The 134,806-nt window shown below is 41.5% G+C and overlaps 2 protein-coding genes and 1 long non-coding RNA gene across 9 annotated transcripts; 1 reads left to right on the forward strand and 2 right to left on the reverse strand.

The window, feature by feature from the left end:
• Window positions 1-6,953: 6,953 nt before the first annotated feature.
• Window positions 6,954-33,379, reverse strand: stk17a (serine/threonine kinase 17a). Of its 2 annotated transcripts, XM_034572587.1 has the most exons (9): window positions 32,914-33,379; window positions 21,654-21,866; window positions 13,072-13,213; window positions 11,642-11,768; window positions 10,926-10,974; window positions 9,909-10,088; window positions 8,244-8,577; window positions 7,759-8,147; window positions 6,954-7,640 (listed from the first exon to the last, which is right to left on the reverse strand). In XM_034572587.1, the coding sequence occupies exons 1-8, from the start codon at window positions 33,093-33,095 to the stop codon at window positions 8,124-8,126; spliced, it is 1,251 nt and encodes a 416-aa protein (XP_034428478.1). In that variant the 5' UTR covers window positions 33,096-33,379; the 3' UTR covers window positions 6,954-7,640; window positions 7,759-8,123. The 2 variants fall into 2 exon arrangements, with proteins under 2 accessions (XP_034428478.1, XP_034428479.1); XM_034572588.1 differs by having other exon boundaries at window positions 7,759-8,577.
• Window positions 33,380-34,427: 1,048 nt separating this feature from the next.
• Window positions 34,428-34,996, forward strand: LOC117753989. The gene is made up of 2 exons (XR_004612340.1): window positions 34,428-34,479; window positions 34,606-34,996. It is a non-coding gene; the product is annotated as an uncharacterized LOC117753989 (long non-coding RNA).
• Window positions 34,997-38,680: 3,684 nt separating this feature from the next.
• Window positions 38,681-101,599, reverse strand: LOC117753980 (E3 ubiquitin-protein ligase HECW1). Of its 6 annotated transcripts, XM_034572578.1 has the most exons (31): window positions 101,185-101,599; window positions 92,978-93,035; window positions 91,541-91,862; window positions 89,686-89,793; window positions 86,075-86,169; window positions 77,723-77,798; window positions 75,911-76,080; window positions 68,511-68,653; window positions 68,091-68,191; window positions 66,595-67,586; window positions 65,381-65,954; window positions 60,205-60,303; window positions 59,965-60,030; window positions 56,858-57,011; window positions 55,466-55,569; window positions 55,195-55,301; window positions 54,523-54,708; window positions 53,932-54,066; window positions 52,220-52,331; window positions 52,010-52,106; window positions 50,111-50,194; window positions 49,849-49,955; window positions 47,819-47,933; window positions 47,234-47,347; window positions 45,860-46,012; window positions 45,368-45,466; window positions 44,393-44,522; window positions 44,025-44,171; window positions 43,627-43,741; window positions 42,197-42,395; window positions 38,681-40,091 (listed from the first exon to the last, which is right to left on the reverse strand). In XM_034572578.1, exons 2-31 carry the CDS (start codon window positions 93,002-93,004, stop codon window positions 39,980-39,982), a joined length of 5,043 nt encoding a protein of 1,680 aa, XP_034428469.1. In that variant the 5' UTR covers window positions 93,005-93,035; window positions 101,185-101,599; the 3' UTR covers window positions 38,681-39,979. The 6 variants fall into 6 exon arrangements, with proteins under 6 accessions (XP_034428469.1, XP_034428468.1, XP_034428472.1 ...); XM_034572577.1 differs by lacking the exon at window positions 92,978-93,035; XM_034572581.1 differs by lacking the exon at window positions 59,965-60,030 and having other exon boundaries at window positions 101,185-101,598.
• Between the last annotated feature and the right edge of the window lie 33,207 nt (window positions 101,600-134,806).

A 134,806-nucleotide genomic window follows, 5' to 3' on the forward strand; every position in this document is an offset into this window, starting at 1 on the left:
CATACATTAAATCACTTAGTTGTTTCTACTGTTTCCGTCAACCTTCTCTAATGCAATATTGCGATGTAAGCAAATTAATTATTATTTTGTGGATAGGTCTGAAAGTGTCAAAGAGTCAACATGTTGTTGTTTGTTTGTTTTTCTGTCATACATGCATTAGAGAATGTTAACGGAAAACAGCAATAACAACATAAACCTTTTTACTCTGATGCTTTTAGTTTCTTTTTTGAAAAGGGATTACATTAAGAGAAGATGGACATGACTCACATGACTCACATGACTCACATGACTCACATGACTGACGTGGTGGATGTCGGTATCAATTCAACAAAACACAAAGATCTGTCTAATGTCAGTGTGAAAAGGTGCTTTCTCCCCCTTTTCCACTAGGCCCTGTCTCTCTATATTAAAACATTTGGTCATTTGATTATTATTATTATTTTGATGATCAATTCGATTCTGTGGATAATCTGGTTTTGAGTTGTGTGTTGTATTATTTCACAGCAGGTATGTGTTGACAGTTTCTTCTGGGATGTCTGTGATGTTGCTCTGTCTGATGTTTTTCCAGATATGTGCATGGGGTCAGATCAGCAGGTGGATCAGGGAGAGTGACAGCAGGTGAGTAGGATCAGGTCTCTGAGAGAGGAGGGGCTGGGCAGACTCAAGGTGACAGAGAATGGGGGAAGTGGCTGCATTAGATCCCATTGAGTCAACCTATTGCATTGATCTGCTGTATGTGTGCAGATAGGTTGAATTGGGAGGTCAGCAGGAACACAGAGTCCAAACTTGGTCTTGTCTTGAGTGTGGTTTCTCTTTGTCTTTCTGTTTGGCTCACCTTATACTTACCAGCACAGGTGGTAGGTTCCAAGCAGGTGAGGCTATAAAGCTAAATGCCAGTCAGTAGTGAGTGAGTGAGTGAGAGAGTGAGAGGAGTTGGCAGCTTGCAGTGAGGCTGTAGATGTTTTCTAGTTTGTGCTCTTTTTCTTTCTCTAGTACAATTTTGATTTTTTTGAATTTCCCAGGGATGTTTTTGTCTTTCTGTTGTCGACAGCAAAGAGCTAAGAACTTTCTTTGTGTGATTCTTCTCCACGTAAATGAGCCTGTAAGTGAGGGGCTGTCATGAATAAGAGCCAAGAAAGTGTCTCTCACTGGAACCTGTTACCTGTTACCTCAGGAACAGAGACTTCATTAAAACAATACAAGATGGCCGGAGTCAGCTCGTCCCACTTCACCACACTTTAACGTTTTACCATTTTAGCAACGGAGAGTAGAGCAGAGATCACTTGGTTACGTTGTAACCTTGGTTCTCTGAGTGACGAGACTATCTCTCCACTGCGTTACATATTCCATATTCCTTAGTAACAGGGTGGAGAGATAGTCTTAAGAGTAGCAAGCAGTTTGAATGAAATTTGTTTCTGTTGTATTTGTTTGCATATGAAATGCCTTTTTTTTCTCTTACACTCCTCAGCTGTTTGCACTTTTAGAGAAGCTCCAACTCTGCCTCTGATCAGCCCCTTGTCTGTTTCTATACCCTAAGCTCTGTAGTTTTTAATATATATCCATCATCTAAGAACAAGGCCCATTGTGGTGTTTTACCTTTTTAATACAAGCACTGTTTCATTTATGGCACAGCTGATTATTTCATATCTCACAAGCGGGTATCATAAGATGCATTGCCATGAGACTTTGCCATGAGACATTCATGTGAGTGATAAAACCAGCTGAGGGCCAACGTATCTTTTTTGTAGTCAGTGTACTGACGTCACCATGTAGTGTCTACTGTAGGTTTAGGTTTCACTAATGTGGTTGATATCTTTGTCTTTATACGTTTAATTTGCATTTATCTATACTGTTTTTTTTTTTTACTACTGTGTCTCACTGCCATTTCTGTTTTTTGTTTATCGTGTAATTTCTTGTTAATCTTTTTGTGACATTATTAAGAATGAAAGTTTGTTATTTTCATTCATTATTTCTCCTTTATATTCTATATATTTCGATCACTCCCTTCAGGATTTATCATTATAGCCTATATACTTTTTTTTCATTGGTAATCTGTTTTCAATTTCAATGAAGCCAATATTTTGGTTTCCGATCAAATACCTGCAAAACTAATGACATTCCCATCAGCCTGTTGACTGTAACCAGGGGAATCCAGTCGCCCTCCAGCTGTATTCACAATGCTGATGAGGCTGCTACACCGGAGCTGTGTACTGATATGAAAGTGTAATACGCCCTCCAGCCAATTAGAATTAAGAATCAGGATGTTGTGTTGCTATGGCACAAAGGAAATCTTTGTAGGCAGGAAAGGGGGAGAGCAGCGGTGATGCAGCAAAGTCTCCTGGGCGAGGGGGATCAACATGCAACACATTGAGGAAGACATCGGCTGCAAACCAAATTACAATGATCATGGAACTATTAAATGTAAAGTGAATAGTCGATGATCAATAAGTGAACGGTGGAGTAAATGAGTCTGTGTAGAAGCAGGCGTCTTGAACATGTGCGAACACAGCTGAGTCCATCTGAGAGCTTTGATTTCAGGAGCTCCGCTGTGTAGATGTCTCTGCACCACTCCTCTGTTGCTGGGTTGTTTCTGCTGTTGATGAATAGTTTGATGTGTTTTTGAGTTGCTTGTTATCTTCACGTTTCATCTTTTGCCCTGTCTACACTTGTTCCTGTTGACGAGCTGACTCACCTTCAGTTTGATGTTGTTTCTTCCCTCACGTTCATTCTGAGGCTGCCTCTGCGGATGATGTGTTGTAAAAGTAATTCAGTTTGCTGCTGCTGCTTCACTTGGACCCTGCAGCTCTGACCTTCCTTCAAACATTAAACCTGCATCAGGGCACGTTGAGTTCATTCCTTCGAAGGAAGCTGTGAAACTATTTCTTTCTATTTTGAAAGATAGAAAGAAATAGCCGTTCATCAAGCCGTTTTAGCTCAAATGAAACTATGTGATACTAATGAGCCCACAAACATCGAAGTTACATTTGAGAAGTGTTATTTATTTATTCTTTCATTTGGAGGCACTTAGTGTTAACGCAGTCATCATCTATTATTTACAGAGTGATCCATTGTTTATCTTAGTGTTAGAGTAACAATATGTAACATAAGGTAACTTTCAAATAAAAAATAAAATAATAATAAAATGTATATTAATACTGAGAAATAATAATAATAAACAGAAAATATATATACATACACTCTCTTTTTCAATTAGAAATAACTTTATAAGATCATGCCTTTCAGTGTTGTGTTTACAGCCTGTTCAGCCAAATAAATTAATTCAGCTTTAAAATGTGTTTTTATACTCAATAATTGAAACATTGGTGTTTTTATTAATTAGCTCCCCCCCTGAGCATTGTGAGCAGCTAAAACTCCACATGGCCTCTAATTTGAGTCATTGCTGCCATCTGGTGGTCATCTGAGGTAAAACTCACCAGTAAGTGAATTGGCATCATTTGTACAAACTGTGTATTCCAGGTTATTTCATGATGTCATGACTTCCCCCCACATCTCAGCCACAGCTCGTGGTCTTCCTCAGCAGATGGAGTTGATCAGTTGGTGGTCATACTGTATATGAGGGAGGTGATAACACATGTCTCTGTAGCCAGATGTGAAATTCCTCCTTCCTGTTCTCATTGTCTGGTCTCTTGATGACCATTAATCTGTTTCCTGTTATTCTCAGACAGTTTAGCATCAATCAGTTAAATGACGAGGACCATTGAACTGACAGCTTCTGAAATGTGCAGAATTTGGATCTTGCACAACAAATGGTGTCTCAGATGTCACGGAGGGATAACACAAGGATTATTTGAGCTAGTTTGATTTGACAAATGTCTGAATTCTTCATTTCTTCTGAAAAGGTTAATAAATATCTGCAGCTGTCACAGTATTTAAGTTTTAACCTGCAGAAGTACAAGGTTTATTATTCACAGCTGAACCCTGACCAGAACTATTAGAGGTTTGATTTTACATCAGAATATATCCCCTATATAGCTCAATTACAATAACACATTATTGTGGTTTTATTTTATATATTATCATTGATTTCTATATAGGATTGTATTGTATACATATAACACACACACACACACACACACACATATATAATTCACACTTCATAGCAGAGCTTGTGTGTCCACTCAGAGTTTGTTGTCTGTTTTCTCACCGTCTCTGTGCTGCTGTAACATGTGAATTTCCACCCAGGGATAAAAACAAAGTTATTATTTTATTTCGACCAATACGATTTCTTTGCGATTCTGTGACTGCAAAGGAGAACTTGTAGGTTACTCTATAAACTATATATCTGTTCAAATATTAAGTTAAAAGTAGAAATTAATATGTGGAAATTCACATATTTATTTTATACATAAATATCTATAGTACTGAGTTCAAATCTTATGTTCAGAATATGATTAAATAAATTTAAAATATTTAAGCCATCAAAACTAGATCGCCTCCTGGAACATACGGTGCCCCAAGGGGCCAAAACAGCATTTCACAGTGTTGAGTGGTCATCAGGACTAGAAACGTGTGATATACATACAGACCATTTACCATGTTTTTGTCCAAACTCAAACTAGCAGTCTTGTTTAACCCTTTCTTTAAACTGAGATGATGAGACAATGTGCAGCTACCAAATACAGACTCACATCCCAAATGATCAGCACAATCCTCAGCAGGCTTTTGAAATGTTTATTTACAGGAGGGGACATTCATGAACAAATCTTTTCCTTGAGTAACTCACTGCTTCATGGACACAAATTTACAGTACAGATCCAGTGGAAATCTGGAGTCTACGTGTACACATTTAAAACTATCTGTCTTTATTGCTTGAGAGAAAGCTGACACCAGGGATGGTCAGTCCTCAATGTGAGAGGAGTACTGTATGTGACATGGCTCTTTAAACAAGTTATACCTCTTAAAAACAACATGTTCATCAGGACACAGGATTAGAAAACTTTGTCTCAGAGATATTTGCGATATAACACAGAAACACCTGAAATAAAACAGCAAGAGCTAAAAATAACCAAATATTATCTCCAAGCATGGCACCAAATACAAAAGATAATATAAAGACACCGACAGGATTGAGTTCGGAGCAGCTGGTTCTGAAAGCAGCAAATATGAGGAAATGGACAGAGATTAACACAGATTTGGCTTCTGGATTCAAATAAGCATGAAAAAGGGTTTTCTCACTGTTTATTATTGAGAGTGACAAACAGTCCAAACCCGGTCATCAGTACACATGCACATATACCATGATTGGAACTGTAATTGTATTCTATATACACATTTTTGCATACTATAGAGAGATTTCCAAAGGCAAAGCAGAACTCTCAGTTTAAACCGACACCTCCAGCACTATTAATAAATTAAGCAGAAAAGTTGAACAGATGATGTGGAATCGGTGGCAGGAGTTAGTTTGTTAGTTTCCTTCAAAGTGAATCGTCTTTTTCTACAATATTCAGTGACATTTAATTTCCCAGAGTGCCCTCTGCCTCCTCATCATAACATGGTGGTTTAATTTCAGCGTTCACTCAATGAACGAAGGCCTGAACCACTTTACACTAATCAGCCAGAACATTGAAACCAGTTCTGAAGTTGTAATGATGTGGCTGAAACCTGACTGACACGTCAGCACACTCATTGTTTTCAGTGTGACCATGACCACCAAGAGTCCTCTGTTCTGATTGGCTCTTTTCCAGCACGTGAACAAGGTACACTCTGTCTTGATCCTACTTGAACGAACGCGTTTTAGGTAGAACAGTTCGTTTCTGTTTCCACCTGAGCTTCTCTCACTGGTTAACATCACATTCTCCTGTATTAAAGGTCCTATATGTAAGAAAAGTTTTTTTGAGCAGATGGTAACATAACTTTAAAAGTTCAAAATTAGCATTGGTTGCATACTCTAGCCTGTGAAATTTTTACGTAAAGGATTTTCGGGGGAAAACAGCTAACGTTAGCGCTAAACATCAAAGTCAACAAAGGATGTTAGCTGATGTTAGTTTAGGAGTCTCATCATCTCAGCTCACTCTTGGTAACGTTATAAAAAAAAAAAAGAAGAAGGTATATGCTCTATAATGCTGAAACATGAAAAATGAAAGATGAGGGTTGCAATGGAAATGATCACATCAATAATAGTCGGAGCTTGGCTTGACAAACAGCGAGTGACAAAGCTTGCTATCTAAGACCAACATATCGTATATATAGTCAGGTTACCAACGTCACCAGTCTACATTGTAACAGCTAGCAAGCCGAAAACAATGTTACACTTCAGAAATCCTGTTTCTAGTCACAAATGTTTGTAGTTAAACTATAATCACAGTTTAACTTAAGTTACCTCATCTATCAACATGATGCAATCACGTCACCATTTTGGCTGTTGCTCTGGATACTCACTCACACCTACTTATGAGCACACGTGTGAACAACTGGTTGCTGACTGAAGTCCACTTCTTATTTTAGGAATATTACGCAAAGAACCTTTTCAGGAGAACTCGATACGACCAATTTTCTGACAATTTGTCCTAGTGGCCACTTGTAGTATGACAACAACAAAATCGCTACAGCCTTTTTTTTTATGTAACATCCACGAGCTCAGCAGTGTTCCAAATAGTAAACTACTTTGGACTGAAAGCGCTGTTACTGCAATGGTAATATAAGCTTTACGCTGAGGTTGTTTCTCTTTGTATTGATGCTGTCAGTGTAAAAACAGCTAACTGCGGACACAGACCCTTTTATTGTTTATATATTATATACATATTAATCTTTTGTGAGACATATAGAACAGAGACAGTGCGGATGCCTGTCACTGTCTATCAGCAGTTGTGCTGAACCGTTCATCTATGATTGCATGTAGACCGACATATGCTGACCTTTTAGATTTTCAGAACATTGTATGAACTGATAGGATATTAAAGCATAAATCAGCTATTTTACAGCGTGAATATACAAATAATGTCATCGGAAGAGCGAGAAAGCACTCCACCCCCTCTGCGCTGAGAGTCTACCTCCGTCCTGAAACACAGAAACTAAACCAACATGTTTATCACTCTGTTTTCTCCTCCTCTGTTTGTCTCTGGGGGAATACCAAATGTCCAGACTGCCCTTCTGCTGCAGGTGAAGACTCTGATCGTTACGCCCACATTTTGCAACCCTCTGCATGTGACCTTCATTAAAATAATACTATTAATGTAAATGGTGAGGGTCAAAAAAGTAGAAGGACTTAAGATATTATTTTCTTAATTATATAAAGTCGATTTATGAGTTGCTCCGGATCTTTTGGTCGTATCACACTAACTTCCTGAGCAGATGTGGTTGTTGACTTTTTATTTTTCTGAGAGCGTTTTTTTTCCATGACAACTGGACGACAGAGGAAGATTGTACCACACGATAAAAAGCTCCAGAAGAACTTCTAAACAGACCTGGTGGTGATATTAGCATCGTTTCCAGTATAAAAATGAACTTTGAATCTAAGTCAATGTGTAGATTTTTTTGTATAGGTTTATTTATGTAATGAGGATTTATATTGCACACAACTTGCAAATTTACAAACTGCTAAATCAATTCATAAAAAGGGGAAAAAAAGATTTGGGGAGTTTTGGCATCTAAAGTGGAGTCATGGAGCTTTGAAATGCACCCTGGAGATTTAAAGGCGGGCAGTCCAGAAGGTAGAGATTTGGATTCAGCCTCTGTCTCTCTGTCTCCTCTCTGATAGATTTCTCCTGCTTGCTTGATGCAAGTCGGTCTAGAAAAGACGTCTTCATGTGTGGAAATATGTCAGATGTCATATGTCACACATTTGTCTAACATTTGGCCAGTTATTTAAGAGATAATAAAACTACAACAGCAAACCAAATGAAATACAAGTGAAATAAACCTACTGTTGCCCTGTTAGGATGTGGGAGTTGGCGGGAATCAAGCAAGGAGATGCATTGTGGGAGAAATAAGTGAGTAGGTACTTAAAACAAAGAACTTAAATCCAACTTCTTAAATAAAATCAGTTTGATTGTGCAACAGCATCGGATTATACATGTACAGTATATATGGAGGAGAGTTTGAATAAACAGAAGGTTTATTTTTGTTACCGTGACAACAGCAACATTTCCTGTGGGCAAATGGGGTCAGTAGATGAACTCCCCTGGGACCTCCTGCAGGGCACTGAAGGGGGGTCAGTAGATGAACTCCCCTGGGACCTCCTGCAGGGCACTGAAGGGGGGTCAGTAGATGAACTCCCCTGGGACCTCCTGCAGGGCACTGAAGGGCTCCTCAAACTTGAAGCGTTTGGAGATTGCCTTCTGCTCAGCGGCCAGAGCCTCCTTCTCTGAGGTGGAGGACTGGCGACACTGACCCAGAGTGTAGGCAGCCACGACGATCAGCTCCTCTGTCACTGGCCGTTCTTCCTCCTCCTCCTCATTCACAGCTGTAGTCAGGCAGCTGGGAGTTTCAGGAGTACTGGTGGCGCTGGACACCTCCTGCTCCTTCATTGGGAGGATCTCCTCCGCCGTCTGGGTTTCCTGAGTCTTTGAGTGCTGAAGCCAGGGGTGTGTGAGACACTGCTCCGCTGTGGCCCGATCCCTAAAACACACACACACCCACACATGAATGTAGCTACACATCTCACATCCTGCTTTGGTTCTGCATTGAATGTTTATCAAGGGCACTTTGGATGTTGTAGCCTTCTGCTAAAATAGTTTAAATGATTTTTTCTCACCATACACTCACTACACTACACTCACCCATTTTGAAAAGAGAAACTATATTTTTTGTGAGGGGGCAAAGTGAGCCATGCATCAGGGGGTTCTCAATCTGGATATCAAGATGTCCACTAGGGGTCACCAAAGCTTCACATTTACTCATTTATCTGAACTCACAGCACTGCTGCTGTTATTAAGATGTATTTCATTATTTTGTCAGAAGATATTGTGACTGTAAAATAATGTTTTCAAATGCAGCTCAGCATAACTATTGATCAACATTAGATTTTCTGTCACATCAGAAAAATAAAAAAACATTCATATCACGTTATAGCATGAAACATTATCACTATATAAAGTGAAAGGTTTCACGTTCCAATCAGAGTAATGCACACAACCAGCTACAGCATTATTTTTATCAAAAAAAGCCTAAATCCAGGATGAATCAGGGGGAAAACCATTGGACTTAATGTACAGTGGGCAGTGAGAGGAGTGAGCAGGAACCGTCAACAAAGTGCAACGCCTATAATACATAGTTTTCAATAGGTTCACTCCCGTGCAGTGCAGGGTCACCAAAATCAATACACACATACATGGTCTCTTCCTGGTCAGACTACGACCCTAGCAGTAAACCTTTAGTGAAACCACATTATAACTGATATGGATTGTTTTTTTTTATTTTTCTGGTGTGACAGCAATATGCTTCTGTAGTTTAACTTTAATTATTCATTTTATTATTCATGATGTATTGTAAGGTGTCCTTGGGTGTCTAGAAAATGTGCAGTGAAATCAAATGTATAATTATCATGATTCTTCTTCTTCTTATTGTTGTAATTAAATATGTAAATAGAAACAATTAAATGGTGAATGTGACTGCATTAAAACACACAGAGAGAGCAGGAGCAAGAGGAAACTGAAAGGAGGTTCAGACCGTCTCCCTCCCTCCCTTCCTCTGACTCTCACCAAACACAAAAAAAGTAGTTTTGATGCCCCAGTAAAAATAGCTGTGTTGTTTGTAGATCAAAAAGGAAAGGGGAGTAGGTTCTCTGGACATGAACTCAGTCAACTCACACACTGTGACACACACACACTGACTATCCTCTGCTTATTAGTAAATAGTCAACCTTTGATTGCATTAATGAATTTTGCCGTTTTCTAAGAATGTGCCTCGTATGTTCATGGGTCTTGTGGACGAGTGAGACGTGGACTCACTGTGGCTGTTTGAGGAGCAGCATCTGGATGAAGGACAGTGCGGCCTGGTCCAGCTGCTGCAGCTCCTCCTCCATGTAGCTCACATTGAGCTGGGAGATGTTGAGAAACGTCTCCTGCTTGTCCTCGCCCAGGAATGGTGAGATGCCCGTCAGCATCACATAGGCCAAAACACCAATACTCCTGAAACAGACATCATGGAGCAGAGGGCACACAGGGTCAGGCAGAACACAACCAAGAAAATATAAAGCAATCGCAAAATAATGGAAATAACTCAAATATCATGAGAGAATTGCAAGAGCTAAATGGGTGATATATAGGTTCCTACAGTTATTCTACTAAGCTACATCACTTTTAGGGGTAGAAGAGTCTTTCTCTGTTAATATTCAAAGAAAAACAATATATGACACATTGTTAAAATGACAGATGGTTGCAAAAAAGCATTCAACCATAAATAGAATAAGCCAACAGATAAGTTACTTAAAATTGTTCAAAAGATTCCAGAGACATAATGACTAACATTTAGAAATAACAAATATATATTTAAATATAAAACACATGAATAATATATTTATTTAAATGAATAGAATATTGTTAGTGGTTCCCATCCTCTACCTCCTCCACTTCATTACAAACTTTTTTGCAGAACAAAATGAAGATTTGTTGTACTGTTAGGTATCCTTGTTAAAATCTAACAAAATGAAATGTAACTATCATGTTGAGAGAGGGACAGTTAAAGTTGGGATCCCTGTGTCCTGTCTGTGAGTTGCTGTGAGCTACAGTGTGATTTAAAACAATGTCAACACATTCTACAAACTTCTTCTAACTTCTTTATTAAGTTTGTGAGGGAAACTCACATTTCTACCAGGAAACAATATAAAGTTGGGACACTTTTGACCCTCAAATCAAATCTACACCCTTTCAAATAGGCAGCACAGTGTCCAGGTTAAGTTTACGGCACTCCCATTCAATTTATTTAATTAAATGTATTTATTGAAGAGTTGAAAATAGTTTTCTTACCACATATCTGTTGCTGTGCTTATAGGCTCATAATTTAGGATCTCCGGAGCTGAAAAAAATAATAACACAAATTATCATTCAGAAATACATCAGTTCAAAAAGTAAAATGACTTGGTCATGGTTTTAAGCCTCTGGCCACCCGGATTTGAGTGTGTCTGTGTTATTGTGGTGAAAGTGTGCGTCATTTGTCCTGTAGATGCAGCAAAGATATATGATCCCCATGTTCTTGCTCTGCTGTTTGTACATTCATTAAGAGAAACAAAAAATAGAACACAAAGTTCTAGCCATGACAGGATCTTATACATTCACTTGAGATTCAAGGTGGGAGGTTCAAGAACAAGATGGTCACAATCCAACAAAATGTGAAATTCAGTCACAGTTTCTCCTTCTTTTCCTGAGGTATGGTGTTGAATAAAGGTCATAGAAGTGTTTTTACAGAGTAATATGCTGTCAGAGTGAAGTTGACCTTGTCGATATAAAATTATATCACTTCCTCATTTTATCCTAATAGAGATTTGTATGAAACTTAACATATGAATTCTTGAGTTAAGGCCAAAACCTTATTTGTGAGGTCACAGTGACGAGTCAACTTTTGTCCCAAATTTGAATAAATTCCCTCACGGCGTTCCTGAGATAATGCTTTCATGAGAATGTGACGGAGGGACGAAGTTGGTCTTGTGATTGTGACGTATTAGTGAACCTTGGCAGCAACTCACCAACATACTCCGGGGTCCCCATGATCTCCCGGAGCTCCTGGTGGCTGCAGACCATCCTGGACAGGCCAAAGTCCACGATCTTAATGTCACCCAGAGGAGAGCTGCTGGTCAGCAGGATGTTCTGAGGCTGGAGGGACATCACAGCACCCGTTACACACTCACCTCACACACACACATGTACTGTTAGGATGGCCTGTGCATCAGTGCTTTTTATGTTATACCACTTTCATGGTCGTGAGTAACGTTTTCATATACGTAATTTGCACATTTGAAAGAATTCAGTGGATTTTGTGATTACTAATACTGCCAACAGCCCTGCATTGAGATATTTTGCCCCTAATACCTCTCAACATGTGAAAGATAAATGATTTCACTGACAGATTAAATCATCTGGACTCTAACAAGTGTCCTGTCTTTTTTCTGATGGAGCTGAAGCTTCTTGACTGGTTGTTACTCCTGAGTCCACTAATCCCCCAACATCATTTTATTCACCAAGGACAACATTTAAAATTCTGCTTCTGGCTTTAAAGACTCCCTTGTTCACAATGTTGTAAAATGCAGAATTAGGGCTACAACAATTTTTTATAATCTATTGATATCCATATAATTTTTCATTAAAAAAATGCCCATCATAATTTCCTAGAGGTTAAGGTTGGTGCTAGGTGGACTATCTTTAAAATAAATGAAATGTTAAATAATTAATGTCTTATTTTAAATGTATTGGAACCGGTTTTCATGTAAATGTGTAATTTAATCTGTTCAGTTCAAAAGCTGGTTTGAACAGTCACAAAATAAATGAAGTTAATTTAGGTTTTGGAGCAGGGCCACACCAGAAGATATAATTTACCTGGTCCACCCACCACGCTCACTTTGTCTCAGAATATGCCCACCCACCCTTTCCCTTCCTTCCATCCTTTCACAATTCGACCTCATCCCTTCCTATTGAGCCTGGTGCACAAGTCTCATTCTAGGTTCCATCTACAGGGCCTGTAGTCAGCTTGAGAGGAATGAAGCAGAAGAGTGAAGAGGTGGAACCACCACATTGAGACATTCTTCAGGGCATCCTCCCAGACACATCTTCACCTCAACCACTTGCCTCAACATTCATTCCTCTTTCCTCTTCTTCCAAGTAAGATATTATTAAAACCTTTAAATTACATGCTGTTGAAGCGTGGTCCTGTATAGAACTAATTCATCACACAGAGCAGGAATGGGCAGAGAACTTTGCCATGCAGGCTTTAACTGCTCTGAAATGTTAAATGTCTGCCATCTTTAGGTCACAGCAACAGCCTTTTACCAGAGGATGAAATAAGCTTCAGCTTGACTAACTGGGGAATGTTTGCAGATCACTGAGGAATAAGAGTGGAACTGAATGGAGCAAAAAATGGAAATGAGAAATATACGTGTGTGTGTGTGTTCCCTTCACTGACCTTCAGGTCGAGGTGGACTATGTTGTTCTGATGGAGGAAGGTGACTCCCTCCAGGATTTGCCTCATGAGCCTCTTCACGTCCTCCTCGCTGAAGGCCTCGTCCTCTGACACACACTGGTTGAAGATCTCGCCTCCAGCCGCACTGCATGACACATACATCAGATGAGAATACAAATCATGTTCACTTGCCGCTTTGAAAGTCTTTAGCCTAAAAGGATAAGAGTTCATCCAGGTTTGCTGTAAGGCTCCACCAATCTTTGTCCAGTGTCAGGAAGGCTACAGCCAGGGCAGGTCACCAGTCACTACCTGTGATTTAGAGTTCTCACTTATCCTAACTTCAGTGTGTTTGGACTGTGAGAGGAAACCAGATCGTCCACAGAAAAACACAAACTACAGCTCTGGTTCCCTGTTTCACCACACGCTCACCAAAATGATCATGAAACTTAGGTTTATATGAGACTTTTTATGGTGAATACCACAAGACACCATGGGAAAAAAAAACATTGTCTCGCCCCAATGTGTGTTTTGACTTGCTGGAGGTGGAGGCAGAAATAGAAGAACTCCTCTAAATATAGCAAACTAATTACAAGCTTCTCTTGAATGAGGCCACTTGTACTGTTGACTGATCACATTCTTATCACCTCTGACATGAGAAACCAGGGCTGCAAGAGTAAAATAACAACAACATGAACATTGACTCAACCTACTATCAACACTGAAAGTACTGGCCTTCTTTAAGCACCTTTAATTTCCTTTGACCTGAGATAAACTCTGACGGACAAACTCAATTAGAAAACCGAAAAAGGAAAAAAGAGGGAGGGCAGTCAGGAATAGACAAGGTGTCCCCTCAGGGTGCTGGTGAATTAGGCTTTATCTCAGAGGAAGGTGGAGAGGGGGAGGAAGAGGAGGGGTGAGGGAGAATGATGTGGATTTACAAGTTGATAAAAAGGGCCTTTGACCTGACAGAGAAAATAAAAAACATAAGTCTGCAGGCTGCGACCTAATGAAAGTCAAATAGTTGCTCACAGGACATAACTGTGAATAACTGTGAATAAGTAGAATGCTACTTATTCACAGTTATCAAAGAATCAAAGAAACACAGACACACAGAAAGACTGGGTTCAAACACATTTGAACTGGGCTGCAACAATAAAAATCATTAAGATCAGTGTGATTCAGCTGCAGCTTCTCATTTTGATCTGGTTTTGAGCATCACTGTTATCTTATTTCAGAAATCTCTGTCTTTCTGTCAGTAAACCATTCATCTTAGCGGCTACACACTTGGCCTGTGTATTGTTAAGGGCCCATGAAAGTCCAATTTGGTGTGACTCGTACAAGATTGGCGCACCAGAAATAATATCTGGCCTGTCAGATCATTTTGATTATTTAAGTTATTTTTATATAACTGCTGCTGTTGCTGCAATGACATATCAAGCTGATTTACAGAGCTTTCATTTTGAGAAGTTTTGACCTTGGGTCTGAGGATTGTGTCGATTGCTTAACAGACCTCTGAAATAGCTGACATGGTATTTACAGAAAATAACACCAGTTAGGTCAATCATTCAAACTTATATAGAAACCACACACATGAACAGTAATAAAGGTATTTCAGTTTCAGTTTATGAACGACATTGACTAAAATCCGGCTGATCATTGGATGCACAACAGCATCTTTGGTGAGTAATTTAATTATTTGACATCAGTTTATTTGGGCTCCTCAATGCGTTTCTAAACTTCTAAATTTAGGATAACATGTGCTCCTTGGGAGCAACAACTTCTGGACCTCAGTTTAAAACATGCCCTCACTATGGCACTGCATGTGTGTGTTGGGGTTCAAGGAAACTGCTCACGCTTTGAGATATGTTTCCATTAGGTCAAACTCATAGAAACTTGTGTTAGTAAACATCATTTCCTGAGTTAAACCAGATTTACGTAAGTAGATGGGGTCAAACACACCAGAACTGCTGTGACAACACTGAGCTAAACCCTTAGCTAATGTCTCTCCTAAAGGGGTCGAAGGGTTGATTCCCCCCCCCCCCCCCACACACACACACACACGCACACACAATGTTACATCTTGTTTCAGGTACCTCTAACTTTCCTCTGTCTTAGTATAGAATAACAGATCTATGGATGTTTTCCAATGCAAGTACAATTTGTCAAAAAGTCAGCTATTATGGCTAAATCAGTCTTTACACACAAACACAAACACACATCCTCACAATGCAGGGTTTGGTTTGTGTGGCTGCTTTAATGAGGAAGCGTATGTGTGTATATGAAGGAAGTATCAGAAGCCAGAGAGTATTATGTTTTATAATCAGGTCAGCTGAGGGAAATGTGTGCGTGAAATGATTGGTTTCTAATCTGTGTCACTGTTGTGCGCAGACACACACACACACACACACACACACACACACACACACACACACACACACACACACACACACACTGGGCTGCTTTCGGCATGTGCGTTTAACTGTTGGAATTGCAGTTCATTCCTCAGAGGATCAGACAGAAACTAAACCAAGTTGGCAAACAGAAAACAACAACTACAGACTTCCCCCATGTACCCACTCACACACACAGGAGCTTTACTCATGACTGACGAGATTAGACGCATATCTGGGAAATTTGGCCTTTTTATTGAAAACTGAGTATAACCCATGTATTTCTTATATGTCGGTTTTAACTCAGGAATAGCAGAGTGTGAAACCTGTCTTGTCTTCATCAAAATCTTGAAACCAATGGAATCCTCTTTAAACATTCATTTTGCTGAACCACCTTCAAAAAGTGCTTTGTCAAAATTGTTTCAACTTGCCCTTTAAATCCATTTGCCAGGACACCGTAATGTGCAGAGTGGAGAGTACGTCAAATGATATGTTGAACTGTGAGACTTGATGCACCGATCAATTCAAATGACTGCACATTACTATATCTCCATCTATTTTGAAAACCCCAGTGACCGAGAAGCCTCACTAAATGGGTCATTCACACCACCAGCAACAGACACGCGGCTCCACTGATACGGCCCCTGACAAAAGCAGAGTTTTGCCCCTGAACCCTGACAGTGGCTTTGGAGCCCAACGAGAGGTCAGGTTCAGCCAGTCACAGTTTGATTGGCGAGTTCCTAATGAAATGAATGAAATCAGTGTCGGCTCAGTGCTGCGGGAATGGATCACTTCAGCTTTGATCAGCCACCCGTTACGCTCAGGCCTCAGATAGTTTTAGTGGAAAAATAATAACATTAACGTCAGCTGACCTAATTATTTGACCTGCTTCGCTCATGCCATAAACATAAACCCATGAAAACAATGAGGGGTGGGAAGCGAAGGAAGCTTTGAACTGGAAGGCAGGGGGAACTATAAAAGTCCAGAATATTCCTTTATGAGCGAGTCTCTTAAGGATTCACAGAGAACGAGTGGAGAGTGCAATCTCAATCAAGGCAGACAGAGATGCTCTACCAGTGGAGGAAACCAATCTTCACAACGAACAGCAGAGACAAAGAGACAAATGTGCATGACAGAGAGAGGGGGGGGGCGATAAAGTCAGATTGAGGTCAAGTGAATTCCTAAAAGTGGCCCTCCATATTGCACTCATCATGTATTCATGTCCACCAAATTGGAGTTTCCCATGAGGTAATGGCTCCATTTACTGAAGAAAAGTAGCAACGTGCAATACGCTAATAGACTCACATTTGTTCAACTGTCTGACTCATTACAACAAATTAAGACTGTGATGGGTCCTCGGGACATAAATGAGATGAGATCCATGACATCCGTTTTCTCTCAGAGCCCCAAGAACACACCAATATCTATAACCTGGAATACAAAGCCCCAAGTTATATTATATGGCTAGACATACATATTTATGAATATCCATAATATAAGCATTAGATCAAGCATTCTTATTTTACCTTTTAGTTTTTATGGGTCATTACCAAAAGGTCGGGATGTGTTTTTTTAAACATATACTTAGAAGTAGCTGTCATACATGACACACAGCTAAAGATGGGCCACATAAAATGAAGTTCTCATACAAAAGACAAGTAAAAGGTGAATGCAGCGTGAAAGAAAAGCAGAAAATATATATTATTTTAAATGAACATGGTTAACAAACCCAATAAAACATTCCGTATATTAGCTTTTTTGGATCACCTAACTTAATTCAGCAAATTCACATGGCTAACATTTCCCTCTGATGTCATGCTCAGGGTGGAAAACTAGGGTAAGGGTGATGTTAGCTAGGAAGTGGTTGAATGCTAACATTAGCTGTTGTCTATTGGTAGCTAATGGTGTATCAAATAAGCTGTTTTACTTTGAAACGTTTGGTGTGACCTGCAACCTGCACCATAGCAGAACAACATTACTCTGTAAGGATGACATTTGAAATTCCCATCCTGAGTGTGACATCAGTGGAAAATGGTCACGTTGTGAATTGCTGAAAACTCTGTGGAAGGATGTGGTATTGGTCAGGCAATAAATATTAGTGCAGATCCAGATCAGGGGGCGGATTCAGGATTTTTTTTCCCTTCAGTTTATTAATGTTGCGAGATAAAGTGTTATCATAAAGTGATAAAGTGTTTAAGACATATTTAGGGAACTGATATCAAAGAGCGTGTGTAATTTGTGTATTTCTAGACAGGGTAGAAAAATCTGATTGTACTGTTAAATGAACACAACACATTATTTATTTTGCTACTATAATACAGTAAGAATATATTAAACCAGATATTGAAGACCTGTCTCATCCTTAATGTCATTAGACAGCTGATGATGAATAAGTAAATAAAACAGAAAAACCTCAATGGAGTCGACCTGAACCATCAAGTCATTCCTCTGTTTTGTTTACACACTGTGACTCTCTCTCTCTGGGCGAGCGACCATGCTTTGGCAGGTCAAAAGCGCTCGTGCGCCTCAACTGACATAATAAACTCCCAGCTGGAGCTCAGCCAGCAATGAGGCCATGGAGCTCTGTATTGCTCTCATTCATTCTCTCTGGTTTCCTTCATCTCTCCGTTTAATTGTTTTCTCCCTCACATTTACACTATTTTTGCCTCTGTCTTTTCCCTTCCTTTTCTCACTCTTCATCACTTCCTTTCTTTCTCTCCCTACCAGCCTGAAAAAAAAAAGCTTTGGGCCTCTTTGCCTATTTTCCTCACTCTTACCACCTTCCCTCCCTCCTCTCCTCCCATCATGGCATGAATCGTTTTCTATGTCAAGTTGACCCTCATTTGCAGAATATCTGCCCCCTCCTTCCTCCATTCATCCTTCAATCCTCCTTCATTACCATTTCCCCACTGCCCGAAATATCTGTCAGCTGTCAGCCAAATAAAAGATGGGCAGAGAAAAAGAAAAAAAAAAAAGAGTATGTCGTCCCTCTTCTGAAAGAATGAAAGCATTCTGCTCTACTTCCTTTGATTAAAAAAAAAAAAAGCACAGAAGAGAAATGCTCTAGCAGTCCATCGGACACTTGGCCCTTAAGTCCTGTGATTCCTATGGTCATGACTTGAATGATCTCATACCTTCAGATTGTTGATGAGTGTTTCTTGGGGTCTAATGTAGCTAATGTGCTAGTCTCTTTTATTTAAACACTTAAATGACAAATGATCCATTCTATTGTCTGCATCAATAACAGCAGATGTGATGCAGACTGATAGTGGTTAACACTTATATGAGCATATTTGATGAAATTTAGTACAATGAATGAATAAATCATAAATTGTCAGCACGGCCGCATTAAATATCCTAAATATGGCCTTTATAGAGCATCCTTAAATCTGGATCCTACATCTATCCATAAATGACAGAATGTGACATGTCAATCAAACTGACAAGACCTCATACAAAAAGGTGTGGCACAACTTCATTATGCTAAAACCATATTAAACAGAAAACACATGAATTATGAGATACAAATGTTGTCCACTGCAGTGGCCTTTGGAGTCATCAATGTGAGAATTTCCATAAAAAAATAATAACACTCATATCATGCATACACCTTAATTAACTTTCCCAATTATAGTTGAATTGTATTACGACACCATCAAAGTTGTAGTGTCTTTCTGTGTTAGTATGGGTTGGTCTGTGTGCGTCTGTGTTGACTGTGTGTGTCTGAAGAGGAGCACTATCCTCACCCAGGACAGCAGTTAATTCTGAGATTATCCGTTTAATGAACAATGGCTGGGATTAGGATTATGGGCTGAGGTGGGGGAGGATTGGGCCAACTGGAGAATTTAACGGGGCATTTATTGGATCTCCTTAACGGAACAGATTGCATTGTATGGCATGTGCTGCTGACTGCAAATAATTCTGTATAACAATACAATTCACATAACACGGACAACACTTTAACTTCATTTCTCACTCCATTTACAGTTTAATTCAGCTTCACACATTAATTGACATTAAACAGAGGCTGCACTGATTTTACTCATAGAGACAGATTAGGAAATAAACACCCAACTTTACGAAAGCGCAACACTGAATCAGGGATTAATTTGTCCATCATCCCATTCAACACAAGGGGCCAGCTGGCCTCCAGTCTCATCAAAGGAGGTTCAATATCACCACCTGATATGATCTGTTGCTGTGTAAAGACAACCACAGATGTATTTGGAACTGTATACTGTACAGTAAAGGATCCTTGTTTCACATTTGTATTATTTATTAATGGAAGCTTTCTTACAGCATATGACACTATATCTGTGCAGTGAAAATCAGCTCTGCACTTTCAATGGTGCATGTGTAGAGGTCAAACACGACAGATGACAGCTGATCCAGGATGTGTCAATACCTTCTAATCTGTCAGACTCTGACGGGAAGGGAGTTCTGTGGGTCACTATGGAGAGGGATGCAGGCAAAATCCAATATGGCATGGAAAGGGGGAGAAAGACAGAGGGGAAGTGAGGGAGACCTTCTTGATCAGCCCGGCGTGGCATGAACTGACGTGCACGCACACACACACACACACACACACACACATACACACTATGGGAACCAGGTCAAGCGTGGTCTGGGCAAGACCAGTGAAATGAGATCATCGACAACTGGTGTAGCTACTGCAGTCATCACCATGCAGTATCACATGCATGCGTGTGTGTGTGTCTCACATACTGGGTCAAACTGAGCTTTGCTCCAGTTGGTCTTTTTTCACGGTTACTAATGGATTTAACACATCAAACCGCTGTCAGTGTCTGTCTCCTTCACCTCTAAGCCTGGGACACAGGAAACCCAATCCCGGAGAGAGAGAGAGAGAGAGAGAGAGAGAGAGAGAGAGAGAGAGAGAGAGAGAGAGAGAGAGAGAGAGAGAGAGAGAGAGAGAGAGAGAGAGAGAGAGAGAGAGGCGAAGCACATTGTTGGAATACCTAGTGTTTACAGGAGTATTAACGTTTGGCCTGAAGCTCTACAGAACTAAAGAGCGGTCTGTTCCCTCTCACACTTTTCTTTAGAAAATATCACGTTGTTCATTTCCTGTACTTTCTATGTTTAGTCACAGACAAAACAAATCTCAAAACATTTATGAAGAATACCCAGACACATAAAGTGCCAGAACCAATAATGACAAACACTATTCATAGAGAGAGACTCAAGGACATGGTGAAAATCTCCAAGGGAGGATGGTGAGGAGGAAAAACTGAAAATAGCATTAAGACAACAGAGCTTTTATTCACAGTAGACATTTTGAAAAGTTTTGGATCCTTCATTAATGTCATTGGTGAAAACTGTGTGTTTTCCTCTTTTTTCTAACTGGAGGATAATTTCACCCAGAATTCAAACAGCAACATATTAAACGTCACATAGAAAACCAATTTTAAACTGTTCTAATTGGGCGATAAATAAGAATGAAAAGTTTTTTTGTTAATCTACATAATAAAATGTATAAATAATTCGTATTAATGTTCTTTATCTGATCTGTACTTTCCCTATTTACTTTGACAGTAAGTACTAGTAAGTATGTCATTTCATCATTATTCACTTATTTAAAGATTTCTTCTTAATGACAAGGGTCATTATTCACTTGTCCAGCTTCTACCTGGTCTACCTGTGTGAATATATCATATTTCACCTCACTGAACGTCACTTTTTGAGCCAATAGACCATATTCACACAGCAGCCATTATCCTCGGACATCACGCTCCAGGTGGGAAGCTCAAATGCTTTCATGAACAGAATAATGTACTGCTTTGATCCAGGGTTCTAAGTCATATAAACGCAGAGAATCTGACTGACTGTTTTCATTTCACTGCTTCCTAACTGATCAGTAACTGAGAAGATAATGAACAGTTCAAATCCAGGAGGGCATGGAGCTTTCTACCCTGAGCGTAACATCAGGGGAAAATGGCCAACATGTGAATATGGTTTATATATCACTGTTTCATTATGTCATACATCCATTGTTCCATGGCTGATTAGGAAGCCCTGGAGTTCACTGGTACAAATTAGTTAAACAGCTAATTGAGCATTCCCAATTACCACTGGTATACTTGAAAGATTTTAAGGAACTTTTAAAATATCTAAATATTTGACAAATGTTCATATCTCAGGTTTCTGTGAGTAATCATTGTGTATAGATTGGATACTCACAACTCCAGGACCAGCACCATCTCAGAAGCCATCTCGTAGACCTGGTGGAGGTTGACCACCCGGTGATTAACTGTGGCCAACTCGAGCACTGCAATCTCATGGATGATCTCCATCCGGCAGTCCTGGCCTTTCCGTCTCTTCCTCATGAACTTTGCAGCGTACTCATGGCCCGAGCATTTCTCCACACACTTTCTGACCACGGCAAACTTCCCCCTGGAAGACAAGATGAACGTCAGTGTTGTGTAGGCGCTTGCCATGTGCAGTTCTGAGTGGAACAGGAGGAACACCTGCACTTGTTGCATTTAGCAGATACCAGGGTTTATATTTATATGAAAGACCTTCTAATATGCGGCACCTCATATTTGTCAAACACGCTAGTTTATAGTTAGCATAGTTTAGCATGTCCAATGCTCTAGTGTAATGTGTTAGCATGCCAACATTTGGTAATCAGAACTTAACACAAAGTAAGATTGCCTTGTGGTCATGCTTGCAGTATGCTATCATGCACACCATACCAAACCACAGTGAGTAGAGTGAAGAGCACACATTGAACACACATCTCCCTGGCTGTAAGAGAACTGTATGCTTGTCGTGCTAACATGCACAGTGAAAAGGGTATCTACCGATGTTAAGCCAAATTCTGCTCTCCTGCAGAGGCCGGTAACAATGTGGATGTTTTGGTAGGCTACCAATGCTGTGAGAGAGAGATTGCGCTAGAGAGGGACAGAGAGAGTGAAAGAGAGAGAGACAGAGAGCGAGAACGACAGGGGGAAGCCAAGTGCTGCACACAGCTCTACAATGAAGCAATGATGCAGATCATCTGGGGGGGGGGGGGGGGACATACCACATTCACGTAGTTAATGGGTGACACTGCCCACAATAAAGAAAACAAATAAGATGTGCACTGATTTTGTTTCTCTAAAACTTTTTGCTGGACTTTATCAGAGTTGAGAATGAACAGCAGCAACTAAATCAGAATTCTGAAATCAAAAAACTAAGTCAATAAAAAAGTCAGAGCTAAAAAATGTGTATTATCTGCAAGAAAGTAATGTAAAAACATATGTCAAAGCTAAGTACAGATCTGAATGTAGTTTCATCCGATAATGAGCGGTGCCTGTGGATATCGTTGGCAGCATTTCCATTTCTCTTTCCACCACCACAGACTAGCCTGACCCAGTTTTATAGCAGAGTGGAAGGATGGTTTCATGTGAAGACCACAAAGTGCTGTGTGCACACATATGTGCGCTGCCCAGGGGAAATCCTCTGAAATGCAGCTGGTGATGGAGATGACAGGCCCCCATCATGCCTTCCCTCTGGCTACTGTTGGCAGTCAATGCTCCAATAATCAGCAGCAGCACCCTGGCTGAACCTGACCGGTTCCTAGCCAAGACGAATGCACACTGACACGTCAAAACTCTCACAGCTTCTTTAAATTTGGCTCAAAATGTTTCTGTGGCATGACATAAATAAGGATGGGATGTGAAGACATTAAAGTAAACAGACTTTTGCAGTTCTATAGTTATTTGGAAACACAATTGCACCGCTGATTTCACCTACTTTCTACTGACTAAGAAAGATTAAATGGATATGTCCATTTTTTTAACTTGGTCTGTGTGAGAGAATATTATGTTTAATTGTGAATATTAATTGAATCATGTACAATTTTAGCAGGACCAGCATAATTCAGGGAAAACACTGATATTGAAAGAAAAAACTTTACATATATTAATAATGTTTTTGCATGTACATTTATTTAAAATAAACAGCATTTTTAGGAATTAATACAGTATCATAAAACATTACAACACTCAAAGATATGAATGTTTCCTTACATTTCCAAAACTGTTTTAATATAAAAGGTAAATATGCAAAATCTGTTAAATGTTTAAATTTAACTTTCACCTTCTCATCTCTTCCACTTGTGACTTACACGACTCACTCTGTCTGAAAGCTTTACCTCATACAATTTAAACACACTAACTAAGAAACGTTCAAATTCTTTTAGTTCTTCAAATTAAACTGCCACTTCCCATTTGCACCTGCAATTTTCAACATCAAATATCAAAATTTACTTTGGAAAAATTGGTTGTCTCTAGTTATTGAGCTTTAGGGAGTAAAAAGCCACTAACAGTTTTTCTTAAATTAATAAAAGTGGAGTCGGAGTTGGAAAATGCTTCAAATTTCGTCAAAATTTGAAGCATTCAAGAGGTTGACATTTCACTGCCAGCCACAGCAATAAAATCAGTATACAATGCCTAATGGTTTTCACTGCAGAAAGAGTGCAGAGTTCAAGAAAGTCTTTATGTCCTTTTACATTTTATCATAAGACACCATGCTTTACATATGGCAACACTCGTTAAAAGTCCAGAGAGAGCGAATCACTTTAACAAAGAAGAGTATTATAATAATTCAGTGCTGCAGGGGCAGTACAAACACTTATTATGATTAGAAGTGGCTGGCCTGCACAACACACAAGAGAGATATCTGAGATAAGAGTAATTCAAATTCACTCTTTATGAACCCACAGCTAAGAGCAAGAGGGGAACCTGTGAGATGAGACCACAATGAGAAAGACTGTAGTAGCCATAGAGGCCTTGTGTCAGGGCACAGGGCATGACGAGTGGCTCTGGGCCTGGAGCACCGCACTGAGCTGCTTCATCCTCAGCTGGCCTCATGTGAGAGTCATGGGGCTGAAGCTGCTGGAAGCTACAGATTCCAGCAGTGAGAGATGCTTTTGATTACGAGACTTGGCATCACAGCAGTGACTTGTAACACATCTATTTATTCGTGGAACTGGCTTCTCCCTTTGTTAAGTGAATTTGATAAGCCCCATTTCAAATGGCAAGATTGATGTCACTAGATAAGTTAGTGACGGTGTGAATGATGACGATGATGAACTTTGAATTGCGTGAGCATAGTTTTTCTAGTTACTGACGTTTTAGGAAAAACTGTGAATCAATTACTCTGAGCTCGATAGATATTGATAAACCATTATAATCAACCTGATACTATTGTCTTTATACAGTCAACACTTTCAAACAGGACTGTCACACTTTCCATAAATCATTTGGAACGGTGCCTAACTCTAAGTTACATTGTGATTAAACAGTCATCAAACAGCCTTTATCCACAATTTTGACATCCGTGAGGTTGAACCCAAAATATGTCCTCACACTTCCTCTAAAAATGTTTCGTATAATTGGCCATGAATAGGCATTTATCACAGCTTTCTAGTTTTCTCCGTTTTCTCCATTCATTGGGTCCGAAAGACAGAATACACCACTCGGTTGCACTTGTACTATACATTGTGAAATTCAAATAAAATTTAAAAAAAGACAATTACATTTTAGATATTTATGATGAATTATTATTATTTCCCCCTTTAAATAGGATTCCCACACTGTGGAACCATACCTACCTGGTAATAAACTCAATAAAGTGTCAAAAGTGCTAACAATCACACCGGACATTTTAAAAGGAATTTGTGTGTCGGCTCAGTACTGTAGAGCTCTAATTTTTATCTTATAAGTTAGATTTCGCTGTGGGCCGCCTCAGGTTTGTCCAGTCTTAAACATTAATTTCCTACTGTGGCAGCCCACCATAGTTCAATTTGTCCTGGACTCCTGACACAGTTTCATAATGACGCAAGAATTTCTTACCCTTCTCATAATAACTTTAATAATAACCCTTCTCAATTTGTGTTTTGTGCCATTGCTTGATTGCAGAGCTGTGTACGGTGCCATCTAACCCGCTGTCGCTCTCTCTCGCTCTCACTCACTCGCTCTCACACAAACACATTGACCTGTTTGTAGCTGGCCATCAGCAGCACCAGGAGGAACCCCATCAAGTCGGTGAGCTGGTGGGCCATCAGAAAATCCTTTTTTACCAATCACATCAGACAGGAAAAGCTCATTATAGCACCTGCCATTTCTAGGGTGCACATGAGAGCGTGAAGGCTCATAAATGTTACCAGGTTCCCCTCGTGGCATCAGTTTTTTACTTTTCACACCAAATCCTCTGCTACTCTGTGATACGACTCTGTTGCTCATGGATAGACAGACCTTGACATTTCACTTATCACCTTTAAAACTTAAATCATCATCATCATCAAGTGATATTTCTACAAGTACACACACACACACACACACACACACACACACACACACACACACACACACACGGATCAAAACAATGCCCTGCTTGTATGGCTTTTCCGGCATGCAGGGTAATTATTAAATGCAGAATTAAGTTAGGATTTACATTTTTCTGAGTTTTCATGGCTTACAGAACCCTGGAGGCAGTGTGTTCGAGTCTGGGTGTGGCTATGCCTGGGATCAGTTGAGAGATGATGTTTGGTTTGGGAGTCTGGGCCTGCTCTTTAGAAACCATACTGGGCCACCACAGCCTTTTCTAAAGCGGCATCAGCACATTTCCAAAGCCAGCAGCCTCATTCACAGGCTACACCCTGAAAGAGATGGCTTTTGTGTGTGTGTGTGTGTGTGTGTGTGTGTGTGTGTGTGTGTGTGTGTGTGTGTGTGTGTGTGTGTGTGTGTGTGTGTGTGTGTGTGTGTGTGTGTGTGTGTGTGTGTGTGTGTGTGTGTGTGTGTGTGTGTGTGTGTGTGTGTGTGTGTGTGTGTGTGTGTGTGTGCGCGCGTGTGCGTGTGTGCGTGTGCGTGTGTGTGTGTAAACAGACCAAGCCAAAGGTGGTGGCATGGTTACATTTAATGGAAAGAAGCTTTCTAATGGATGCAGTGGATGGCTTTGAGAGGTCAGAGCCTAAAGCCAAGCTGCAGCAGAGAGCCTGACAGTGTTCAGCGTGTATTAATACACACTGATACAGTGCAAGTCTAAGCATGGCCTAGTTACAGTGCAAGTGTTTCCTAACTAAGTGAAGATTTATGCATCACTGATTAGCACATACAATCTTTTATAGAGCTTAGCTTTTACAGTTAATATTTACACTGAAGAGTTTCCAGGTTTAAACCCTCTGTCTGTCCCGCTAATGTGCCCTTGAGCTTTTCTCCATTGCAGTGACTTCGTGGACGCTCTAAAGAGGTTTTCAGGCTGACAAGTCACAATTTGTCAGGTTCTCTGAGTTGTAACAAGTTATAGCTTTTAATTACACATATTATGTAGCTGTCAATGACTTTGATGAATATGATGTCGTCAATTTCGTTTGTTGTGGTATAAATGGTGTATATAATATAATTTAAAAGTTAGTTGCACTTATATATTGCACTTATATGTAGCACTTGTAGTTTGGCTTTTTTTAAGCTAATTGTAATGACATAATTCTTGCTGTTCTGGGTTTGTACCACAGGTAGATACTGGCATTCTCTTATTTGTTTGCATGTTAGCAGCAGCTCCTGTTTGCAATGTATACCACTGGAGGTGCAGACAGCTACAAGTGGATTACACCAATACTGAGTCTCTTTTCTATTATTTCTAAGCAGACTTATGGATGATTACTTGTAATGGTCTCCAGAATTGATGTATAAATCACACTGCATGGAATAAAAATATGTTCCATGTGCTGTATTACCATTTCACTGAGTTATGACTCCAAACTACCAATTTTGATTCAAATCCACCTCATAAAGTATCTCTTCAACCCATCCCTGTGGCCTTTGGTTTTATCCTGAAAAGTCCCTGTCTATGACTGGTCCCATCCTTTAGTTTCCCAAAGGGCTAAAATGCCAAGATGATGAGTAAGATTACAGAGGAGCACAGTGAATACTTTATTCCACACTTCCCCTGTCTAAATGGGGCTTACATATTTCATGCAGTAGAGATGTGTTTCCATCCACAACCAAATATTAGACATCAGTACATGGTCTTTATAAAAACCATGTCAGTGAATCCCTGGTTCTCCCCATGTGGACTGTGGAGGCTGTCTGCAGGCTCAGAGCTAGGCTCGGTGACAGGCGGCCAGGCAGCCCTAGATGCATTTAATGTAATAAAGATTTTCACTGGCCTGGGGCCAAACACTCCTACTACAACAGATTCCCTGTGTGCACAGCAGGGCTGGTTGGCAGTGTGCATACTTATTTACTGTCATCAAATATGTTACAGGCAAGATGACCTCAACTCACATGCAGGTCTAGAAAAAAGGACATTGATCAGAGTGTGCCCAATAGAAGCTTACAGACAGTTTGCGAATATTACTGGGTGCACACGCATCTGGGGGTAAAACTGAATGAAAGAACACAAATCAGCTTTGAATACACAAGTGATAAATTGATATTGAATCTGCAATTTCAGTGTAAAACCGTCCACAGACTGAACAGATCGTATGAGCTAGCAGCTAAATCTGTTCTCTGAGCTATCGGCTAAGTTTGCCTTCTGAGCTTACAGGCAGGTTTACTTCTTGGGATAATAAACATTTTCCACCCATTATTATGCAATTCACACAGTTTTTGGCACTAAAACAACTTTTTATGTTGATCTCCTCATTAGCTCTCATTTATTTTGGGAGATGACGTCATTGATGATTGTTTCATTGACTCAAAAATGTGTCTATATAGTCGACCATCGAGTATATCCTGTAGGTTAAACTTAACAGTTAGCTTGGAGTCTATCACAGACAGCAGGTAAAGACCATAAACATTAGCTAACAAAAGAGAACATGGTTTAAATAAACTGTGATTCGGGATCTCAATGTTTTCAATTTAAAGTTGATAGATTAGGTCATGGAAATAGTCAACATCCTGACTTTGTCATGACATGGAGATGTTGGTACAGTACCGTACTAAAAAAGGACAAGATTAGTAATCAAGCTTGACAGCGCCTTACAAGTGTGTGTGGTAAAATGTATCTATCAATTGATCAAATAAGTTAGTTTAAGGACCTCGCAGAATATAATTAAATTGTTGAAGAAAAACACAACATATAAGCCAGTCTTTGTAAATGAAGGGGTCTAAATACAAAATAAGAGTGTCGTGTCGACTATTACCAGCAAATGTATTCAAAAAAGAATTTAACCTGAGCCATGACATTGGCTTCCTGGTGTGACATTCAGTCACGGAAGATGAGCAAAGAGCTCTACCCAGGACCATATGGGGTAACAGGAGAGTGGCCATCTCTGTCGCTAAGACCCATTATAGAAAAAGCTTTGGGTCTTAACCATATGCAATTCAATTTCCACTTCACCATTGTCGGAGTCACTAAAGGAGCTTGACTGCAGACCATCTGGGACACCCGCTGCAGAGACGTAATGGAAGGTATTACCTTAAACTCCCTCCCAGCTGTACCTCAACCCCCAAACGTGCGACACACCCAGCCACTAAAGTGTGGGGCAGACAGCAGCTATTTAGTGCACTGCCAAATTGTTATTATTCTTTTCACAATACGCACTTTCCTTATTGCTTCTGGAATGGATTTTCCTTTAAGGTGATTTCAGCAGCCAACTCACAAATCTCACGTCATAGTTTCTAGCAACGACAAAGTCTATGTACACTGAATAAATGCATTATTAAAGCCATCATAGTTTTCACTCTAACTTGAAATAGAAGAACTTGATATAAAAATGTGAAGGGTTGAACAAACTGTCCTTATTAATGTATATATTGTGAGTTATAATTATAAACCCTGTATGCTTGGAACTGTCAAAGAAATGTGTTTTAACATTTGACTGAGCACAAACTTAAGGCTGAGTAATTATTCACTACTGCTTTTAAAGCTTCTCACACTTTATTGCATTTCAGGAGTTGGAAGAATTTTAGAACCTATGAAAGGGAAGAACCAGAAAGCAGCTCTTACTTTTATTATGAGACCTGAATCATATAAATGCTGAAAATTCTGGTGCTAAATATTCCGTGTTTTAATTTTGATTGTCATTTTATTGCATGGTTCTTTCAAGAGACCTCGTGTTTCACAATTGAGCAGCACTGTAATGTCTCTATTTTCCATTGGATTTAATTGTTGCTTTGGTTAGAAACCTGAAACATGTATCTCCTACTATAACCTAAAAGTTCGGTTTCTGAGAAAGACCTGTCCAAATTTCTACAAAAGTTAAAATAAGATGTCTCTCGCTGGATTAGGACAAGTACTTTTTAAAAAATGCTTAAAAAGTGTCAATGCTTTGCAAGTTTGAACTGCTTTTGGGCATTTCTCAGAAATGCAAGAGAGAGAGGATAGAATGAAACAAAGGACCTTGGCTGGATTCAAACCAGGGATTCAGCTTTGATACACGGCATGCACCTATAAAGGTGAGTACCTCCTACGGAAGACCCTAGGAAGTACACACTTTAAACTTTGTCCAGCTGTTCCATCTGTAATCTTAACTAAAGACTACTGTAAAAGCTTCTGCAACCTGGCTACAGAATGGGCTCTGTTTATTATCAACTGACAGTGGAAGAGCTAAATGTAAATAAAGATAATAATTACTTTAAAAAAGGAAAAGCTTCTCGTTTCTCCTTTCTCTTGATAGCTGCTTTATAAGTCACGACAAAAGTGGCAAAAGTCTTCACTAATCGGAGGTTCTGATGTGTTGTGAATGTACAAACTGAGGTTTTTGTGGAACCTGAACATGTCCCCTTTGTGGGCACAGTGAGAAAGTGAGTGGGCCATGTAACAACCAGGAAACTTTGTGCTTCAGTCCACACATGGAGGGAGGTGGGCTGCGTCTCTCAACAGCTCAGTGCGGAAACTGCTCACCATGAACACCACACTTTATAAACACACACACACACACACACACACACACACACACACACACAGAGACACTGAGAGCTACAATGCTGCGCTACAGGCAGAATGTTCTGCATGCCTGTTTCATGATCATGCTTCAGTTTTAGGAGCTGTGCAGCTGTGAGTTTCCCCAGCAGAGAGAGCCCAGTGTTGGATAAAGTAAAAAGAGCAGATTCAATACAGTGGAATAAAAAGTAAAGCCATATACATTCAGAAAATAAATCTGAAATGATTATGCTCATAGTCCAGGTAAGAACTCAGTAACAGCACAGAACAGTCAGTGTATGGGCAAAGTTTACAGCCAAGCCTTTAATCTGAAAAGGCCTCATGAATGGAATTCCACCACTGACTTCAGACGGCTCGGAGAACTGGCCAAGAGTCAGCCAGGGAATAAAAACACAAGTGGTTTGGCCAAAGCACGGCAACCCCTTCATGTGTGATTACACAGATTTACCACCACAACTATGTCCCAGTTTAGAACAGCTTCAGCATCATATAGAGAAAAGAAAAATCACCTGAGTTGATTTGATTCCAAGCTATTTTGTGGGACCACGGTGCTGCTAACCCAAGTCTCAGTTAAGCTTTAAAAATGAGGCACACTGATGTGAGTAATCAGTTTTAGCATGGCATTACAATACAATCTTGGCTATTTTGTTGCTGAAGAAGTGAGTCAAATAGTTTGTTGCATATGGCCCTGTAGTCGCTGAATTCATCTAAAATTAGGCCATATTTTAGAAGAACATTGATTTTGGCTGAAGTGTGTGTTTTCAGTTTTTTCCCCCCACAGCTTCTACCTGTTATTTGCAATGCACCACACAACTTTTAAGCTCAGTGATTGGATGTTTCTGGCAGCAATGCAAACGGTGAGTTATAGTTTGCTTCTTCCACAGGGGCCGGTTTTACCAACTGGTCTTTAATAAGCATGGTCCTAACTGTGGTCATTTGAATACCCTCTTTTATGGCGATATTAATATAGTAAGAAAGATCACTGATAGTCAACTAGCCAATGCTTTCCCAGTAATATATTAAATAGTTATTATTATCATCCATCCACCGATTATCTATACAGCTTCAAGGATCAGGGGAAGGAGTATGCAGTATGGGAGAATTACTATTACTGTTCAGAATTTTAAAGTATGTGTGTGTGTCCCCCCCAGACACACACACATACTACCAGTGTTAAAATAAGAGTTGATTTATATTGTACTGTATACAAACCTGAATAGGGAGAAGGAAAGAGAGTAGTCCTTACTCTCAACACTGTTCTGAGCATGCTTACATTAATGAATACAATAAGACAGCATGATCCCGAGCAGCACCTTGCTGCACATGAATCTTAACACATGAACTTGTGTCAGCTGATGTGTTTACTTCAATGCTGCGGATCTGAGTAGTAACTGCAGATTAATGTAACCTTTCATGTTGTTCTGTGGCAGCTAATCGCAGTCACAATGTCATGTCATGCGATACAAAGCCACCCACGCACACACACACACGCACACACACACACACACACACACACACACACACACACACACACACACACACACACACACAGCCTTTGTTGTGGTCCTCAAAGACTCGCACATACACAGCTCTATAGCAGGAGATCGTTGGCTGGAATTTGCTTTAATGAGCCAAGGTCGACGCTCAGCTCTTATCTCTAAAGTTGTACGTGGGTCAACGCACCAGCACGGCCACAGTCCTGTTATCGTTGCCAAGAAGCTGAGAGAAAACCAGTTTACACTCACAATGTGACCAAAGTCATCCTGCGGTGATTAACCATGGCAGAAGCATATTCGTACCAAAAGGGGATTGGCCTTGTGACTTTGTTAGGGGCAGTATTCCAAAGCAGTTGAGCTTACTGGACGGAGGGGATTTCCCCTAATTATTAACCTTTAAGAAATTCTGTGAAACATTAGCTGTGTCAGGCAGGCGCAGAGCTCGGGCATCACACAATGACCTGGATCTGACGTTTGAAGTGCCGAAGACATAACAGAGCAAAATGGGGATTTGTTTGATTTGACAATATTTTTGTAAACCTATATTCACCAGCACTGACAGACATCTAAAAAAAGATGCCAACCCTTCAATCAGCTGAATGCATTGCCTAGCTATTAATGATATTGCTGTGGAATCTAGATATAAGTGAGAACAGATGTATTTCTGTGCATGAGCAATGGGTCATTCATGAAAGTCAATGCTTCACTTCTGCCAAATCAAGCTGGCTCAGTGATCTGAGGGGAACTTGGCACAATAGGACGAGTGATATATATATGCATTAAAAAGTTTTGATTTGATATAAGTTATTGAAGAAATAGAGCTAAGAAGACACATGTCAACGGTGTCTCTGTGTTTGCTGTCTCGATCCTTTCAAACACATCAGGTGTGGATCCAGCAGCCTGACAGACAGCCTGTGGTCACCAGCTGAACATATATCCATTCAGCCCAAACAGCACGAAACAAACAGAAAACTTCTACAGCAACAACCAAAAGTCACAAAGTCCGTTTCTGATCACCTACAGGACACTAACTGGTTCGGGGGGGAAGTGAGTAAGTAAGTTGATCGTACCTTCCGAGCTCTTTGCCGGGGATGATGGTGTAGTGGTCGGTGAACGGCTGGTTGTTGATGCTGGTCCGGATCTCCGTCAGCAAGCCGCTGGCGCCGCGGCTCGGGCTCGGTTCGGCCGCCGGGCTGTACACGAAGCGGCCCCGGCTCCTCGAGTCCCCGGCGCGGGGACATTCGGGGATCATGGCGCTCGGTTCGCTTGGCTCGGTCCGGGGTGAAAACGTGAGCTAACGGCGAACGTTAGCAGACTGACATTCAACAACAAGTTTAAAAACGAGTGGAACAGCAGCGCGACGGGAAAGTATCAGCGCTCCGCAGCCTGGGAGTTAAATCATCCGCATCGTTGAATGTTGAGATAAATGACGAGAGAGTCCGGCTCATGTTGGATGAACTTCTTCTCCTCTCCTCTTCTTCTTCTCTACTTCTCCTCCTCCTCTTCTTCTCTGTCACAGACCTGCGGCTGCCGGGCTGTCAGTTACCATGGCAGCTCGTGTTGACTGACAGGTGCGCTGACCTATAGGAGGGAGGACAGCGGAGCGTTGTGCTGGAGGAGGGTCCCGCCTTATTGTTCTGCTGCGTTCCCATGGAAACAAACAGCATGGAGCATTTTTCTCAATGAAACATTCAATAAGTTAATACATGAGTACTTATAATGTTATAATGAAAATGCATAATAGTATGAAAACAAATGATAATATAAAATTCTTAAAAATAGTATGATAAAATGATATTGTTAGCAATCTTGGAGCCCTCAACTCTACGGTGGCCGAGAGAGCTCATCACACTACAAATTAAGAAAACACATGCAAATAGAAAAAAACATGTTGCATATTAGGAAAAGAACTTTAATGACACATGCTGCAAAAAGGCACAACACATGCAAATACAGAAACACGCAACCTGCATGTGTTGTGACTTTTTGCAGCGCACGTGTCATCAAATTGATGAAGTTATTTTCTTAATTTGCTGTTGGTTTTTCTACTGCCTCGACCGGTTGGGTGAGTGGAGAAAAATGGGGAAGAGAGGCGGTGGGTGGCAAAGAAGGAGTAGAAAGGGGAGATAGATGGGGGATCAGGAACATCACACTTGAACTCTATAAGACTAAGTGTTGTAATGAAAATAATTACAAGTCGCATGTTAGAAATGCTTTCCTGTAAAAAAAAAAAGCAGTGATTTACAGATCTGTAGTGAGTTGGCAAGCCCTTTCCTGAAGGTGTCAATGTCACAGTGAGCTTGACCTTATGACCTTTGACCACCAAAATCCAATCGGATCACCCTTGGGTCCAAGTGAATATTTGTAACAAATTTGAAGAAATTCCCTCAAGACATTCTTGTGATATAGTGTTCACAAGAATGGGACCGGCGGATGGTAGACAGACGGCAACCCGGAAACATAATGCCTCTGGCCCCTGGCTGTCGCCGGCACAGAGGCATACAAATGAATGTGGTTATAATACAAATGGCAGCTTTAGGCTACATATTCTTGAAGGAAAATAGCATATATAAGTTTATTGCAACATTATTCCTATCAGTTAAAGTTCAGTGTGTAGAATTTAGTGACATCTAGTGGTGAAGTTGCATGTTGCAGCTGAATACCCCTCACCTCACCCTCCCCTTCCAAACACGAAGGAGAACCTGTGGTAGCCTTCACAATAACCTTGTGATGAGAACGTTTTGTCTGTTTCCAAGGTCAAGAAAGAACCTTGAGATTTTATTTGACGGTCACACAGAGTTTGAGTCTGTACAATACATACACACAATGGCAGCAAGGTAACAAAGTGACCTTTTTATTGAGCTTCATAAACAGTTGTATGGTATGGTGGAGCATTAGCACAGCCTGAGTATTTAGCAACCTGTTCTCAGACAGAGCTGTACTATTCAACATTATGTACATACAGAATGTGTAATACACTCTCTCTTTCTCTCTCGCTCTCAGACACACACACGGACACACACACACACACACACATACACACACACAAAAATATGCATGCTTCAGTGTCACTTCCCAGTAAATTTGCCACCATCCATCGAGTCATTCACATATTCCCTTTGCTAAAATTCCCTTTTGTAAAATAAAAATGAACAAATAAATAACTTCAACAGACACAAATACCAAACTGCTGCTACAATTTGCCACCACTTCACCCCTCTGTAGACGCCCCATGATTTATTACTTGTCCAAAAGCTTAATTAAATATTTCTCTAATAGCTTGACTTGGTGCACTAATGCATCCGTGTTATGGGAGTGTTTTTCCTTGTTCCAGAACAAATACCAGTGTTCAAGATCTACAATGCATGTATTCAACATATAAACCTAATAAGAGCAAGACTTATGTACACTGTCTTTACATTTTACATCAAATTACATACAAAAATCTCTTATTTTGATGCATTTCATTTGTTGTCAAAATTGCTCGAAGCAGATTACTTACTGAATACACTTGGCTTTGAAATTCATGGTACAGTAAAATGATCTATCTATATATGTATATATCTATATATATATATATAAGCTATGACATGGAAGAAAAATCAGTGAAGGCATTGACAGAACCTTAATAATGAATGTGATGATGCCACCAGTGACAGTGGTAATTAGAAAAACCGAGACACTGTGAACTGAATGGAAACGTAGCTTAATGCAGCGCTTAATGTAGCGACAGATGACCAGCTAGTTTAATAGATGATTAAAAAGACACATATTAAAACACAAAGGCTTCGAAAGTGAAGGCAAACTGTTGGACTGATGCTTCTTTAAAAAAAAAGAAATAAAAAAAAAAAAGCAAACAAACAAAACATTCAAGGAAAGCTTCAGGGCTTTCCTTCACTTATAATTACAATACAGTATAAATAACAGTACAAAAGATTTGTAGAAAAAAACACTGGGAATGCAACATAATCACAGCCTTGTCCTGTAGGTCGGAGAGATGTGTGGATAAGGCCTCGCCACAGTGTTGCAAATGTTCTCACTGCCAGTACAGTTATATCGGACTCTGATCAAATCTATTCCTAAACTCACAATGTCTACTCTTCACATATACTGTGGTCTGTCCCACTGCAACAATTAAACATGGTATCCTGCATTTCTGTTGCTTTTGTAGCGCCCCGATTACCCCATTTTGATTATTCTCAGTGATTGAGCGAATAAAACACAACAAGCATCGCATCAAGCATCGTTCGATTGATCTTGTGAATTCAACTGTTAACAATATAATAAATGAAATAGTATAACGTCATGTGGGGAACAAAAAAGCCTGGAATCTCTATGGAGGATTAGGAGGTGGGTGGCTGAATCTTTAACAGCTTGCAATGGGTTGACAACAGGGCAGCAGGTGGCCAATCACTTAATTTAGGCCCCATTTACACTTGACTCATAACTTAACCCCTTTGCCAGAAAACACCGTCTCTGCCGGATGTTTCTCTAAAATCCAAGATAATGTTCATTTTCTCCATCCGATGGCAACAATTAAAAGCATTCTCGCTTTATACAATATCCTGCAAATGCATCGCAAATACATTGTGTTTAAGGTTGGTAAAGACTGTCCTCATGGCAAATAGGGGTGGTTAAGGTGTGGTTAGAGTTTGGCACCAAAGTAACTTAAGCTAAAGAACACAGGGACGACTCGCATTAATGGACTACAAATGAATATAATCAGTCTTTTTTATTTCCCACTTTCTTCCTCATTGCAACAGTCTGTTTTGCTAATAGAGGCTAACGTAGCCTGAAGCCTCAGAGATGAGGAGTGGGCTACACGGGAGTGGTAAACTCACTTCTTTTGAACTTCCCACGCGCAGATTGTTTTCATTTTCCAACTTGTCATCTTCAGACCCAGCTGACACTGACACAAGAGACACAACTTGAAGACATTTATCAGACTTCACACAGCTCACTCCGGAGATTAGAAAAGGCTTTGTACAACTGTTTTCACATATGCAGTGGTACCACGCAACACCTGAGAACACTTCAGTGTCAGTTTTCAAATCAGTGGATCTTCCCTTTAAGTTTATACAGCTCATTCAATGGTTGCAATGACAAACTGTAACGTATGTGGCTTTGAGAGATTAAAGCTTTTACACCTTTTACACATCTGGCTAAAATGTGTCCGATTTCAATCCAGCTGTTATGCGTCTGGTTGATTTTTTCTTAGCTTTTTTTGGATATTAGATATTTAATATCTGTGCATGAAGACGGATGGAGATGATTCGTGTAAATCGGGTGTCAGAGTTTCTGACAAACCAGAGTTGTGTTTCGAGCGTGACAGGAAAGCCATGTGAACACCAGGGGAACATGCTAACAGTTTTCAAAAGGAACCAATGCAAATTCTGAACTCAGGACTTGTCTGATATGAAGTATCAAGTCTGAAAATCACAGGCCACATATGAGGCAGTAAGTAACTGAGGCACAGTTTCATTACTGGACAAGAGATGTAGACAGAGGGTCAGGAATGTGGAGGGAACACTGCAGTCAGTCACTGTCCTAAAGAATATGGCAGACTGTGAAACAGACTTATGTTGCAGTCTATTAACTATTGCATATATTACACTGGTTCATCCAAGGGCCCCTGTCCACATGAGACGTTTATAGCAGAACAGCTTTATCAGTTAAGGATCCCGATCCGATGAAGCCCTTGAAGACCCACATGCTGCTTTGCACTAGTCCCCTTGTTTGAGACAGTAAAGGTTCAGATGTTGGAGTACCTGCTCGGTGCACAGAGCAACACCATGGTACACAGACAGAGAGGTTCATCAGTGGAAGACCTGAATAAGAGGACAAGAAGCTCCCATTCAAACAGCAGGACCAGAGATGCTGACAGATGAAGCACCGTTCTGGCCAACAGGATTCATAAAAAGTCCCCTTCATCCGGTTGGAGTAGACATGTGCATTATTTTTAGTCAAGGACTCATGAACTACCTGTTTGCTGGGTCAACGTGACCACACTCCACAGAGGAAATCCCAGAAGCCCTTGTCTTGGAATTGATGGCTACTTTGAAAGAGGAGACATGACATCATTGTCTCTGCTGTTAATAGCCTTGCAGAGCCAGACGGCTTGGAGAGACTGTTGGAAGTTCTTTCTATTCCTGTCCAAAGATACCGAAATATGTGTGCCCCTGGGACACAGAGAATGGGAAGATGTCCAGATCTAGGCCTATCTGGCCCCTACCAATACTTCTTGAGTATCAGAACTGGACAAAGTATTGTAGTAGGAGCCTGCAACTACCCATAAGACCCACCCATTTAAGGGGGTGTGACACACCCATTAGCTGGATTAGCTGTTAGTGCTCTGTATCGCAATTTCTAACTGAAGGATGTTTGTAGTATGAAGTATTCCTCTATTACTCTTTTCCTAATTCCAGTGTGCCAGACCATTCCTGTTTCTTTCTTTCAGCACTTCTCCAGTGTCACCGCTCCATACTGAGTTGTTTGCTGAAGAAAACCACTGACTTTCAAATGATTGACATTGAATTGCCATGGTTAACTGAGAGGATAATAACTTAATGTGCATTGATGAGTTAACTGTTTCCTACATTGAAGTATCCCTTCTGTGGTCCAGTGGTCCTTCCAAGCTAATTATTTTGGTAATTTTATCCAAATCCTATAGTTCTGTTTTGGGCTGTATTTATTTTCTGAAACATCACAGATGCGTAGTTGTTATACTTATTTCTGGTCCATTGGGAATCTGCTTGGATAGGTGCATGAGCAATTGGTGCCCTTGCAGCGTATTGGCCCAAAAACCAGCATGGAAAAGTCAACGCTAACAAATTGGGGGGGGGTACACGGATGTCTGCACAGTGGACCCTTGCATTCTTGTGGATAGGGAAAGAGTTACACTAGCCTTCTAGTGGTCTGAATAATTTGTGTTTGTTTTCCAAATGCCTTCTGCTAAAGTTAATGTGCGGTGACTACTTCTTAGAATGAAGCAAACAGACGAGGTCTATATAATTTAAGCATCTTTACACTAGTTCTAATTATAGATTTGTTTGTCAAGCTCTACCTGAGGCCTTGCTACATTGCATTTCTTTGATCCCGCATTTCTTAGGGTCCCAGTCTGAGATCCTATTGACCTGCCACAGTGCAGATCCTTGCTGGCTCTCCAGATTCAAAACCAAAGATGATTGTTCCTTTTGCTGCTAGACTTCTGCATTATACTCTGGACTACTTTTTTAAAACAACATTAATAGATTATCTGGCTGGATGAGTAAATAATTTACTATTATCAGAATTATATTCGAGCAGCAAACCACCTGAGAATTTGTGTGCAGGACTTTGCACGCATCAATAGCATTCAAGTTTGAATTCACAAAGAAGATTTACAAATTTCGACGTCAACATTTGAAGGATTCACAGGATGCAAATCTTGCAAAACAAAAATTTTCCTCAGCACACAACATTTTTCAAGTAAAAGTGTCATTTTACTTCTCCAACCCTCATTTGATGTCTAACATGCTTCTATTTAAGCTTCTCTTGTCTTCATACCTTTTATTTTTCTTTCTGATTCTATTCATTTGTTTCTTTGTATTTTTCTGTATAAGCATTTTCTATCTTTTATTACTTATTGATTTATTACTTAAATATTTTTAAAATTTCAAACCAGGTATGTCACTGTTTTTTCTTACTTTGTACACATTTGTCTTTATTTGCTTTTGTTATGATCTATATATAAATATTTGTATCATTGGATGGATTATGCATTTTGGGGCATGCAACTATAAATGATCTTGAATCCATCTTGTATACCCTTTCTTTGTGTATACATGTACCGCCATATCAGTGATTCATATTATCCGGTCTTAATGATAAATATAAAAATAACTCTAGTCCTTCTGCAGTGTACTAAGTGCTGGGTGCCGTCATAAACATCCGCATAGCTAAGTGAAAGATTTCACCACATGGTACCGTAACAGTGACATACACACATCCACATGAGCAAAACCTCTTTGTTCAGTACAATCCAGGTATCTGTACCACATGAGCCCACCAGAGCCAGAGCTTTTTCCTTCGCATTATGGCCCAGCCAGGTGTGGTACCCGGACGGATGCAGTGTTGATTCTTCATTTTCTGTCTGTGTCACTCCAGGCCAAATGTGCTGGTTTCCTCCACAGCGATTAGCAGTTTCTCATACAGCATGGTGTATGAAGGGTATGGAGGCAGGTCCAGGCGGTTAAAACAGGTATGAGCCCTAAGAAAGAGAGAGAGAGAGAGAAAGAGAGAGAGAGAGGGGTACAGAGTCATGGCTTTGAAGGGAAAACCTGGAGCTCAAATCATAATTTAACTTATTCAAATCTGATGTATCCAATGTACAGGTGCAAACATTTAATGTACAGGTGCAAACATATAATCTAACATGGCTCAATAATATTAACCAGCATAAGGTACTGGTCACACTACACCAAGCAAAGCAAAGACTGTATTAGGTTTTCTCATTAATTCCTTTTTTAATGTGAAAGAAAAAGATGATGTAATAATTTATTTGACTTTTTTTGTCTTTGTCTTCCACATATTAAGAACCCAGCAGGAGATTCTCCACTCAGATGCTTTCATAACAACACATAAATCTCTGGAGTGTTATTGTGAGGGGTGGTGCAGAATGCAGGAGACAGGACATGATGTATTAATTCCTCTGCGGAGATCATATGTCTTTGTTTACACCACATTTGCCCACATCACCAAAAACTCTTGAATCTCGTCTTTCCAAATTCAAAGTCTTCGTGTCTGGGTCCTCTTTTTCATCCTGAGATATTAGTGTTCTTTTAGATCTTTTCAGTGTTGCATCTGTGGTGTGTGTTAGAAATGTCATTAACATGCCAGTCCGCTCGCCACACGTTCAGACTGTGGCACTTCTCTGCAGTGAAACGTGAGCCCAGCTCTCTCTTTCTGCTGAGCGCTCTCACATTTTAACTGCTGTTTACCTAATGAATGCCCTGCAGTAAGGTCAGAGGAACACGCCTCGAACAATATCACATCCACTTACACTGCAGAGGAGGGGAAAAAAAAACAAAAAGAAACACAGACTCTGCTGAGTCGGTGCATTGTTTGTGTACTGATATGGGCAATGCCAGAGCATTTATATAAAGCTCCAAGCGCCAGTAATGCAGTACTGTATACCAAACACAAAAGTGCTAGTGCAGTCTTATTATTTCATCAGTTTCCCTGAATGTTTGAGTCAAGGGAACAAGTTGTGGTCCAAAGTGTCAAAAAAACACAGCACAGGACCTTTGGGGACAAAAGTCCAAACAGTGTAGCTCATTGATGTCCTTTAATGCATTTTAGATAATAATCTGTCAGTTTATTGTTGGATTCTTTGTTAATATTGACAATAAGTAATATAGAGCCGTTTTTAGACATGACCTCCAGAGGGTGTCCAGAGAATTGGGTCCAGACTTCCTGCTGAGGTTGTCTTTCACACATGCAGCGCAGCAGGAGATTCTCAGCTCAGATGCGTTCACAACAACACAGAATCTCCAGAATGCTAAGGTGAGGGGTGGTGCAGCATGTGGAGGCAGGATGTAACATAGAGATCGTATGTTTTCGTTTACAAAAAATCAACACCAGCGTCGGCTCTTATCACCCATCAGGCTCTCCTGACATCTTTGTCGGTGTCTTCTACATGTAGGCACCAATTTATTTATCCACAGATATTTGTTTTCTTCTTATTTTTTCCATGTTTGCTTCTGTCCTCCATGTCCTGAGGATCTACTGAGTTCAGCAGCTTTGGATATCAATAGGTTAAACCTTTACGAAACAGGAAGATGTTTCCTCATTACACACACAAAACATTTCCACGACATGTGGCCCCTTATAAACGGATGCTGTGCAGTGAGTGAACCGTCCACCTCGCTTGTAGCACCTGGTTGATGTACAAAATAAGGACATCAGGCAAAGAGTGTAAACATGGCTTTGAAGTAGGGCTGCAAAATATATCATATACGTACGGCAAAAGACTGCTTGAACTGCGATGAATGGTGTTCCATGTGCCATTCATTTACGCTCCACATGTCAATATATTTTGCCAATCAGATGTAGCCCTACTGACCTTGATAATAAATTAAAGATATTCAGATCAGTGACGGGCCTGTCCAGTTTTTTTCGTGCATAAAGAATTGCGAGCCGCCTCCGGCAAAATTCTAGTACTTTAACACCGTATACCTCAGCATTTTATTTTTAAAATTTAAAGTGTATTTATCGCAAGTCATATCCTCATCGCACCATTTAACAACATTATCGCATATCGCATGTTTTCCTAATATCGTGCAGCCCTTCTTTGTAGGAACCAAATTTAGATACCTGGGTAGTGATGTGACTTTGCCCCACTTCTCGATGCAGAAGCGTCGCAGGCCGTTGGACCCCCGCAGGGCGGCAAAGCCTTCATAGGGCACGCTGGACGTCCCCGTGACGAACTGCAGCAGGCGCAGGCGCTGCTCATTGTTGAAGCGCTCCACGGCGGCCCAGAACCAGCGCATCACGATGTGACCATCATGGTAACCTGGTTAGGGGGAGTCAGGAAGTTAACATTGACTTTTCCCCCGACAAGTTGCTACATGATAAAAACAAGTAATTTGCAATTAAATGCAACTTCTAACATTTGCTCTCCTCACTACAGTTGCATCCAATTACTCTAGTTTTTGAAAAACTCAATCCAGACATTTCACAAACTTAATTCAAACTAAGCTGCTGTTGTTGACCAGTTTTACAGAGGTTGGTTCAGAATATACTAGAGACTGGGACACTTCACTACTTTATCTTTACAGGAGAGCTGACTTCATAATATAGTTTGACGTTTTAGGACATTGTGGGTCTTGTTGAGAGTAAGATGAGAAGATTCACATGGGTAACACATCTGTACAGTGAAGCTAAGCTAAATGGCTACTTGCTGACTCCACACTCATCCAAGTGTCCTTGGGCAGTGTCTGATTGATGTGTGTTAGAGAAAGTGCTGCACATAGATACAGTATGAATGTGTGTGTGAATGGGTAAATGGCACAAACTGTAATGGAAAACACTTTGAGTGGTCATCCAGAGGAGAAAAGCTCTATATAAATACAGACCATTTACCAAACACACTACATCAACAACTGGCTGAGACTCAAATCCAGCTTCAGATGCAGTCAGGCCTTTCAGGAACCTTGCACCTGATCGAAGTGATGCATACGGATTTGAATATTAATACCAGGAGTAAAGGGTGTTTGATAAGTCTGTGTGATTTTATATACTGATGACAATTCATATTGTCATGTGATAATCAAACCTTGGGACCAAACTCCTGTCTTTGCAGATGTTAAGCTGTGACTTTTCCTTTTGTTTTTGAGATTCTTTACCACTTGTCACAAGCAAAAACTTCATGTGACGTCTGAGTCCGGGGTTTGCTTTTAGCTCTCGACTGTCCTATCGTGTCTCTCTCTGTAATGTTTGAGATGAGTCTTCTGTAGGTGGTAAAAGTGTGGTTTTCTGGTCAGACTTTTTCATAACTTAACTATATCTACAAGGTCCTGTTTTGTCTTTGCTGGTCAAAGTCGACCTATTGTTCAGAATCACACTCACTCTCCTGCATGTTTGCTTGTGTTACTTTCACGCAAACTTCCTGACTACATCCATGTTGTGTGGAAAAATGCAGAGCGCCATCCAAATGAGGAAAGAAATTGGCATAAAAAAGTATTTTGTGACACTACAGAAATTGAAAGAATTTTTTCTGTTGTCACACACACACACATACACACCTCCTCTGTACTCTGTGTTGCTTCTCCAATCACCGAGGTCGATCTCAACTGTCCCGGCAATAACCAGCTCCAGCTCCCGTGCATCAAATACGGACACCAGCCTGGAGTCAACCACCTGGGAGGTGGACAGGTACACGTTTCAGTGTGTGGTTGCATTCATGTGCACGTGTTAAAGTGATATAGTCATAGGACAGTTCTAAATGAACTAAAAATATTACACAGCAGGGCTTATTTTGTTGGAATTTGTTTCAAAAACTGATTCCTCGAGCTGGCACCAGTTGGCCTTGGATCTTATTGCTGTTTTAATAAATGAGAGAACATAGTTTCCAAACTAATCTTTGTCTTTCAGTGTTTGTAAACTCATTTCATGCCGTTCTCGACATCTGAGAGTTGTTTACCTCATAGAAGCCTCTGACCATGGCCTCAGTCTGCTGCACCACCCCTCTCTCCACTCTCCACTTGGCCATTCGCTCTATGTAATCCTTCTTGTTCTTCTCCGTCACCTGCAGGTTGGAGCCGCCTGACTTCAACTCCCGTTCCGTTACCTAGCAACACAGCAGGGGTTGAGTTGACGAGTGAGTTATCATAGTGGTATAGTGAAATATATATATTTGCTACTCAGGATAAATACATGTAAAACAGCACTATGAGCATCATGAAGAAACGAGAGAGCTACATGCAGAACAGATCATATGCACATGAGGCAGGGTTTGAGCTGATGTTGTGTCAAGCGCGTGCACACACACACAAACACACAGAAGCTGACCTGGCCAAAGACTTCCTCGTTGACGGTGAAGGTGAGGTCCAGGATGTCGGTGATGTCGTTGTCTTTCATCCATTGCAGAGACTGGTGGAACTCCTCGTCCAGATACTCCAGATCAGACAAGTCTGTCGGCCTGTAGGACACACACACACATGTGACGCACAAAACTACTTTGTACACACTGGCACAGCGTGCTCATCTACCAAGCTGTTTGCTGGAGCATGTTAAAAATAACTCTGAAATAAATAATGGGCAAGATCCATAATAGATTGTGCAATCTGGGGAGAAGTTCAATCTAGCTGAATGAAATTATGCAAATTGTTTAAATGTTTTAAATCAGTGCCATTTTACACAGAACTGTTTTTAAGATGAGACACTTCAGACTGTAGCAGATGACACAAATGACACTAATCTTAATAGAGTTGTGAAGCGGGAGAAGTATTTCCACCACTGTGAATTTATGTTGAAATCTTGTAAGATATTGTTAATATTCCCAAACACAGAAAAACTGTTTTTTTCTGAATAATGTAAAAACACAATAGGTCCATGATCTAATAGGTTCATCAGTTTTAATTATTTTAACTTTTTTCATTAATTTGTTATTTTTTCTAGCATTGACATGGTCATTATCTAAATACCTCATTAACCATGAGCCTCAGCCATTACTGACATGAGAGTCAGAGGCTGTTGTAAATTCAAAAAGCTTTAGATTGCAACTGGAGCGAACACAAATAAATTGTGTCACCATAGTGGTCAAGTTCACACAAACTTGATCCAGAAAAGGAACCTGTAGATGTTCAATCATTTGTCTCACTCCTATATTTCAGTGTAATCTATTACCAAGTAATGTATTTATTGTCTGTGTGTGTGTGTGTGTGTGTGTGTGTGTGTGTGTGTGTGTGTGTGTGTGTGTGTGTGTGTGTGTGTGTGTGTGTGCGTGCGTGCGTGCGTGCGTGCGGTTGTGTGAGTGTTACTAACAGTCTGAGCAGGGCCTTGTAGAAAGGTCTGGTGAAGAAAGCATCCAGCAGGTACTGATGAATCAAAGCCAGGCCCAGGATACGACCGCTGAAACGGAACCTGGACAAACACACACACACACACACACACACACACACACACACACACACACACACACACACACACACACACAGAAATGTGCATGCAATCAGTAATATGTGACATGAGGGTAATAATCCATCACACTTCCAAACATTTCTCTCTCACAGGTAAAGAAGAACAGTTGCATCATCCATTGGAATCATTGCACATTTCATTAATAGTAAAACCATAACTTAACCATCAAACATTAAAACAATATACCTTTATCACCACAGATGAAAAACATTTCAGTCACATGTTTCCTTATTAGAACACTGGTCAGTTATTGTATTGTTTCATAGAACACTGGTCATAGATAACTGTGTGTGTGTGTGTGTGTGTGTGTGTGTGTGTGTGTACTTGGCTGCTCACCATTCCAGATGGTTCTCGACAAACGCCGACATGGGGCTGATCTGAACAGTATAAGTGTCGTTGGCTGAGTATTCAAACAGTCCGTAATACGGATTAAACAACTCCTGAGACAAGAGGAAGAAGAACTCTCTGGATGGACCGCTGTAATCTAACCTGAAGAGGTGGGAAGACAGGAGGAGGCATTTTTATATATTTAGTTCATAGAACATTTGGACACGAAACTGACAATATAGCCTTTATGCCATTATGTTTCATAATGTTTTACACCCCACCAAGAGTATAATTTTGATTAAAAAAAACTGAATACACAATATCCACAGCAGCAGTTGGTGATTTCTTTACGATGGTTTATGCTCTGACATTTCATATTTCTCAAAGCAATAATTCTCAAAGCCTTTTTCACTAAAACTCACTCACTGATGAAGGAGCAAACTATAGTAATTAATATTCAAGAATATTTTCTTAGTTTAAATAATGATCTCCTGCCTAATCTATTAAAAGACCAACCACAGAAACATTGTATGACCGGCCAATCAATTACAATAGAAGCTTGATGGACTAATATGGACGTTCTCTGGTTGGTAAACAAAGCTGAATCTGATTCTAAAAGTGAAATGTGCAAAATAACCCTTGTTCAAGTGAATATGGACGAAATAAAGTAGTTTGGAACAGCATCAACATTGGAAATAGGCCAATCCCAAGCTGAGAAATGATTTGCCCGACATTAACTCTTCTACTCCTGATCCTTACACACAGCTTAACTGCAGTCATGGGGCAATACCTTGTAAACATGCCTTTCATTCTTCTCTCTAATCTCCTTCATTCCTTATTGTTGTAAATGTGTTAACATTTCTTAGAGTCAGCAGATATGTATGTTGTGTAGTTAAACATACTAGTGATCAGTGTGGCCTAACAGGTAGTGTTTAATCTTTCATTTGTTGCGTAGCTTGTGCATGTGTGAGTTTATCTGTTCTCTATAGTTTGGCTCCTTGTTGTCCTGCATTAAATAGAAACCATCGGATAAACGGATTTCTTCCTTTGTGTATTAGTTTGTGTATCAAGTTTTGTGAGTGAGTAGTGCCTCTGTCTGATTTGTGTCTATTTATTTATGCTTCTCTGACACAGTGGAGTCTCCAAAGCTGCTTTCAGCATACACTGAACTTCAGAGTACTTCTGGACATTCTCCGGAGGGGCTGCATGTGAGAACACAAATATCTGTGTGACAGACTCCAGACTTTCTCCGGAGTGCATGTCTGAAAATGTCTATAATGCTCGCAACATCACAAAAATGTGGACTTGTGACCACGTAACTCACAACAGCACAATACATTTAGACGTTGCATCACTGGTCATGTGTATGTGTGCGTGTCTCACCCCTCCTCCCCCAGGAAGGCGACGTAGAGTTTGTTCCGCTGCAGCTCTTTGCGGGAGTACGCCATCACCTGGTTAAAGGTTCCTTCCAGTAGGTGTTCTCTCCTGATCAGCAACCTGCAACAACCCCAACAGGCCACACATCACACTAGAACTACATGTACTTTAAAAACATTAAGGGTTACAAGTTCCCTCTATACAACCACATCAAAACATCTGACCACACACCTACATGTTGTGGCACTGTAACTATGGCACCAACGACCAACTGACAAATAACTCTGACAAATAACTCATGTGATAGATGTATAAAATATTGTAAAAAATATATCAAAGGGTTTTATAGATGTACAGAATGTGGATGAGGATTATCATCATACATTTGGGAGCAGATTAGAGTACTAATAAAATCGCTGTCAGAGGATAATGTAGTTTTTCTAATCCCATTAACCAGGTCATGACATCTGCTGTAAGTGTTATAGTTTAATGGGAGTACTTGATAAAGCAGTATTATCGCTGTCAGTTATTCAGCTTTATTTTGATGGTGTAATAACTTCTTTCATCTGTGTAATTTACAACCAGTCTTACTTAATTTTGCCCGGCCCTTGGCCGTAGCCCTTTGCTTCTAATTTCCTGTAGAAGTTTCTCAGTTTGGCTTCAAAGTCTCTGCGGTACGGAGCTGGAGCCCTGGCCCTCTGTAAGCCTGCACACACACATACACACACACAGATTGAAATTATTTCATTAATTTATACAACTAATATTTTAATATTACTTGACTTATTATAATATTTCTAATGTAAAATATTGGAGGTTGAAATGATAAAGCCTCCATGTGCTGAATATTTAATGAATATAGATGTAAAGAGCTGAATATACATACAAAAACATTCGATTTTGACCATTGTAAATATATTAAAATTAACTTAAAATTAACTTTAACATAAAATTGTTTCTAATGATGCCATACATACAAGCTGGCTTTTCTCAGTGTACAGCACCTGCAGCAGAGTATGTCCTGACACTCAGTGGACATCAGCCAGTTTAAAAGCTGAACAGATCAACTGTGTTGAATCATTTTCTGTTAGAATAATTACTGTAGATCAGTGTGAACAGAAATACACAAATCACATAGACACCTGTTGAAACCCTGGATTATCTCACTCTAACATAGAAGACAGACCCTCAGATCAAGACTCGATCAATTTGTTTTGCACAAGGAAAGCATTGTCTTCATTTTTTATTAAAGCAACACTATATAACTTCTACTGCACAACAGCACCCTCAGCAGCCACACATGGTCAGAGGGATTAAATGGTATTCATGTAGAGACAAAACAAAGCCTATGATTCTGTTGACAGCAGCTCTGACTGTGTAGTCCCACTGCATTGAAACACAACTGATATTATCAGGAAGATCATTAATATATAGATCAAATAAAAGGGGACCTAATGGGAGCCTTGTGGAACACCCATTGTACACATTCATGATAATAGACAAAGCATTACAGACTTCTTAGTCATTTTAACTGATCTACACTTCGAGATTACTCATGAACTCATGGGTCTGATTCTGGTCATTTAGGCCACAGCTGATCAGGCAACTCTCACTGGAGATTGTACCCCTTCACCAAAGTTCCATAGTGAAGGAACAGGCATTCGAGTGGGAATGAAAGTGGTGCCATTCTTCCTATTTCAAGTCAGAGTAGCATCAATCTAATATAAATTGCGGAGCAAATAATCCAAGGAGTGTCATGGTAGACCAAGGTCTGAAACGGCTGATCATGTAGTCATGGTGACGGGTTTAAGGTTTTAAGCCTGGTCCGGATCTTTACATTGCCTTTCATATTTCAAAAGTCAATACGAAATGGACTGACCCGATGATGGATCTTTCTCCCAGTGAGACTGATTGAAATGGAGCAGTTCAGCTCAACACTTCTTACTCTGTTTCCAGGTCATGTTTCAACAGAGGCAATATACAACTAACGAATGACGCACAAAATTACGAGCCAGGATTCCCTGCTGTGACCCAATTTCCCTTTATAGAACCTTCCATCAATGGAATATACACAAACACACAGATACACGCACACACACACACAAACACACACTTGTGGCCCAATAGTGGAGCTCATTATGATAACATAATTGGACTCTAACGCAGCACAGCACGCTCGGTCAAACAGCAGTGATTGTTATTGTGGGGTTTCTGTGTGTGTGAACTCAAATAGTAAACTAGAGTAGAAAGCATCTCGCACTGTCAACAGGCCTCAAGAGTGTATCAGCGTCACAGTAGGTGAAGGATGTGTCTTCACGTCCTTTCAGCTATCCACTGATTTAAACTGATTCAAACTGCTCTATGAAGTAAATCTATTATATTTTCTGCATGTATAGTATGAAACCAAAATATATTTCTCAACAAAGAAAGCTGTGGTGACAGTGAAAACACATTTGTGCTGTACTCTCTTCTGGAAGTTCACTAACTCATATTAGGCCTTTTAAAGACATTTATAATACCAAGTGCAATACAATCTACAGCCTGTTTTACAATCACACCAGTCAATAGTGAGTATGTGCTTGACACCTGTGAACTTAAGACATCTGTAACTGTCCACCTACCGGGAGAGTTCTGTGGTGAGGAGACGGGAGAACAGCGAGGAGAGAAGCTGAAGCCGGGGTGGATGGGGTGAGGTGGAACATAGGACATGATGTCCTCTTCACATAAACTGCACAAACAACAGACAGAACAGCAGATCAGACAGCACATAGAGTCCGAGTGTACGTTGAAGGTGTTATTTCAGTCATTCGTGAAGATAATACTGTGAAGAAACAAGATGTTAGGTTGATACTGGTTTAAGTTGAAGTCGATGAGGTTCTTTACCTCAACAGAATGACCAGGTCGGCATCACATGACAGCTTCTCCACCCCCTGGGTCCCCTCTGTCCGAATGTAGTGGATCTTCTCCCTGAACAATCGACAAAACAAGAGTCCAATTCAATCTCTTGTTCATACCGCTAAACATTTGAGGTACTGCGACCCACGCTCGCTGACTTTTTGATGTAACCATACTCATGGAAGTCAATTTAAATTGAATTAATGAAGGTTTAATCATCCTCAGTCTTTATTTCCAGTAGATTAGAGAGCACAGTCATGCCTCCACTGTCGGTGTGAACTGTCAAATCATACTGACCATTATTCTTCCATGACATCAATGCAGCATAACCCTTCAAGCCTGGCACATTTCATTTGCAAAGGTATTTTAGAAAGATCCCTGAAGTACACTTCAGAAATGAAACTCAGCGACCGATGTGTTTATATTCATTTTGTGGGCAGCACTGGCCAAAGGTTAGAGAGGCTCTGTGGTTGGATCGTTGACTGGCAGGAAAAACCAGGCAGGAAATTTGCTCCAGTGACGAACAGACAAAAGTGTAGTTGTTCTGGGGAAACCTTCAGGTCTGAATGTGTGAACAGTGCATTCATGAGTGAAGCGATGCATTTCTGTTGGCTTGATTTTTTTCTGTTTGAAAAGAAACCAACTCAGAAAAATGGAAAAAAACAAACTCCTCAAATGATTTAGACCACAGCACACTAAGTACAGCTCTGAAAAGGCCTTAAAAGCACCTTGAGGGTTGACTAGACAAAGAGTATCTTATGAGGTCTTATGCCATGTTTGCACCACATGACTTGTCTGAATGGCGACAATCGGTCAGACTATTGTCTCCAAAAATTTAGCCTCATCATTATTTCCTTTATCTTGACAAAATGAAACAAACTACAGGTTTTTAAAATTATACAAAGTCTTAAACAGTTGGAGAAGCCATGTAGTTTGTTGCAAGCAAAGCTGCATTCATTTCATTAGGTGCATACTAGGGGTGTCACAATATACCAGTAAACGATAATTATAATTGTAATATATAAATATGAATTACAGATTTTATGTTAATAATACACCTTCTACTACTACTGTGTAAATAACCGATTTTTTTACATTATTTCTAACCTAGACACTATGGCTGCAGCTCTCTGTCTCTCTCTGAAAGTTTTATTTACAATCACGAGAAAGGAAACACAGACAGACTCAGAAACTGATGTGTTCTGACCTCCTCCTCTCCATATCTGCATCAGCAGGACACCTCCACACAAGCAGGGCAGTCAGAGGTGTATGTGTGAGTGTGTGTCTTTGTGTGTCTGTGTTGTGATGTGAACCTGTTTTTGCCTCAAGTGTTGGTTATGCAGACTTAGACTGAAAAACTCAATGAAATCTAATTCAATGCTACTGTGAATAACAATGATAATTTAGTACATTACAGTACAGACCACCTTTATTCACAGAGATCATCATCTATCTTCATAACCCTAGTTTATGATTATATCATATTATTAAAAACAATTTGAAGTATATTTAGCATAATTAAAAATATCTAAAATGAAATAAACCTAACAAAATTGATTAACTGAATGGAAATTTGTATCATTATTGTTAAAACCTTCTATGGATATTGTGGTAATCTTGTCAATTGTTTTGGCCACAATATGATGACTGAATGACAGAGGAGCAGCAGTAATAATGCACTTTTTATTCACTGCACAGCAATGAACACAGCCTGAGCAAACACAGAGGAAATAATTGGTTCTCTAAAAGTGGACTGGAAGAATCACATTCTCTTTAGATACATGTGTTTCTCTTTGGGGAAAGTGTTGTGGTGGAGGAATTCTCACTACATAGATATGGACAGTGAATATAAATCCAACACGTCATTATTTCTGAGTCAGTTCTCACCTCAGTGCGTGGTTTCTGCTCAGGCTGGGCTGTCGATCCTGCAACATGTCAAAAATGTTCGGCTGTCGGAGGAATGCGACGATCTTGTCATTGTAAGCTGAGAAGTGAGAGAGAGACAGAGACGTCAACACAGCCTGAATATAAAAAAGTCCTCAGAAAGAATAGTTACAATGATCCAGATTAATAATGGCGTGTTATGACAGTGCCTACTTGGAGGGGTCAGTTGTGGGTCAGTGTGATGCTGGCTTCTTATGGCGGCTACCAGGCTGTTTCCTGGCCGGGCCATCAGAGAAGCCACCCGACTCCTGGACACATCGGAGGCCTGAGGACAAACAGGAACAGGAAACAGAAGGTGGTCAAATAGAGTCACAGAGCACACCACCTCCCCGCTTCACCCACAGTGATGTTTGGGGATGTGAACAGAAAGTTTCATGTTGCCATAGATTTTGTGATATACATAAAAAAACATTATGATTCTCAAGTCAGTTATAAGGAGCATCTCTTTTACATGGGGTGAACTGGTCCTGGTGGAGCTGACAGTGCCATAAGAGGAGGGGTTGGAGGTAGCCCATAAATGAAGAGGGTAAAATATGCAGACCAGAGTGCAGGGAAGGTGGATGGAACAGAAAACTCTGTCCGGTGGAGATCGGTACAAGAGGCTTTGTTGGTAGCTCAACATTACACCCGCTCTGAGACCTTAGACTACAGGGCAAGGAGCTACACAGAGCCACTAGGGAGTTCTCCGAAGAGGCAGAGAAGGCCAGCATTTGGCTATGGCTAAGAAGGCCGGGCAAGATTTGAGGAGCGAGCAGCTCCTGAGAAAGTTTAGCTGCTCTGAGTGTCAAGATTCAAGAATTTATTTACATTAAGCAATTAAGAGAGGCCCCCCGTTAACTTCCCCGGCACAAGGAGATATTCAGGGATAAGATCTATGAACATCTGGTTAGCTGATGACCCAACAGCCAGTGGACACCAGTGGAGGTGCGGTTGGCCCAGAGCTGGGCAGGTGTCAACATCTACCTGTTCAAGTCGATGTATACGATTTCTAAGTGGATTAATGGACAGTTGTGATGGACATCATAGAAAATGACAGCCTCGTTGGATCTAAAATTAAGTGTGTAATTTCTTCTTTAGTTTCCTCATGAGCTGTGAGCAGATTAGCAATGCTATCTGTAAAGGACCTTTCTAGATTGGTTTCTAAACACCTGCTACATTATACAGAAAACCATTACTGAAAACAAGTGAAAAGTGTGTTGTACTAAATTGTGGAGTTAAACCGTTTGATAATTTCATTAAACGTCATTTTTGAGTTCAGGTGTGTTTTTTGCGAACCATAAATCCTGAATCATTGGCGCCACACTTAACATAACTGCTCCCCTAACTAACTAACTTTATGAACAATGGAGCAGATTAGCACTGGTGGTTCTCTGGCTCCACTACAAGTCCTTACACCTGCAACAATCGGCCAGCTGGCTACACTTTAGTCCTGCAAATAAATCTTCCCTGGATGCCAGGGTTTGAAGAACATTATTAATATTTCCTAGGAATATTAAGATGAAAAGGTGAAGAGCCACATTGAGCAAGCTTTGATTGGAGACTCGGAAAATCCAGAGTGGAGCTGAGAGTCACGGACAGGTTGGGGAAGTTGGGAAAGAAATTATCGAGAGAAAGGCGAACACATTGATGGTTTAAGACTTTTCTTCTTTTTTTTTTTTGGAATGACGGCACGACAACCAACCTAGAACAGCAGCAACCCGAAGATATTTTTAAAGCATCCCAATCACAGAGGTGCAGTAAAATGTTCACCAGCAAACATTTTTTTCCAACAGAATTTCAAGCTGCATCTCCAACTACTTGAACAGTGCTGCTCTTTAACACAAGACAGGACATAGGCAGACTGTATGAAGTTGACGTGTACGTACCTCCCCTGCGCTGTAGCTGCGTAGTCTCTGTAGGTGCTGCCTGTGGGCGAGGTGGCCCGGCAGCCGGCCGTTCTGCAGAGGGATCCGAGGGTCTATGAAGGTCGTTGCTCGACTGTTGTGGTCCACGAAGAAAGACTGAGGAGCCGGGGGAAACATATGGATTGGAATGATTTAATTACAGTAGGTGAAGGAAAATATAGATTTTCAAATTACCTCTCCATATGCAAATTATTATGACTAAAGGACAAAAGGATGACCCAAAAACTACAATATTATCCTCTAATATAAGGACCATCACCAGTACATTCCATTGGAGAGTGCATGTTGCTGGATTCACATTGTGGTCTGTAATTTCGGCTGCACATGATAGACTGTGGACTGTGTAGTAACTGACCTTCTCTGGTGGTTATGCAGCTTAAAGCATCACAGAGAAACAGCTGAACACAAGTATCAGTCAAGTGTTCTGTCCTTGATCTGTTTCGCTTCGTTAGCTTCACCCAGTGTGACGCGCTGCTGACGATCAGGCATCAACCTCCCATCCCCTCCTGCGGATCAATTCAAACGTCTTCTACACTGTGTGCAATGTGATACCTTGCCCTGGGGGTCGGTCTTGATCTCCCAGCCCCTCGGCAGCTCCATCTGCATGTCTGCGAACTTGTTGAGGAAAACCACCAGGTCCCGGTTGTGTTGGTACCGCTCAAAGTTCCTGGCATCGCGGCGCACCTTCAGGATCATGTGCTTTACGCAGCTGCTGCTGGTGAACATCCTGTAGGCTGCCTGGAAAACAGGTTTACTTTGTGAGATTTACTTGGAAAGATGGTGCGAGTATCTACCCAAGAAGGTTTCCTCAATGTCACACTGACTACGCAACTTTTGTTCGTTACACTTTTGTTTGGCACAATATTAAACAGTATTTTATTTCAGAGCAACCAAGAGACACATGCTACATGCTGCTAACATTGCAGCATTTTAGTATGCAGAGACTTATCTAGCTTTGTCTTGTATATGTTGTGTGCAGATCATTGTGTGGACTAGGCTGTCTCCAAAGTGGCCGACAAATGCGTCATTCCATCTCCAGGAAAAAAAGGCTCCATGGGGGCGGATACTTCCCTGGCCGACCTATCCCAGGATTCATTGCACTTCAGTGACAAACCATTTTGGAATATTTAAGGCTTAAGAGCTGCTTTAAGGTGAGGCTTAGGATGAGTGTCCTCACTAAGATAGAAGTACAAGAATGGTTGTGTGTGTGTGTTTACTACTCACATAGTTACTATGCAACATAGTGAAGAATTCCGGGTGTGTGATGAACTTGACAGCAGGTGATTGGATGAGATGGCTGATCTTCTGGTGATTGACAGGGGAGGCGGGGCCTGCAGACAGACAATAGCAATATTTCATTTTTTAATTGATTTATGATTAATTATCTGTATATACTCAAAACAAATCAACAGTCCCACAAATGATCCCTCAGTGCAGTTGGTATGTTGCGTACAGACGACGGGACTTTAACATGTGAGGAGGATCGGTGGTGTACCTGTCTGAGCAGAGTCAGAATCAGTCTCTGTGCTGCTGCTCCTCTCCAACCTCTGACTGCCTCCCTCCTCCTCTGTGGCCATCGTCCTCTGGATGTTCTGGTACCTGCAGGAATGAAACACGTGCATGTGTTTGGTTTAGGAGGTTCTAAAACTTTATCTGCACCTTTCACATTTCACTATTTTAATACCCGTTCAGTACCACTTGTACTCAAATGACCATTTAATATATCTTTTTTTTTTGCCTTGCTTTGCACTTTTTTCCACATACAGTATGTTGCATAATATAGTTGTAGTTCCATCTCCAGTCACAAGATGTCAGCCTAACCCCACCACAGGACCTGTATTTTTCTCTTCCCTCTGACAACACTTCCTCCTTCATCTACAGATCAACACTGAACAATATATCAATAAGGCATTTTGGTATTTTCTGTTAAGGTAGGTTTTCTTGTTACAGTGTGCAGTGTACATTTTTCTATACATAACACTGAAAGTAAACATTCAAAATTCACAAGTTTTGCATTTTAAAAGGAAAAACATATTTTAGCATTTATGGGTGTTTTTTATATAAAATAATAATATCAAAGAAAATGTGTAATTTTTCAGCAGCTTATTGTTGCCTAGATGACTTCTTCTTAATCAGGCTATAAAACAACAATCACTTTAAGATATAAAATAGCCTAACATATTTTTATTTTGTTGTCAGATTGAGTTTTATGATGATGAATGGTCATTTTATCCTGTTATTTCATGACATGTTCTTGTTATTACTCTAAATCCATTTGCTTCTCTTTGCAACATGATAAACTGCTATGCTGTCATAAAAGGAAACTTCCAGGTTCAGTTATTAGAATCAATCCTAATTCAAATTCTCTAAATGATAAAGAAAGGAGCTTCAATGCTTCCTAACTTATCTCCTTTAGCACAGGAAACCATCCTTTATGAAAGGAAAGGAGAAAATGCCGTCCCACAATTCTTTGTGGCAACAACATTTAAAGTGTAGCACTCCCACAGAACAGCTGTTTAATTCTCCTGACACAATCTGGAACTGATGTAAATCATCACACGCTCGTCTGATTTCTTCTCAGTCACATCTGTCCAGTGAACAACAAGCTGATTGAATTTAAAGTTCACAATATCATCATCGGACCCAAATACTTTTTTTATCCACTTATATAAGGTTTTCTCCACATATGTTCCTCACATTATTATATCATTTCAACATTTCAGTCATGTGTGTTTTATTTTCATTTTCAATTAAATCTTTTTTTCTGGGAGTAACTGATTAGGAAAGGAGATTATTTTGACTTTCCGAATGCAGCCTCTCTCTCACTCTCTTTCTCCCGCTCTCTCTTTCTCTCTCACTCTCTCTCTGTCTCTCCTCTGAGTCTGACCTCCTGTTGAGTTGCTCCATCTGCTGGGTGGACCCTGAGCGAGGGATGCCATGGTTACACTTGCCGCTGTTGCTCGGCCTCTGCCAGGTTGTTGTGCGGTTGACGTGGTCCACATAGAAAACTCTGCCGTGGCTGTCGATGCGAGCTTCCCAGTCTGTGGCAGCAGAGAGGGTGAGGAGGGGTTAACAGGGAGAAATTGCTCTTCTGTGTCACCGTTCAGAATGTGGCACATCTCAAATTAACCGGATGAAAACAAAACTCCTTATGAATATCATTAACCCCAATGACAAATGAAGAGGAGCTCCACAACTCAGTTGAAACTGGTGGTATTAACCAAAGGGTGACATTACCTGGTTGTCTGCCTATATTCACATTGGTTTGTAGTTTGTTTTCTCTCTGTACATTTCAAAAAACCCTAACCACAAGATCTGAAGCCACCTCTTGATTAACACACAATTATATACATTTTATTATTTTTTTTACAAACAATGCATGTTGAATGACATCAAACCAAGAACAGATGGACGACTCGTCCTTTCAGCAAATTGCTGAAGAATATAAAGTAACCGTTTGAAAAATTCAATTGTCTGTTATTGAACTAGCAAAACTTGGTTTGGTCACATTCTAAAATTCCGTACTGTCTGACCTAGTTTGTCTGCTGTTTGGTGCTTGGCAGTTGTACAGTAAGTTTATCAAATATTTCTTCACGGTGTACGTGCGGCTGCTGCTGCTGTCACTGCTGATGGACACCAACACTAGAGTGGGTTGTTGTAAAACCAAAACAACATTGTAAATTATCCAGAGAGCTGAGAACAACTGCAGAGGTGACTCTCTGTGGATTCATCATTACAAGAACCACTATTTCATCACTGTTTCAATTACAGTCTCTTTTACAGTTGATTCATGAAGAACTCTAAGGATAACACTGAAATGACGACTGTACTTTTTGTAAACAGTGTCAATGTTTGATGACTGAAAATGAAAATCTGCTGTTGTTGTTGTGGCGGTCTGATATGCCACAATGAGTTTGTCATTTGGCTTGTAAACGACCACAGAGTTAATGTGTGAGACAAGGACCTGAGCAGCTTTCTCAGCTCTGAGGAGGAGGAAGATGAAGACTGTCCCCTGCAGGATAGAAAACCCCTCTATTGGCTGTCACGATTTCTCTGTCCACACACACACACACATGCAGACACACACAGAACAACCTCTTACAGCCAGTCCTGACCTTAACAAAGACAAAGGCAGTCCAACCATGGCTTTTTGGTTCTGCTCTGTTTCATCAGGCTGAAGGTGACGTGGATCAGGTTCTAGGTGAATGTGTGATTTAATCAGGACACTCACATGTTCTCTTAGTTTCTACACAATCCGACTGTGGTCAGGATGTTGGCTTTGCACAAAATACTGCTGAGTGTCACTAGATGTAAATGAAGTGCTGTAGTGCCTCTATGTGTCATGAGTGGGTCCAATCCATGGTGTCAGGTGCGTGAACGGAGCGTTCTACACTCAGCTGTAGAGTACTTGACTAAATCGAACTGCGACTGGCCTCCACACACTGACGCTGAGGAGGAATGAACTTCACATGAGTTATATTCTGTAGTAGATGATTTGGGGCTCGTGTTACGGTAGAATACAAATTGAGCTCTATTTCTAAGATTGTGTTCCTTTAATTTTTCACATCTTTGGGAAACAGGCAACAGTAAGAGAGAATAGGTTATTTTCTATTCCTGTTTGCAACTATCACTGAATCACTGTGATACTGAAGAAAACTAAAGTTCTGGAATTTCAGCATCTTTCTTGTATGATTTCTAAGCAGATTCATGAACATCAGAGGTGATGATATCCTTGTGAACTGTAACTGAATCTAACACATGAAACCACATTTAAATTCACAAGACGGATTTAAATATCAGTCTCCTAAATACGCCAGATTTTTTTCAACAAGATTCATGAATTATTCCCTTGAGAAATCAAAGGAAATGTAAACGCCTTAAACACAACCACGGAAATGTAAACAAATCCTGCATCTGCCCCCTGATCAGGATCGGCACCAAAATGTAATCCGTTCCTCCTTGGGTTGTGCCTCACCCCTCCATAAAATCTCATGGAAATCGGTGGCGTAGTTTTTTCGTAATCCAGCTCAACATCAAATAAACACACAAAGAAAAAATTAAATCTTTGGCGAAGGTTAAAATATCTGCATTGTGTTCAGATTTGATTGACGGTGATTTCTGATCCTATCAATTCTGAATGTCTGGTGAGGGCTGACACCTGGATCCGCAAAATAATAGATTCAACAAGGTCTTTCTTTCTCATTAGCAAAGAGGAGTGTACAAACCATAAACCAGGTTAGCTTCTTAGGCCAGTGTGTGTCAGAGTCACCAGTAAAACTGACAAACATAGCTGGTGGTAGTTTATATGTTTACATGCTCTTATACTGAATATCATGTATAATTTGATGACAGGTGGAAAATGTGTGTTGTCTGTTTAATAAGATCTCTGCTGGCAGTGTCTAATATCACTTCTGCGTAACCATCGCTGAGCTGTGTTTCCGTACTTCCAGGAAATCCAAACCCAGTGGTACATCTTCCCACAAGCAGACTGCATCAAATCATATTCTCCCACTTCAACATAAACTCAATAATATCTGTCATTGAGGATTTGAACCTCTGGTATTTGGATCCGGTTCCTCCTGAAAAATAAGGTTTGCCAAGTTTAGTAGTACACAGCTATAATGTCAGTGAGTCAGATACACATTTCATCTACACAGATAAACGACTCTAAAACTCAAGAATATTGAGAAATACTTTATACTCCTGCTTTATTTAAAGAACCAGACAGCATCCACGCTATAAATCACAAAAATGAGTTATAAAAAAGGAAACTGTTTAGGGATTCTCAGTTGGATGATGCCATGAAAGCTAAGTGGAGTTTGGGCCTGAATAAATGACGACGAGTGATTCCTGCATCCATCGAATACTGAGTGTGCAAATCCAACCATGAACCAAGCCGCACAGAGCAGGACAACGCCTGGGCCACAATAGGTGCAATACCGCGCACGTCTATTGTTAACACAGGGAGCGTGTATGCAGTGTAGCAGCACTAACCTGATGTGATGGGCACCTGAATAAAAAGCAAGATGTTCTGCATCCGGTGTGGCCCGGGCGTTACATCTCAAACTACAGGAATATGCAAGGAAGGGATGATGATGGCAAACAAAGAGGAGGTGGAACATATCATGGAAGTAAAGGTTCATGGCAGCATGCACACACAATGAACCACAGTCACAGCAAACCAAGGTGTTGGGATGAGACTCCAGAGTAAGACTGGGAGCTGTTGGTTCTTACTTGGAGGTAAGGCTTGGTCAGTGGCAGCAGGATAATGGTTAAGGTCATGGCTGGGTCGCAGGACTGGAAGATGGCCGACAGGAGGGGAGAAGTCTGAGCCTACGGGACATCAGAGAGACAGTATGGGATAAATGACCATGAAGCTGGGGATACGCTGTACCCCCTTACAAACTGGGAAAAGACTCATTGTACACTTGATGCAGAATTTCCGTATTTTTTATTTTACACAGTTTCCAAATTTGTCCCAAAATTTAAAGCAGTATTAATATATTTCGTTGTCCACTTGATGCAGTGGAATAAACTGTAAACATTGTCATATTGTCACCATATTAATTATGGCAAATGTGTTTGCTACATTTTACTATTTACGCATCCAGTGACTAACATTTGCATTAGTGATTTTTCTCAAGTCCATTAATCACTCTCCTTTTAGCTCTGGTTTGGTCTCCACCAAGTCCTCAGCAGAGCATATAGCTCTTTAGCTTGTACATACACAAAGTATTATACTAAATAACGTAATTCTTTTTTCTATCCTTAATGGAGACACTATCACAGCTACAACAGCCAAACTGTACATGCACCTAGTATCATGTAGTTAACAAGAAATGAATGGGATGAATGAGGTGGGATCATTACAGGAAGGCAACACAATAACATAATGAAGTTCATTGAGATATTTGTATTTAGTCAAACCTCTTCTGATTCCCAAACAACCACAATCAGCACACATACATTTAAAGAAGTAATTATTTGAAGCAATCCTGTTGGTTTGTGATTCTTCAGTCTGAAACCATAACAATCCTACTTTTCATCTCTTTCAAAAATAATTTAGTGATACGTTTCAAAGTAGTTTTTCTTAAGGGTTTACGTAAATATACATTATCATCATCATCATCAGTGATACAAATTTAACACCCAAAGCAAAATGCTCTTTAATCGTTATCTCAGTTTCTCTATATGTTGATCCAAAATGCCTTCGGGATTGGGCAAAATATAAAATGATTTCAATTCACTTTTATTTCTCCCTCTTAGACTTTCTTCAATGCTGGTGGATCAGGGGACTCTTGGTTTGAAATGTGGGTTAAAGGAAATGAATGTAAATACTGACACGCTCACAAGGGTTTGATTTAATGTGTGTTATAATATCAATGCCTAGTTGCATACACATTGATTGAAAGATTTGAACATTTGAGTTAATGCAACATTCTGTCTACTGATGAGATTGGTAATTCAGATTGATCAAGTGTCTCCTGGTACATTACACAAATACTTGACTCACTGTGAGCTGCACTGTCATTGGCCTCTTTGTAGTTAGTCTCTGACAGTGTTAGCGTCTGCTATTAAAACTCGTGACTGAATATGGGATCCAGATGAGGGGAAATGTGTGCTAATGCAAAGTGGAGATAAACAGAACATGCATTGAGATGGAGATATGGTCAGATCCGCTGCAGTCCGCGTGGTAATCCATACGATTCCATCTCATTAATGAGGAAGCGTGACTCCACTGGGAGGAAACATAATCCCCAAAGCATACACGATTCACGAGTCAACAAATCATCAACGCTTTATTTTTCTACCTACCATTGTCAGTCTCCACTTTGGGGTCCAAACAAAACCAAAACTTAACACCTTTTATGTCATTAAAGGCAACAATATGAGTCAGAACATGGATGAAGTGGATCTTATATAAATTAAGGCAACAAGAATACAAGCATAATTGATATAAGGGGATGACTTGAGTAGAGGTTTACCTAACCCCCCCTGGGGATCAATGAAATATTTCAGATTTTCTGATTTACTGACTTAAGCTTTATATCCCTCTTGTTTTCTACCAGAGTTGCTGTCCAGTACAAACCCACAGGTTCAACACAAGCTCCAACAGCTTCATCCAAAAATAACAACCAACACAGCAATACATACTCTGCACACATCTCTAAAAAGCTACAACTCACTGTTTGTTCTGCTGCATGTTGGTCCTCCATCACACCATGTTTACATCATGTTAGAGGAGGCAGAAGACCCACTTCCTAACTCCTACACCAAAAATCATTTCCAGTTACGATTTGAAAATGAAAATCGGGTCAGCACGACATAAACTCAGTACAGCAGCTACACTTAGCATATATTGCAGTACCTATATGTGTGTGTGTGAGTGCATCATTTCTGTATGTGACCTAAGGTCTACAGAAACAATAAGATTTAATCAAGCTTTAAAAGAATGAAGCTGAAGAAAGCTGGAACAGAATCATTTCTGAAAATGAGAATAATACCAGTGACTGGACCAGGTTTGATTTTTCACTGAAATGCAAAAATGGCTGAAAATATATAGATTTTCTGAGAGTAAGCATTGGATTATATTTTCAAAATAGAAAAAGAAATAATAAATTTGAGGTGCAGTATGTGCTGGTGTGTCCTGATGGAAACGGGAGGGTAAAGAGAAATGAAAAAACGTTTGAAAGAATAAAGCTGGCAGGGAGTCTAAGTGTGCTGATTACATTTCACAGGAGAGGGAATTTTTTCAGTGTGTATGTATGTGTGTGTGTGTGTCTGTGTGTGTGTGTGTGTGTGTGTGTGTGTGTGTGTGTATGTGACCTACTTTTGTATCTTAGTCTTTAACTGCCTTCATGTAAAATGCACAAATACGGTATAAAACATGAAGAGGTATACAGTGAAATGAGGCCAGTCAGAAAAACTGCAGGCACTTTGCACTGGATAAACACAAATGTGGCAACAATCATCGATTCTTTTTTCTTCTGGACTTATCGAGAGAAGATTCCAGATGTAACGAGAAAATACAGTTTGTCCAAATATTACAGATATTCCATAAGTAGTTTGCAGCCAGCGTCAAGTGCTTCAAGTCAATTTTGCTTTTACTTTAACAAAATGCAAGCCCCTCTCCCACATGCAGTACGTAACATTTGTGGCTGTATCTTACAATTCTTTATATTTACTGTATATTTCCTCCATTAATTTATGACCAGCACACATGATGCTCACACAGTGAATTCCCTGATCCTTCTTCTCTTCAATGTCAACATTTCTGAGATCAAATCGTACTTTGTCCTAACAGCGCCCAGGCGAGTTAAAACGGACCAGACATCAGGTCATTTACAGTAAATCCTTAAACAAAAGCAGGTGTTCATATAATGGCTGTCTTGAATAATGGCAGCATTATATTATAATGTGTCACCATACTGTAACATACTTTGCCACACTGTACTAATGTCATCAGTACATCAACAGTTATGTCACACTCAGCATTGTGCTTCTCTCAATTTCTTGTTTAACAGAAGTCTTTCATACATTAACAGTTTCTAATTGCTTTTCTACTATCTGTTTTTCAATCGATGTGACTGTTGACAAAAGGCAAAAGTGGCTGCAAACTTATCACAAAACAGGCCAACAGGAAAGGGAGCGATGAACCAGCCTTGGAAGGTTTTTTTACCAAATTTGATGGGTATCCTCGGTCAAAGGCCAACAGAAATATATGGTCCAAAACAACATTTTCCAAGATCTACTCAAAGACAACCATAGGTTTATATTGATCATGTGATAAGTGATGTCATGAAGAAGTCACAAAATGACATACTTTTCCAGGCATCTCCAATTTTTGATCATATTGTTGGAAAGATGTAATCATGATGTCACTCTCAAGCAACCAATAAGATAAGAGATGCAACACAGTTTATTTAGATTAACCAATCATTTCTCATGATATGGTATACATGACCTCATGATGATGTCATTATGAAATGGCATTATTGTATTTTAAACTAGAAATAAACTGTGGTTGCATGCCTCCGCCAACCAGTGCAGGTTCTTCTTTTTTACAAGATTCATATAAGGTCACGGTGACCTTTACTTTTGAGCACTGGAATCTAATCAGTTCATCTTTGAGTCCAAGTGATAACTGATCAAAGGTTCCCTCAAGGTGTTCCAACGGTATCACATTTAATAAGCAAACAATGTGCTTTGTGAGGTCACCTTCTGACCCTTGACCCAGGTCATCTTTGAGTCCAAGTGAACGTATATGTACCGAATTTGAAGACATTCCCTTAAGCTGATCTTAAGATATCACATTCGAGAAAAACCTAAACATAGTTTGTGAGGTCATCATGACCTTGACCTTTGGCCACCAAAATCTAATCAGTTAATCCTTAAATCCAAATGAAAGTTTTTGCCAAATGTGTAAGGATTCCCTCAAGGCGTTCTGGAGATATTGCATTTACAAGGGGAAAATTGTGCTTTGTGAGGCCACAGTGACCTTAACCTTTGACCTCCAAAATCATCCTTCAGTCCAAACTAATGTTTGTACCATTTTAACAAATTTTCCCCAAGGCGTTCCTGAGATGTCGCGATCATAAAAATGGGACGAACGGTCAGATGTACGGACGGATAACCCGAAAACATGATGCCTCTGGCCGTTGGCTGTCACCAGCACGGAGACATAGAAAGTTATCATCGCCTGACTGGGATGTAAACAGCAACTGCAGGGTTGTTTGGACCTTGACAAATAAAGTGACCTGGCAGCTTATTCGTCCAACATGAAACTTTGCCAGCGAGTAAAAGCTTAAAGCATCTTATATGACAACATAGCCATGTGTTCCAACATGAGCCCCTACTGCCGCAGCAGGGCTGTGTGTGTTGTTTGCCTGACCTCTGCATTTCTTTACATCTATTATTTTCCTTTTCACTACATTCATCATAATGCCTCAGATTTAATGCAAATTCATGGCATTACATTTTAACGCTGCTGTGTATGGGAAGATACCAATAATGAGGGTGTCGTCCAAACGGAACATTTACCTTACATTTAAATAAGCTGCAGTATTACAAAGAAGAAAAATGGGAGAGTAGTGCCTCTAAGGTCTTGTGTTCACAGTGTAGCTACACTACTGTCACTCTCACAGCACATTACTACTTCAAATGCTTCAAAATAAAAGAATTACAGCTACCACATTTGTATTAGGACTAAAATCAAATAGCAGATATAATTACCTTATTTTCTGTAAATAATGTAAACAGTTGCTTCAACATGCATTTAACTAAACAATATAAACTTGTGCTATTTAATCATTTTAAACCTCACAAGTTACACCAAAATAATTCACAACAAACGCACAATTAAGCCCAGACTCCAGCAGACAACCAATAAGAAGGTCACGTTTTATCTCACCAATGCTGTTTCTGTCACTGGGCCCGGCCACAGCTGGTTCCACCTGCTCTCCCCTTCTGGCCTCCTTACACCTCCCCGTCCTCCTCTCGCCTCCTGCCCCGCCCGCCTCCTGGCCCTCAGGTGCATTGCCCGTATCAGGTACCGACTCGAAGGCGCTCTCCTCATCTTCTTCTTCATCCTGCGAGGAGAACACAGTGCTGCCGGAGAGCCTGTTGCTGTCCACTGATGACAGGCGGGTGTGGCTGCAGAAGCGGCTCCTCGCCTCATAGCCTGAGTTGCTGTAGCACGACGTACTGTAACAGGAAGTGCTGTAGCAGGACGTGCTGTAGCAGGATGTGTCGCAAAACTCGCACTCGTTTTCATTTGGAGGTCTGTTGGTGCTCCCGCCGACTCTTCTTCCTCCTCCTCCGGTACTGGAGTCCCCCTCCTCGCTCTCTAAACAGGAAGGAGAGATCCTCCTGATGGCTGGGTGTCCTCCTTCACCCTCCAGGAGCTGGTTAAGCTCAGAGAGGCGTTCGATGGAGAGGCTGCGGGGGAGAGACCGCCGGCAGCAGGGACCTGGACACTCCAGGACCTGCAGATAAATACAGACATGGACATTGTATTATTTTCATGCTTTACAAATATTACTTGGTTTTACATTTTTACCCTAACGCTATGGACTGTAACATCATACACAGGTTCTAAGAGGACATTTGGATTTTAATTATTTTACTTTAGAAAGTTACTTTGTGGTTAGCACCCCCATTCAGAGTGTGCTGGTCTGAAGCACATGCTCTATAATAAAACTTTCAAGTTAATTTTGGATTTTGACACTTGGCAAGTGTTTTCAGGCCCAAGGTATCCCCCGAAAAAATACAAAAAATCGAAATCTTGAGGCACAAAGAGCGGAAAAAACAGAAGGCGCTCAGAAATGTAAAAGCGGTGATCAAAAAAACTAAAAGTAAGAAGTCGATTAGATGAACAGTTTGTGAGATATGTATTCCACATACAGACAGACTTGTGGAATTAGTAGGTAGATACCCATTTTACACTGATCTTTAGAACTGGGTCATGAATTAGTGAAGATTTTGTGTATTTGATTCTGTTCCAAAAATATGACCTCAATAATTGTGTCAGTTTTACGCCACTGTAGCCTGTAGGGATTTGGGGTGTGTGTGGGGTTAATGAAGGGTTGTGATGAGGTTTGACAAATTCTGAATGTCGGACTGTACCTGAGAAGGAGACTGGGTTGTATCCTCCTCTTCCTCGTCCTCCTGCCCCTCCTCCTCTCTGTCTTTGGATGTTTTGAGCGTAGGTGATGTGGAGGAGGTATCTTGAGTGGTGATTGTGATCTCTCCCTCCCCGTCCTCCTCTTCCTCCTGGCTAGGAGCTCTCTGTTGGGCCGACGGGAGGCTGTGAAGGAGGTGGTGAATCCGGATGTAGTGGGATCGCGGCGTCTCCGGCTCACCACAGGCCGAGGCGATCACCGTCTCCAGCTCTGACACCGGGAGGGAGCAGGGGCGGGTTTTACGGCGCGGGGGAGCATGGGAGTTGTGGTTTGAGAACAGGGACTTGCAAGTACAGGGGATGCAGCCTCTCTCTCCACCCTCTGTCCCCTCCTGTTGGGCACTGCCTGCTGGCTCTGCAGGAGCGTCCTGGGTTTCCTCAGTGGGATCCTCCACAGTAGTGCCCCCATCATTTGTTGTTACTGCTACAGGATTGTCACAGTCTGGCTTTGGCTGCGTTTCCTGCCCAACCTCCATTTCTTCCCCTGTTCCCTCCTCCGCCTGTGGTGCTGACACTTCCATCTGCTCCTCCTCTTCTTCCTCCGACTGCCTGTCTTCCTTTCCTCCCTCGTTTTCCCCTACTCCACTGCTCTCCTCCTGCTGCGGAGCTGAGGCCCCCTCCTCCTGTTCCACCTGGGGCTCAGCAGACGGGGGCTCCTGCCTCTCTGTGCTCTCCTCCTCCGTGGATCCATGCTCCACCTCCGGTGACGCCTCCATCTCCATCTCAGCACCAGATCGCACCTCCTCGGGTGTTGACTCCTCAGCTGCGGAGGCTGGGGACGCGGACGTCTCGGGGTTAGGAGAGGCATCTAAGGGCAGGTCAGGCATGTCTGGTCCCACGCTCAGTGTGTCGTCATCAGGAGCATCAGCAGCATGGTTGGCATCTTCTGCATTCTCCCCCTCGGGACAGGCTGCCTCCATGACCAGGGAGTCCTCATCTGAGGAAAGACCCAAACTCACTTTTCATGGTGCTCTGACATTCACCATATTCTAGTTCTGTCTGTGTTTTGTGTTTGCGTCCAACTGTTCAACATAACACACTCTTCTGTCCCGTCCAAGCTAATGTTAGAAATATGTGAAACTCTTAAGTTTAAAGTAAGATTATAACACTACATTTAAATAATGGAGGTTGAATGTTATTTTTCTAGAGGCAGCTGATACAGTCTCCTGCTGGCGACAGCTGACAGACAAAAATAGGAGAAACCTGACATCTTATCCTGTTTACACTGCATGCTCACACCAATATGGTCAACTGAGAGATTATATTACCAGCCATTAGATACTTCAGGAGAGAAAAACAATACTTCCATGTGTAGTCGTTGTTGGCTTCAAAGTTTAAACACAGGATATGACTTGAGATAAACAGTGTGTAAATATCAACTGATCAACTGATGATTGATAATGTCTGCTCATGCTTCTGGGTGTCATGGTGCCTTATGTACCTGGGTGAATGGAGGAGGTCAGCTCAAAGCGGAACTGCAGCTGGCCACACACATGATCTGTCGGCAACCTGCGGCCCAGAGAGTAACTCACGACCCGATCCCTGCACACGAAAGAGGGAGTGAAAGGGAGGAAGGGTGAAACGGGGGGAGACAGGAAAAAGATAAGAGAATTGAAGATGCAGATGTTGCTGTGATAATATTGATTCTGACCAGCAATAACATGCAGTGAAGACCTGAGAGCAAATAAATCTGCAGCTATCAGATGGTCAAATGAGATTTAAAGTGACGACAGCCTCTCAACTGCCTCAGTCTGTGGATGTAGGGATAAATTCCAGAAGTCCGATGGCTGGACTCATTAAGCAGAAGAATAATATGTGGATTGATGAGGGGGAGTCCACACGTGTGAAGTGGGTGTTTTACCCGATGGCATTTTTTTCCAGGAGCCTCTGGACAGGGACAGAGAGCTTCCCCAGGAAACGCTTGATGATCGGTCGACTCTTGGCAAACTTGTCCTTCACCTCGATCTCCAGGACGTCAGTAGGCAGAGACACAAAGGTAAACCTCTGGGGAAACAAACACACACACAGAGGGAAACCTAAGGATTAGAGCATTGCTTAAGTTGAAATATGATATTTGTCTGTGCACTACAAGGTCATTGTAGGTCTATTGAAAATGACTTTCATATCAACTATTAAACATGTTTTCTAGGAAATGGTTCACAACAAAAAAAATGAATAAGCTTTGATCTGCAGAATATGGCATTTGAGGATTTTTCACATAATTTTCACCCCTTTCTTGCGATGTGTTTTAGATCATCCATAAAATGAGTTTTAAAGAATTATCTTTTATTGAACCTAGATTTAAAATTATTTCCAGAGCTTTTTTTATCCACTTAATTTAGAGCTGTATTTTAAATTTAAAATTCTATGATTTAGTTTGGATAAAATAAGTAATGTCCCTCTCCCATCCCTCCTCCCCCTCTCTTCTTCTCTCTCAGTGGTGGCCTGATCGCTGTCCAAGGTTCCTAAAGCGTTGCTTCAGAGCTCCAGAGCCTTGGACTTAACCGTCCAAATCCTCCAAAGCTTTTTTTTCCTAACACCTACCAAAATAAAATCCTGAGGAAAACACTGATTGTTGCCTCAAGCCCTTGAGAAAACACCTAAATGAATGAAATTAAATAATTGGTGGCACAAACTATTTTATCCAACGTTGAATCCAAAAATCTCCATGGTGGTACATCCTTGAAATATATATGAATATATCAAAAATTAATATTATTTATTTTGCTTCTTATTTATTTGATCTTTAGTCACCAAACTACTTTAATACACTGACTGTAAAGGTCAAAATCAACTTCAGTATCCATGTCTTCACTGTGGACAAGTTTATATTTGTGAGAAAATGTCTACTTGGTCATATTATGTTGTAAATAATGGATTATTCTTCCTTTGCATTTCCTTTTTATAGCAGTGTCACAGTATTTTCCCTGACAGCATATATATTTTGCAATCTACAGTATATCATATGTATAATTTATGTATTCAGAATATCTAAACATTTTCGCTCTAAATTTCAGCTTTTTCAATATAAATGCTATTTTATAGCTCAGCTAATATACAGTAACTATTATACTGATATACAGTAGATGTGGTTCACATGTAAATAATCACAATTACATCTTTAAGACTTTAATACTTCTTTATTGTCATTATCTCATGCACTAGCCTATAATAAAAAAAAGTGAAATACCGTTACTCCTATACCAACAGTTTTACAAGAATAAAACAAAGGAAAAGGTTAAAAACACATCTCTGTATAGTGCAAAATACAGAACACATACCATACAGTGACTTTTCAACATTCTTTGGTGAGTAATGCTACACCATGATATTTCAAAATAAATCTAGAACACTGCTTTCAGACATGCACTAAACTGGAGAACCTGAGAATGCATATGTCAGACTGAGAGCCTCTTGACTACCTCCGGAGTTTCACATGTAAAAATGTGTCCGGAGGAGCCGATGTGAGAACACAGCCGGAGATCCTCCGCAGGATTCACCGAAAGGAAGTGAGTGGGAGTGTTGATGATGATTGTAACACATGAAACACGCAAAAAAAATAAAGTAAAATATCCCAGGATGAAAAAGCGTTGCAACACACATAAAGAACACCCATGCAGATGACAAGAGAGCTTTTGTGGAGCCGATGTTGATGTTGGTGCTGTAGACAAAAACGCATGATCTCCACAACAGAAGTAATATGTTACATCCTGAAGAGAAGAGATTTTTTATTCACTTCAATTTTGTTTGTATAGCTTTCTGTGTTGTTGTGAATACGCCTCAGCTGGGAATCTCCTGCAGCGTTTTTTATGTGTGAATGGCTCACTCTGGAGAAGGTCCAGAGGAGGGACACAAGTCAGAATAAGTATCAATAAGCAACAGCAATGGTGTAGTTTATTTTTTTTTATTTTTAAGGCATTTCTAATGTTTTTCTTTGCCGTCCTTTGAAATGTGATACAAACCCAATGCCAATGCCTTTCTATATTCTGAGCACGCTGCTCCTGCAGGAGCCTTCATAAAAAGCTATTTTTCATCTGAGGACGAGGCTTCAAGGTACCCGTGTGTAACAGCCTTCTGCGTTCACAGCACCAGCAGGGCTCTGGTGTTGTACAGGAGCTGAACCAGCAGACGTTACAATCTGGCCCTGATGTAAAACTACAGTACATGAGTTTTGCTCAGGTTTCTATAAAGACCTCAAAATGCTTCTGTGAGATGAAACCTGTCCTATATCTCTGCTATGATTCTGCTTTATTTGACTATTCTGTCATGTTGGGCTGAACGTCATATAATACTTTTGTTGTAAAAATGCATTTTAGTATTTCAATCAATCAATCAAATTATATTTGTATAGCCCATATTCACAAATCACAATTTCAGCCATAGTTCACATTCAAAGAAGTTTGTGTTTTACAGAAACATGGATCCCAATCCAATTGTATTTACAGTAACAAAGGCTAAAACTAAGTAAAGGGTTAAGGTGTGTTACTGGTGTATTAATGTGTATTAATGTGAGTAAAAATGGGTGTTATTCCAATTGAAGATGACGGAACGTGCCCCCCTTACTTGTTAAAAAGTGTATAGAGAGAAAGAGATTATTTATAGAAGAAAGCGGAAATACTGATTTCATGTGCATGTGCATGAGGAGATGTTGGGTTCCTAAGTGGCTGCAGTGCAGAGACAAAGATGTGTGTTGGATTGACTGCAGCAGTGGTCATGGCGACCTCAACTGTGTATGTAGCCAAATGAATTATTCAGAAAACGCCAGCTTTTCGCTCACCAGTTGTAGCTGCTGCGTTCTTATGACTTATCATGCAAGCGTAGGGAGTTATCTGCACATGCACTGTTAATATAATACATTGTTTTCTGCATTCCTCAAATGGCATGAATAACATTTTGTTAGCAAATTGTTTTCATGCAGTTTTAGTGATTCTCTCATGGATTCTCTGCTTTTTCTGCTTCTCTTTCAGCAGCTGACTTCTTTCTTGTCCTAGTTTAGTTTTCTTTTGGACAATATCTCAGCAGAGCAACAACATACAGCGTGAGGCTAACTGCTTTTATTCAAACTTCAACCTGCTTTATCCATCATGTTTTAAAGTGCATGCGTGTGTTTGTGCATCATTTTGACTGTGTTTGGTTTTCTGATGTGGTCAATTATCCACGTGTGTCTCTTGTGCTTTTTCTACACTTGGTGAGCCAGTGCTGGAAGACGGATGAAAATAAAAAGGAAACACGAATGGAAACAAAATCAGGGCAGGAAAGAGGAGTGAAATAAAAAACAGCACAGCAAGGAAATGGAAAGAATGCAGGTGTTTGCATGGGATGAAATGAAATGACAGTGTGGGACTGAGAAGGTAGAAAGAGAGTGAATAATTTACAAGATGAGCCAGAAGGGAGCAGACAACAAAAGTGTGTGTTCCTGAGTGGGGGATGTGGGACAAGCTCAGTAAACTCAGAGGGAAAGAGGAGAGGTGAGGCTGAGGAAAGAGTGTGTGTTTTTTGTGTGTTAAGTTGTGTTGTGTTGTGTTGTTGTCACAACAGCTTGCTGATTGGGTCTTTTTGGTCATTGCAATTGGATAATTAATGAAAAGCATTCCTGACCCTGTTGTCTTTGCTAACAACTATTGTAAAATAATGAATTCTGCATTTTACTATGCGAAAACTGTTTAAATTATTTGAGCAATCTGCAACAATTTAGCAAAAACCGAATGCCTCCTGTGTACAGCAGCACGTGCATCCCTTCCTCTTTACACCGGTATGTGCGTGAGTGGTCACGTGATAGTCTAGTGTTAGTATAGACATAGCGCTTGTGAGGACAGAGATCGGATCGTATGGATGTAGCCTGGGTCTCTTGTTATAAAACATACTGTTTCCCTCACATGCAAAAAGGTGGACGTCACTCCCGCCCGCCACACTATCCACTCCGCAGTATATGACCTGCAGCGTGGCACATAATGAGAGACAGCAAAGGTTTGCACGTCTCTCTCCACATGCAACAGCATTGATCCTCACACGGTAACAAAGGTCGTTTTCACTGGGCTGCACAGTGGCTTGACACTTATGTCACATTTACAATATATGTATAAAAAGGAGAACACGGAGAACCCATTAAGCTTCGATGTGACCAAAAACTAAAGAGTGTCACCGGAAGGTCAGATCATTTTCATTGCAATTTGCCCTATTTTAGGACGACTATACAGTTTCAACATGGCCTTGTTTATGAAATGTGCCTTCTGTGTTTAGACTGACTTTTTAAAATTCCATCCACAATATTGTATTACACATACATACATATTATATTCAAATATTGTAGCACACTATGCATATTTCTATCTATTTAGCTGGACGGGACTTATATGGCAAAATTACTTTTATAAACTCTTCATACGGTGTGTCACCCAGAACCTCACTCCCCCATAAAGTCATTTTTGTTTTTATGTATTTGTATTTGTATAGTATTATTTGATGTACTTACATGTTTTGTCCCATTTTATAACAATTATCTTAAGCTATTGAATCTTATTTTTCTATTTTGTTCCACTCTTATTTCCGTATTTTGCTATTCAGTTTCCTTCGACACATGTTCATACTGAGAGAGGGATACAAGTTTGTGTGAGGACCAGTATAATTATGTCAAAAAGCCCCATTCATTAAGTACTTGCAATTCAAATTTTATCCAAAACATAAAATTACATTGTAAAGAAGTTAAAGCAGCTAGTGATGAATTATTTTTAATCTCTGCTGGGGTCGGATACCCTCAAATCACTAGCAGTTACAAAGCGTGGCACAGATAATAATACAATAACCCTTTCTCATAGAAAATGGTTTCCAGTATTGTCTTATGCTTACAGTCTATTGAAGACATAAAACACTATTATTGAAAAAATCGTGAAAAACCTCATGAGGAAGTAACTTCAAATGGGGTATTACAGATTACCATGCACGTCCACATTTACCTAAACCTCTTTAAGACAACCGAGGAGTAAAACTCTGCTGATTAACCGCCAGTCAATCAAATCATATTAGATGCAGTGGCATTCATCAAGGTCAAAATTGATCTCACTGACACATGAAGATAAATATAACCCAACATTAATTATTCAAAAAAGTATTGGACTGCATCAAAAAAACTTTTCAGGTTTCCAGGCATCAATTCTTGTTGGGCTACATTATTTCTTCATAATATTTCAAAATGAGATGAATCAGAATAAATCTGAAAGGGACTGGAGTCACTAGCTCAGTGCTAAACTAACCATACTGCAATGGTTACTTTAGCGACTGAGCTAGCAGGCTATGGAGACCCATTAGAGTTATACAGTGCATTACTGCTTGGCAGCCTGAGATCCACTCAACGTGGGAGCTGTTTGGAAAAGGAAAGTGGCTCTGAGCTGAGTGGATGCTGCCAAGAGGGTCACTGCAGTAAATCAGTGTACGGAGTCTCATGAGGGACACTATAAAGGGTAGCGATTGTGGCGGTAGAGCACTGTGAGACGTACACTGCAGTCAGACAGGCAACAGCCCAACACCACACACACAAGCGTTGGTTCACTTCCAGTGTTTTTATGGTCTAATCTGTCCCTCATTAGTTCCTGTTCTCTTCACAAATCAGCAGTTCAACCAGACACAGAAACATAATGTTGTTTTCTTGTGCCTTTTATATAAAATAAACATTAGCAGAAATTCCTGCAGCAGATCCTGAGAAAAATTTGACCATCGGGCAAAGGTAAAGGATATTTATTTGAGTCAGTGGCTGTGTATAAATCTGGGTCATCTTCTCCAAACTCAGGTTTTGAGGATGTTACATATACGTTAGGCTCAGACAAGGTTCCTTAAAATAAAAGCATTTTCTGTAGCTTCTGAAACTGACAGAACCAGGAGTGTACAGACAACTATTGACATAACACGTGAAAGAAGACAACTGGTTGGACATAAGGTTGCAGTTCAGCACACATCTTCAGCAATTTTATCGTCAAAGAAGAGAGAAAAACAGATAGATAGTTTTTCTTAAAGGCCCCATATTTTAGACCTTTCTGGGATTAAATTTGAGGTATTGGTACCCCTAATATGATATATCAGTGGTTTAAAGTCGAAAAAACTGCTGCAATGTGTATTTCCATGTCCTCTCTTCTGCACCTCTCTGGAGCTGCAGACAGAACAGGCTGTTTTCGCCTGCAGGACTGCTACCGGCTGGGTGGGTGGGGCTGAGAGACGAGTGCGAACCCATATGACTGGGGAGGAAGTACGAAACAAGACGTTTCGATAACATATTTCTTAGAATGGACTTAGTGAAAAAGTGAGCTGAGTGGCTGTTTTCATACTTTGAGGGTCCCTACTGACCCCCTTCAAGTCATTATGGATAGTTTTTTTTTTTACTCTTTTTATTATCAAATTACTAAAGACTGTGGATGTCACTGATAGTGATAAATCCATAGAGAAGTGTTAAGAGATCTGTTTGTTTTAATGTCAGTGCCACCTTGTTTCTGGGTTGTTTCTGAGTTGCTGGGCCCTCAATTAATGCACCTTTTTTTGCTGGTTAAAAAAAATAAATATATACATATACTTTTTCAGACAAAATACATCTTTGTTTTCAATATTGATCTGTCGAGAGCTCACTGGTGAAGGGAGGTCTCAGAGAGATTCTTGTTCAGCATTTGGATTTTATATATTTTAATTTTTTGTCTTTCTAACATAATACTCAGATGGGTGAAATTGGTTTAGCATAACTCAACCACATTGCTAATGCCATTATTCTGCAGTGTTCCTAACAGGATTGACCAGCAATGAACTTTCCAGAAAACGTATGGATTTCCAAGAAAAAGTCCTAAATGAGAAAATCAATGGGCTGATCTTGTTTTCCACAAAGCAAGCATGATTTTCATGGATTACATTGATCCTCTTACTCCACTACAGAAACCAAAGAAGCAGCAAATCCCCCCTCCACTGTTTTGTGCAGTCTTCTCCACTGGCTTTATATTAGACATTAGACACAGAGATTAACCTGCACCAACTCCTAATTCCAAACACATCAACTTATTTGTTTACTGGAAAAATGATGACAAAATGCATGGAGTGGGTGGTCAGGAGGCACGGGCAGATTCTCTTTGTGATCTCCAGTATGATAGGTTGTGAATTTAAATGGGCTGGTCTGAGGCATTAAGCTCCTGGGCTGAAAATAAGACCCGCAAGAGCCACTCTGGCCCTGAGCATATATATTAGATGTCTAAATATAGCAGAGAAATCTTTCAAGAGTGTGTGTGTGTATACCTCTATGCTCCACTGTGGGTTGACAGTGTTGCAGACCACTGCGGAGCGTTTCTCCTGGCCATGGTGTGGCAGCGAGGGGAAGATGCTGTGCTTTCCAGGCTGGATGGAGAGCTTCAGGTAGGGGTCAGGATTGAAGAACATCCCCTTCTTCAAACCAACTGCCTGGAGGTCTGAAGGACATGAAATTAAACAAGGACGATGTTATGTGAAATAGGAATGACACGAAACTGCTTGTGACTGCTGTTCAGCAAATTAGAATGTCACCTGTCATTAGAGCTGACAAGGGAAATTGTCTTTCATTAAGGATTCAGACGACCGCTGATATCAAACTGCATTGATTGCAGTAATTCGTGCAGATACTGTTTGTAGATTACCTTGGCATTAACATCAAATTAAAACCCAAAATATTTTCCTTGAATTTTAAAAACTTGCAAAAGCCATTTTCAGACATGAACTCCGGAAAATGTCCACACAATTGAGTCCAGACTTTCGACAGACTTTTCCCTTTAGCATATGAAGAAAGCAGCAGGAGATTGTTTGCTGTCTTGTCTTATTACCAAAAGCTCTTGAATCCTACTATCTTTCCAAGTTCTTCATCGGTCTGCTCTACATGTATGAAAAGTTTTTTTTATCCTGAGATATTTGTATTCTTCTTTTTTTTCCAGTTTTGTACCTGCTGCGTGTTAGAAACGTCCTCACCACACACCTGTTGGGGGTGAATTCTACAGACCAAATCCTGCTGCGTCCTCACATGGACATTCACTGGAGTTTTTACGAGGGGGCTGGCAGGAGAAACCATGTCCGCAGCAACTGACTCAGACATTTGCGTTCCCACATACAGCTCCTCTGGATTATTTCAGGAGAATGTCTGGAGTTTAGTGCAGTCGGAAAGTCTGAAAGCAGCTATAGAAAATTCAGTGAAACTTGAGGCTCTCTAGAATACCAAATAATGGTCAAATAGAGAAAAGCTTCTTTAGTCACTGTAGACAGAGGCTGCAGCTACCATTGAGATTATGTCTTTCATATCTTTGCCGTCTACTGGCATGTTGTGTTGCCATAGTGATGTGTGTTTCATTTCATTGTAGAAGGTTTAGAAGCTAGAGTTACTTTAGTTCCTCTAAAAGCAAAGAACTGCTGCTGCACTGGACGCTGTAGAGTCACATAAGAATCAATCGACTGTATGTATAATTTATTGTGTCAAAAAGGTGGATTTGAGTTTTGCCACATTATGGAAACATTAAATGTCAAAGCTACCAGCGCAGAGATGATATAACTAGAGAGAGCAGCAGCTAGAGAGACAGGTCAGATGAGGACGCAGTGTGGGAACACACTGATTGAAGGGTGCTGATTCTCGGACTAAAGCATTACAGGAAAAGAAGGAAAGACACCAATCTCTGGGCCCATCGGTTATTATCTGAGAGTCAATTAGCCTCTGGATATCTGGGTAGGACATGACTTCTTCCTTTAACCGTACACTGTTTACAGTCCAACTAGTTTCTTTCATCACATGTTTCTTGGCCACAAAGCACAAACAGTAATACTTTTTGTAAGTGTTTTAGGTCCAGGTGACATTTCAGCTCATTTCTATTAACAACTATCTGCATATGAAAGAATATTAATTCAAAAGTCAATGATCTCCACACGGACCATTTGGACCTGCGGGAACTGAAGTCTGCTTAAACGTGATTCGTCAAACTAGAAACAGGATCCAGAAGCTTCCAGCCCCAGAACCTCCTGCAGATTCTGCATATTCACATGCAGAATCTGTTTGTAAAGACTAGAAAGAAAGAGACAGATGTGTGTGTGGCATACCTGACAGGGAGAAGTTGATGAGTCTCCTGTTGCCCAGTCCATGGTTGACTTCAGGACTAACCACTGGCTTTAATACCTGAAGACACAGACAGACAGTAGGGTTAATATGTGTCTATGAACATGAGGCACATGAAAACACACTGAACATTCCTTCTCCTCTACTCCTCTACCGTTTCCTTCCTTTCCTAGAAAATGAAAATTGAATGATGCCTATCAGAGAAGTAGGTCACTGAAGCCAAACAATGGTATGCAAGTAAAAAAAATTAAAGTATACAAGTGAAGGCCTTATTTGGTGGAGTAAAAGTCAGCGACAAACTGAATAGAAAAAACAACAACATAGCAATAGCAATTTAATACACTATGACTAATTCCTTTAAATCCTAAAGGACGGGAGACATGATTTTAAATACATGGAAGTTTAGGTAGGGACACTCCGTCCAATCTCATTTCAGCACAGTGTTTTTAAAGGCTCCACTTTCAGCCTGACTGCGATCAATACTCTAGTCCTCATTATCCTGACATTGATTCTTGAGCCAGGAAGAGAAGGAGTGAGGGGGATGGGGGGAGAGACAGTGGAGATGATGGAGAGTGGAGAAAGCGGAGGACAGTGTAAATACTGTGTTGCGTCAGCTCCACCGTACAGGGTTTTGCTGACGTCCCCTATCTACCTAAACCAGTCAAATAAGAAAAAAGAGATGTGATGGGCAAGATATCTTAAAGGAACGTCGCACTTGAGTTTCACAAAATCTACATTCTTCCCTCTGGATTCTGTTTAATGTTCAGATCACTAATCAGCTCGTAGCTTCATTTCTAACTTTGTGAATATAAATTGACAGTAACAAGACATCTATTGCTACTAAAAATGGGCCTTATTCCTAAATGTGCTGAGATCTCCCAAGGAAAGCTGGAGAATGTTGCTGGGGAAAAGGCTGTATGTGGTTCTCTGTTGTCACCATGGTCCTGTCCACGATAAAGACTTGTAATTGATGGACGGGTGATTAAGCAGTAGGCTGACAGGCCAAGAGAAATCAGAGGACCTAGCAGGTCCGTACCTGTGCCTTGCTTACACATGGTGAATCGACATGTACCGTTAATCACATGGTTGTAATTGATAATATCCATCAATCCATGCCACTTATCCTATGTGGGTTGGAGGAGGGTGAGCCAGCTGTCAATCTGTAAATGCGGGGTACACCCAGGAAAGGTCACAGCTCTATCTATATAAGCACTGTACTTAAAGATTAGTAATGGCAGCAGGACAATGGGACATGGTTATTCCCAAAAACCTGAACTGGATGTGAGCTGGGAAACATTAGTCGTGGAGAGCCTCGAACATCTAAATGGCAGATACCTGCTTTGCCTGTACCAGAGAATGGTCTCCTGATGCTACACACATCAAGGTCTTGGCAACAACTATAATGGATGTGCCAGACAGCACATTATTTTATACCATGCAGTATCAGCTGGCATTAGCCAAATCACAACAACTATTTGATGGATTACTGTGAACATTGTACCAGATACTCCTGGTTCCCACAGGATGAATTATAATCAGTTTGGTGATCTTCTCACATTTTCTTCAGCGCTACCAGGGATTTGACTTTTTGGTTTGGGCTGGATTACCATGAAATTTAGTTTGCATAGTCAGGACCCCCTCTCAAGATGAGTTATGATGACGTTAGTTAATGGACTGTATTTATATAGCTCTTTTCCAGCCTCAGTGACCACTCAAAACACTTCACAGTTGCACTTAAATAATCATCCACATTCATTCATAAACTGCTTCTATATCTAGCGGTTATCACTATTCATACACGGTCAGCACAGCTGTCGGAAGTAATTTGGGGTAGAGTTTCTTGCCGAGGCGACTTCAGAATAGGACCAGAGGAGCCGGGGATTGAACCGCCGACCCTCTGGTAAGTGGACAGCGCTACCTCCTGAGCCACAGCCACTGATCCCTCTCTTGCATCACCATTACATATCACCTGGTCGTATACATTGGTCTATGACCTGCAAAATTACTTATATACAACTTATAATATGTTCACTATGTTCAACCCGTACATCAGCATGTTAGCAGTGTCACTATGAGCATGTTAGCATTCTGATGTTAACACTGTTATAAGAGAATCGTTAGCACAGCCTTAGTCCTAGGCCCTATTCAGACTTGGGATTAGCATCTGTCTTTAGTGATCCTCTCACGAGTGTCTCCAGTGACCACCTGTGATCAGATCTCACTCCCCACTCTCCCCACTACCTAATTTCTGTTCACAAAGACAAAGTGATGTCAGTCTGGTCTGCTGTCAATATGTGAGAAAGAAAGAGGGAGGCCAGGGGGGTCTTAGTGAACCAATCTGCTCTACCCAGCTCTACAGTGAAATTAGATTATACCAAATTGAAATGGTAACATTTTTTTTAAAGCATGTGTTGATATTGTGGCCACAAATAACTCAGTTAGTGTGAAACTCTGAGAATCCTGCAGTACCTCCTTTAATTCTATGTCAGGTCTCAATACTTGTGTAACTGGCTGGAAATGAAAAGAAAAAAAAGCAGGCAGTGAAAACAACAAGATAAAGGGATAAAGGACATGACAGATGTTTGGACCAATTCATTTTAATGAGATGCTAATCTGCTCTGCTGAGTAGAGACGGAGAGAGAGAAGCGGCAGCGCGGGTCTCCTCAGTGATTCTAATCTCACAGATAAACCGAATGACAACTTCATCCATCGGCAGCACACTTTATATAATCTAACATCCTGCTGCAGAATGTACAGAAAGACCCAATACCAATGCACTATCAAAATATAAAAGGCGCTGAGTTTATTGTCTTAAATGTTTTAAGAGAAGATAGATTTTAAAGAGCCTACATACATGAAATTAACCCACGTGTGATTACAGGTCAGTTAAACCAGGGATCCCACCTCTGCGTGAGTAAGATATTTGAATGGACTCCAGTGGCTTTGAAAGCAGAGCAGCTTGGTGATCTAGCTTATTGAGTGTGGCTGCACAGGATAGTGGAGCGGAGGTTACGCCAGCTCAGCGTTGAGAGCAGGTCTGCGGAGGGTATTTTGTCAAATGCCATTGTCTAATGTCAGTCACTCAGCAGTAGCAATGAACCTGGTGCTCCGTGACATTTGGAGAACTCCACAGTGCACCGATGTACCAATTAGGGTTTGCCGATACGCCAGTGAACTCTCAGTGTCTTCCACGGAATAACAAGGTATTTGTGGTGGGCACTGATTGAAAGGGCTTTATTAAATTGTAAATTAGAATTATAAAATACTCCCTTAATATTTGAATCGCCTCATAAACGACTGAACAATATGCAGTTTACAGCTCTATCTGTTGTCAGTCTCACCTGTAGCTTCTGCCAGAGCAGCCTCATCTCCTACATCTCTCTCACCATTAGCTACAGTGACATAATTAAATGAACAGCTAATTACACTGGATGGACTGTTCATCTCTCCCATTTGTGTTTTTGTGGGGGGGGGGTTGTAAGTACTAGGGTTTGGTGGATGCCCCCCTTCCACCTGCAGCATACCCTGCCACACACACAGACTGCAATAAGGAAGAAAATTATTTCATTACTTATTATTTATCATAAGTCTGAAGCAGTTTTTTGGCCCCAAACTAAGTGTGATTTGGTCATTTTTACCAGGGGGTGGATGATTCTGATGACTCACTCCACACGCAGCCCTCTCTCTCATAAGCAATTTTCAGGCATGATCTGCAGAGGATGTCTGCAGAATTGGGTCCAGACTTCCTCTCAGGAGATCTCTCAGGGGATTCTCCGGTCGGATGCATTAACGACAACACAAAAATCTTGAGTCTTCAGGTGAGGGGTGGCCCAGCAGAATTCTGCGTCAGTGTTTTCTACGTGCATGGTACCGTTTCTTTCATCCTGAGCTATTTGTATTCCTTTTGTGTTAGAACTGTCATTAACACACCCACATATTGCTGTGTATTCTCAAATTGGCTCATTCAGACATTATCCAGATTTCTTACTAGGGGACTGGCGGGAGAAACTCATTTGTGTTCTCACATACTGTCCATTACAGTACGGTGAAATGTCAGGAGGATCTCAGAAGTTCAGTGCATGTCCGAAAACAGCTATAAGGGATGGGGAGAATGGCTGAGAGGGGATGGCAAAATGTACAGGTTGTGTAAGGGGGATAGTTTTTCATTATGGTTTAAAGGGGATGGCACGGGGAACGAGCTGTGTCCAGCTCTACTATGGAATTAGATTTTACCCATTTGAAAAGAAAAAACATAAATTGCCACAAATAAAATCAACGTATAGGCTCTGAGAAGCGTAAAATTACTTTAGATACATTGAGAAACTGTAGCAAAGTCAGAGGACGTCAGCTGAGTAAGCGGTTCCTCATGTGGCCCAGAACCACCTCCAAATGTGGTCTGTATGTTAAGTACAAAGTCAGGAGGTAACTAGCCTAGCTTAGCGTAAAGACTGAAAGCAGGGGGAAGCTGCTAGCCTGACTCTGCCCATCAGCACATTTAAAGCTGTACCTTGTTTGTTAGATTCAAACGCACCAGAAATCTAAAAAGCTCAAAAATTCCGAACTATTTCTACAATGTAACCTATATATTATTGATCAGATTGATCAATAATATGTACAAACTAGGGGCCACAGTTACTGCACAATAAACTGCAGACACCACCAGCGTGCCCTGAGTATCAAGCATACTTTTTACAGGAGAATATTAACTCATTGTGTTTTATCATATCCATGTTGATATAAAAGACTTTCCGGCAGTTCCGAGTGTCAAACTGATGAATTGCAATCAATGCAATCTGACACACATCTTATAATATGCAGCAAAAAAAACAACAAAAGGCAGGTGACTGATTGAGGTATTCCAAATGCATATGAAGAGAAGAGAGAAAGACATATTTATGGTTACCCAGGCTATCCAGCTGAGCCTCGTCCTCCTCACGCTTCTCCTCTCGGGATGACTGGGAGACAGCAGTCCCAGCTGAAGACACAAACCATCCATCACACACATACACAAACAAACGCTGTGTCTTCTCTGTCTGCACCGTCTGACTGACTGGAGTAGAGAAAAATTGAAGCAAACAAATGTCCACCCGCTGCTTCTCTGTCAGTCCATCTTCTCCGTCTTTTCCTCTCCTTCTCGACCTCAAGCCTTTAAACCTGGTGCATTCTACCTCCTGCCTCCAAAAACCTGAATGACTTACCTAAGCTGGACTATCTCCTGTTATCTCCACTCTTCCTTCCCTCCCTTCCCCCCTCCCTCCCGCCCTGTCTCCCTTCCTATAGCGGTTATTTTTATTCATTTGTCCTCAGGAAGCAAGTGCAGATCAAGTTCTGGGCCCATCAGCATTTCCAGAGGCCCACAGCAGCAGAATGGGAAGGCAAACATGGAAATCCAATCGCCCAGCTGGACACTCTCCTGATAACAGGGTGCAACTGATAGAAGCTTTGGAAGAGCAATGACAACATTGATATAGTGACAGTAACACTGTCGCTCTGCTGCTCAAAAAAAGAATGCAACAATTTCTGCATAGGAATCTATTTTACCTATAACAATAATGCCCCATTACTTCATTAAGAGATCCCACAGCCGCCAGGACTGCTGTGACCAAAGCCACAATTGTGAAAACACTCCACAACTTTAATGTAAGAGGTTACGTGTTAGTGGTACTAATTCTCTCCACAAATCAACTGCAGCTAATAGGTAAAAGTAAAATTGTTTAACTTTTTTATAGGTAATTTCACTAATTGTAAATAAAGCACTGTGAATAGTTTAAGCCATGTTTAGTTTCTGGTTCATCACAGATACCATATTCAATCTGCAGCATGACACAGTCCCAAAAAAAAGAAGAAGACGGAGTCCTCCAGCAGATGCTGTGGCCCACACAGAGCCCTGATCTCCACATCATCACATCGGTTACACAAGGAGAAACAAGACCAGAAAAGAACTGCAGATAGTTCCCCCGAGATGAGACAACCTACACATTTAAAACAACCTACACAACAAGTACCTTGAGAAACTGTGCTCAAGTACTTAGAGCTGTTTTCAGGGTTTAACTCCAGAGGATGTCCACAGAATTGGGTCCCAAATTTCTCTGGAGGCTGCCTTTCACAAAAGATCTACACAGCAGGAGATTCTCTGCTCAGACGTGATCACATCAACACAGAAATCTACGGAGCATTCAGGTGAGGGGCGGTGCAGCACTCAGAGGCAGGAAATAATGTACAAATTCTTATTTTTGTTTGTTTTTCCATTTTTGCCTCTGTGGCGTGTTAGAAACCTCATCAACACATCCACCTGCTTGAGATGAATCTTGCAGAGGATCTCCTGTTCTCACATCAGCTCCTCCAGACACTCTGCTGACGTTTTACTCAGGGACTGTCAGAGAAAGTCTAGAGGCTCTCGTTCTGACATTTGCGCTCACACAGACAGCCCCTCCGGAGAATGTCCAGAGTATCTCCAGAGTCCAGTGCATGTCTGAAAGCAGCTATAAAAAGCTGCTGTAGCTTTAGTGAAAAGAACAACAAGGAGTACTGCAGCAGATGCTGTGGTCTCCACTGAGCCCTGATCTCCATATCATCGCATCAGTTACATGAGGAGACAGAAGACCAGAAAGAACTACAGAAAGTTCACTGAGATGCTAGAAATAACCCACAAACCAAGAACCTTGAGAAACTGTGCTCAAGTACTTAATAGACTTACTTCTGTTTTAAATGCAAAGGGTATTACTATTAATAAACAACTTTTCATATATATATATTTTTATTCTTTGTAGTATCCTCACTTCACTACTGGTCACAGTAGGGGGGCTGGAGCCAATCCCAGCTGACATTGGATGAGAAGCAGGGTAAACCCTGGACAGCGTATCACAGGACTGACATACAAAGACAAACAACCATTCACACCTACAGTAGATTTAGAGTCTCCAATCAACCTAACCCAGTTTGTTGACTGAGAGAGGAAGCCGAGGTACCGAAAGAAAACCCACACAGATGCGGGGAGAACATTCAAACTCCACACAGGAAGGCCCTGGTCAAACCAGGATTCAAACAAAGAACCTTCTTGCTGTGGGGCAACCACTGTCCCACCATGTCACCAGTGTGTACATTTATCTGTGTGAAATATTTGTTTTGCATTTCTTTAATCCCTTGTACTCATGTATACAACAACAGACACACAAAGTGTTGGGTGGAGCAATAAAAGGTCAACGTGCGATTTACAACCTTTATCCATCCTGAGAACACATTTGTGATGTTTTCATGCAATGTGTCAGTACAGAGCAAATAGCATACAGTTCCACTCTCATCCATCCTTCCCAAGTTTGCAGCTTTAAAAGCTTCTGCAGCTTTGTTTTCTATTCTCTCGATACAATACAACATTGAGTGTAGTAATACACAGTCATGCTCACACTCTACACTTACAGTTGGATAAAAAGTCGGCTCGCTAGACCTCTGTAGCCCACACCTCATCTCTGCTTGAAGCTAGAGGCTCCAGGCTTCATTAGCCTTCACAACTGTAACACAACTAACAATCGTGTTGCATTGTGGGTAATTTCGGCACCAGGTGGAAGAAGAATGTACACACCTACCCAATCACGACACTCCTCTGATACACATCTAGCCCCCCAACACCCGTCACCCCCAGGTCATAGACTAAACATAAGGTAATCTAATTTGCATGCTGACATGTCGTTGGACGAGACAATGTGGCCCAAGGTGCCCCTGACAGCTGTGCTGGGAGTGTGTCTACCTTTTGATTAGATGATGTTAACTTCCCAACGTCCCAAACAATTCACATTACATAAGCTTTGGCCCTGAAAGGTCCAAGACCATTAACACTGGGTGGTGTTGTGTGGGTTATGAGCCATGTTCAACCCATAAATGCCGATTCTTTTGTACATTTTGTAATGTTATTTAATGTATTTCATCACAGTAAAGTCAAATTATTAGTTTACAGCTCTAAAAACACATTTAAGTGTGCGGTATCTCTTTATTAGTGAGTGACAGATTCCACGTCTTCATATGGAATACTGGTTAAATCCCCCAGACTCTGGTAATAATTAATATGCATAAGGGAATCTTCTTCCAAATTTAGGAGATTGAGTTTGCCTCAAAATTCAAAAACCTAGTAGGATGCCTTAAAATGTTGACTTTTCCTACCTTTAAGCTTCCTCACCACTAAGCTAGATTGACTGACTGACAGAAGTGAACCAAACTTAAGGAGCTGGACTGCTTTTCCCTCTAGACACTGGACAAACAACACTGAGTGATCGATGAAGGCCCCACAACTCTCAGACAGCCCCATATGTCAAAATAAAGCCAGGAGGGCTGGTGAGACTCACGGGTGTCGGGCCCTTCTTGATGGTTACAGTGGGTGTTGTAGCCCTCAGTGCTCCAGTGACGCCGTGGTAGTACCTGAAGCAGACCTGGGTCTCAGCTGAGGAGGACACACACAGGTAAGGTAAAGGGAGGAGGCAATAATGGAGAGAAAATCAAACAAGGATTAGTTTCATTTCAACACTGCATGGAATTTGACATATTTATACCTGAATTTTCTAAATGTGCCTGTTACACAACAAATGTTTTGTCCAAGGTGATTTGACATGGCTGTACCTTACATGATCATGTCAACAAAGCCTCTTTGACGTTGAGGGGGAGAGCCATGAGGTCAGAGGTCAAATCAAATGTTATTTAAAATATCTGAGTTATCTAAGTCAGTTTTCCATAAAATGAACAAGTATATGATATGTTATGGAAGTAATTAGTGATAGCTAGTCAGCAACGTTTATCATTTGTGGGACTCAACAGGGGAAGTGGAGCAAAAAAAGCAAAATGCTTGGGGGACATGAGCAGATTAAGGTCATAGTAAATCTCCATGTTTTTCTGCCTGTTTGAGCAGACACACTCAGATGGTTTGATGAGAAGAGGGGAAACACACAGTGACACGTCAGTGTAAGCTCACTGGCTACAATATCATTCCTGCTGGCAGCCTTAAATGGTTTGATAACACTCACATTGTCAAAACTGTTAAATGTTCTGTTGAGCTGGTCACAAAGGACAAGCAAGTAATCCAACAGTTCTTCAAACAATGCTCTCATTATTGAAAAGGCTGGTGACAAAATGAATTCAACCCAATGAACAGCATATTCAAAGCTTGAACCCTTGGTATGAGGCACAGGGTCATCAACATGTTGGTTTCACAGTCTGACATTCTCTGCTCTAAAGTATTTATTTTACAAATGATAAATACCACACCACACTGATCGGGTAAAATCTTGAATCCAATAGTTAGCACTTAACAATTTCCTTTGAGCTGGGCACACACCCTAATAAAACCAGATTAAGCAAGAGTGTATTTTCTATAGAAGCTGGAAGTGGTTGACCAACCACAACGAAGTGGAACGGCTGGCCAATCAGAGCAGATTTATCTGGTTATCAGGAGGTGGGCCTTAAAGAGACGGGAACTAATACCAAGCATTTTAGACAGAAGCTGTGTCTCAATTCAGCAGCCGCATCCTTCGGAGGACCAGGTGTACGCAGCCGACGTCAGCTGCATCCTCCAACAGCCGCCTAGAACCGAAATGAGACGGTCTGGTCTTCCTATCACCCTTACAGGCATCGCTTAGGAAAAGATCTACGGACGAAAATGTTCTTCAGTTGATTGGGAAAGTTGAAAAGATGTCTTTTTTAACATGTGTACCGTTGTTGTTTGGTTGAGTACTAACATAAAAATAGATTCTTCCGATGTTCCTCGCTTACTGCCGCCATTACCGCTTCGAAAAACTTTTGGTATTGAAGCGCAATGGATCATGGGATATGTTGGGCCGGGAAGGATCCACCCGGTGGAGCCTCCGTTGGTCAAGGTTGGAAGGACGCATTAGTTGGAGCTTTTGAATTGAGACACTAGTCGTGTTGCTGTGGCGTAATTGGTCTGCAAATGCAGGTTCTGTCTATAAAGACAGTGTATTTATGTCCAGTGGATATTTAATTCATTTTGGAAATATTCACATATAAAAAACTGTCTTAGGGTCTGAGGTTCAACACAGACGATCACATGTGGATAATTTGGATTTGCCGCAGTAATGATGCAAAGCTCTACAATTTCATTAAATAACAAACTATTTTATAAAAAATTAGCCATCGAATGTGAAATAGTTTTTTGAAAGACAGATCTGTGAACAGAATATGATGATGGAAACTGGTTGAATGTGTTCCGTGCTTCAGCTTCAGCAATCCCTTTGACTCCCACCTGTGACTGTGACTGTTTTTCTTTTCAATCTACTCTGAACTTGATTGTTTCTTTATGTGCTGTTTTTGTCTGATATGATATGACATTTTTCTTTGTAAAATACAGATGAAAACTAGAACTTAGAAAAACAGCAACAATTTTTGTTTTCTATCCGCCAGTGATGCTTGTAGGCTTCTTAATGTAAACATTAGTATTGTGTGAGGAATATATATAATAGGTAGTGCATTAGTTTTATTATTATATGTTTTATGGATCAGAGGCTTCATCCTGAAAAATGCTGTAACAGTTTAATATAACAGCTTCAGTCCTATAACGCCTAAAACCTGTGTAAAAAGCCTCCTCTGCCTGTGATAGAGTGGATGGTGTTACTGAATGGAAACACCTGCACGGTTTTATGCTGATGAATTTATCCTGTTTCACGTGAGCATCCATATGGTCTCTCTCACTCCCCCACACCGTTCCCTTCGCCCCTAAACGCAGCAATTGTGCACCATTTGTGACTGTCTCCTATTTTTGCATCCGTTTTCACTCTGTTCTGCTTCTACAAGAAACGCTGTAACTTTTCCAGAGACTGGTGTTAACGTGCTGCTGCAAGTATATCAGAGCTTAAAGGAGCGTGTAGTTTTCAATAGAACAGAATAAAAAGCACCATAGTGAAGACCACTTGGCATAATAACTGGAAAATGATATCTGATGATTGATATCATTTTTCTGGTATAATTGAAATCATAAGAAGTAGTGAAAGTACTTATATTTGACTTCCAACTAAAGCTGCTCTCAGACATGCACTGAACATTCTCCAGTGGGGATATATGTCTGCGCAAATGAGAGACTGGGAGCCTCTGAACTTGCTGCACCTCTGGCCAGTCCTCAAGTAATAAGTCCGCAGAAAGTCCGGAGGAGCCTGTGATGATGTGAACTCTTCAGGGCAGAGTATCCCCTGCTGTGTTGTGCATGTGTAAAAGGCAAACTCCAGAGAAAGTCCGGACCAAATTCTCTGGAAATCCTCTGGAGGTCGTGTCTGAAAACAGCTGGAAGCTGCCTCACATCTGACCCCTTCAGTGCAACACGGCTGTGTTTGTCTGTTTGGTGTCAGAGACCATACGACAGTGTGGTACGAGCTTTGCAGCATTTGTTTGAATCAAAAGCTTGAATCAGCATTAACTGAAAACGCCTGCTTGCTGCCACTGGAGATGAGTAGTGATGAAACTGAACTAAAACAGTGAACTGTAAAGTGAACTCATTGTGACACACCACGTCCAGTAAACTGCTGCTCGAGCTGCTGTCAGTCTTCAGAAATGATTTCCCTCTGTGGAATGACATCATCGTAACTGACCACTGAATAAGTTTCCTTATCACATGACCTCATGTTTCCCCCAGTGTGAAATCAGTGTGGACATGAAACAGGTTTTTCCGTCTTCTTGACAAAATGAACCAAACTATTTTAGAACAGGTAGCTACACTTTGCCAGTGTCTGCTCAGCGATTGGTTCCTTTAAAGCACCTTTAAACAGAGCCACTGAATGTGTCCATCTTTCAAACGACTATGTGACTTTAATTCATAAATCTTGTGCATAGATGGTTTTATAATAGCTGCTTTTGACTAAGCCTGCACAGCATGTGAACTGCAAACAGAAATGGGCAAAATTGTATCATATATATAATATGAAACAACTTGTTGCCTTGCAGGGTTTTTATTACTTACAGTCGATGATGTTGGAGGTGGAGTCAATTTTCCAAACTATCTGTCCCTTGTGGGAGCCGTTGATTCCTCGGTTCTTATAGTCCAGAAAGTTCTCCGACAAAGCCTCATCTGCAACGAGAGGAAACTGATGAAACCACAGTCTTAGTTGGAAGTCGTATCATTTTATATTCAATTTCCCAATTCCACTCAGCAACATAAATAGCATTTGATTCTTCAGGAGTAGTTGTTAATGACACTGCATTTTATGCACTTACCAATGCTTTCGGGAATTTTCTTCAGTAAACAATGTCTTAAACAACACTCCATCAAGAGCCCTAACCACCAAGTGTACTGATAACATCAAGTAATGTGATTAAAAACCCAAACCCAGCCATGTTAGTGTCATTTAATGCATTTGTTTTATGAAGGTATTTTGGTCACAACCAAAATGAGGGACATATTTCAATTTTGACCTGCTACTGGTGCTAGATAAAAGCTTAGGGATCAAAGTAATTTTAATTCTCTGGGGACCACGGATGTGTCTCTTGTAGATGTCAAGATATTTCCCTCTGAACCCCAAAATGTCAAACTCATGATGATGCCAGATGAAGAGCAGATGAAAAGTCAGGAGATCTCCAAGGTCAGTAGGTTCTAGTAGTTTCTGTACAAGATTTTGTGGCAGCCTGGAGGCTAGCACTTTGATCATGACTGACTGGCAGGACAGGACTGCCAAAAGGGAGCGGCCGAGGCATTTATTAACGACCAGGATGGCTGTCACTGATGTGGAAAAATCTGTTGAATCCGCTATCAAGACAGTATGAAACGAGGTGGATGGTATATTTTCTATAATGGAATAAACAAGTAGTTTGTAGCGTGTTTACATTTTTTCTGAAGTGAAGAGTGAAAGACAAGCTCTCACATGAGAGAGAGGACAACATTGCATGCCACTTGCAGGAACACGCACAGCAGAAGCTATGAGGTTTGACTGTCTGTATGGACAGTAAAAGCTTATACAGACAATAGCACACGAGATCTCCTATGTTATTATGAGAAGGGTTAGCATTTTTTTGGGGTTCATCATAAAATTGGAGCAGCACAAATTAGAATATGGCGGACCGCATAGTCCTGATAAATAATAGGAAACAGTGCATTGACATGGCGAGATAGGGCATTAGCCTTAGCAGAGGTAAACACTGTCAGAGCTCCCTTCTAGTTGGTTGTAGATCTGTTCTGTGACTGTTATAACGTCACTTGGAAATCAGCAAAATGTGAATTGGCCCAGCCATGGCAGGCAACCAAAGTGATGGATCAAAAATGTACATTTTGGGAAGTTATTAGGCAAGGATTTAAGAGTAAATCAAGAAGTCAATGGTATATATCAATAAAACCAAACATAAGTGGAAAAAGAGTTTGTCCATGTTTGTCCACATGACCTCTGACACTGTAACCGACAAAACTGCTGCTGTTGGTATGTGGACAGCGAATGGTGAACAATGTCGTCATGGTGCTCTGTGGCTCAGGAGGTAGAGCGGGTCGTCCTCTAACCAGACGGTCGGCTGTTTGATCCCCGTCTCTGCAATTACGCATTACAAGGTGTCCTTGGAAAAGATGCCGACTAGAAAAGCGCTATATAAATAGAGACGATTCGGTTTAGCACTCTTACACCAGCGAACGTCGTTATTATATTATTATATGAGCATTAGATTACATTATAAACAATACAAGTATTGCCTCGTTGCAGATTGACAAGTGGCAAAGATTAATTGTCAACCTATCTTGTAGCTTTTGAGGCTAGTGTCATTAAACTAAACAAAAAGTATAATTCATCTTGTATCAAACTCTAACATTCAGAGTCATCATGTTATGTCTCACTTACCAACTTGATACATTCCAATCCAGTCTCCAGCATCCACGTCCTCCTTGATGTCCCATGTGATAACCAGGTCTTCAGACTGACCTATGGTGTAGTGGGAGGAGCTGATGGTGAGGGTGGATCGGGCATCCGGCGAGACCAGATCGGTGTCACTGGTGGACCTCGCTAGCCCCAGCATGAAGGCCTCCTGGTTCAGGCCGTTCACAGCGAAGCTGTCTGGGCCGTAGCTGTGACGAGCCGCAACCTTGCAGCGTTGGCGGGTCTGGCTGCTGCGAGTTGGGGAGGCCATAGCCGCTAGGCCCAGGAACCTATTCTGGTACAAGTTCTACAACAAAACACACCACAAGAAGCTTTTTAGCTGAATAAAAAGGTAAAAGGTTTTGTTCTGAAGACAAAATTAAAAAAAAGGCAAATGAGAGAACAGTAAATCCTCAAATAAATAACAATCATATCAATGGACAACAGATGGCAAAAATATTAGTACTCATCCAAAGAATGCTACCCAAATTAGCAGTCATTAAAAAATACTAAATATGCCAACCTTCCTGCGAACACAGGCTGTGTCTTTTAGTTTTTTTATCAATTTGTAACTGTGTCAGAGAAATACTGATCTACGTCTATTGTCATTTAGTGTGTTATCTTGTCACTGGATTTAGTCAAAAACACAAAACAGAATGACCTCATACAAAACACCCTGTAATTATACACAACTATAATTAATGTCTGTTGTATCAACTTCCCAGTACTGGGTGGATAAAATATCAGAAACCAAATATTCAACCAACATATAAAACACCACAACCTTATCGTGTTAATAGTATAATAGACTCGGTTAACGAAAAGTAACCTGTCAACATGAACCTTGCCAAACCTGAAGAAATGGTTTAAACGTGTGGCGTGACCTAAGAGTTCAGTGTCTGTGCAGCGTGGATGCTGTGATCACTGCAAGATGCAGCATCATCACCAGGAAGTCCACATGCAGGGGAGAGAGTTTTCCACCCTGGCATCTCAGATCAGATCAGAGAATGTTCCAGTTAAGACGGGAGCTTCAGGGCACCACTCAGCCAGCACCGACGGATCGGGCTAAATGCTGAAGCACTATGTGCGTGCAGTTGATGATGAAGAAAGGGTATACCCAATACAATTTGAATGTGTTTGCTTCTGTCACCATGTGATTGGACTATTAGTGAAAAGCCAACATCAGTGTGGATTCAGCTTAAAGTTATATCAGTATATTGCTTTGGAAAATACTGTTCTTTATTAAAAACAGTTACAATTTTGACATGAACACACAACTATATATATATATATGTATGTATGTATGCATATATACATATAAAGGTGGGTAAATCTGACAGACAAAGACAAACGACAAAGGGTGTTTCATGTTGGTGAGCATGCATAGGAGAAGGTGGTAGCGGGTGAAGCGGGGGCACTGACCTTGAAACTACAGAGCTGCATCAGCATAATGACCAGTCAACCCAAAGCAGACCAAAACCTACGGGAAGTGGGAGGAGAAGGGTGGCGTGTTACAAACCACAGAACAAAAAGCAGAGGCAGGGAATGTAGCAGGTGAAAGTGTGTGTGCACTCGTTTTAGAGGATGGGGGGGGGGGGAAAAGCTCATCATCATCATACTTTTATTCTTTGTTAGATAAGAATATGAATTATTGAGGAGCTTTAGCACAGATGCAGAGACAACAGGAAACAGAGAGACAAAGACAGTTTGACCTCCACCCAGAAGAAAGACAGAATGCTGATATACAACAGACAGACACAACATCAGCGTCTAATGATGGTCAACGTAAAACAAATACAGCACAGCGACAGATACAGCACCATTGTCATGTGCATCGCTCGATGGTCACATGGTTTGTTTGCATTGCTGCAGTGGGAAGAGAAGCCTGCAAATGAAACCAACATTAGCAGCAACACGGTGATGTGTATGCGTTTGTTTGAAATGTGATTGGTCCACTGAAGGCGGTTCACCTCGGATATGAAAGAGCTTTTTGTGGCCAGTATTCATCAGCACCACACTGGTCGTTCATCAGAGGACTTTAACCTCTGGTCGGTTGTGGCTACAACAACCTTTTACTGTGTGGTGCCTGTGGACAACACAAATTAATTCATAAAACTTGCTGTGTCATGGCCTCGACTCTCATTACACTTGCTCACTGGGCTTCAACACCTTGCTGGGTGTGTTGTGAAAAATGAATTACAAACTATTTCTCTCCAAAAGCAACTGCAGCATGACATCCCAGTTACAAAAATGTAACTTTTAACATAAATCCACATATTGTAGGAGAATTACATACTTTTCGGACAGTATATTATATTAGCGTGTTCTCAATCTGCCCCGGCTGATAATTAAGAAAAACATTCATATCAGAAAATTAAACGAATCACTGCTTCTGTCTCTCTTTCCAAAAAGAAACACTTTTTTTTTTTTAAGTCAAGTCACACGTGGATATTGATAATGAAAAGCACCAAACATGGTTATCACAACTGCAAACAGCAGATACTCTCCCAGATACTCTCACTGTCCTCACAGGACGCAAGACACGATCAATTTCACATGATCCTTTTTCTCATGTCAATATTTTCTGATTGTCCCTCGTTAGTCAATAGAGTGACTCCATTCTTATATTATGTCTATGATGACTGCTGTGTAGTAAACTTGTAACAGTCTCCAGCGGTGGCTGTGACTGCTGTAGCTGTAACTACCATAAGAGGCTGGAATACATACAAACTCAGGGACACAACGGTGTGCACAGTGACACACATATGCAAATAAGCAGGAGCCCGGTCGGGCACATATGAAAACTACACAAACACGTTTCAAAGTTACGCTCAAATCCCCACAGTCCTCATTAGTCATATCGCAGGATATTGGTACGATGTCGTAGCTGGCTGTGGCATCTCGAGGGATCAGTCCCCAGTTGTTCTTCCCACTTACTCAGACACTCGCGTAATTAACCGATATAATTGCATTCAAGACGACGTGATTATGAATTCAATGCACATGTAGAGCAGATACACATGTAGAGCAGATGTAGAAGAAACTAAAAAGCCTCTGCTGGACCTGAGATGATCCAGAACTATGGCTCCGTAATGACCTTCATAACCATTCTAATTGTAGTCTAGCTTCAACGTATTATTATTAATCATCCAGTGTTTCCCTTTTATACATTTTGCAGAAGCTGCCCAACAAAGAGGGCTTTTAATTTGAAACAACGGATGAACGTGGTGACACCCTGCTGAGCTGAGAAGGGCTGAGAGAAAAAGAAAGGCAGATTTAACAACATTAAGTTTGATAGGTTTTATTGCCTTTTGATACCTAGTCCAAATGCCGGTTCATTAGGCATGTGTGCCACGCAGGTACAACAACCCTTTATCGTCAGACATCAAGAATAGTGGGAGAAATCCAAATTGGATTGAACATTTTCATGACCCTGTTGTGACAGTGTGAATGTCTCTCTGTGAAGTGACTGGCTGCCATTCAGGGGGTGCACAAGAGAGCAGGTTGCATGCATTGTCTGGGACAATACGACGCTGCTTCCAGTTTCCGCTAAAATAAGCTAGCCATCCCCTTCTCCGTTTGCCTTTTCTAGCTACTTTAACCTGACCATTTGGTCTTATTAAATATATGAATCTACTACCATACGATGAATCATTACTAATTCTATACAGTATGTAAAACATTGTAAATGTCATGGAAACATATTTACTACAGCAGCTACAGTATATGATTAAGTGGGTTTCTGAGTTGAGAGAGAACATTGACACCACCTCCCTCCCTCCTATAATTAGTTGTGGAATAATAGTTCCATTTTGTCGAATATACACAGGAAGTGTAAAGTTACCTTAGATTCAGTGACTGACCACAAGTTAAACATGACCCAATCTTTTTTTTTATAAGTGTAAGTTACACCGGCGTTAATTATTTGTATGATGTCTGTTTATTCAGATATGACCGAGTTATAACTCCAACAACAAGAGAAGACACTAAGGATTTTAAAGTCCCTGAACGGTGTCACAGCTTCTGCTGCTGCTATAACTGCTGGGCCTGTTCTGACCTTTGTCAGTCAGCCGTGACAGAACAGGACTTAGAGCGGTTAGGTTGACGTCTCCACTGTTATCGTGTCCTATATATTATGTGCGTAGCCATGGAAAAAAAGTGCAAGACATAAAGCGTTGCTTTTTAACTGATTTAAATGATTAACTGAAGAGGCTGTGGAAGGGGGTGGTTCGCAGGGCCAAGTTTATCCATCCATCCATCCATCCATCCATCCATCCATCCATCCATCCATCCATCCATCCATCCATCCATCTATTCATCTATCTATCTATCTTCCATTTTCCTAACTTTTAACTGGTTGGATAATATTTGGGTGGGTCCAACACAAGCCTGTAAGGCAGACATATGGCCACCAGCGCATCATTTAATGGGGAAAGATGGATACATTGAAGAAGTGTGGTTTCATATAAAGAGCTAAATATGAGCATTTGCCAAAAAGTAATATTATCTATAGTTATAAATGTAAGGATGCTCAAGTCAGTCAGCCACCAATTGTTATCAGCTGATATCTCTTCTCAATAGTTTGATTCATGGTCTCTATGGAGGCCGATAAGAAGAATCAATCAAATGATGCAAACCGTGCAAGACAATTTTTGTTTGCGAGACTAAAATGGCTACTTTTGCTCCACCTTTCTGGCAGTTTTACCAGGTATCTGGAAGAAACACAATGCATTTGTGTATTGAGAGAGAGAGAGAGAGAGAGAGAGAGAGAGAGAGAGAGAGAGAGCGAGAGAGAGAGAGAGAGAATCTCAATCACTGTTCAATGAAACAACAACAACCCTGCAGCAAGGTCAGAAACCAAGGAAAAATATCAGCCAACAATTCTCTGTTCACAAACCACTGTCAATTGTGGAAGAGGAAAGGTTCAGATGACTCATGTCCTACTTGGATCCACTCCGCACTCTGCCAGGGCCTAAATATTATGCTGATGTTTGCACTGTTATAACAAATACTGTACAAACAGGGTTCAACCCGTCATTTAAAAACATCAACAAACACATTGTTGGAAGCAGCCCAGAACAGATTAAATCTGAGCCACTGTACACCATCGCTACAGTCCTCAATCTGATGTGAGACTTTATACACAAATTATTTAAATTCCTGTGTGTGTGTGTGTGTGTGTGTGTGTGTGTGTGTGTGTGTGTGTGTGTGTGTGTGTCAATTGGGAGAACGTTTTTGGAAGGTAAAGGAGGAAGTGCATCAAACATGTTCAAAAACACATGCAAATATTTAAAAGTTGATCAGAAAATATGCCAACAAAATATTTTTCTTTCAGTCCATTTGAATCAGAACATTGATCTGAGCCCATAGAGAAACACACACAAATGTTCCCAGGTCAGGGGCTGACATTAGGTGAGTGTGTGTGTTAAAGGCACAGACAGAATCAGCGCAGCTACAGAGAATGTGAACTGGATATCTTTGATCATGGTTTTGAGCACTTGTGAAACACAGAACTTTAACAAACAAAACAATCAATCAACTAATGGAGAAAATAATCAGCGGATAATCATTATTTGCTGTTTGATACAAAATAGTTTAAAAGAGCTCAAGCTCATTCAACTACAACAATAAAATCCTGCTTATAGATCAATGCATTAGTAATACTAATTTCACACCACAGTATATAATAGTATAAAAGTCACAGGGAACATTTTTTAACATTGAGTTCCTCCATGTGACATGTTAGAGTTACATGTTTCTTGTTTTAATCATAGATCCATTCAATTCCATCTAATTCCAGAAATCTGTGTGTATGTGGAACGCATATCTTGAGAACAAGAAAGCCCAGTGTCGAATTTGGTGCAATTTGGACATGCCATATGTTCAGTAATAATAAAGTTTGCATACACATAACCAGGCAAACAGAGCTACAGTATGTAGCTGCATGTGGTTGGGGGTGGGGCAGAGCGCTAACAGGCGGTCTGCGGACTGAATTGAACAGGTCCATGTCCTCAGATAACCTACAGGAACCACCAGTGTTTCCCGTGATGAGTAATGAGCACAATCATATGACCTACAGGGACAGCGCCACTCTGCCATTGAAAATCAATGCCATACTAACATATACCATTGGCATATTCCAGGAACCACTGTCTGTCTGTCTGTCCGTCTGTCTGTCCGTCTGTCCGTCTGTCTGTCCTATTGCAGGTCAATTTTACAATGTCAGAAAGAAAGTTGCAACCAGCATCACCACAGGCCAAACAACAGCCCATTCAATATGTTTACAATGGTTTCATTTTATTTCTATAGCCCATATTCACAAATTACAATTTGTCTCATAGGGCTTAACAAGGTGCAACATCCTCTGTTCTTAACCCTCAACAAAAGGAAAACAACCCAAATAAAAACTATTAACAGGGGGGAAAATGTTGAAAACTCAATGGAAACCACATGTGAAGGATCCCTCTCCCAGGACGGACAGAAGTGCAATAGATGCTGTGTGTAACTGAACATATAAAAAAAATTTGTGTAAATGTTTAAACTATTTAGACATAGGAAAATGTCTGATAGAAATGAAGGGAGCAGCAATGAAAATTGAAATGGAGGAGTTATTGCCAGTAATGGCAGAATATGTGAGTAGGCATATTGTATATCAAGCAGTCATGTTGTTATCATAGTCCATGATCAGCTGCCACCATGATTACAATCCACCATCATTTGATGAATTCTTAAGTTTTTTCTTAAGCAAATGATCACATTTGCTGTTGTTAGCTTCTGAAAGTAAGTATTTGCTAAATATTTCTCTGTTTAATGTCCATGTAAGTAAAAATATATTTAGGTATAGGACTGCATATTAAAGTCTCCTTGAGCTCTGTGATATTGTGATGGGTTTTTTTCAACATTTCAATGACTAAATGTAAAATAATCATGCATCATGAGTAATGAAAATAATAAATAGTTGAAGTCTTTGTCTCTAAGAATCTCACATTCCTTCAAAAGTGCCAGTTTGACAGCAATTTCAGGCCTTGTCTATACAACAGTGGATATTTTGTAACAGATATTTCCCCTCCATTTAAAGAAAAATATCCGTCTACACTAAAAATATCTTGATGATATATCTAGATATCTAGACGGGGACGGAAAAATCACTACAAACGCTCAAATTAAGCATGCCAGGCCAGTAGGTGGCGATAAAGTCTACATCAACGATTGGTCAAATACTAGAGAAGAACGCCATTGTCCTATTGGTACTGGGCAAGGTTTCTGGTGCAAGCTCATTACACAAAGCAACAGTGGACCTGTGTTAAGTAAGTTGTGAAGTCATTGTTTCCCAAACGGTCCGTTTGACATGAACACACATGAAAACCAGAGTTTTTGAAAATGTGCACTTTGGAAGTGTTCGTAAAAGAGTTATATAAGTAAAAGAGTAATAATCTCCTTTTTAGTGACTTAAACAAAGTTTACATGTGGACGAGGGGCCCAAACACAGAGGGAAAATTTTGTCTTCCAAAATTAGTGTGGACAGGGCATCAGTGTGGCGAATCGTCACACCTTTCTGTTTTGTGAGTCTTTCAAACTTCTGTGATTAATACAGAAGACAGTCCAGTCAGCTGGTTCTAGATGTTTCAGATCAGAGCCAGTGAGACAAAACATCCCAGTGCTGAGTCAGCGCTCTATCTTCTGTACAAGGAGACGGGTGTCCCACTGAAAACAGTCAAATTGCTGCTCTTTTTAATCTCCACAATGTGCGCAGAAAGCCAGCACCAGCACAAATCTAATCTACACAGCTCAGGACATAATTATAGAGATGAAAACACGTGGCAAAACGTTCTATTTCATTACAGTATGTTCACTATGATGTAAATGGTGTCAAAGGTCAGCAGTGTTGTGGCAGATACAGTACATGGACGCTTGCTTACAGGTGTAACATGAGTAGAAGTTGATTCGTACTGATGTCTTTGTAAAGCACCTACACAAGCTGCGTCTCAATTGGGAGGTTGCATCCTTCAGAGGCTGCATTTGAAGGCTGATTGCGTCACATCGACACGACTATAGTCTGTCCCAATTCCAAGGCTCCTTCAAATGTGACATATGTGTCCTTCCACCCCCGAGCAACGGAGGCTCCACCGGGTGGATCCTTGCCCACAACCTATCCCAGGGTTCATTGCGCTTCACTGACGAACTGTTGGCGGCAGCAGGTGAGGAGAAAACGGTACAAGGATTCATTTTTAAATTTAAGTATCGGCTTCAACTCAACCTAACGGCGCACAAAAACACATCTTTTCAGCATCTTTCATCAACCGAAGAACTTTTTCTCATCCGTATCTGTTGCTAGGCGACGGCTGTAAGGGCGGGACAAGCTGGTGCTGCAATAAGAAAACCAGACCGCCTCATTTCGGTTCAAAGACCATGTCCTTCTGAGGACACACATGAATTGAGACACACATAGAGACTTCTTGGGTTCACCACTACACTCTAAAGCCACGTGAGTGCATGTGTTCTGGAGACAAGACCAACCTCACACCAACACTAACACTAAAATCACACACTGCGAGAGAAGATGGGAGCGTGTTAATGGCAGACATAGTGAGTGGGAAATAGTCATATTTAGAGTGGTTTCTGTAGTAATGGTCACGAGCTGTAGGTCATAACAACTCGCCATCTTGTCAACATGACAACCACACTCATCGGTGATTTGTAGCTCAGAGTCACGTCTAGCCCAGAAAAAGTTGTTGCTGTTGCTCCTTGGGAAATACATATTTTTTAGTGGGTTTTTTTTACATCTAAATCTCTATTTTATACTTATTTTATTGGCTTATTGATGTCCTGATATTCTGCAGTGTTTTGATTGTTGTCATATCTGTGAAGTGTGCCTGAGTGTCTCTAAAGGCACCAATAAAATAAAACTATTATTATAATTATAATTGCGCCATTTAGTTTATTACCCCCCCACGTTATCAACAAAACAAAAGGCCACAAAAACGAAAGCAGCCATGTGTGGTGTGATGCTCCAGGATTTAAGAGGATTTCGGGGAATGGGAATCCCCCACACAACGAGGGGAAGCCTCACAGTCGTAGTAAGACCCCGAATCAGGAGAAACTAGGACAAGTAAGGCTGTGGGGCCCTGGCATCTCCAGCGCCAAACACCATTTAGAAAATTAATGAATTTCATGTTGCGTGGCTCCCTGGGGAATATAGTCTTCCTTACATGGCAGATGACTGAAGGTCCTCTCTCACCCGTGGTCCCGCTTTAATTCGGCAAACATCTATCCGCTCATAATCACGAATTTGACCTTTTTTTATTTGATAGAATATCAACTTTTAGGGATGATGTGTACAGAATTTAGACTTCCTCTGACAGGCGATCTCACTGGAGTGCTGCCCGAGGACAGTTCCGCCTGTGTGGTCCATTCGGAGGCAAGAGACAGAAACAACCCGACGTCCTCCGCCTGTTTCCTGTTTGCGGTGAATTCCGCTGAAACACTCGAGAAGGATTCAGCGCAGCGTGTCCCCCCCCGACGAGGAGGAGCTGCTGGGCCGCCGCTGGGGGCTGGCATGACGGCGAGGCTCCCATCGCATCACCCCCAGCGTTCACCCAGCAACAATGGAGGCCGAGGAGGAGACCTACCTGGGACAAAACGAGCTGCCGGTGGATCATTCTCCAAACACGGTGGCGGTGAGGACGAGGGAGAGGTGGCTAATTTCCGCCGAGCTCCATTTTTGTCCACGGTTGAAGCGGGGAAGGAGGGAGACAAACAACAGCAGAGAGAGAGGGATGAGACATGGGAGAGAGAGAGAGAGTCACATCCTCTCCTCTTCCTCTGGACCCCAGTCAAGATAGATACGATGCAACGAAGCATTTCCGGTCCCAGCTAAAACCACGTTCAAATACTTTGACATTTCACGTTTTATTGTGGCATATTTGGGATGTTTTATTTAGATTTTTAATTAATATGTAATAAATATAAATAAATAAATTCCCTCCAAACGCAGCTATTAAGAATTGCCTTTATTTGATTGTATATTTTGATATTACTTATGTGTCTTTTATTCTATAATGTTGTATTATTTCATCCCTGGTCTTTTTTAGATTTTGTATTGTATAATTTGTGGTCTTTAGTTTTAAATGACATTGCTTCTTGTCTTTGTTGTTTTGTATTTGTGGGTTTTTTATTTGTCCTCTTCATGAGGCACCTATTTATTATTGTTAATAAAACATAACAATAATAAGAACAACAACAATAATATTAACAGTAGTATTAAGAACATTCAAAATAGAGCAGTATTTTCACTTGCAATTGTGGAAAGAACAATTCTGATCAAATTACGCAATTCCGAGTGAGAATACTCTTATTTTGAAGGTTTCACTCGACATATTCGACGTAAACATGTTCACCTTGACGTAGCTGGGTACCAGAGCCCTACAGCCAATCAGGGAACGCGCTTCTCTCCTCGCGTGCGCTGCTGCCTCCTCATCTCCTCGCCTCCACCCGACAACGCGCGCATAAACACGCCGTTTACGCACGCGCGCCAGTCATCCAGTCATCCATCCATCCACATACGTCGCCCCCTCCCTCTCGTGCTCGTGCTCGTCTCTCCTCTCTGTCAGAGAGATGCAGCTGATTCGAGGAGGCCCGTTCACTTGTCACTGCTAAAACAGGCTATATGTGAATTATAGAATAGAAAAGATTTCCTTGTAATGTCATTGTAATCCAGTGGGTGAATACAAAAGAACAAGAATAAAAATGTTAAATATATGAAAAATAATATATACAGGCAAAATATAACTTGTGAAAACAGTGTGATATAGCCTTTAACAATAAAAGAGTAATTGTTCTAACAGTAACAGCTGATATGAAAAAAAAATCCTGGTTCATCCCCATGATCTGTATCAGCATTAAAATTAAATGAGTTCTTCCCTGACCCATATTGCATCCCTCCACCAGGTTCCATGGTAATCCATTCAGTTCAAGGCCGAAACTAAGAAAGAAAAGAGAAAGAGCCTCTGAGCAGCCATCATCTTCTTTTAGCCAATGAGAGGCTGAGCTGGATTTCCACATCATCTTGCAAACAAAGATGTGAGAGTTAAAATGTGTCTTCAAAGACTACAAAGAAAATTCTTTGTAGTATTTGTAGAAAATTCTTCATTTCAAACGTAAACCACAAACTGTGTGATCTTTACTGGAAACACGAACACAACAAAAAGCCCAACTACACTTGTGTCATCCAACATGACTCATAATATAAACTTTAATCACTTCGAGTCTATTAAAAACAATAGAAATCACTGCTTATTTTAATGTTGTTGTTTTTCTGAAGTTATACACACTATGTAATTTAAGTTAAATATAAGTATAATAACAAGTATGATCTTGGTCACCCCTCAAAATATCCACATTGTGGATACTAGACCTGCCACCAATTAATCTGTCGACAATTTTGTAAATTATCAACAGAATTTTGTGTTTTGTCCATAAAACGTAGAAAAAAATATAACCACTCCAAAATAAAATAGTGAAGAAAAGTGAATTTCCCAGTGTTTAAGATAACATATTCAAACATCTCGTGTTTGGTCTCTCCTGCTCCTTCAGTCTTTTAAAGCATGCTTCCTTCTCTGCCCGCTCACACTCTCCTCCATGTAGTGTTGACTTCTGTCAGTCTCACTCTGGAGGTTCTCTGTGTGGATGGTCAGCTTGGCCATGAGCTCCAGATTTCCATCTACAAGTGCCAAGTTTTCAGTTGTGACACTGGCTTTTGTTGATTTACTTTTATGCTTTTCAAGGATGATGTGGTTTACCTTCTTCTCAAAGGAGAGCTCCCTCCACTTGACCCGGTCACACTTTTCCGTCAATTCCTTTTGGACCATCTGGGACTCGACCTGCTGCATTTGAGGATGAGCATTCAAGGATTTGATCTTCTTCTCTTTTGCTCTTAACCTCATGTTCATCCCTTTAAGCTCGGACTCTGGCAGTATTCATCTGACTGGTCAAGTCTTTTCTCCTTTCTCACCATTGACAGACTGTAAAGAGTCTGTCTGAACCAGCCTCCTCTTCTTTTGACCATCAGCTCCTTCAGAGCAGCGTTAAGTGCGGCCATGGTGATAGATAGATAGATAGATAGATAGATAGATAGATAGATAGATAGATAGATACTGTTGAATACAACCCTCTGGTTGGTTGACCATTTTGATGACCAGCACCATAATATTGCCACATTTTCTTGACTTCACTGCCACCTAGAGGTGAAGAAGCTGATCTGTTGTTGCAAAAGAAGTTCTAAAAGCTTTATACAAAGATCAAGAATTACACGTCTTTGAGATTTTGCTTGTCATGACCTCTTTGGGTTTAAAAACAAACATATGATTTAGGATATTTTTAAGATGTCTTGTAGTTGATCTTGTCACCGTGAAAGCATTTTATTCCTTTTGTTTGTGGTTGTTATTGAGCTTTTTATTGTCATGAGAATTGAACGTTCCCACAGATGATGTGGTTTTGTGTCGACCTCTTGTGAATGTATTTATTCACTTGGCCTCAGACAGAAAACACACACAGATCATTTGCCAATGAGATAATCATTTTTATTATTGATGTTGTTTTTATTGTATTGAGGAGCAATGTCGTTTTTTCTCTTCAGGCCTGTAAAAGATAGGACTTTTGAAAAAAAGGGTTAACAAGCAAAGCTCGAGACTACCTGTAGTGGGAGGACATGTCAGTGAAATCTTTTACTGCATAGATCAGAGTGGGAGGACTGTTGCTCTGCTGGCATCTGCTGGACAGAAGCTGTTCATGCCTCAGTGTTACATCACAGATTCACCGCTCGTCCAACTATTCCACAGGGGACAAATTCTGACTGTGGAGTGTAAATATACCTGGAGTGTTTCAACAGAGACAGTGTTAAAGATGAATGTTGTTATAGTGCCTATATAACCACTGCTAAGAGATCACTGTTCTTTCCATTCTGCCTGTGCTTTTGTGTTGGAGGCAGAGGAGGAGCGAACACTAGGAGAGAGTGGGAGAGACAGAAATTGCCAATGAATGTAAATGAGTAACCAACATTTACATCTTCCTGGGTTGGCTGCGCTTGTAGTCCAATGATATCTCCCTGTCCCCCTGTCATGCCACCCCCTCACATTATCCCCTATTCCCTTTCATTCCTCTGCACTACCACTCACTCTCTGTCTCTCCCTATTGTTCTCACCCCCAGGCTTTCTCTGTCACCTCCTCCTCCTACTTCCAGTACTTGGTTTCATTTTCCCGGTCCCTCTGTCAGCTCCTCTCCATTAAGGTTGAGTCATTGAAGTACCGGGAGCAACAGCTGCCTATTCATCTTTTCCCACTGACTGAGACATGAGAGGGAGAAGGAGGAAGAGATGCAGGAGGAGGGAGGAGAAGGTGCCTATACTTCTGCAGCACATGGATGTTCTTCACACAAGCCACATCCTGATAAACACCACAAAAACAGCTAAAGTCCCACTTCAGCATCCAGAAGAGAGGATGTAGATTAAAGGTCCAGGGTCTAGAGAGCTATATCTAATGTAATGTGTTATTCATGATTAGGTTTAGATTTTCATCAGTGTATAATCAACTTAGACTAAAAATTGTTTTGTTTTGTTTATGAGTCCTCTTCCACAGAGTCCGCCGCTTTGCACCACCATGTTTTCAAGAATGAACAAACCAAACACTGGCTCCTGGGAGGGCTTTTCCACGATTTTATGTTGTCTGAAGTCTTCTACACACTTGGAAAAGGAGGATTGGGTGTGGGGTTGTTCAGCTGGTGGCAATATGCAATTCCACCACTAGATGCCACTAAATTCTACAAAGGGAACCTATAAACTTTGATGTAAGGTAATCATTGGTACAGATATTTTGGGATTGAGGTACCTGACACTAGTAAACTAAGGTATATATTTCATCCTTATTATTGGTCAATTCAGTAGATTAACTAATAGTCATTGTTGAGTCAGTCCTAAAAAATATCATGGAAAAAGAACAAAATAATATTTTGAATATGAATAAGTTACTTGTTACGTTTTGTACAAGGAATAACAAATTCATATTTTAATTGATTAATATTATTTATTTGTGCTTTAAAATTACTTCAAGCTGCATAAATCAATATTTGTATGTTATTGATGTATCAAATGATTTAGTTCGATCAGAAATCAGTTCTTTATTGTGAGAAATCCATGAAGGATTAACCTCTATTAACATAGCTAGAATCATTTTTAGTTTCTTTTAGCTCATTGTTTTGGTTTTATGATTATACAGTTTCATTACTCTTTTGGGTCTGTCTATTGTTTGGTGTTGTTGCTGCTCACAGTTGTTTCAAACTTCAGTGACTATCTCGTCAGAATAGAAATTTCCAAATGACATACATACAGCTGATATACCTCAAGTGGAGGGAGGTTGTTGTACCAAGCTTTGAGGTTGTTGCTGCTTAACAGCTCAGTAATTTCCTGACAGGCACATAAGTTCCACATTAACGGTGTAGGAAATATGTTCAGTTCCATTTGTTTACTTTTCGTGCCCTGAAACCTCTCAGATTGCCTGAAGGTGTTTTTGAAAACTCACCAGCATATTCAGATGCTGAAGCAGGCTTTTGTTTCTGCAGAACAGGAAAATGCAAAGTGAACATTGTCTCCTGTTTGTTGCTTTGCAGCTGCAACAAACCTCTTCTTCTCCCTCTTAACGGTTGCAGCCTATGTTGACTTCATCCAAATGCATTTGTGATGACATGTAATGAGTACATTTGTTAAAGGGTTCTGTCCATTGTCACCGAGTGCTGCTTGTTGTGGAAACGGTTGAGTTTCTCTTAACCCTTGTGTGGTATTCATGTTTTGGTCGCTCAGCCAGTGTTTGCGGGGTCTGATGGACCCACTGCATTATTGGGTCTTTCAATCAATACAGCAATAACAATTTATGTAAAAATACTTAACAGATGTTTTCTTTATCCTAATAACAAGCAATATAGACAGCATATATGGTTAATATTTGTCATTTACCCCTGTTAAATCACATTTATTAATAAAAGTGCTTTTCGTTTTTTGTGATAAAATGCAATTACAAAAGAAAAATCAAGTACAATCAAGATATAGGTGGAAAAAACAAATATCAGTATTGATATTTATTTCTTGGAACTCAATTATAAATTGAACACACTCTGGCAGTCTACACAACACGAGCAACACTTGTAAGTTTCCATGCATACGATGAAGCAGCACCACAGGCAGCCCAGATCTGGATTCCGTATTTCGCGGGTTTAGACAATATGTACTGGCTAAAGGACCAGCGGCCCCTGAATGGCATCAGCTGCTCATCAACAGTGACATTAGGCCCAGGGTTGTAAAATAGGGTGAGGCGGGGCACCCACTTGTCCCATACTGTCCTGATGGCAGCAAGCTTGTCTTTCTGCCGCCGAGCTGGTCTGTCGTCTCTGTTATCAAAGCAGATAATCCTGGAAATAATCTGGAAGATTTCCAGAGACATTGTTCCTTGGAAAAGTTCTCTGCCAGTTTATGCCTCCCACAGGGGATTCTGTGGATTCCCCTGTGGATTTGAAAACTCCAGCAAGGATAAGAACCCCAAAGTATGCAAATAAATGGGTTTGGTCCATCTCATTCCACCTCTCTCCAAAAACACGCTGTCCCTCCAAATTAGTGAAATCCAGAATGATTTGTGTGAAGTGTCTTTGCCCCTGATGGCTCTGCTGGTGTGAGTGAATAAAGTGCTGCACATACACTACCGTTCAAAAGTTTGGGGTCACCCAGACAATTTCGTGTTTTCCATGAAAACTCACACTTTTATTTATCAAATGAGTTGCAAAATGAATAGAAAATATAGTCAAGACATTGACAAGGTTAGAAATAATGATTTTTATTTGAAATATTAATTTTGTTCTTCAAACTTTGCTTTTGTCAAAGAATGCTCCATTTGCAGCAATTCCAGCATTGCAGACCTTTGGCATTCTAGCTGTTAATTTGTTGAGGTAATCTGTAGAAATTTCACCCCACGCTTCCTGAAGCCCCTCCCACAAGTTGGATTGGCTTGATGGGCACTTCTTGCGTACCATACGGTCAAGCTGCTCCCACAACAGCTCAATGGGGTTGAGATCTGGTGACTGCGCTGGCCACTCCATTACAGACAGCATACCAGCTGCCTGCTTCTTCCCTAAATAGTTCTTGCATAATTTGGAGGTGTGCTTTGGGTCATTGTCCTGTTGTAGGAGGAAATTGGCTCCAATCAAGCGCTGTCCACAGGGTATGGCATGGCGTTGCAGAATGGAGTGATAGCCTTCCTTATTTAAAATCCCTTTTACCTTGTACAAATCTCCCTCTTTACCAGCACCAAAGCAGCCCCAGACCATCACATTACCTCCACCATGCTTGACAGATGGCGTCAGGCACTCTTCCAGCATCTTTTCACCTGTTCTGCGTCTCACAAATGTTCTTCTGTGTGATCCAAACACCTCAAACTTTGATTCGTCTGTCCATAACACTTTTTTCCAATCTTCCTCTGTCCAATGTCTGTGTTCTTTTGCCCATATCAATCTTTTCTTTTTATTGGCCAGTCTCAGATATGGCTTTTTCTTTGCCACTCTGCCTAGAAGGCCAGCATCCCGGAGTCGCCTCTTCACTGTAGACGTTGACACTGGCGTTTTGCGGGTACCATTTAAAGAAGCTGCCAGTTGAGGACCTGTGAGGCGTCTATTTCTCAAACTAGAGACTCTAATATACTTGTCTTCTTGCTGAGTTGTGCACCGGGGCCTCCCACTTCTCTTTCTACTCTGGTTAGAGCCCGTTTGTGCTGTTCTCTGAAGGGAGTAGTACACACCGTTGTAGGAAATTTTCAGTTTCTTCGCAATTTCTCGCATGGAATAGCCTTCATTTCTAAGAACAAGAATAGACTGGCGAGTTTCACATGAAAGTTCTCTTTTTCGGGCCATTTTGAAAGTATAATCGAACCCACAAATGTGATGCTCCAGATACTCAACTAGCTCAAAGGAAGGCCAGTTTTATAGCTTCTCTCACCAGCAAAACAGTTTTCAGCTGTGCTAACATAATTGCACAAGGGTTTTCAAGGGTTTTCTAATCATCCATTAGTCTTCTAAGGCGATTAGCAAACACAATGTACCATTAGAACACTGGAGTGATAGTTGCTGGAAATGGGCCTCTATACACCTATGTAGATATTTCATTAAAAACCAGACGTTTCCACCTAGAATAGTCATTTACCACATTAACAATGTATAGAGTGTATTTCTGATTAATTTAATGTTATCTTCATTGAAAAAAACAGTGCTTTTCTTTGAAAAATAAGGACATTTCTAAGTGACCCCAAACTTTTGAACGGTAGTGTAGATGCACTGTATGAATGTGTGTAAAACTGTACTGTAAAGCGCTTTGAGTGGTCATCAAGACTAGAAAGTCCTATATAAATACAGAGCATTCACCAAAGAAAAACTACAGCAGCACAGGCACTATCCATAACACTCATGTCATTATTCTAACTTTAAAGTCACAAGTTGTAGAATTGTAGTTGCAGGATTTAGCCCAAAAATATCTAGGGCTCGTGGGAAACGGTTTATATATTTTTTTAACTTTCCATCCTTAATTAAATATTAGAAGCAAAACACATGACTTGCTGTCCAAATCAGATTTTGCAGAATGAAGTGGGGGCTGATTTAGAGATGTGGAGGCAGGCTACAGCATTCAGGGGATTTATCAGAGCTCTTCACAGAAAACAGCCTCCTGCCACTGCTGAAAGAAGTTTAATAAGATCAGAGTGTGCAGGCGGAAAAGCCTCAAGAATGAACCTAAATAGGCTAAAAAAAGATCAGTATAGCTGATGATTTTCTATAAATCTGTCATTATGTGCAGTCATTTGATCCATCGGCAGCATAAGAACATTGACTTGTGTAGCTGTAAATCAGTTCCATAAGGAAATTGTATCAGAGCACTTAGTGAACCATATCTCAGTTTTAAATAAATGGAATATGTGTGAAAAAATAAAGGGAACACCTTATTAAACGCGTGGAGAAACATATCGGAGGCTTCAGTGCAGGTCACGGGGGGCTAATGGTTTGATGAGCATCAAAATTACGTGAATCATCTGTGACAGCCTTCGTGGTCTTTAGTTCTCAACCTACGACATGTTACAGTATGACCTTCCATCTAATCTTAACCACTTACTCTGTGAGGGTTGCAGGGGAGGGGAGACCGCAGCCAATCCCAGTTGACATTGGGCGAGAGGCGGGGTTGCCGGTTCATCACGGGGCTGACACACACGGAGACAAACAACCATCCACGCTCACATTCAGACATTTCAGAGTGTCAATTAGCTACGATGCATGTCTTTGGACTGGGGGAGGGTGGAAAACCCCACACAGACACAGAGGGAACACACACACACACACATGAAAGGTCCTGATCTGCTGTTCAAACCCAGAACATTCTTGCTGTAAGCCTTACAAATTGGCTTAATGAATGGTCTATGCCATAGACCATTCATTAAGCCAATTTTGTTCTTCCTTAATTAAATTGTATTTCATAGAAAAACATTTACTTGAATATAATAAAATCCAAAAAACAGGTTTAACTTTGACATATTTTGCCATCTGTCTATAAAACATGTTGAAGCCTTTCAGTGTGAAGCTTGTTCAAATGGTGTTTATATGTTTTCTGACAGACTTTTTACTTTTTACCAAACAGACACCACCAGAAATCCTTTTTTTATTTCCACGTCATCTACTGATGTGAATTTTTACTTATAACTGCATATTTGAATGGCTTATACAGAGCTCTCCTGGAAGTAGTTTGTTGCTGTAGAAAGATAAGATCAGGTGTACGTGCATTGAGGAGGAAGTGAAGCTGAATTTCATCATTTGATTGTGACTCAGCGTCACCTCAACTTCTTTAAACCAGTTTTTGCTGTGACTAAGCAGGAGTCAGAATTTCATCATACGGTCACTTTTCCAGGCATCAAAAGGCTTTTTACATTTAATTACGGTTCTATTTGTAGTTTGGGTAAAAGTAAATGTGATAAATTAAAACTACTGCTGCACATGGTTCTTGTTATGTTCTTATTCCCACTATGTGATTGAAGGTGATCACCAGCATTTCAGACATCATAGTTACATGCTCTTTAAAAGTCTGCATTTTAAGCAGCAATCTTCATGCAGATGTTGTGCCATAATGCATCAAACGTGATACCATGAAATGGTGTGCCTTTCGGCATTCAATAAATTTGGTTATCAAAATAAAATATTAAATATAAATATTTATTATTAATATTAAATAATACCTTTAATTGATTAAAGTTACCTCGGGGCACCACCCTTCAAAGGAAGGGAAAAGATAGCCAATTTATTGATTGAGTCTCATAAAAGTACTAACTACAAATTTGGAACTCTGATTAACAATTAAATTAATAACTATAACCAAAATTACCATATAGATAGTTAGCTAAGTTGAAGGATATGGAGTTCTTGACAGTGTAGAGGTTGGCAAAATTCACTTATGCAACATTAATGAAAAAACATTTGTGAAAGAAAAACATTTATTATGAATATAATAAAGTATAAAAACACAAATTACTAATGGTCTAATTGCTAAACAAAGATAGGTATGTGTGAGTGTCTGTGTGAGTCAGCGTGCTTTCAAAATGGTGGCTGGCCAAAGAGATAACACCCTTCCCCCACCTATTGGAATGTTTACGACCTGTAGAGATAATGAGGTGAGGAGTTATGCGTGTGTCTGTGTGTGTGCCAAATTTGAGAAAGTTACTAGATTGGATGCAACGAAAGACTGTGAAGAGCATAACAGACTAACATTACTTTCTCAATAACTTGTACCCAAAATACCACAACACCACAACTCAAACTTATAAACATCACACAGAATTGAATAAACAGTCTTGCTTAGCCTAGTATAATTATTAAGCCCAGTTGTGTTACCAGTCCGTGGAAAGGGGAAAAAGGAAGTTGCTGTGCAGTTCGAAGTTTTGTGTCGTCTTGCTGGTTTCTGTTGAGCTGTGTAGCTCAGTTGCTGGTTGAAGTTTTTCCTGCAGGACATCGCATCGCTGCTAGGACGTTGGTAGAGCTTGGAGGGCGAGGAGGTTTCCTTGGTGAGATGAGCTGGAAGCTGCACCTTTGTGCTCCTCTCGAAGAGTTGGATGGGAAGAGAAGATGTGAGCTGGAGAAGAGGCTCGACAGCCTTCCCTCCTTGGAGGAGCAGAAGAGGCAGAAGAGGGGGAGAACCTGGCTTATATTGGCCCGGTGACCTCACAGGTCATGGAGCCCAGAGTGACCAATGGGAGTTGAAACCTGTGTCCCTGGGGGGGTTTTCACACCTCTGTGTGACGTTGATGCCCTCTGGGAGACTGAGTTCCTTGCTCTGGTTTTTGATGGCCCCTGGGAGACTGAGTCCTGGGGGAACATGCGGCTTCAGGCTTTGATGGCACATGTAGGCCGAAGTGTGGTTTCACACAAAACCATGGCCCAACACAGAGCATCTAGAGTCAGAGGAAGGATCCTGAAAAGACTCAATAAATTGATATATTATCTTCTGATCTCAATGAAAGCCGTCGCTACCTCCACCCAGGAGCTCATGTTCTCACCCATGTCCATTGTTGTGTTCGTTGGTTTATCAGCAGGATTACACAAAAACTACTGAACCCTAACCCTAACCCTAACCCTTATCAACCAATACAGAAGGGAGGTTAGGATTCTGCCCAAATACAAGTTGATGTGGGCTGTAGCCATGAACATTGAGCATACTGTTCTTAGCCATAAGGGCCCAGTCTAGGGCAGTGTGCCAGTCACATCCATTTTCCCATTTCACCTTCAGGATGACTTCTGTGAGTGTCTGATTGTGTCTCTCCAGTAGGCCGTTGCTCCAGGGACTGTATCCTGCTGTTGTTTTGGTCTTAATATTGAAGTTTTCTGCCATGTCTCTGATCTCCTCATTGTTGAATTCGCCACCATTGTCACTGTATAGTCGTTGTGGAGGACCATGGACACTTATCCACGTGTGAATGAAGGAGTTGACAATTTCAGTGGTCTTTTTTGTTTTTACAATGTTTCCTGCACTGAAACGTGTGAAGTGGTCGATGATATGGAGGTACCACACACCAGGTTCCAACTCATGCAGGTCCACTGCTACTGTCTCATTATACTCCGAAGCAAGAGGTAAAACCACAGCAGGCTTTGGCTTGGTCTTGCTGTACCTTCAGCATATGTCACAGTCGTGTACTATTTGTTGCAAAATGGTGACACATTCTTTGTCTTTATTTCCAGAGCTTTGGATGAGCCTCTGTAGCCAATCTACGGATGCGTGGCCAAACTGCTTGTGAAGTTTCAGGAGAACTTTGTGTTTCTCATCTGTGGACATCTTTTCTGTGACTATAAGGACATCCTCTTCAATTTGACCCTTCTCAGTGTTATTGTCTCTGATGTCCACACAGTAGTGGCCTGTATATACAGACCATCAGTGACTGTATATACAGACGATCAGTGACTGTATATAAAGACCATCAGTGACTGTATATAAAGACCATCAGTGACTGTATATAAAGACCACCAGTGTCTGTATATGAAGATGATCAGTGACTGTATATGAAGACCATCAGTGACTCTATATAAAGACCATCAGTGACTGTATATAAAGACCATCAGTGACTGTATATGAAGACCATCAGTGACTGTATATAAAGACCATCAGTGACTCTATATAAAGACCATCAGTGACTGTATATGAAGACCATCAGTGACTGTATATAAAGACCATCAGTGACTCTATATAAAGACCATCAGTGACTGTATATAAAGACCATCAGTGACTGTATATGAAGACCATCAGTGACTGTATATAAAGACCATCAGTGACTCTATATAAAGACCATCAGTGACTGTATATAAAGACCATCAGTGACTGTATATGAAGACCATCAGTGACTGTATATAAAGACCATCAGTGACTGTATATAAAGACCATCAGTGACTGTATATGAAGACCATCAGTGACTGTATATAAAGACCATCAGTGACTGTATATGAAGACAATCAGTGACTGTATATGAAGACCATCAGTGACTGTATATGAAGACCATCAGTGACTGTATATAAAGACCATCAGTGACTGTATATGAAGACCATCAGTGACTGTATATGAAGACGATCAGTGACTGTATATACAGACGATCAGTGACCATAAGCTTCTCTGGTTCTGTTTTCACGCAGCATCACTGGCTGTGCCCCGTGTGGTGACAGATGAAACTACAGACAATGATTCGTCAGAGCTTCAGTTTCTCATGTTGCAGAAAGACTGAGTCACCAGCCGCACATTTGATCAGGTGAGCCAGGGGCCCGACCTCAGGTCCAACCTCCAACATGAGCTCAGTTCTGTGGTTTGTCAACCTGACCAGTCAACATCTTTCTGCAGTCCATCCAGATCCTCACAAAACCACTCAAAACCCAGCTGCTCTGCCAGTCGCCACGATTCAACAGCAGCAGCCAACAGCAGTCACCGTCCATCTGCCAACTTAGCCCAGAGCAAGTGTCTGAAACCTGGCGCCCAAAGGCAAAATGCCATCCAGGCCCCGCCCGCTTGATCCATAGACCTCGTCGTAACAACAGCAGCCCGGAACTTTCCTGTCTGTTGTCCCGTTCAGAGACAAATCCACATGTAGTCTTCTCCAGGCTCGAGTGCAGACATCCTGCAGCGTTGCCTCCATCGACCCTGTCTAATCACCATGAAGCTTACGCTGGGTTCACACCGGACGCGGAAGCACCGCGCCTCGCAGCGCAGCGCCAAGAAAGGCCGGGCGCCTCCTTTCCGCCACTCTGTTACTCAATACCATAGACCATTCATTAAGCCAATTTTGTTCTTCCTTAATTAAATTGTATTTCATAGAAAAACATTTACTTGAATATAATAAAATCCAAAAAACAGGTTTAACTTTGACATATTTTTCCATCTGTCTATAAAACATGTTGAAGCCTTTCAGTGTGAAGCTTATTCAAATGGTTGTGGAGGTGAGGGGGCTGGGAGAGCACCCTTACCTGCTATAGAGGATCAATCAGCGCAGGTGAGAGCTGTTAGCTGATTGGTCCTCATGCTTAAAAGGCAGCGTCGGCGCTGCCTCAGGACTCAAAACGGAGGAAGGAACTCAGAGAGACTGAGGCTCCAGAGACTCCCAGACACTGAGTGGAGGACTGAGCTGCAAAGCCAGTCTACTTTATGTTGGTAGTAGGAGATTTATGTGTATTTGTTAATAAAGATGTATAAGAGCAACACTTCCGTCTCTGGCTGTGTGTGGGAGAGCCCCGTGGCAAGGACGATTGCCACACTGGCGCCCAACGTGGGGCTCCACACAGCCACAGACGTGGACCAGCAGGCGCTATGGGAACTGGTACCGAGGATGGAGGACCTGGTGACGGCGTACCGGGAGGAGAGAGAGAGGACCAGACGGGGGATGGAGGCACTCCTGAGGCAGGTGGAGAGGGAGGCGATACGGACGGGGCGGCAGCCGGCCCGGTTGGGACCCGCTCCGGGTCCAGCCTGCCACTCCGTGCCAAAGGAGGCGGTGAGCACGGCCCCAATTTCGCGGCCGCGGGCGGCGACCGGCGGGCCGCCGATTCCGCATCCCCGCTCAGCTCCGGTGAAGCCAGCGTCCCCTGTCCCTGCACCTAAGCTGGCGGTGAAGCCAGCGTGCCCTGTCCCTGCACCCAGGTCAGCGGTGAAGCCGACTCCCCCTGTCCCGGCACCCAGGCTGGCGGTGAAGCCAGCGTCCCCTGTCCCTGCACCCAGGCTGGCGGTGAAGCCAGCGTCCCCTGTCCCTGCACCTAGGCTGGCGGTGAAGCCAGCGTCCCCTGTCCCTGCACCCAGGCTGGCGGTGAAGCCAGCGTGCCCTGTTCAGGCACCCAGGTCGGTGGTGAAGCCGGCGCCCCCTGTCCCTGCACCTAGGCTGGCGGTGAAGCCAGCGTCCCCTGTTCCGGCACCCAGACTGGCGGTGAAGCCAGTGTCCCCGGGCCCCGGACCCAGACTGGCGGTGAAGCCAGCGTCCCCGGGCCCCGGACCCAGACTGGCGGTGAAGCCAGCGTCCCCTGTCCCTGCACCTAGGCTGGCGGTGAAGCCAGCGTCCCCTGTCCCCGCACCTAGGCCGGCGGTGAAGCCAGCGTCCCCTGTCCCCGCACCCAGGCTGGCGGTGAAGCCAGCGTCCCCTGTCCCCGCACCTAGGCTGGCGGTGAAGCCAGCGTCCCCTGTCCCCGCACCTAGGCTGGCGGTGAAGCCAGCGTCCCCTGTCCCCGCACCCAGGCTGGCGGTACAGCCAGCGTCCCCTGCAGTTCCTGCGTCGGCGGAGAGACCGACGCCTGCAGCCCCTGTCCCATGTCCCCTGTCGGCGGAGAGGCCGACACCGGCAGGCCCGGTACCTTTTGCCGGGGCGCCCGGGCGGCGTCGCCCACCTGCTCGACCTCCGGAGAGCCGCGGTGGATGGGCTTCCTCCCCTGGTCCGTGGGGGGGGGGGGGGGGGGGGGGAGGGAGTAGTCAGGCCAGGATAAATCCCTGGCCTGAAATTTGCGATGGAGGTATGTGGAGGTGAGGGGGCTGGGAGAGCACCCTCACCTGCTATAAAGGATCAATCAGCGCAGGTGAGAGCTGTTAGCTGATTGGTCCTCATGCTTAAAAGGCAGCGTCGGCGCTGCCTCAGGACTCAAAACGGAGGAAGGAACTCAGAGAGACTGAGGCTCCAGAGACTCCCAGACACTGAGTGGAGGACTGAGCTGCAAAGCCAGTCTACTTTATGTTGGTAGTAGGAGATTTATGTGTATTTGTTAATAAAGATGTATAAGAGCAAAACTTCCGTCTCTGGCTGTGTGTGGGAGAGCCCCGTGGCAAGGACGATTGCCACAATGGTGTTTATATGTTTTCTGACAGACTTTTTACTTTTTACCAAACAGACACCACCAGAAATCCTTTTTTTATTTCCACGTCATCTACTGATGTGAATTTTTACTTATAACTGCATATTTGAATGGCTTATACAGAGCTCTCCTGGAAGTAGTTTGTTGCTGTAGAAAGATAAGATCAGGTGTACGTGCATTGAGGAGGAAGTGGAGCTGAATTTCATCATTTTGATTGTGACTCAGCGTCACCTCAACTTCTTTCAACCAGTTTTTGCTGTGACTAAGCAGGAGTCAGAATTTCATCATACGGTCACTTTTCCAGGCATCAAAAGGCTTTTTACATTTAATTACGGTTCTATTTGTAGTTTGGGTAAATGTGATAAATTAAAACTACTGCTGCACATGGTTCTTGTTATGTTCTTATTCCCACTATGTGATTGAAGGTGATCACCAGCATTTCAGACATCATAGTTACATGCTCTTTAAAAGTCTGCATTTTAAGCAGCAGTCTTCATGCAGAGCATCTAGAGTCAGAGGAAGAATCCTGAAAAGACTCAATAAATTGATATATTATCTTCTGATCTCAAGGAAAGCCGTCGCTACCTCCACCCAGGAGCTCATGTTCTCACCCATGTCCATTGTTGTGTTCATTGGTTTATCAGCAGGATTACACAAAAACTACTGAACCAATATCCACAAAACTTGGCAGAAGGATGGAACCAAGAACCCAATGAGTTTGGTGTAGAAACGGACAAAAGGGCAGGTAGTTTTTCACTGTGTTTAAAATGAACATTTTGGACTTTTCCACCAGTTTCCCAGTGAATGATTCACATTTAGAGAACTGATATATTAGTGTTTGCAGATTGATTGAACTGGACTGTCGGGGCTCGGCGGAGGCACTCAGAGGTAAATTCTACATCTTGTGTCATTCCAGTGTTTATGAATTAAGTCAACACACAAATGTCAGATTATTTGCTTGCCTGTAAATCAGTGATAATAAAGACGTCTTTGGAATTTGAATTAGAATTAAAGGAAACATGTTGTGTGCTGTAGTTTTAACAACTGATTGCATGTTTCCTCTCAGGCAACATTGTTTCCTGTCATCAAAAAGTCAAAGACATCTTCCACAACATGAAATGATCATAATCTACAAAGATATTTTACACTGAAGACATATTTGAGGCAATACTACATTTTCTTTTTTACTGTATTAAATTTCCATCATTGCTGTTAGACGTAATAAACACGACGTTTATTTCCTTTTACGGTTTATTTGTTTCCACTCTTCAACTGCAACACATGGACACTGCCATTGCATTTTCCGCCCAGGAACGACTAACACACCCAAGCGCGACCCGCGGTCAAAGGCAAGGGGTCAAAGGGTGCACTTCCGTTTACCGTAAAGTACATAGTAGAGGGGAAATACATGTTAACAATCTCCCTGTCTTTTCTAGAAAAATAAATGATGAATTTTGGACATTTCAGAATTTACATAACAAAATCAAGTAATAATAAACATAATACCTGAGTGACATTCTGAACATTAAGAGTGCAATTGGCAAAAGATAGTCAAAACAACAAAGTACAGAATTTCAATAAAAACAAAAGTTTTCAGTGCTTACATTTTGTACATGTAAACATCACAAACTCCACAATCCCTCACTTAGTGCTTTCAAGAGCAACAGAGCCGAAGCTCCCTTTTTGGTAAGACAGTCAGCGAGTTGAGCTCCTTAATACTGCTTATTTCCAACCTGAGTCTCTTCTCTGCAACTTGTTTAGTTGACTTTAGTGCATCAAAAAGAGAATGATTTCTTTCACTTTGTTGTACCAATATAGTGACGCATCTGCAAGACCATATACACATTTCTTTAGTTTCCATAGGATACCATCACTGCCTGCTTCAGGTGGGGGACGGATATAAATATCCCTGGATAATTCCATGCCCTGCAAAAATGCAGATTTGATGTCCATAGAATGGATTTGCCACTGATTTTGACAGATTACTGCTAACAGTAGTCTAAGTGATTCTGAAGCACAGGTTGGAGAATCTTTCTGTAACTCATGAATATTAGCCTCTTCAAAACCTCTGGCTACAAGTCGTGCTTTAGCAATAATACCTTTGGAGGTTTCTTTGAGACTACAGACCCATCTGGTGGAGACACATTTTTGACCTTCATCTTCAACTTCCTCAAAAACATCATTATTTTGCCAGTTCTTTATTTCTTCCAGTTTGGCTTTACTGAATGAGATGTCTTTAGTTATAAGTACATCAGCATCTATGTTTTCTGGTTCAATGTTAAGGCTATCAACACGTGACATGTCAACTGATTCCTTTTGCACATCACTGCTGGCAGGTTCAAGATGTTGGAGGTTATACCAGTTTTTGTTCTTTCCTGTGACTTTCCCTGCTCTGCCTAAAACCTCTGGCTTTATGTTGAAGACCATCATCTCTGTTTACAAATGTTACAGTATGACCTCTTCTTAACTTTATACCTGTAGAAGAAATAGGGTTAGCACATACATTTTGCTCTGCCTCAGCTCGTGTCACATTTGCCTGTGTCATGGATGAATGCAACACTTCTCTGTCACTGGTGTTGTCTGTGCCTGTATTCTGTTCACTATCTGAACTATCTGCTGCATTGTTTGAAATAGTTTTCTCATTTTCTGTAAAGATCATCTTTTACAATTTGCTTATCCTCATCCTGTGTGTTCACCTTACAAAGTCTAGAGTGATGTACTCTAACAAGAATTCCCCCATGTCTTACAAATACTACAACTCCATCCTGACCAATAACCACCCCTGGTCCCTTCCACTCTGTGCAGTCTGCCCGTTTGTAGTATACTTTTTCACCTGTCTCATACTTATCATCTGTGGGTCTAAGTTGCTTGCGCAGGGCTCTCCTTATCCTCTCTGAACATTCGGCTTCTGTGAATGCCTTCATGGAAGCATGTAATGCTGATATGTGTTCACCTACCCTAGCACTTATAGTGGTGCCCTCTAGAGCAGGTAGCTTATCAACCAATACAGAAGGGAGGTTAGGATTCTGCCCAAATACAAGTTGATGTGGGCTGTAGCCATGAACATTGAGCATACTGTTCTTAGCCATAAGGGCCCAGTCTAGGGCAGTGTGCCAGTCACATCCATTTTCCCATTTCACCTTCAGGATGACTTCTGTGAGTGTCTGATTGTGTCTCTCCAGTAGGCCGTTGCTCCAGGGACTGTATCCTGCTGTTGTTTTGGTCTTAATATTGAAGTTTTCTGCCATGTCTCTGATCTCCTCATTGTTGAATTCGCCACCATTGTCACTGTATAGTCGTTGTGGAGGACCATGGACACTTATCCACGTGTGAATGAAGGAGTTGACAATTTCAGTGGTCTTTTTTGTTTTTACAATGTTTCCTGCACTGAAACGTGTGAAGTGGTCGATGATATGGAGGTACCACACACCAGGTTCCAACTCATGCAGGTCCATTGCTACTGTCTCATTATACTCCGAAGCAAGAGGTAAAACCACAGCAGGCTTTGGCTTGGTCTTGCTGTACCTTCAGCATATGTCACAGTCGTGTACTATTTGTTGCAAAATGGTGACACATTCTTTGTCTTTATTTCCAGAGCTTTGGATGAGCCTCTGTAGCCGATCTACGGATGCGTGGCCAAACTGCTTGTGAAGTTTCAGGAGAACTTTGTGTTTCTCATCTGTGGACATCTTTTCTGTGACAATAAGGACATCTTCTTCAATTTGACCCTTCTCAGTGTTATTGTCTCTGATGTCCACACAGTAGTGGCCTGTATATACAGACCATCAGTGACTGTATATACAGACGATCAGTGACTGTATATAAAGACCATCAGTGACTGTATATACAGACGATCAGTGACTGTATATAAAGACCATCAGTGACTGTATATAAAGACCATCAGTGACTGTATATAAAGACCATCAGTGACTGTATATAAAGACAAGCAGCATCTGTATATAAAGACCATCAGTGACTGTATATAAAGACCACCAGTGACTGTATATTAAGACAATCAGTGACTGTATATACAGATGATCAATGACTGTATATACAGATGATCAGTGACTGTATATGAAGACAATCAGTGACTGTATATACAGATGATCAATGACTGTATATACAGATGATCAGTGACTGTATATGAAGACCATCAGTGACTGTATATACAGACGATCAGTGACTGTATATAAAGACCATCAGTGACTGTATATACAGACCATCAGTGACTGTATATAAAGACCATCAGTGACTGTATATAAAGACCATCAGTGACTGTATATGAGGACAATCAGTGACTGTATATACAGATGATCAATGACTGTATATACAGATGATCAGTGACTGTATATAAAGATGATCAGTGTCTGTATATAAAGACAAGCAGCGTCTTTATATAAAGACAAGCAGCGACTGTATATAAAGACCATCAGTGACTGTATATACAGACGATCAGTGACTGTATATAAAGACCATCAGTGACTGTATGTAAAGACAAGCAGCGTCTGTATATAAAGACAAGCAGTGACTCTATATAAAGACCATCAGTGACTGTATATAAAGACCACCAGTGTCTGTATATGAAGATGATCAGTGACTGTATTTAAAGACCATCAGTGACTGTATATAAAGACCATCAGTGACTGTATATAAAGACCATCAGTGATTGTATATGAAGACCATCAGTGACTGTATATAAAGACCATCAGTGACTGTATATGAAGACCATCAGTGACTGTATATGAAGACAATCAGTGACTGTATATACAAACGATCAGTGACCATAAGCTTCTCTGGTTCTGTTTTCACGCAGCATCACTGGCTGTGCCCCGTGTGGTGACAGATGAAACTACAGACAATGATTCGTAGGAGCTTCAGTTTCTCATGTTGCAGAAAGACCGAGTCACCAGCCGCACATTTGATCAGGTGAGCCAGGGGCCCGACCTCAGGTCCAACCTCCAACATGAGCTCAGTTCTGTGGTTTGTCAACCTGACCAGCCGACATCTTTCTGCAGTCCATCCAGATCCTCACAAAACCACCCAAAACCCAGCTGCTCTGCCAGTCGCCATGATTCAACAGCAGCAGCCAACAGCAGTCACCGTCCATCTGCCAACTTAGCCCAGAGCAAGTGTCTGAAACCTGGCGCCCAAAGGCAAAACGCCATCCAGGCCCCGCCCGCTTGATCCATAGACCTCGTCGTAACAACAGCAGCCCGGAACTTTCCTGTCTGTTGTCCCGTTCAGAGACAAATCCACATGTAGTCTTCTCCAGGCTCGAGTGCAGACATCCTGCAGCGTTGCCTCCATCGACCCTGTCTAATCACCATGAAGCTTACGCTGGGTTCACACCGGACGCGGAAGCACCGCGCCTCGCAGCGCAGCGCCAAGAAAGGCCGGGCGCCTCCTTTCCGCCCCTCTGTTACTCAATACCATAGACCATTCATTAAGCCAATTTTGTTCTTCCTTAATTAAATTGTACTTCATAGAAAAACATTTACTTGAATATAATAAAATCCAAACAGGTTTAACTTTGACATATTTTTTCATCTGTCTATAAAACATGTTGAAGCCTTTCAGTGTGAAGCTTGTTCAAATGGTGTTTATATGTTTTCTGACAGACTTTTTACTTTTTACCTAAACAGACACCACCAGAAATCCTTTTTTTATTTCCACGTCATCTACTGATGTGAATTTTTACTTATAACTGCATATTTGAATGGCTTATACAGAGCTCTCCTGGAAGTAGTTTGTTGTTGTAGAAAGATAAGATCAGGTGTACGTGCATTGAGGAGGAAGTGGAGCTGAATTTCATCATTTGATTGTGACTCAGCGTCACCTCAACTTCTTTCAACCAGTTTTTGCTGTGACTAAGCAGGAGTCAGAATTTCATCATACGGTCACTTTTCCAGGCATCAAAAGGCTTTTTACATTTAATTACGGTTCTATTTGTAGTTTGGGTAAAAGTAAATGTGATAAATTAAAACTACTGCTGCACATGGTTCTTGTTATGTTCTTATTCCCACTATGTGATTGAAGGTGATCACCAGCATTTCAGACATCATAGTTACATGCTCTTTAAAAGTCTGCATTTTAAGCAGCAATCTTCATGCAGATGTTGTGCCATAATGCATCAAACGTGATACCATGAAATGGTGTGCCTTTCGGCATTCAATAAATTTGGTTATCAAAATAAAATATTAAATATTAATATTTTATTATTAATATAAAATAATACCTTTAATTGATTAAAGTTACCTCGGGGCACCACCCTTCAAAGGAAGGGAAAAGATAGCCAATTTATTGATTGAGTATCATAAAAGTACTAACTACAAATTTGGAACTCTGATTAACAATTAAATTAATAACTATAACCAAAATTACCATATAGATAGTTAGCTAAGTTGAAGGATATGGAGTTCTTGACAGTGTAGAGGTTGGCAAAATTCACTTATGCAACATTAATGAAAAAACATTTGTGAAAGAAAAACATTTATTATGAATATAATAAAGTATAAAAACACAAATTACTAATGGTCTAATTGCTAAACAAAGATAGGTATGTGTGAGTGTCTGTGTGAGTCAGCGTGCTTTCAAGATGGTCGCTGGCCAAAGAGATAACACCCTTCCCCCACCTATTGGAATGTTTACGACCTGTAGAGATAATGAGGTGAGGAGTTATGCATGTGTCTGTGTGTGTGCCAAATTTGAGAAAGTTACTAGATTGGATGCAACGAAAGACTGTGAAGAGCATAACAGACTAACATTACTTTCTCAATAACTTGTACCCAAAATACCACAACACCACAACTCAAACTTATAAACATCACACAGAATTGAATAAACAGTCTTGCTTAGCCTAGTATAATTATTAAGCCCAGTTGTGTTACCAGTCCGTGGAAAGGGGAAAAAGGAAGTTGCTGTGCAGTTCGAAGTTTTGTGTCGTCTTGCTGGTTTCTGTTGAGCTGTGTAGCTCAGTTGCTGGTTGAAGTTTTTCCTGCAGGACATCGCATCGCTGCTAGGACGTTGGTAGAGCTTGGAGGGCGAGGAGGTTTCCTTGGTGAGATGAGCTGGAAGCTGCACCTTTGTGCTCCTCTCGAAGAGTTGGATGGGAAGAGAAGATGTGAGCTGGAGAAGAGGCTCGACAGCCTTCCCTCCTTGGAGGAGCAGAAGAGGCAGAAGAGGGGGAGAACCTGGCTTATATTGGCCCGGTGACCTCACAGGTCATGGAGCCCAGAGTGACCAATGGGAGTTGAAACCTGTGTCCCTGGGGGGGGGTTTTCACACCTCTGTGTGACGTTGATGCCCTCTGGGAGACTGAGTTCCTTGCTCTGGTTTTTGATGGCCCCTGGGAGACTGAGTCCTGGGGGAACATGCGGCTTCAGGCTTTGATGGCACATGTAGGCCGAAGTGTGGTTTCACACAAAACCATGGCCCAACACAGAGCATCTAGAGTCAGAGGAAGGATCCTGAAAAGACTCAATAAATTGATATATTATCTTCTGATCTCAATGAAAGCCGTCGCTACCTCCACCCAGGAGCTCATGTTCTCACCCATGTCCATTGTTGTGTTCGTTGGTTTATCAGCAGGATTACACAAAAACTACTGAACCCTAACCCTAACCCTAACCCTTATCAACCAATACAGAAGGGAGGTTAGGATTCTGCCCAAATACAAGTTGATGTGGGCTGTAGCCATGAACATTGAGCATACTGTTCTTAGCCATAAGGGCCCAGTCTAGGGCAGTGTGCCAGTCACATCCATTTTCCCATTTCACCTTCAGGATGACTTCTGTGAGTGTCTGATTGTGTCTCTCCAGTAGGCCGTTGCTCCAGGGACTGTATCCTGCTGTTGTTTTGGTCTTAATATTGAAGTTTTCTGCCATGTCTCTGATCTCCTCATTGTTGAATTCGCCACCATTGTCACTGTATAGTCGTTGTGGAGGACCATGGACACTTATCCACGTGTGAATGAAGGAGTTGACAATTTCAGTGGTCTTTTTTGTTTTTACAATGTTTCCTGCACTGAAACGTGTGAAGTGGTCGATGATATGGAGGTACCACACACCAGGTTCCAACTCATGCAGGTCCATTGCTACTGTCTCATTATACTCCGAAGCAAGAGGTAAAACCACAGCAGGCTTTGGCTTGGTCTTGCTGTACCTTCAGCATATGTCACAGTCGTGTACTATTTGTTGCAAAATGGTGACACATTCTTTGTCTTTATTTCCAGAGCTTTGGATGAGCCTCTGTAGCCAATCTACGGATGCGTGGCCAAACTGCTTGTGAAGTTTCAGGAGAACTTTGTGTTTCTCATCTGTGGACATCTTTTCTGTGACTATAAGGACATCTTCTTCAATTTGACCCTTCTCAGTGTTATTGTCTCTGATGTCCACACAGTAGTGGCCTGTATATACAGACCATCAGTGACTGTATATAAAGACCACCAGTGTCTGTATATGAAGATGATCAGTGACTGTATATGAAGACCATCAGTGACTCTATATAAAGACCATCAGTGACTGTATATAAAGACCATCAGTGACTGTATATGAAGACCATCAGTGACTGTATATAAAGACCATCAGTGACTGTATATGAAGACCATCAGTGACTGTATATGAAGACCATCAGTGACTGTATATAAAGACCATCAGTGACTGTATATAAAGACCATCAGTGACTGTATATGAAGACCATCAGTGACTGTATATAAAGACCATCAGTGACTGTATATGAAGACAATCAGTGACTGTATATGAAGACGATCAGTGACTGTATATACAGACGATCAGTGACTGTATATACAGACGATCAGTGACCATAAGCTTCTCTGGTTCTGTTTTCACGCAGCATCACTGGCTGTGCCCCGTGTGGTGACAGATGAAACTACAGACAATGATTCGTAGGAGCTTCAGTTTCTCATGTTGCAGAAAGACCGAGTCACCAGCCGCACATTTGATCAGGTGAGCCAGGGGCCCGACCTCAGGTCCAACCTCCAACATGAGCTCAGTTCTGTGGTTTGTCAACCTGACCAGTCGACATCTTTCTGCAGTCCATCCAGATCCTCACAAAACCACTCAAAACCCAGCTGCTCTGCCAGTCGCCACGATTCAACAGCAGCAGCCAACAGCAGTCACCGTCCATCTGCCAACTTAGCCCAGAGCAAGTGTCTGAAACCTGGCGCCCAAAGGCAAAACGCCATCCAGGCCCCGCACGCTTGATCCATAGACCTCGTCGTAACAACAGCAGCCCGGAACTTTCCTGTCTGTTGTCCCGTTCAGAGACAAATCCACATGTAGTCTTCTCCAGGCTCGAGTGCAGACATCCTGCAGCGTTGCCTCCATCGACCCTGTCTAATCACCATGAAGCTTACGCTGGGTTCACACCGGACGCGGAAGCACCGCGCCTCGCAGCGCAGCGCCAAGAAAGGCCGGGCGCCTCCTTTCCGCCCCTCTGTTACTCAATACCATAGACCATTCATTAAGCCAATTTTGTTCTTCCTTAATTAAATTGTATTTCATAGAAAAACATTTACTTGAATATAATAAAATCCAAAAAACAGGTTTAACTTTGACATATTTTTCCATCTGTCTATAAAACATGTTGAAGCCTTTCAGTGTGAAGCTTGTTCAAATGGTTGTGGAGGTGAGGGGGCTGGGAGAGCACCCTTACCTGCTATAAAGGATCAATCAGCGCAGGTGAGAGCTGTTAGCTGATTGGTCCTCATGCTTAAAAGGCAGCGTCGGCGCTGCCTCAGGACTCAAAACGGAGGAAGGAACTCAGAGAGACTGAGGCTCCAGAGACTCCCAGACACTGAGTGGAGGACTGAGCTGCAAAGCCAGTCTACTTTATGTTGGTAGTAGGAGATTTATGTGTATTTGTTAATAAAGATGTATAAGAGCAACACTTCCGTCTCTGGCTGTGTGTGGGAGAGCCCCGTGGCAAGGACGATTGCCACACTGGCGCCCAACGTGGGGCTCCACACAGCCACAGACGTGGACCAGCAGGCGGTATGGGAACTGGTACCGAGGATGGAGGACCTGGTGACGGCGTACCGGGAGGAGAGAGAGAGGACCAGACGGGGGATGGAGGCACTCCTGAGGCAGGTGGAGAGGGAGGCGATACGGACGGGGCGGCAGCCGGCCCGGTTGGGACCCGCTCCGGGTCCAGCCTGCCACTCCGTGCCGAAGGAGGCGGTGAGCACGGCCCCAATTTCGCGGCCGCGGGCGGCGACCGGCGGGCCGCCGATTCCGCGTCCCCGCACAGCTCCGGTGAAGCCAGCGTCCCCTGTCCCTGCACCAATGCTGGCGGTGACGCCAGCGTCCCCTGTCCCTGCACCTAAGCTGGCGGTGAAGCCAGCGTGCCCTGTCCCTGCACCCAGGTCAGCGGTGAAGCCGACTCCCCCTGTCCCGGCACCCAGGCTGGCGGTGAAGCCAGCGTCCCCTGTCCCTGCACCCAGGCTGGCGGTGAAGCCAGCGTCCCCTGTCCCTGCACCTAGGCTGGCGGTGAAGCCAGCGTCCCCTGTCCCTGCACCCAGGCTGGCGGTGAAGCCAGCGTGCCCTGTTCAGGCACCCAGGTCGGTGGTGAAGCCGGCGCCCCCTGTCCCTGCACCTAGGCTGGCGGTGAAGCCAGCGTCCCCTGTTCCGGCACCCAGACTGGCGGTGAAGCCAGTGTCCCCGGGCCCCGGACCCAGACTGGCGGTGAAGCCAGCATCCCCGGGCCCCGGACCCAGACTGGCGGTGAAGCCAGCGTCCCCTGTCCCTGCACCTAGGCTGGCGGTGAAGCCAGCGTCCCCTGTCCCCGCACCTAGGCCGGCGGTGAAGCCAGCGTCCCCTGTCCCCGCACCCAGGCTGGCGGTGAAGCCAGCGTCCCCTGTCCCCGCACCTAGGCTGGCGGTGAAGCCAGCGTCCCCTGTCCCCGCACCTAGGCTGGCGGTGAAGCCAGCGTCCCCTGTCCCCGCACCCAGGCTGGCGGTACAGCCAGCGTCCCCTGCAGTTCCTGCGTCGGCGGAGAGACCGACGCCTGCAGCCCCTGTCCCATGTCCCCTGTCGGCGGAGAGGCCGACACCGGCAGGCCTGGTACCTTTTGCCGGGGCGCCCGGGCGGCGTCGCCCACCTGCTCGACCTCCGGAGAGCCGCGGTGGATGGGCTTCCTCCCCTGGTCCGTGGGGGGGGAGTAATCAGGCCAGGATAAATCCCTGGCCTGAAATTTGCGATGGAGGTATGTGGAGGTGAGGGGGCTGGGAGAGCACCCTCACCTGCTATAGAGGATCAATCAGCGCAGGTGAGAGCTGTTAGCTGATTGGTCCTCGTGCTTAAAAGGCAGCGTCAGCGCTGCCTCAGGACTCAAAACGGAGGAAGGAACTCAGAGAGACTGAGGCTCCAGAGACTCCCAGACACTGAGTGGAGGACTGAGCTGCAAAGCCAGTCTACTTTATGTTGGTAGTAGGAGATTTATGTGTATTTGTTAATAAAGATGTATAAGAGCAAAACTTCCGTCTCTGGCTGTGTGTGGGAGAGCCCCGTGGCAAGGACGATTGCCACAATGGTGTTTATATGTTTTCTGACAGACTTTTTACTTTTTACCAAACAGACACCACCAGAAATCCTTTTTTTATTTCCACGTCATCTACTGATGTGAATTTTTACTTATAACTGCATATTTGAATGGCTTATACAGAGCTCTCCTGGAAGTAGTTTGTTGCTGTAGAAAGATAAGATCAGGTGTACGTGCATTGAGGAGGAAGTGGAGCTGAATTTCATCATTTTGATTGTGACTCAGCGTCACCTCAACTTCTTTCAACCAGTTTTTGCTGTGACTAAGCAGGAGTCAGAATTTCATCATACGGTCACTTTTCCAGGCATCAAAAGGCTTTTTACATTTAATTACGGTTCTATTTGTAGTTTGGGTAAATGTGATAAATTAAAACTACTGCTGCACATGGTTCTTGTTATGTTCTTATTCCCACTATGTGATTGAAGGTGATCACCAGCATTTCAGACATCATAGTTACATGCTCTTTAAAAGTCTGCATTTTAAGCAGCAGTCTTCATGCAGAGCATCTAGAGTCAGAGGAAGGATCCTGAAAAGACTCAATAAATTGATATATTATCTTCTGATCTCAAGGAAAGCCGTCGCTACCTCCACCCAGGAGCTCATGTTCTCACCCATGTCCATTGTTGTGTTCGTTGGTTTATCAGCAGGATTACACAAAAACTACTGAACCAATATCCACAAAACTTGGCAGAAGGATGGAACCAAGAACCCAATGAGTTTGGTGTAGAAACGGACAAAAGGGCAGGTAGTTTTTCACTGTGTTTAAAATGAACATTTTGGACTTTTCCACCAGTTTCCCAGTGAATGATTCACATTTAGAGAACTGATATATTAGTGTTTGCAGATTGATTGAACTGGACTGTCGGGGCTCGGCGGAGGCACTCAGAGGTAAATTCTACATCTTGTGTCATTCCAGTGTTTATGAATTAAGTCAACACACAAATGTCAGATTATTTGCTTGCCTGTAAATCAGTGATAATAAAGACGTCTTTGGAATTTGAATTAGAATTAAAGGAAACATGTTGTGTGCTGTAGTTTAAACAACTGATTGCATGTTTCCTGTCAGGCAACATTGTTTCCTGTCATCAAAAAGTCAAAGACATCTTCCACAACATGAAATGATCATAATCTACAAAAATATTTTACACTGAAGACATATTTGAGGCAATACTACATTTTCTGTTTTACTGTATTAAATTTCCATCATTGCTGTTAGACGTAATAAACACGACGTTTATTTCCTTTTACCGTTTATTTGTTTCCACTCTTCAACTGCAACACATGGACACTGCCATTGCATTTTCCGCCCAGGAACGACTAACACACCCAAGCGCGACCCGCGGTCAAAGGCAAGGGGTCAAAGGGTGCACTTCCTTTTACCGTAAAGTACATAGTAGAGGGGAAATACATGTTAACAATCTCCCTGTCTTTTCTAGAAAAATAAATGATGAATTTTGGACATTTCAGAATTTACATAACAAAATCATCAAGTAATAATAAACATAATGCCTGAGTGACATTCTGAACATTAAGAGTGCAATTGGCAAAAGATATGTGTTCACCTACCCTAGCACTTATAGTGGTGCCCTCTAGAGCAGGTAGCTTATCAACCAATACAGAAGGGAGGTTAGGATTCTGCCCAAATACAAGTTGATGTGGGCTGTAGCCATGAACATTGAGCATACTGTTCTTAGCCATAAGGGCCCAGTCTAGGGCAGTGTGCCAGTCACATCCATTTTCCCATTTCACCTTCAGGATGACTTCTGTGAGTGTCTGATTGTGTCTCTCCAGTAGGCCGTTGCTCCAGGGACTGTATCCTGCTGTTGTTTTGGTCTTAATATTGAAGTTTTCTGCCATGTCTCTGATCTCCTCATTGTTGAATTCGCCACCATTGTCACTGTATAGTCGTTGTGGAGGACCATGGACACTTATCCACGTGTGAAGGAAGGAGTTGACAATTTCAGTGGTCTTTTTTGTTTTTACAATGTTTCCTGCACTAAAACGTGTGAAGTGGTCGATGATATGGAGGTACCACACACCAGGTTCCAACTCATGCAGGTCCACTGCTACTGTCTCATTATACTCCGAAGCAAGAGGTAAAACCACAGCAGGCTTTGGCTTGGTCTTGCTGTACCTTCAGCATATGTCACAGTCGTGTACTATTTGTTGCAAAATGGTGACACATTCTTTGTCTTTATTTCCAGAGCTTTGGATGAGCCTCTGTAGCCAATCTACTGATGCGTGGCCAAACTGCTTGTGAAGTTTCAGGAGAACTTTGTGTTTCTCATCTGTGGACATCTTTTCTGTGACTATAAGGACATCTTCTTCAATTTGACCCTTCTCAGTGTTATTGTCTCTGATGTCCACACAGTAGTGGCCGGAACTGGTGAACTCAAGAGGTACAGGCTGCTTGAACATCACAGCGCTGTAATTTCTCATGTCCAAAACTGTTCCAGCCCTTTTTAGGGATGTTTTGCTCAGCAAAAGTGGGATATCAACTGGAACCACTTCAGCTTCAACACAGCATTTTGTCTGTCCTATTTTAGCAGGTAGTTTCACCTTTCTTGTGGAATACACTACATAATTGAAATGGTCTGCAGCTGAGTATTTCTGTTTGCAGCATCTGGTTAACTCCGTCTTGGCTGAGTTCCTTCATGTAGTTTTCTAACCATTTCTCACCACACACTGTACGAGTACAAGCAGTGTCAATAATGGCTGATCCCAGTGATTCGGCCAGAAAGATTTCTGAGTCAGACATGGAGGCTTTTGTAAACAGTGTGATGTTACATTCCTCAACATTTACATCTTCAGTTATTCTTACGTCTTCATTCTTTCTGTGGGGACAGTCTTTAGCCCAATGAAATGTGCTCTGACAAATAACGCATCTCGATCTCTTACCGAATTTATCCAGCGGGTTGGTGCCAGGTAACGGCTGTCTTTGTTGTCCGCTCTGTGACTTGACGTTATTCCATTTGCCCTTTGCTTGCCTTCTTTGCTCAGTGAAGAACGCCACATCTTGGTTCACTTGTATTCCGTTTGATGTGCCTGACGTTTTCCCACCGAAAATCCGTTTCAGCGCTGATTTCATGGAGGTGAAAGTTAATTCCGCGCACGCTGTCAACGCCAGTTGCCGGCTCTTCTCGTCTAGACAAGCCGTGTCTAGCAACTTGAAAGCTAACACGGCATCAGGAAGTGTCATGTTGTACTTTTTCATCCGGTTGTATCTCTGTTCAAAGTCAATAATGTAGTCCTCATGGACACAGCACTTTCCTTTGAGATGCCATCAAAGTAAGAGTAGGCTTCATATGCACGGTCTTTTTCCTCTTTTAAGAACACCTCATCCAGCTTCGCTAACAATGTCACCATACCGTCATCACTGTCCAAATCATCTGCTGGTATTTCCATGGCTGTTTCCCTGGCTCTCCCTTCAAGCTCCAGAGCGACAGCGAGGGCTTGTTTCTTATTGTCGAGCTCTGTAACACGTCTCCAGATATTGACTTCATTTTTCCAACACTCGTATGGCCTAGCTTCGTCAAACTTCGGCGGAACTTTGTAATTAGCAACCATCCTCTGCTACCAATGTACGTAATAAACACGACGTTTATTTCCTTTTACCGTTTATTTGTTTCCACTCTTCAACTGCAACACATGGACACTGCCATTACATTTTCCGCCCAGGAACAACTAACACACCCAAGCGCGACCCGCGGTCAAAGGCAAGGGGTCAAAAGGTGCACTTCCTTTTACCGTAAAGTACATAGTAGAGGGGAAATACATGTTAACAATTGCTAACCCATTATTTCAGATATCATATAATTCAAAATGTTCAGTAACTATAAGGACGACAGTTCTGTCTCGTGCAGGGACGTGTGGTGATTTCTATCACGGTGGCTCGACAGCAACAGAAACATATTAAAGTACAAGCAACCTTAGTGTTGGGGTGTGAGGTTCCTGTGAAGAAGGAAACTGACTCAGAAAACAGAAGTGCATGAATACCTCCCTCTCTCATATTGATAAGAGATGTGTTCCACTTCTCTACCTGTCTTGAAGTGTGTTTGAGTGGCGCTGCTGGATGGGACCATGGGGCACTCTTTGCCCGGTGTGCTGTCGTTATTCTGTGAGTACATCAGTAACTTTTATTCTATGAATGCAAAGTGTTTATTAGATGTTTGTCCAACCACAGCAACGGCCACTGAAACTGAAATGTCATTATCTATTTGCAGAGGTAACCAGCCGCATGTATTCTGTTACATGCACTTAAATAACTTTTATTTGAGACTAAATTGTGATTGTTGGAGAACCATTAGAAAGTGGAAATTATATTTTCTTTAAATTTATTATTTGATGCCCGACACATGAAAAAAGACCAATTTTATACCTGATTCATTGATTTATTTGCCAAAAGATAATTTGATATAAGAAAAGTTGATTTAGAAACAAATCAAACATTGTGATGTTCTAATGGGAATTATAGACTTTAAAGTTACAGGCTGTGAAAATTGTCCCGATGATTATCAGAGAAACAATCATCTGATCCACGTGAATTCAAATAAATGGATCAAAGACAGTAGATTACTGATATTTTAACTTCTTTTATTCATTGAGTTATTGATTCTGAAGCCATTTCATACTTTTGTACAATTTCTTTGATGGGTAGTTTTAATACTACTGCTCATACTCGCTTTTACAATATAACAGTACTTACTAACAGACTTATTACTAGAGTCTGTACTGTGATTGATTATTTACCAGGTTTAATAATGTCTGATGAGATACCAATGTTTCTTTCAGTGCTGAATACACTCCTCTCCTGTGGACACACTGAATGTGAGTCAACTCTTTTCTTTATTGCTATCTATCTTCATTAATATGTATATTACATCCCATTTTTCTTTGTGTATGTTGTTACTAAGATTAGTGAGTATGTGAATTAAACTGCAAACTTATAGAACAAAACTCTGGTTGGTATTTCCTCTAACTATGTTCTGTTTTGTGCGGGGGGGTAGATGCTGAGCTGACCTTTGAACCCAACTCAACCACTCTATATTCTGGGGAGCACGTTAATTTCACGTGTCACATGAGAGAAGCAAATGTCAGTGAGTGGTATTATGAATTCAAGTGGAACGACAAACCACTCGTCTCCATCCCTTCCACTAACGTCCTCAGGATTCCAGAGCTAACGCCAGACAGGAACGGGGATTATCAGTGCATTGCTCACCATAACAGCTCAGAAGAGAACAAACGGAGCAATAGGGCCACTCTTTCTGTATCAGGTGAGATATCCAGAATCATTGCCACCGCTCGGAAGTTCACCCACAGACATGTTGAGATACAGGATAAAGAGAAATACAAGTAAAGCAGTTCACAATAAATGGGACAGTAGAAACATGAAGCTTATTTTCCACGTCGTGTCGACAGCTGGACAAATCCACGTTTCTTCTTCTAAATAAATGCGTCGTTCAGTCTCCACGGTCAAAGCTGAAATACCTGATCTCAGTTCCTTACGTCGACCTTTCACACGGACAGAAAGTCAATCATATCATTCACTCACTTAAGTTTAGGTTTTTGTTTGACATAGACATTATAAAAACATTGGAGGAGCAGAGAACAACTGATGCAGACTGTGTATACTCAATTATATATGATGAAAATATACATTTTTGCCATGGATTTATACTACATGTACGGAATTATTTAATTTGATCATGATTGATTTCTAATGGAAGTATTATTGCATACGATATAACCACATATAAAGTACTTAATTATAAAATAATGATGGATTGATTCCTAATCAACATTGAAAATATATATTTTTTAAATGTTTTTTAATAAATGTATACTACTACAGATTTAAAGATTAATAATGAATTTTGTCCTAATTAATGATGAAGATATAATTTTTGCCTAATTTAATAGATGCTTCACTACATAAAATGAGTTTCATAAAGTAATAAGGAAGGATTCCTAATTAATGATGTAAATATTCTTTACCAAGCAGCACACAAACCCAGAGCCACAGTGAGAGCATCCAGGACGTCCATACCAGTGGCCGGCACTCTGACTCTGACCTGTTCTGTTGAGGAGTCTGCGGGTTGGAGCTACGACTGGTTCACATGTTCTCCAGACGATGATGAAACCGCCATCCCAACAAATCATGTGCAAAACTCTATCAGCATCTCACACGGAGGCATCTACTGGTGCAGGGGAAGAAGGACTAACTCAGAATTCTTCTCAGAGAAGAGTCACGTGCATCACATCGACAAAACCTGTGAGTAGCATGCTTTCATGACTGGCTACGATGAAAACAGAACCAATCAGCAGCAATATTAACCAGTTCTCTCTGTTGGTTTTATATTTGTGTTTGAATGTTCAGTGTCCAACAGAAGCTTTGTCATGCTGCAACACAACTGGACTCAGATATTCAGCGGTGAGATGATCTCTGTCAGGTGTGAGATCCAGGGAGGAGGAGACACCCAGTGGGAATATGAATGGAGGACAACAAGCTCCCACCAACCAGTCACTGGTACAAACACAGCTCCCACACACAGTGAATACAGGCTGGGCACTGCCTCTGTTTTCCACAGTGGAGAGTACTGGTGTAAGGCCAGAGCGGACTTGTATTCCTCAACAGAGTGGAGTGACGCCTTCCAGCTGAGAGTAACACGTAAGTCCAATCATCTTTCAATACCTCCACCGAGGACGTTACGTTTTCACCTCTTTCTATTTGTTTTTCTTGGCAGGATTACGTAAAAACTACTAAACCAATTTCCGCC

Source organism: Hippoglossus hippoglossus, chromosome 20 (assembly GCF_009819705.1).
Source record: "Hippoglossus hippoglossus isolate fHipHip1 chromosome 20, fHipHip1.pri, whole genome shotgun sequence".
In the NCBI taxonomy this organism is placed as follows: domain Eukaryota; kingdom Metazoa; phylum Chordata; class Actinopteri; order Pleuronectiformes; family Pleuronectidae; genus Hippoglossus; species Hippoglossus hippoglossus.

Coding starts and splice junctions, on each gene's coding strand:
- stk17a (XM_034572587.1), bottom strand. CDS start 33,095: ATGATCCCCGAATGTCCCCGCGCCGGGGACTCGAGGAGCCGGGGCCGC. Junction 21,867..32,913: donor CCCGGCAAAGAGCTCGGAAG/GTACGATCAACT, acceptor CTTGTCTTCCAG/GGGGAAGTTTGCCGTGGTCA. Junction 10,975..11,641: donor GGGGACCCCGGAGTATGTTG/GTGAGTTGCTGC, acceptor TATTTTTTTCAG/CTCCGGAGATCCTAAATTAT.
- LOC117753980 (XM_034572577.1), bottom strand. CDS start 101,214: ATGATCCACCGGCAGCTCGTTTTGTCCCAG. Junction 89,794..91,540: donor GATTGGAATGTATCAAGTTG/GTAAGTGAGACA, acceptor CTCTCGTTGCAG/ATGAGGCTTTGTCGGAGAAC. Junction 65,955..66,594: donor CAACCCAGTCTCCTTCTCAG/GTACAGTCCGAC, acceptor ATTTATCTGCAG/GTCCTGGAGTGTCCAGGTCC.